The following is a 144,179-nucleotide window of genomic DNA, read 5'->3' as shown; positions in this document are numbered from 1 at the left end:
TAATCAATTCGCTGCTTCGCATTCTTCAACCTTTTCTGGTAGATGGGGCAGTCTGAACTCCAAGACGCGTGGGAGATTTCCAACGCATCATCAGCTGGCAGTCGTTGACGCTTATTAAGTTTATCGCAGTTAACACATTTTTCGTAATCCGTGATGCATTCATTGGCTTGGTGACATTCCGCACATCTTGGGCAGCAGGACGGATTTGGACATGAAGAAGCTTTGTGTCCGTATTCGGAGCACTTGAAACACCGGAGAACATCAACTGCCTCCACAACCTTGCAGCGATCCCATCCAACGTTAACTTACTGCCGTTTCATCAGAGTGTCAAACATCCCAGAATCAGTTTCGATCAGCGCACTCATTGGATGTTATGGTCTATTCACATTTTTCATCAGTTGAATGACCTCGAGCGAAACCGTATCTGCGAGATCATTCTGCTTTCTGAGCTTGTCGATTAGTTGCTGCTCGTCAATCGTATCCGAAAAGCCAATGATTTTCATCCTAGGTCTGAGAGGCTTGAGAACTTCAATCGACTACTTGTCCGACAATGACTGGTTTTCAGAGGATAATAGCTGTGCTGCTTTTTCGTGTGTTTCACATCTCACCGTAACTTTCCCGTTTGCTTACTTGTGCACTTCTTTCACGGAGAATGTGACGGGATCCAAGTTACTGCGAATGTCAGCTTGGGTGATATCAGCTGTTTGGCTTCGTTTTGGTTGAAATACAACTGTTTTCTCAATTTTCAATATTTTTGCAGGCTTCTTTCCCGGCACGTCAGGACGGGTTGGTTCCGTTTTTTTTCTTGACTCTACGTTTACCGGATCTCAATAGACCACCATCTTCATCGTCGCTATCTTTATTTTTGTCTTTCTGTTTGGGTCTGTTATTACCTGACTCACTTCACTTCTTTTTACCTCCAACTACATCAGCATAGGTGTCCTTTGCCTTCGTATCACTCGAGACATGAATTTCAGTTTCACGGATCACATTAACAACTTCCTTTTTGAAATCAGAGAGTAGCAACGGTAGAAGCTCATTCGTCAGTACATTCAATTTAGCCTCAACCACAGCAGAAACATTTGATTCTAGATTTACCAGGAGCTGGTGCATCGCATCAAATCTTTGGGATAGCTCTGTGCATTTCTTGTTGACATCGTTCAACGAGATTTGTTTTTTCCTGCATTCAAAACAGAAATACTTCACAGCCACATTCTCCTTTATTGCGGTAGCTCCAGCTGTAGAGATATCAGAGCAGCGCGTATGGAGTATTTGTTCGCAGCCACCAAAGCAATAAATTCGATCAGTTTCAACTGTGATCTTGTGAGAGCACCCACTGCAAACAACCGACGTCATGATAGTATACGCTCTCTTCCCCTTTAGCCCTGGGACGGGTGTGAAGATGTGGTAGGTTGATTATACGATCGCTTTTGTTTTGTTTCACTGTTAGAAAATATCTGGAAACTAGTTTTTACGATATATCGCTATAGAAACTGAAGCAGTCCATAAATCTTCACAATGTCCGTATTTTACAGAGCCAGAGCTTCCAATTACACAAAAAACATAGATTAAAAACGTACGAATTACCGAGGAAACCACGAAAAAAAAAACGAGCTTTTTAACGTATGAACTCACAAAGGTCTTCACTCATGATTTATGGTAAAATGATCAGGAAATTATCTCAGCAATTCATGTAAGATACAATCAAAAAAATGTGAAGAAAAATCACAAAGAAATGCAGAAACAACCATGATGGCATTTTTTTTTCAACCATATTATTACTTAGAAACAATACCTTTCACTGTTAAAAATTTCAAAGTGTTGTTTCGTACCGTTTTGAGTTGTGAACAAAACACTTCTGCTAAGAAAATTTTATTTCAACTTTACCGCATATCCAGGACTTCAACTACTTAATTACTTCATGAACTCATGAAAGAAATGAAAAACAAACTTTTTTACGGAATCTGAATAGAAATAATCTCAGCAATCCATAATAAATATAATCATGGAAATATTTCCCACTAAATTGATCATGGTTTGAGAAAGTAGCAAAGGACAGCAGGAAAATCATTTCTGAGAAGCAAATTTTTTCCATTCCTTTAATTGAAAGTTTCTTTCGTTCACTGGTGGAAATTTCAGAGTGGTCTCTAACAATTGTTGATATAATATTTTTAAGTATTTGAAGTTTTTTTTTCTGATGATGATAATGAAATGTAACTACCACTCATTGTAGCAAGACGCCTGTCAGGAGCTGTGGACTATCCTCGCTGTTTGACTTGATCAAGCTTAATAACATCTAATTGTACTCAACCTGCCGTTCTATGAAGGGCCAAAAACGGATAGGGTAGATCGGTGGGCAACATCGCCCACCTGCATCTACGCGATGAATGAGAATCTCTTTCCAACAGCAGGATCATACAACCGGTAAAAAAAAACAAGCCATCCAACAGGAGAATGCCCCAATAAGTGGGGAGAAGAGCGCGTCCTTTATTCACGAAATGTTAAAGACAGGGAGTTGGCATTCCAACTCTCCCCATCCATTGCGCTTCAATTGGTCGGCTTCGGAATACCTTAACCTATTATCGTCAGGGGGTAAACAAAGTCCTAGAGCACTCAAATTTGGCCAATAGATGCATTGAAACATAATGTATCCACATGCCAAAATTGAGCTCTCAAGGACGTTGTTTACCCTCCTGACGATAATAGGTTAAGATATTGCCGAAGCCGTCATTTACCCTACATAGTACTATTTTTTAAAAGCACACTCTCAATAAGGATTGAAAAAAAATGTATCACCCTGCAAATTATTTTCCTGCATTTCTTTGTGATTTTCTTCCATCATGACAATTTCCGTGAGAAACTTTTTTCAGATTATATTTTATGTAGATTGCTGAGATCATTTGGTCTACGATGCTTGGTTCATGGGCTATGAATTTTCATAATACATCACGTCTGGGAAAATCCTAAAACTTCAACTTTAATTTTCCGGAAAAATTGGTCACCTAATTTTATATTTTTTTGTTTTCGTTCATATGATCATAAAGAATACCTGTGGGCAAAATTTCATAACATTCTGAGAACCTTCGGCCCATTGTGTCCGATAATAAAAAAAAAATCCCTAACAACATCATGACTTTCTGGCCTATATGAGTACGGTGGATCAGTTTTACAACTCCATGCTCCCCATTGCTCTATTGAGGTGCCAAATGTGCCAACTTTGAAAGAATTTTGTGAGGATCTTGATTTGCGGGTGACCTTCAAAGTTTATTTGGGAAAATACATAACTATGAAACGGAGCGAAACTATTAATTTGCATGCCAAAATTGAAAAAAAAAAACAATTGTTACCAAATTTGAGACTTGCCAAAGAACGTTGTCCAAAAGGAGACTGAAAATTGAAGGTGGACTATAATTGTTTACTATGTATACATAATAAGGGGCTCGGTGGCCTAGTGACGGTCGATTTTGCTTTCCGAGCAGAATATCGTGGGTTCAATCCCTGGCTCCTTGGTTTTATAGAATTATCAGGGTCGCAATGCAAAAAATACGATCACATCATATATCATAGTGAATTCTCATCGGTCACTCGTCCACTAACATTAATTATATCATTATATAATATATAATGTGCCTTCCCTTACTCGAAAATATTTGGAAATCCAGACTATTTAGACCGCTTTACCCATACAAATTTCCTCGATATCCTTTTAACTCGATGGTTCTTTCAATATCGAGTTAGGGTAGGTTGGCTGTAGTAAGTTTGTAGACCTTAAGGAATTATAGCAATCGTATAATTTTAGCCTGCAGTCTCCAGACTTCTATACCATAATATCAACACATCGCTTTATAACACAATGCACCAATATAAACCATTCACATGTAACAATCGTGGAATTTAAAATCTCAAAACGATCAAAGAGTACATCATTTTTATTGCTGCATCCAGACAAAAATCATCAATCTCAATCCCATCAGCTGCAGCAGAATAAACTTTTATTGAAAGCAATACAAAAGCCAATCCATCCGAAGCAATTGTACAGTGGGCAGAAGAGGCGGCATCGACTTTTATTGAATTACCATACCCCATGTCATATTCCTGTTTACCGCTCCGTAACTCTTCGAACCAGTCAGTGCCATCGCATCGATCGATTGTACCACCCCTGCTGGCCCCTGGTCCCTGGCTGTCGTACACCGGTCGTTGAGGATCCCATAGAATACGAAGAAAGAGGGGTCAGTGGAAGACGGGGATGCCACCATGAAAGCAGACACTTTATTTCTGTGACTGTCATCATCAATTGCGACACTATATGAAGCATTATACTTTGCCATCATCATCATCAATATGCGATTTGCAGTCAGTGAGTGATGTGAATGATTGGATTGAAACCACATTTATCGAGCACTCGATTGGGGCTGCACAGGCCGGCTCCATCGTTCGCAGAAGGCAGCGCCGATAAATGTCCGTTTGCAAGCATCAGCACCAGCGTTGGTTAATTAATTCGATTTTGTCTCATTTGATAGGCATTCAGAGGAAATTTATGGGATGTAATGTGTGAGTGTGTAAGCGTTGGAGTAGTTAATTGAGGTGCAGTCTGCATGTTGACACCAAAAATTATCGCTATGCTGTGAAATGGAATATTGGCAGCATAAATTTGATCAGATTAAAATATTAATTTACATGAGGGAACATGCATAAATTACGTAGCATTTGTGAGGCGAGGTGTTTTCAGAAGTTGTGACCAGTCATATGTTAGATACGCTACGAGCCTAAAATTGGTGAAAAAATACTACGTACGTATGTCATTTATGAATGGTCTTTGACACAATCCGATGCAGTTTTTTAGTTGATACTCATTGGACTAGTGAAGAACTAGCCTATGGCTAAATTTCACTAAGATAAAGAAAATGAAATGATACTCATTGATTTGAGTATACTCTAATGAGTCGCAAAATTGAAAATAAATCAAGACCAACAATTGAAACTGCCTTAACTTCATTTTGTAAACAAACCTTGCAAGGCCATTTTCTCGCTAACCGAAGTCCGCAAAGGCAAACCAACATAATGAACAGGTGGGGAAATTCTCCTCTACCCGATTGTGGTTTAGGTTTGCGAATGAAGGTTTCGGTTCGCAAGAAAATGGCCTTACAAGGTTTGTTTACAAAATGGAGTTAAGGCTTTTTCAATTGTTGGTCTTGAAATGTTGTGTAAGCCATTCCTCTATCTCCCCCATTGAAAGGCTTCGTAGTTCGTTCGTAGGCCGTGGACATGCCAAAAATCACAGTCACTTTCAGATCGCTGCGATGGATTTCTAATTGATAAACAACAATGGATAGGTAGGGTGCAGGTGTGAGAGCTGCCTCCCTGGCGTCGGTAGCATTATTTCTCAGCACCGAAAACAAGCTCGACGGAAAACAAATTAAGGAAAAAAAATGCGGGACTCATTCCATTCATGTATACGAATTATTGTTGATGAGATTGTTTTTTTTTTTTCATTTTCCAAAGTAATTTAAATGTAGAGTTACACTGCAAGAGCATCAGCATATTAGTATCATAATCGCACAGTACAAAATGTAGTGTAAATTTATGTGTCACATGTGAAAGGGCCTACAAAGTTTTGTTTACAAAAACTGATATGTTATTTTCAATTGTTCGTCGAGAACTGTTAATCAAATCGATTTTTTTGTCCCAGCTCCTTAAATTTACCTCACCAAACGACGGACTTGAGCAGCGCTATTCGAACATGTTTTGAATTGAATATTCACTCATTCTTGCAGTATCTATTATGAATTTATTCTACCATCCATTAAAATTTTGACTAAAATCCAAAAGTCGCATTGAACTTGGGTATGCATCGAACCTTTATCTAGAACATTATACGCATTCAGGCGTCCAAAGTGCCGGATAACAGTAACTGTGGTATCTGCTCAATTTCCAATAAAGACATACTGGTGGCCGTTTGGTATCATCTCGGCGTAGGCAAACGACCAGTAGCAGCCGAAGAGGCCAATATTCGCTCGCCAAGCACAACGCTATCCACTGTCAGGCATCAAATGTGAAACCACTTACAATAGAGACGATATAGATAAGAAAGTAGATTATGGCACTAGAAGCGCAAAGCAACAGCATGTCGTACATACACACCACGGATAGACCCCCTGATCGGTCCCATGGCTAGAGGACGAGGCAGAAGAAGGTGACTGCTAGCTGCCGAGAAACGAGAGCTCGTTAAACATAAATCGATTTAAGCATCGAATTACGGCCAAAGTGGTGTGAAATTATATTGAGCCTTCCTGCCACTTTTTCCCGACAGTTTCCTCCATGTTTCTTAATCATTCCCTGTCAAGTGGAAAGCAGTCGGAAGACGCTAAGCGAGAAAATGCACGCCTCTTTTGCGGAGGAACTCTCGCTGGCTGGCAAACATACTCGGGACGAGGACGTCGGGAAACGGTTCCACTCGTTTGGCAGTGAACCGACGCTCATAGACACGAGCTGTACCAGTGTAGATGCCATACCAGCTGATCGGAACACAGCGAACATAAACAACATTCTCAACCGCGCTCAACGCGGGGACATACACGGCCGATGAGATCGACTTACAATTCAGTGGTTTTTCACTCAAAATCGTAAAATTGTAGGTTAATATAGACTGAGTTAAGTTTTCCTCGCCTTTCCTCAAAATCTGCTAGTTTATGAGGAAACTCGACGAAAATGTTACTCATTCTAGGAGTAGAGTAAATGTTCATTTTGAGGTTTTCGAAGCCCGTGCAAAATAAAACTGAATGTTTCGGGATTTATTTAGATGATCTTTTAGAGCCATACTTTTGCCCTATAAATCACAATAATTGGTCACGTTTTTTCAAGAATTATAGGCCAACATTTGTTTCGGGATGATAAATTATAATATTTGAACCAACTTTGGGTGATTTTATTTGAGAGAATTGATTTCTTCTTGAAGATAATTTTAAAAATATCACGCGTTAAACATGTCACCATTATATTATTATATAATATTATATTATATTAGTTTGACTCGTGTCCCAATCCTATGTATCAAATCCCAAAAAAAATTCGTCCCTATTGCAAAGATTTGTAGAGGTAAATCTTCTCAAAAAATGCCCTTAAGTTTGCGAACGGGGTGAAAATTCGGTTTTGAACACTCTTCCGAAAAATTCGTTCTAGCTACGAATGAACTCAAAATTCATCAAAACATTGTAAGAAGAACTTGTAAACCTTGAATTTGGACAGTATTTGTAGGAATTAATTTGAATCCATATGGTTGAAGTTTTGAGATGTACAAATTTTTCATGTAAGGTCAAACCTCTTTCGATTTTTCTCAAATTCCTGGAAAATCATGGAAAATTTTACTCAGTATATGAGTAACCTAAATTTGAGTTGGTTCAATCGGCCGTGCCGAAGAGAGTTCGTCAAAGGAAGCAAACTCTTTGCCATGTTCGCTTTGTGTGCTTTGCCGACGAGTAGGGTAGGTACCTTCGGTTGGAGATGGACCGAACGTGGTAAAACATCTGAATCACGCTCTACCACCCACCGACCGACCCGGTTTGGCCTCCCAAAACTAAGACTGCCATCCATTCTGCTTTAGTTTGTTTCGAAACGTGCGTCGTTCGTTGCAGCAAAGCATGGAGAACCATTTTGAATAGCGTAGTATCCCACATGTGAACGCATCTGATGGCGTCCAAAGGGGTTAGACAATGGTAATCAGTAAATTTATCGTGCATTTTTAGGTTTGGAAAATGATCAATTTAAAGTAAATTTTCCACAAGTTGAATAATGCACAAATCCAATATTTATTTGTTACTAACTAGCCAGCTAGCTAATATCCAAAACTATTCGTCATGCTGCATCCCTCGTCGCTCGTCAGCGGTGCATCCCTCGTCGCTGGTAAATCGGTCCATTTTAAAAAGACATTTAGCAGAATCCGTAGCCCGGGCAACAACACCACTCACTGGGCCAGTGTGTGTTATATTAACTTGCTCTCGTTGCCAATCGATCGATCTCAATGGAACCCACCATACTGGCCGTCGTTTGTCGATTTTGTGTGACCATGGTGAGAGTGCAAGGAACGGAGCTTACCGTGTTTATGCGGTTGCGGTTTATACCCCAACCTAACCGTTCTATCCAGAGTAACCGACCAACAGAACAGCTTGCCAGTAAATGCCATTTCAGCGGGATGACCGTGCGGCAATGATTGATTGAGATAATGCGATTCTCGTTTGTGTATACACTGTCTTGTTGTCCCGAGCGCTTCCCTCAATTCTTGCTCCTCCTGCTGTTGTTCTAAAACGCGACTTTAATGGACTTGGCATGCTAGGTAACCCGGGGCTAGATATAACAGCAACACGACGACGAGAGGATGGAAAACCAGCAATTCCGGTAGTCGGTAATCTACGGAGTACAAAAAATCAAATCTAGAAGCCAGAGGATGTGTGTAGGTAGGTACGGTCCAACATTGGTCAACGAGCCGCGGAAAGTGTGGGACAGAGCACGATTACGGTGTTTTGAGTTTTCACCTTGATCTATGGGAAAGCGGATGAACAGCGCTGTAGGAATCTGCTGCAGGCCGACAAATTTTTTTGTTTTTTTTTTGCAGTAGCTCAGCGGTGGTAATGATGATGATGGCGATGATGGTGATGCCCACCAAAAGCGTTTAATTGAGTTGCTTCAAAGCGTTTTCCGTGAAGCGATAAATTGTTTATGCAAAGAGTGGGTGCTTCTGGCATTCGATTCTTTCACCGTTCAATTAGCATCCTTTCATCGGGTGGCGAAACTTCTTGGGCGATCAGCAAAATGGGTTGTGTATTATTTTTGCTGATGCTCGAAATAGCTAGCTTGCAGATGCCGTTATGAAACCAGTTTGATGTGATTTCTAGCTCCGCTACTTTGATGCGTGCTTGTATTACATTTTCTTCTGTTTGTTTCAGAAGAAGAGTATTCGCATCTTCAAAATGTTGCTGTAAGCCATCTGGATGTATTAGTAATACACTTATATTCACGGGTTATAATCTTTATACTTGTTCTTCAATGATCTAATCTACGTCCAAGTCAGGAGCATGTATCGTGGCGCCGGTGTTTTAGTGTTAAGCGTGACTGCTTCTCACTCCACAGGGCCTGGGTTCAATCACAGTCAGCGCCGTAGGGATTTTCTGAGGCATAAAATATCTGATCATGCCTTCCTTAGGAAAGGAAGTAGTGCTGGTGTTCCGGGTCGATATGTAGGACCCAGGTAGGGGCGGGGGTATGTATTACCCTTATCTCCTCCACCCTAAAAGATTTTTAGCTTCAAAGCTAAAGCATTGTAAATGTGCTGTGTATTAGGATGGTTCAAAGCATACATTTTGCTCCACCCAGCTCAATTGATTTTAAATCAGGCCAAGATCATCGGCCCAATATTTCAGCTCATTTGGTTGTGATCTAATTTATTTCCTTGATTTGTTTTCCGTCAATCTTATTTTCCGTGCTGAGCACTAATGCTACCGACGCCAGGGAGGCAGCTCCCACACCTGGACCCTACCTATCGATTCATCACCTCATGAACCGGGGACCAACGGCTTTACTTCCCTTGCGTGATCAGAAATGTTATGTCTCAGAACAGCCGACAGCGCCGACTGGGATTGAACAGCCATCAACTCTGCATATAAGGATTATAACCGCAAAGTCGAAAATGAAGTCAAGTCATGTCCTAAAAACTTTTTTAATTATGTAAACACGAAATTAAAAAGTAGCAATTTTCCTTCGCAAATGAATTTGGATGCAAATGTAGGTGAGAATTCTTCTGAAATTTCCAATCTCTTTGCAAACTTCTTCCAAGAAGTATACACCACATTTTCCGAAGAAGATCGTGACCGCGGTTTCTTTGCATTCATTCCTGAAATTTCTAAAAACATCTCTGTCAACCAACTTTCTCAACATGAAGTCCTCAATGCACTAAAAAACTTAAACGCGTCGAAAAGGTCTGGACCTGACGGCATCGCACCCATATTTTTGAAAAACCTTTCTGAAGAACTCACATTTCTTCTAGATCTTCTTTTCAACATGTTTCTGAAAAATGGAAAATTCCCTGAAATTAGGAAATCATCTTATCTGGTACCTATTTTCAAATAAGGCGCAGACATTCGAAATTATCGTGAAATTGCTATTATTTCTTGCATTCCAAAACTTATTGAATCGATCGTAAACGGCAATATTTTTCAACAGGTGAAAAATCCAATTACCATTAAATCCAAAAAGGTCACTCAACTACCTCTAATCTTCTAGAATATGTATCTTTCATTCTTAAAGCGATGGACAGTGGCAACCCAGACAACCAGAAGTCGTATAACAATGTACAGAAAGTATCGTAAATTGCTACCGTTTAAGTCAAAATCGCATATAACAATGGACGGATTTCACGCCAACTCGTCTTCGGAGTTGGCAGCACCCTCTCAGAACCTTATGAAACTTTGTGGGTGTGGAGACTTAGCAATTTTAAGCAACTTTGAGTACTTATTTTTTTCAAAATTTATCTCGCCTAACATTTGATAAGGGTCAAAGTTTTTTGTCGATTTTTTTTTCAAATCGATATAGCTTAAAAATGACAAGCCCTACAAAATAGTGATGTATGGCGAACTTTTAGCAAATAATCTGAAATTTTATAAAAAAAATTTAAATAAATTAAAAAATTGGTTTCTACACTCTAAAAAAATATATTTAAAAATTAAAAGTCATTTTCCCAAAAATGGTACCCCTCAGATTTGCTTGATATTTTTTCTCATGAAAGGCAATATAATTACCTAACTTTTCTTGATACATCGCAAAGTGGGCGCTTTTAAGGAAAAAAAGTTGTTCGAACAACAACTTTATCATGTTAATTTTTTTTTAGCGTGTTTCACTCAAAGTCGAATAGTAATACGCGCACAACCTTATTAAAATCCGTTGAAACTTAATGAGCATAAAGATTTTGACCTTTTGATAATCTGGGCGTGCTTAAAACAAAAATCTAGCCTAACATTTGAAAGGGCCTAATACAGAGGATTTTCCTGCATTTCGAATGGTGTTTTAATAAATGAAAACTCTAGTGTTTTTGTTTAGTGCATAATTTATTTTCCTATAATTCTCCATACATAATTTGAGTTTTTCATTGATTATTAGTCTATCGGAAACAGAGTGAAATTTTTCGGAGTTTCCTTTGAATGTGAAAATCGCTTAGTAGAAATTATGTTTTGATGCGATGGATCTGTATCTGTAAAATTAAAGAAAAGAAAAAAAAATATTACCACACATTAATATATAACGCTGTTAAGGTGATAGTACCATGAACGGGGGTGGTTTTGATAATAGGGGTAACTTTGGTAATGCAGCTAAGCCAAAAATTTATGACTTAAGGCACATCGTACGCAATATTTTGGATAGGAAACCGATGTTCCCTTCCAAAATAATGAATACGAAGAGCATTAAGTCATAACTTTTTGGATTAGCTGCATTATCAAAGTTACCTCCATTATCAAAGACATCCCCGTTTACGGTACATCGAAGCCGCATCTGAATTTTCCCCATGTTTGTGGAGCACGAGCTGCATAAACCGCATATCGTACAGTCGTGAAAATTTGATAGATTGTTCACCGAGGTTGGCCTACCAATCGATCAAATTTGTACGATAAGCGGTTCATCCAGCTCGTGCTCTAAAAAAATGTTGAAAATGAAGTTGTATCTTCGATGTACAATCCTTAAACCACACAGTTGAAACAGTTAAAGTTATTATTATTTACCTAGTGTATCATCAAATTCCTGATGTTCTGATTGCTGATGACTTGTTGATGGTTGCGGCTCTTCAAACTTCCGAGCATGGCTTGATTCTTTTCCATCCGATCGCCTCTTTTTCGGGAGAGGTGTCCTATTGTGCACTAAAATTCCACGACACGATTTACAAATACGCATTGTTACATCCAATTGATGATCAAAGCCCCATGAATGTATTTTCTCTATGAGACTTGATGATAAATTACGTAAATTATTGCGGCTGCAATTGGGATTGTTTATGTTGGCACTACATTGCACCCTTTTAATAATCAATTCAGCAGATTTTTCCATTGTTGTATATATAAACACTTTTTCGTTTCAACAACTATGCAGCACTACACTTTCAACAACTATGCACTACAGCAACTATGAGCATTGTTGTGATATCACCAAACTTAAATATTAGGTTATGTCGGTAGAAACAGACTGCGGTGCTTTAAGTTTATACCTTATATCTCTCATGTGACTACCTGCGTTGTTATATAACTGCTATATAGCAGGTAACTTAACGATTATTTTAGGCATGCCTTAAATAATCTTTAAGTTACCTGCGCTATTATATGTATTCACTTGAGAGATGAGGTATAAACATATATGCATATTGCTTACTAATGGACACACCTAATACATAAAAATAAATTAATGATTATTTTTCTAATTAAATTAATCACAAATACATGAATTGAAATCTTTTCATGAATAAAACATACTAAGTGATTTTTACTTAGTTTACCTGTTGATTTGGAACAATTTGAGGGTGGTTTTATAGAAGTTGGATAGAGTGTATGCATATATTATAATACAATCCATCACAGGAAAGTGCAAACCATGCTGAGATGGCTGTTCCTCATTAGAACGTTTTGTTCTGAACTCTTATTGGACGATTTGCAGGTAACTTCTCTGTACCCTTTTCAAATGTTAGGCTAGATTTCGCCCAGATTATCGAAAAGTATACCCATAAAGTTTAATCGAATTTTAATAAGGTTGTGCGCGTATTACTATTCGACTTTGAGTGAAACACGCTAAAAAAAAAATTAACATGAAAAAGTTGTTGTTCGATCAACTTTTTTTCCTTAAAAGCGCCCACTTTGCGATGTATCAAGAAAAGTTAGGTAATTATATTGCCTTTCATGAGAAAAAATATCAAGCAAATCTGAAGGGTACCATTTTTGGGAAAATGACTTTTAATTTTTAAATATATTTTTTTAGAGTGTAGAAACCGATTTTTTATTTTATTTAAATTTTTTTATAAAATTTCAGATTATTTGCTAAAAGTTCGCCATACATCACTTTTTTGTAGGGCTTGTCATTTTTAAGCTATATCGATTTGAAAAAAAAATCGACAAAAAACTTTGACCCTTATCAAATGTTAGGCGAGATAAATTTTGAAAAAAATAAGTACGCAAAGTTGCTTAAAATTGCTAAGTCTCCACACCCACAAAGTTCCATAAGGTTCTGAGAGGGTGCTGCCAACCACTGGATGAGTTGGCGTGAAATCCGTCAATGGCATACCTCGCATTATGTTTAAGTGAAATCGTATAGAATGCAAATTTCCGACCTATATGCGATGGCTCAATTTTTCGTCGTACTGTATCACAAATCAAATCGGATTACATCGTAAGACTTTTCAAAATGAATTTGTTATTACAGATTAAATCGTATATGATCTTAAACCAACTCGTTTAAAGTTAAATTAAAATATGCACGTATATGGCCTCCACTTTTGTACGTATAAGCCATTTATTTGCATTTTATACGAATTGTTGGCTTGTATATATGTTTGTATATCACAAAAACAACTTTGAATATACGTGCTTTCTGGTTGTCTGCGAAGCACATTGAAGCACTATACACCGACTTCAGTAAAGTATTTGACCGCATCGACATACCATTATTAATCCTCATATTGCAGAAAATAGGAATGGAGCCTAGACATTTGAATTGGCTTCAATCATACCTAACACATCGTAAACAAATAGTCCGCTTTCAAAATAAACTTACAGAACCAATTTCAGTCCCCTCTGGGGTACTCCAGGGTTCTCATTTAGGCCACTTTATTTTCTACATAAATGACATTTCTTACATACTTAAAAAAAATAAAACTGCTTGTATATGCAGACGACATCCCGAGTACCACATTTCCGTCACAATAAGTTGCAGCAACTTGTTTATTACTGATATAAGTTGTATAGAAGTTGCCACAACTGATTTGTGACAAGTTTGCTACTAGGGGTGAAGCTCTTCATGGAAATAAGTAATTCTAGCGATGCAGAAGAATTCCAGAATGAAATCAATATATTCCACACCTGGTGTAGTAAAAGTCTTCTTCAACTGAACGTAAAAAAATATACCGCAATAGCATTTAGCAGAAAATTTTAAACACCCCACATTGAAATATAGTTAGGGAACCAAATAGTAGAAAACTGCAAAATTGTAAGAGATCTAGGTGTAATCCTATTGGAGTCTAGGATTACACCTAGATCTTAACTTTTAAAGAACATTATAATACTATCATTAGTAAAGCAAACAGAATGCTAGGCTTCATTAAAAGTTTCAGTCATAATTTCGAAGACCCATACACTATTAAGCTATTATATACCACATACTCATAAATATACAAACACTTAAGGAGCACCGCCAATTTGCAATGCTTTTCTTCATCAACGACATTATTTCAATACACATAGATTCGGCAGAAATTCTCGCACAATTAAACTTTTACACACCTTGTCGATATCTTAGAACACGGAATTTATTTTCTAAAAAAAATCGTACAGAACCAACTATGCAAAAAATAGCCCAATCAATGGAATGATGCGCCTGTATAATTTGCATTGTGGAACTAATGACATCACTATGTCCAAGCAGCAAATAAAAACTAAGCTAAAACAGAATAGAATTAATGCATAGTATGTAAGTAAACATTGTAATAATCATTGTATGTAGTCTACACTGGCTTGACAAAATGAATAAATAGATAAATAGAACCCAGGCCTGCTGGGGTGAGAGGTAGTCACGCTTACCACTACACCACCGGCGCCGCTTGGTTGTGATCTCATACTACACTGCCCTTTTGAAGTTTATATGAGAATTACCATGGGAAAGGTAAACTATTTAATTTCCTCATCCTAAGCCTTTCGTGATACGGGTGAACTTGCTATCTGTACTTATGTGAATTTATATTGAGATCCTTGGTCCTCATTTGTCACATATGTTACGGATACCCGCGAAAAAGTATCCAAAATCCGGCATGAGATACAAATCTTTTTTGAGTGCCTTTGCTCCTATTTGAGACACATGTGAAACAAAAACTCGTGCTTTCATCTACTGAGTAGATTACTTATTTCTTTGTAGCAACTTACATAATGAAAAACAAATTCCGACTGGCGCTAAAATTCACGCTTTTTCTACCATGTAATCGTGTGTGACTTTTGCCTCACGCTGCAGAAAACAAAACTTGCCTCATTTCGTTGCTGCCACATAATTTCACATTCATGAAATGTTTAGCGCATGTGAGAGTAGAATGTCGGCTTAACATGCGACAGTTACGGACTTGAGGTTTCTTTCTTTTTGTTTTTCATTCTCCGGCTCAAATTTTCATTTTTATCACAGCTTTATGCGCTACCGGGCATTATGACTCTGGTTGGTAGCATGGTGATGAAGCACTTGATCGCATGTCATGAGGTTCACGCTTAGGGAAAGCAAAACTTCTCCAAGCGTCATCATCCGGCCGGAGGAACGTCCTCAAATTTCGAATGCTTACTGGGGAGCATTGGAGTTGTTCGGAAACTTTATAACCAGGCAGCAGTTATTGAATCATTGGTCAATGTGATCTCATGTTAAGAAGCGTTTGTGTTCAGTGAGGGCATAACGATAGAATTACTTTATACATTATTTGAAAGCTGAAATTCTTAACAATCTAAATTATTTAACACAGACAGTTTAAAAAAAGAAGAACCACCCCATGCCACACAATGTCATGAAAATCAAGCGCACGACTGTCGTATATTTATAGCGCAATAAGACGAGTGAAATGAAACGTGAGACATGGGAACAGCGGAGCAGAAATGATGTGTCTACCCGTGGTCGATGTTTGGAGAATTCCGCTCCTTTGGTGTAAACATAATTTTGTTTTCATTACGAGACTCTATAGTATTCCTCATCTTCCCCACATTACTTCCATCCTGATCGCCGTTCATCGTCGTTTTTCGTCTCCCCTTTCCAAAACTGCAACTGATCCAAACCTGAGGCCAATAGACACTGACTTGTGCCATGTGGTTTCGTCGCCGCGTCTTCCTCTAATTTATGGTGCTAATTAAATTTTATGAATGGAATATATTTTCTCGATAATTAACTGAAAGACACTCATCTCAACACACTTGCTGAACGTGTGAGCGCAGGAATTAACCGCAGACCTGATGCCTAATGTCCTAAACCACCGCGCACCGCGTCATGTCATCCCGTCAGCCTCCATCGGCATCTCATTCGTAAACTCGTCATCACCGATGTTGCTGCGATGTTACGTCCAACCACGGGTGGTGCTGGTGGTGCAAGATGTTTAGGAGAAGATAATGCACTTAATGGGCACTTGACGGAGTGCGGTTTGACTTCTGGCATAGCTAAAGCTGCTCATCGGCAGCCTGCGTGTTGTCAGCGCGGATGAGCTATGAGTGTACGATTGACAGAGGTCCGGGCATCTTGAGATGCTGCTGGGGGATTGCACAAGATGGTTCAGTTTGGCAAATCGAGCTTCGTGATGATGTGTGTTTTGCTGACCTGTTTCTGTTTATTAATCAACACACACAACTCAACATAGATTGTGAAATGCTAGTATATTGATTCATTTTTACTTCAAGGAAACGCATGGAAATAGTTCTTGATTCAAACGATACCGCAACCCCAGCAGGAACGAATATCTCGAAACCTTAAATTGGTATGGATGAGCCTGGAAATACCAAAAAAATGTTCCCACAATACCGTTCCAATACCAAATTATGATAATGCAATACCAAAACAATACCACACAGATATTCTTTTGGTATCCAAAAATCATTTTTTTGATTTTACAAAGTATTTTGTATGTAATTTTTTGGTATTATTCTTTCGTATTTTACCTCTTATGTCATGCTGGTCAAAAGAAAATTTTCGAATAAGGTATTCTTAAGTTATTTTCTCCTGCTCGGGAAGGTTCCAATCAAAATAAAAAGTTAGACTGATATGTATAGCAGGACAATAATCTATTTATCTCGACGAAGCATTTAAAAATTTTGGATGGTGATCTTGACTTATTGACTGTAACTTGAAGTTTTAAATTGAATGATAATTTTACGATCAATCTGCATGTGTATCAAACCACAAATGATAGGACGAAGATAAAAACGAAGCGCAGTTAAAAACATTAAACTTTGTAAAAATACCCTTTAACAGATTTATCAGTTTTATGCGTAATTAATACCAAACATTGGTGGCTGAAGCAAGGATGCAAATACTTGTTTCAGTTATAAAAACGGATTTTTGTATTTTATGCTGCACACATAGAAAAAAATCATCTATTTAGGTGCTCTGTGACTGACATATACGAGCGTCAATTTTTACTTAAAATTGAGTCATAATAACGGGAGTTCAATAAAAAATGAAAAAAATTTCAGTCATATAGCTAGTAAAAAAAAATTCAACAAATTCAGTATTTTTTATTAAAAACATAATGTTTATTCTCCAAAAAAACCTCAATGAATATTGGACAAAGTTAATTTTACATGAATATTGGACAAACTTAATTTTACATGACGTGTTTGTTTATGTCTCATCCTTTATGTCAAAGGTGGATTCCGTCACGTTTAAGATTAGGTATTTATAAATGTATAGATACTTAATAGTGAAATTAATTGCTTTTTATATTATACATTATTACTACACACTTAGAAAAATCATGTAAATTTAGGTGCTCTGAAACTGACATATACGAGCGTCAATTTTGACATAAAATTGAGTCATAACAGACGGAAATTCAACTCAATCAAATTTAGTTTTCATCGAGAAACAAACTTTTCAATCTCAGAGCACTTAATTTTACATGAAATATTTGTTTACGTCTGATCCTTTATGTCAAAGAAGGATTCCGTCACGTGTAAAATTAGATATTTCTAAGTGTGTATCTATACACACTAAGAAATAATTAATTTTACACGAGACGTAATCCATATTGGACGTAAATCATGGAACGTAAACAAACATTTCATGTAAAATTAAGTGTTCTCAAATAGAATCATAAGCAAATCGACGAAGAGAACGTTTCATTAAATTGATTTTCTTGTTTATTTCAACTGATTCTGATGTCAAAAGGACCACTTACATGTGTTGGTCTCAGGGAACCTAAATTTACATGACATTTTCGTAGTGTGTAGATATTAAAATAATAACAGAAAAATTACTGTCCTATTTATACACACTTAGAAAAAAACATGTAAATGTAGGTGCTCTGAGAGTGACATATAAGAGCGTCAATTTTGACATAAATTTAAGTCATAACATACGCAAAATAAAGCTTAATCAAACGTACTTTTCGTCGAGCAACAAACTTTTCAGTCTCAAAGCGCTTAATATTACATATTTGCTAACGTCTCATCTTTTATGTCAAAGATGGATTCCGTCACTTTTTTTTTTTTTTTCCTTTGGTTTTGTTTTTTCCGTCGATCTTGTTTTCCGTGCTGAGCACCAATGCTACCGACGTGCCAGGAAGGCAGCTCCCACACCTGGACCCTACCTATCGACCCATCAACTCATGAACCGGGGACCAACGGCTTTACTTCCCATCCGAAGGAAGGCGTGATCAGAGATGTTATGCCTCAGAACATCCCGGCGGCGCCGACTGGGATTGAACCCAGGCCTGCTGGGGTGAGAGGTAATCACGCTTACCACTACACCACCGGCGCCGTTTAGATTCCGTCACTTGTAAAGTTAGTTATTTCTAAGTGTGTAGGGCGTGAGGGAATATGAGTTAATATTTAAAGTTACAGACCTAAGGCACAGGCATAAATAATAGAGCTGTTCGTGCTACGCCTTTCATTTTCTAGTGACCCAACCGAACTTTTAACCATCATTAGTATTTCTACCCAACACTAGCTTAGAGACAAAAAATAATCTCAAGATTAGCCTCAAGCGGCCTTTTCACTTTTGTTATCCTAGAATATCCTACTCGATTCTGAATAACTTCTCCTACTGCTTTGCAGTTTGGTAATCATATTTGATTAACAGTGCAATCCATAACCTTATGAAACTGCAGAACTACCCTGAGCGATTACACAATATCATGCAAACTTACTTTCAAGAGAGGCTTATGGCGATAAGCTCCAACACGGATTTACTTGTAATACCGACCCTTTTTGGATGATCTAGACAATGTTTGCTTAGAGTCGTGTTGATTAACTCTGGTGTCAACATCAAAGCAGCCAGACATTCTTAATCGAGATTTAATTCTAGGATAAGACCGGTTGGAGCTTACCACCATTAATGAGCAAAAAAAAGAGAAAGAAGCAGTTCAACTCCAGCAGCCGAATCGATTCTATTTTCCTCTCCGAATTCCATGAAACTTCTTCATATTGTTCTCTAAGAGCAATGTACCAAGTTTGTGCTTGAATTCAGCCATTTTTACGCTCGCCTATTTTTTCTAAATGGTGTGTTCGATAATTTTCAATGAACCTTAGCACGAAAACGGCTCATTAAATCGAAATGACGTCTGAGACAAAGTTGTCCGAAACTGGTTGCCTTTTCTGAAAAAATACACACATTTTCGACAAAAAATTAAAAAAAAAACTGTTAAAAACATCATTATGAAAAAAAAAATCACTCTTCTGAAATGGACACAATTAAGACTTCAAAATTGACCAAAATCGTAGAACATCAACAACTTTCAGTAAAATTGTTAAACTTTTTTGAAAAGATAATAAACGTTAGCATTTTTGATAAATTTGCAGACAATCATAAGTTTAACAATCTTCAAAATGTACATTTGTCGGTATTGAAGATTTAACTGTTTTTTATTTATAATAAGAATATGTGATTTTTTCAACTTCTATTTTTTCTGCAAAGGGAATCCGATTTCCTACAACTTTTTCTCAGATGTCATTTCGATTAGATGAGACCGTTGTTGTGCTATGATTTATTGAAAAATATCGAATACACCATTTTGAAAAATTAGTCGAGTGTCAAAATGGCCGATTAAAAGAACAAACTTGGTTCATTGCCCTTAGCGAACAATTAGACGAAGTTTCATGGAATTCGGAGAGGGAAAATAAAATCGATTCATCAGTTGGCGTTGAACCATTTTGAAAAATTAGGCATGAGTCAAAATGACCGAATATCAGCACAAACTTGGTTCTTTGATACTAGCCAACAGTTATGTGAAGTATTTTTTCGCTGTTTAATCTGGAACTGCTCAACGGCTACATTTCACTTTGGTAATGCATCGACCAAGTTGCACAATATCGTAGGTGGTACGAAACCAAGACTATGTAAATGTTCGGGCATCTCGTTCCGTTAGTGATCAGCATGCAGAAGCCCTAAATACCTACTTCTGCTTAATCCGTGCAACATGAAGAAAGTGACCCACTATTGATGACCGGATGATCGCTATCTGCACCCGAACAAGATTGATAAAATAACATCTCGTCGTTTCTCATCGCAAGCAAACCGCCAAAGATGAAAGTATACAAGCAGCTCTCTATGTGGCAACATCAGCTAGCATCCCGCAACGTTATCTACGATAGCTGCAATTAGCAGCGACCTATCGGGAAATCACTTCCCTTTCATCTACACTTTGTTGCGTTTGAAAGCGAAACCATTTACACAAGCTTCCTAATGGAACCGCCATAAACATAAGTTTATGGAACTAACATATTAAACTATTTAACAGCCAGACGAGGATGAAGAAATTCAATCGAGGATCATCGTGTTGGGTTGGTTTAAGAATGTACCCAGAACCATCTAAACATTAGATTCTTTTAACATGGTGCTAATGAATTCAACGATCCTGCTTATCATTTCTAAGCCATTGACCCATATCGACTTCACCGTGCCATTAGCCTCCGTGGTTCAGATATCGAAGCAGCTCTCCTCCATTCGAAAGCATAATCAAATGGGCATAAATCTGCTGTACATGCTAATTAGTAACGGGAATCAGTCGAGGTCCTACTGTTCTCCCCCTTCGAGAGCGAATGTAGCTGCTGCTGGTGTTAATTTAGAGTCTGGGTGGCTGGCATCGACGACGAGGAATGATATTTACACTAATTTGATTTCAGATAGTCCAAACCAGTTAGATTGAGATAGGAACTTTTTTGCCACACACAGGCAGGAAGCCATTACCCAATCTAGATAGTTGTCGGCTGGACAGGTGATGACTTCTCCACTGTCACCGCCGCCGTTGCCGTAGCTACTGTTTGGGATTCAAGCTGTGAGAAAATTAGAAACGTTTTGTTTAAACTTCCAATTACGACCACCACCGGATGCTGGGTCAAATTTGAGCGCTTGCATGTTATCTCTGAAGGGTAATTATTTATTCCATAAAGTTCTGAAAGGCAATTTTATTCATAAGCAGTGACAGGTTGCTACGCATAAGCACAGTTGTCGCTTCGGATGAACCAGGAATTAAGAAAATCTTTTGTGACTGTTTGATAGGGGAATTCCATGACTCACGTAATATTTTCCAACGAAGCAGGAATGGTTTCCAAAATGTCGTAATATCTGGTAGGAACTTAAACTTCTACCACCCTAGCTCTATTTGATGAATAATTTATTATACCTCGGTGTCTCACTGTGCGGCGCCATATTTTGGCGCCCTATGTTTGCCGTTTCAATTCATCCAGTTGGTTATCTCATACCTTGCAAGGTGGGCTCGCAGTCTATCTAACACCTCAGACCGACTGCCAGACCACCCATGGAAAGATGTGAAATAATTTGCTCGAAATGCGGAATTCATCTGGAAGGTTTACCCCTTATTAAAAGTTTCGCCTCCCCCTAGGCGCCCATTATGCCCCTTCTGTGTATACATTTTGATAAATATTATTCCTAGCAAAGACGAAATGCCCCCTGCTTGGCAATGTTACGACGTTGGGGTTCGTTTCAGATATTCCAAAACGCATCAGTACGACGAAAGTCTTACGAAAGAATCGTCGACGGAAGTCGTTAGTTCTCCCAACTCCCACCCCAGTGCAGGTTTCCACCCCAACACTTTTGTCGGAATATATTCCACCAAGAAGGACGACTTTCCATTTCATTTCAGCTACGTTGCAGACCGCATTTTTCACGTTATTTTCCCTGACGTTTTCCTCTTTCCCAAGCCAAGTACGACTGCTGGCCGAGAAGTCAATCGAGGATGGCGCGTGCTAAGGGGACACGGAAACCCTCATTATTTTCATACGCTTTTTTATTATTTTCCTTACGCCCCGACAAAAAGCCTAACTGGCGGTCACCGCAAAACTAAAAGCATTTTCCTTCCGCACCCTCCACGCCCTCTTCTACGCTGTCCAAATGTTGTTGTTGCGTTATGTCCTGATGCATTCTCACACCAACACAAACGCACAGCTATACTCATAAAATCAGTTTTTATTAAATTTCCCGAGTCAGTCAGACCAGGCAAAGGTTTGGCCCTTTGCATCCGTCCATCCATCCATCCATCGAATCACATTGCCTTGTCGTAATGGGAGAGGCAGGAAATATTGCTTAATTAAATTTGCCACGACTGCAGAGTGCATTAGTCCGGGATTCGTTCGTGATAGCGACTGGGCTTTGTTTCTTCTGGCGGAATTGATGAGAGTTGTATCTGGAAAGCTTAAAAACGTATAGGTAGCGACTTTGTTTATGATTTACATTGAGCCCAGCTCCAACCGGTGCGAACCGGAACTTTTTGTCAGTGCGAAGTTCAGTCGTTGAGTGAGTCTGTCGGAAGATTGAGCAATTTTATTAAAACACTTCTAATAAGAAAACGATTTTTTTAAGAATAATAAACCAAATCTGCTGAGATTCTGCTCATGTATTATAAAATAAGGACCTTAAATTTGGCTGCAAATTTAGTAAAATATGTTCATTATGAAAAAAAAAATACAACAGTTTATGTTTTCTGATCAATTAATGCGGCTACCAAAATTAAGTAGTCTTAAGTTTCGAGAAGCGGAGTGGCTGGTTTTGAGCCAAACGAACTGTCAAAGCCTGAGCCAATCGAGCAGCACCTATCATTTTTTTTTCCTTGATTTGTTTTCCGTCGATGTAGTTTTCCGTGCTGAGCACCAATGCTACCGACGCACAGTGGTCCAGATCTGTAAAAACCCGGTCAAAAGTGATTATCTCACGAACGATGCATTTTAGACATGTGGACATTCAGGAAAGTCTCTGGATATGAAAAGCCCCTTCTTATGACATTGACAGATCAATGATTAATCCCCCTAGAAGTGAGTCGAAAATTTATTTTTGTCAAAGTTTCATATTTTGGATCGGTGTCTTCGGCAAAGTTTTAGAAAATATCATAACAAGAAACTTTGCTGAAGGCACTAGGTGTCCATTTCTTTACCCTATTGAAATATGGAACGTTTTTTATAGAAACCCCCTTAATTTAAGTTTTTGCTCTATAACAATGTTCATTCAACTGCTTGGAGTCCGCTTTGAGAAGCGTCCGAGAACGGTTGTGTGTTTTTGCTCCGCTGCGTGCTTTTTTTTTTAGAGCTCGGGCTATCTTTGTGCTGCCGTGTAGTTTTTCGGTGCTCGCATTTGAATAGTTTTGTGTCCCGGACGCGATGATTCTATTTAGAATGATTTGTGCTGATGTTTTTCCCCTGTTGCTTTGGTGCCTGGTGTGCTCTCGCTCCCTTTGTTGACAGTGTGACTCGACCGCGCTGATCTATTATTAGGTTTTTGCGGTGTGCATTGCTTTTGTGCACAGAGTGACATGAAGAAGAAAAGTGATATTTAGTTATTGTGTGTTTGGATTCGCTGGAGGAGGAGTTGTTTAAAAATGACTAGAGAAAATTAAGCATCGAGAATGCGCTCCCGGATGTATTGATTTGGTGAGTACGTTCCAGTTGAAGATTGTTCTCTCTAAATATCCCTTTTTTGAATACGTTTCATCAATCAAACATTATTATATGTTGGGTTTGGGGGGGGGGCAGCCTAAGGGTTTCAATGGATTTGTAGACTGGACAAGTGTTCGTGGATTTGCCAGTCCCTTGTCACGTGTTGATAGACGTACATCTTGTCGTTTGTCTTCCAAAGGTCTTCAATGAAGTTGATTCACCCAGCTGCAACAAACCATCAGGCAGAACTTTACAACCAGTGAAGTATCTGCAGTCATATGTAATCCTTGCACTGATGGTGGGTTCTATTCACATCACATGTTCCCCTATAAAAAAGTGAATTTGTGTCGCATATATTATAATCTCATCTGATTCTGGATTTTACAGTCAGCTTCACAGGTGTCAACCTCCTGCCCAGGAATAAGGAAAACTTCGTTAAAGTCTCTTATTGTGTTTCCCTTCCGACTGGGGGACTTGTAGACTTCGGGGCAAACTTTCTTTGACGGTGGTGGATTATTCCCTTCGTTCGCCTCCGTATCCGAAACTGGCTACATCTGTTCCAATTCTGCTTCAGCCTCCAAGCGAGTCTTGAACTCTCTTTTTTTCACTCAATTGATACGTTCCCACATTGGGTTTGGCATGGAGAACTCTTGAGAGAGTTTCGCTACCGCGTTTTTTTTCCGGCCAGTGTAGGATTCCAGCTTCTTTCCAACCAGAAAGAATTACGGTTAGGCATGTTTCGCATCTTTCAATTGTTTGTACCACTTTAAATGGCATTTTTTCCGCACTTGAACTTGGACGACACTAGCTGACTCCCTTCCGAAACATTTTGAACTGTCACTTTTCTCCAGGCAACTTTGTCATCATAAAACTGAACGGTACCAAGTCAAGTCAAAATGGATAATAAATAAACAATAAGGTATTCAAATTTACTTTATAAATGCTATAATAAACCATTGTGCAGCGATGATCGAGACGTTTCCGTCGGATAAGATTATTTTGCGGCCGAGTGTCTAGGAAGCTATGGAAACCGAAATGGCTCTTGATTTTGTTTTATGCCCTTATAGTATAAACCACCATCGCACTTTGTGAGTTGCCCCAATAGAACCCTTGCTTTTGGTTTGAATCAGTACAAATTCGTTCTATTATATAAAAAAAAAAAGAAGTATACATATTCATTTTCTTCCGAACTAAATAAACCACCATCACACTTTGTGAGTGGCCCCAACAGTATCCTTGCCGTTGGTCTAAATCGGGTCAAATCGGTTCTAATAATTATTTTATATTCAATCAAGTAAACCACCATCACACTTTGTGAGTGGCCCCAACAGCATCCTTGCTGTTGGTTTAAATCGGTTCAAACCGCTTATAATTAATTATTTTGGTCATTGATAAAATAAAATAAACCATCATCACACTTTGTGAGGGGCCCCAACAGTATCCTTATTGTTGGTTTAAATCGGTATACACACATCTAATAATGATCTACATCTCTAGACAGCCGGCTGTTTAGAGCATAAATCGAAAACACTTATAAATAACTACACAAAACAAAAGATCGCATCACTTATCAAGGTGAATCCTGATCCAACGAACCTAACCCACTAACAAAACCTCCTTCCTGTGACTTTTGTGGGATGCAGAGGTAAACACGGTCCCAAAACAACAAAAGTCACACACTAACATTCCTTCCCTCTCCCACCTGATTGCAAGGACGTGGCCGGTGACGTTATTGATCTTTAAAGGTAGGAGTCACTGGAACATGTACACTGAGAATGGCAGGTTACTACCAAGCCCCATTCAGTTGATTCTTTGTACAATTTCACTGGTTCAGATCAATCACGGAGTGCAACTATCGATACGTGCAGTCAGACTAAGCTAAGCTAAGCTAAGCTAACAATGTTCATTCAACTGCTACAGGCTTAAAATGTTCTACAAAATTTTTCAAAACATCAAAACACACAAAATTTCTGAACATTATAGGATACTAAATTGCATAATAGGTCAGTTATTATTGATTTTTCCGAAAAAATAATAATTTTTGGCCACTTAATTATGATTCACTACCATTCTCCACGAAATCTGCATAACGTTTTTGGTGCAACGTACATAGCATGCGTTGCTTTTTTGTGTACCCCTCGGTCTTTCAAAATCACATGGTTGTGAGTCCGCACGTGTTTTTCGAGAGATTAAAATTCCAGTATCCAAATCGTGTGCTTGAAGCCGAAATTTAGCAGGTTTGTTTATCCCTTCTTATCATTTGAATAGTGAATTAATTACGTTTTTCATAGAATGAAGCCATTTTCTTCAACGCGACGGAAGCTGCTAGAAATTATCCGTGAGAAATCAGCTTTTAGTAGAGATGAGCAGAAAAACCACGTCACTTCTTATGTGTTGAATTGCGTTTGTTCATTGAATGCAACAAATCCAACGGATCTCATCATTCAACATGTTCGAAGCATAATTTCATCATTTTGTGGTATGTTTTGATTATTAATACTAACTACCAATAGCTTAAGACCCATTCAATATATCTGAAATAGACAAGCTTTATGAGCGATGGGACAAATGTCACAGAAAATTTTCTGCTTTTGAAGCTAAGTATAGTAAGTGGCTTGATGAGGATGTTTTGTTTTATATCGAGGATACTTCTGTGGAAATGAAGGAAAAGGAGGCGAATAAAGGTCGGCCATCTGTGGCTTTCGAGAATTCGTCAGCTCGCAGTAAGCGGCGGAAAACAGAGACACTCAGAGAGCAGCATAGTGGTGCAGAGTTGCTGCATGCAGCTGCCATGCAGTTCAGAACCGTTGGGAATGAGTCTGCAGCAAAGCTGCTTCAATTTGTTGCTGAAAATCCTCAAAAAGCCAGTGATTTTCTTGATGCGTACAAGAATACAGAGATGCATTAATTGCCTGTCAAACTGACTCCTGAGGAAGGTGTTTCATTGATCATTGAAGCTGATCTAAGTAAAAATCAATATAATTTGCTTAGGTCTGTTGGAAAAGCGCACCATGCTGACATTTTCCCTGCATATAATGTGGTACTAGAGGCCAAGAAAAAAGCGTACCCCCCAGCAGAAGCTATCACAGTATCTGAAACAAGTGCAGAAGTTAAGCTCCAGGATTTGGTAGACTTGGACGCTAAAAGGATCGCGGAACACTTGGAAAGTGAAGGATTGTTGGAAAATTCAATTGAGATGAGATTGGAGTTGCTGCATAAGTGGGGCTGTGATGGCAGTAGTGGGCACTCACAGTATAAACAGTCGATTGCCTCCGAGTCTTCAGATGATAGCTCTGTACTGTTGACAGCTATAGTGCCACTACAGTTGAGAACTATCAATGAATCCGGTCCTCCAATCACCATTTGGACAAATCCTGCGCCCTCGTCAACAAGGTTTTGCAAGCCTATCCGCATACAATTCATAAAAGAAAAGAAAATAACCTTGAAGCGTGAAGAACAGTATGTATCTGACCAAATTGCGTCACTGCAGCCATGCATGGTACAACTGAAAAATGGAAATGAGTTGAAAATATATCATCGTCTCAGTATGACCATGATTGACGGAAAAGCTCGAACCATCCTGACGGATACGTCATCGATGGCTACCTGTTATGCCTGTGGAGCAACTCCATCCGCAATGGCTGTGGATCAAGTGTTATTGCGACCAGTAAACGCTTCAACATTTAAATACGGAATTGCAGTTCTTCATGCACGGATTCGCTTTCTGGAGCTAGAGTTGCATGTTTCCTACAAAATGGAGCTTAAAAAATGGAGCTTAAAAAATGGAGCGTAAACCAGCAATTGTATAAAGAAAGGAAAGAGATGATCCAGAAACGATTAAAGGAAGAACTGGGATTGCTCGTGGATGTTGTCAAGCCAGGAAGCGGAACTACCAATGATGGCAATACGGCTCGCACATTTTTTGATAATATTTCCATTGTGGCAGATATCACTGGGTTCGACAGAGAAGTTATGGAGCGATTCTCGGTGATTTTAACTACTCTAGCCTGTGGTCGCGAAATTGATACCGAGAAGTTCAGAATATTCGCACTGGAGACAGCCCGTTTATTTGAGAAAAAGTATCCTTGGTACTACATGCCATCATCAGTGCACTTTATACTAATTCATGGTGCTGATGTAATGGAGTCGATGGAGCTTCCGATGGGTCTTTACTCGGAAGAAGCGTTAGAAGCTCGGAATAAAAATGTAAGGTCATTTCGAGAGCATCGGACGCGAAAGACCTCTCGCCAAGCCACAATGACGGATCTGTTGCAAAGATTAATTTTAACGGGTAAGAAAATTCTTTTAAAAACAGGAAAAATAAGAAATAACATATCTCTTGGTTTATTACAGGCGATATACTTTTGTCAATGACCAGACCAATGAAATCCAAGTTATCCCAAACATTACCTGATGCTGTGCAAAATTTGTTGAAATTATAATGCATGAATGAAGACTGTTTGAAATTAGCCAAGTTTTTATATAATATTAATATCTGTTACTTAATATGTACGTTTACCAAACCATGATTGTGCCAAGCTAACAATAAAGTATTAGCAATACTGAAAAAGAAGTTAGGCTTTGAAAAAATAAAGAAAGCTTAATTTTGTTTTGCGGCAGCAAATCGCCATCAAACTGCAAAAACATATATTTTTCAATAAAAATAAAGAATTACTTCTATTTGAGAATACAGTACGGTGGAATATTTTGAAAATATGTGGCCCTACTTTGAAGCAGTAGAGGTTCAAAGAATATTATATGTACGAAAAACTCAATATTAAGGTGTTTTCCATAGAAAACATCGCATATTACGCATTATGTTACCTCTAACTCATGTTTCTGCATGAAATGTCGAATGTTTTGATAAAAACACACCTAAACAATTATTTTGCAATTGATTTCATCGTGGGATTTCGTGGAGAATGGTAGTAAATCATAATTAAGTGGCCAAAAATTATTATTTTTTCGGAAAAATCAATAATAACTGACCTATTATGCAATTAAGTATCCTATAATGTTCAGAAATTTTGTGTGTTTTGATGTTTTGAAAAATTTTGTAGAACATTTCAAACCAGTAGCAGTTAAATGAAAATTGTTATAGAGCAAAAACTTAAATTAAGGGGGTTTCTATAAAAAACGTTCCATATTTCAATGGAGTAAAGAAATGGACACCTAGTGCCTTCAGCAAAGTTTCTTGTTATGATATTTTCTAAAACTTTGCCCAAGACACTGATCCAAAATATGAAACTTTGACAAAAATAAATTTTCGATCTCACTTCTAGGGGGATTAATCATTGATCTGTCAATGTCATAAGAAGGGGCTTTTCATATCCAGAAACTTTCCTGAAGACACCACTTGTCTAAAATGCATCGTTCGTAAGATAATCACTTTTGACCGGGTTTTTACAGATCTGGACCACTGTGCGACGCCTCACAGTGGCGGCACTGCGAACAAAAGTCGGACGAAACCTAAAATGTCAATGAAACTGGCTGAAAATGACATATTATGTTAATTTTTGGGTGCTGAGTTCATTTTTGAAGTCAACAACCAATAAAAATGCAAACTAATCCCCCTAAAGTGCGAAATAATCTTTCGGATCAGAATAAATTTAATGACTGATAATTTATTGAGTTATTTCAACACATGATATTTTTAAGTTCATTTTATCTTGTCATCGAATCCGGTAATAATTTAAATAATCAAATATAGGGGCCGTTTAAACATTACGTAAAGCGAAACATTTCAGTTTCCATAGGGAAGATACACAAATGACGTTGCATATTTTTGATCAATTTTAGGTCCCCCTCTCCCCCCTCGTAGCGTATTTTTCCATACCTAATACACGGCTGGTCACAACTTCTGAAACCCCCTCCCCTCTAAAATGCTACGTCATTTGTGGATCGTCCCATACCAAATTAAATGTTTCGCGTTACACGATATTTGGACTTTGTTTCCATATTCAATATAAACTAAAATTTACATTCTTTCAGATGTTTTACTCGGGTATTCAGTATGACACTGAAATATTTCATAAGAAAGTACTGTGCTGCTCTTATGTAAAATGCGGATGTTCCTAGAAGCTTGTTCAAACGTCAACCGAATACCAGAGTAGTTTAAAAAGTTTAAATGTGTTGACTTTGATACTGGAAGTTTCCGGTGAACTTTATCCGGCAGGAATTGAAAAAAAAAATAGTAAAACAAGCAGTCGTAAAATGTGTTCTAAACCAAAAAGTAATTGATCTTATATTGAAAAAATGTATTATTTACATTTAATGATTGTTTTTTATTAAATTAGAAATGTTCTTAAAAAGAAAAAGCATACTGGAAGCGGTCTATGCTATACCGGATTCGGAAGAAAAGCGTACTGCAATTACTAACTACATTGCAACATATGCTGGAAATATTGATGAAGAATGTAAGGAACATATTTCAATCTTCTATCGAGAGTTCTTGCGTCGATGGAACAACGCAAAACGGATGAAGGAACGCTTCTTAAAAGCAAACGCTGAATGGCTCGAAGATTTTCTTGTGCTTTCTGGACCTAGCTCATCAACATCAGAGGAAGGTAGAAATAAAGGTGGTCGTCCTTCAAAGGAGTTTGACGATAACTGCAACCGAGTCAAGCGTCGCAAAACTGAAGATTTGCGGCGAACATGTAGCTCTAGTAGGTTCATTTTACTCCACCATCATTATATTAATATTTGAAGATATCTATTTCATACTTTTCATAGGTGAGTTGCGGTTTGCTACGGAAGTCGTTTTGCGGTCTGAAGGTCAGAGGGACATTGCAAACATTCTGAAGACTGGTGTCACTTCACAAACGTTGTCTGATGAACAAGCATTAGCTATTTTTATCGATGCAAAGTTATCAAAGCGTAGCTATAATATCGTGAGAGAACCAGCGAAAAACATCTACCCATCGTATGACAAAATCACTGCCGCTAAAAAGAAGTGTTATCCTTCGAACCAATATTTCAATTCTTCAGAAGTACATTGCGAAATTGAATTGCAAGAGCTTCTGAACCACACTACATCAAGATTAATCAATCTTGTAGAGTCAGACTATATGAATTGGAGTCATAAAGATTTACGTCTTATCCTAAAATGGGGAATGGATGGTACAACTTTAACTGAGTACAATCAAAAATTTGAAAAAGCTGGTAGCTCAGACGCTAATGTTATCTTGACATCTCTTGTTCCATTGAAATTGGTTGAAGGGGTAAATGTAATTTGGGAAAACTGTTATCCATCGTCAACCCGATACTGTCGACCAGTTTCAATACAATTAGCTAAGGAAACTAGTGACACAACCCGTCAAGAATATGATCGGATGAATACCGAAATCGCAAAGTTGCACCCGTTTGTTTTAACAATTAACGACACAGAATTCAGTGTCACATTCGAGCTTATCATGAGTATGGTAGATGGTAAAACCATCAATGCCGTAACACACACAACATCCGCCCAAAGATGCTACTTGTGTAAATCAACGTCAGCGGAATTCAACGAAATTGACAAAATGTTGAAAAAGCCTGTTACTCAATTCTTAGATCTGGGTCTAAGCAGTCTACATTGCTGGATAAGATGTTTTGAGTGCCTGTTGCATATCGCTTATCGGCTCAGTTTCTGCAAATGGGTGAAAACTTCTCATATCGAACAATTCAACCGTGCCAAAAAGCGCATACAAGATGAATTCTTCAATAGACTGGGTTTACACATCGACAAACCGCGTTCAGGATTTGGCACCAGCAACAATGGTAATACGGCTAGACGATTCTTCGCCAATGCACAAGTATCTTCGGAGATTACAGGAATTGATTTGGATTTGATACTGCGATTTCGGACTTTACTAACAGCGATTTCTAGTGGTGAGAGCATTGATGTTTCAAAATTCAAGTCATACGCGACGGAAACAGCTCACCACTACGTAAAACTGTATAGTTGGTATCACATGCCAACAACAGTTCATAAATTACTGATTCATGGAAGTGAAATTATCGACCAATCTTCAATTCCAATCGGTATGCTCTCTGAAGAGGCCCAAGAAAGCATGAACAAGGAGATTCGTCGGATGCGTGAAAGCCATTCTTGGAAAGGATCCCGTGAACGGACAATAATTGACATCTTTCATGGATTGTTGGTTGCATCAGATCCAGTTGTATCCAGTTTCCGACACAACAAGCCGAAACCGAAAAGTGATTTCCCAAAGGAAGTGCAAGATTTGTTGATCTTTGATGAAGATGACGATTAAGTAGTAAGGATAATGCTAGTGTTATAAAAGACTAAGAGTGAAAGTAGTATTTTTAAGACACCATTATTTTTCTTAATAAAATTAGCTTAACTGAAACCAAAATGAACCACTTTTGAAAAAAAAATCGATAAAAAACATATAAACTGAATGGATACCCTTCCCAATCCTTTTGTAACATGTCTATTTACTTCTGAATTTCTAATCACCATGGTCCTCCATACCGGTCATTTTATATTAACTCTCGTATGTCCAAATTTTTTATTTGATTCTATATAATTTCTTTCGATAGGCCTTCATGAAAATATGAACAATTGACATATTTTTTTTGATCTAGATCAATTCGGCTGGTCTAGAGCAGTTTTCGTAAAAAAAGATTTGTTTTTTTTTAATTTCTTGCATACTATAGCACAGGTTTTCACCAAATTTTGCCAGTGGCGTCTAGAATTAATGAGCGAATTCTGGTAAATTAAAATTTACTTTTTACAGACAAAATCTGAAAAATAATAATTTTTCAGAAAATCATCGAATATTTGTTTTCATCATAACTTAGCAGAAAGGTTTTGCATCGGATTATCTTGAAATGTTCATGGAAATGATAGATAAACAATGTATCTTTCTAACCATGTGCACACCATTTGGTAGAAAATTCAATATGTTTGGTCCCAGCAGTTTAAGCGTACCTTGCCAAAAAGCAGGCTTGGGTGTTACAGGGTTAAAATATGTTTTTAACCCCTTGGGGCAACTAGGGGCAAGTCGGGATGCATAAATTCAAAAAGTTGAGGAAATTTCCTATAGAATGTATATCATGTGACCTTTTCGGACTGTTTCAGAAGATTGTACAGTACGAATTTGCAAAAAAAATAAGGTTTCATCATACCACTAACCATACATTATCAACATTTTCCATAGTTTAGAGTAATCTAAACGGATGGGTTTGAATGGAACAATAAGTTTATCCATCAAACTTCAAAATGAAACTTGTTGTGCTCAAATCGGTTTAAAATTGGAAGAGTAACAGCCATTTGAAGTGAGCCTTAAAAATGTAGTTTTTGAACCAAAAATCATTAAAATTTGTTGACACCGCAGCCTTCAAAGTGCTGTCAAAATTCAAAATAACATCCAATAGTCATGAAACTTTGCGACAACGTTATTCAAAGTGTAAGAAAGCTTGGAAAATTATAAAATACTCAAAATAACAAAAAAAAAATTTTGGGTTTCGTCCGGCCTCCGGCCACTGTGCGCCTGGGAGGCAGCTCCCACACCTGGACCCTACCTATCGATTCATCACCTCATAAACCGGGGACCAACAACGGTTTTACTTCCCTCCCGAAGGAAGGCGTGATCAGAGATGTTATGCCTCAGAACATCCCGGCGGCGCCGACTGGGATTGAACCCAGGCCTGCTGGGGTGAGAGGTAATCACGCTTACCACAACACCACCGCTAGCAGCACCTATCTTGATTGCAATTGGAAGTGTTGCTAGAAATCACCTAGGCAGTTTGTTTTGAATCCGCTTCTCTCTTATACTAGCCCCTCTCTACAAAGGGTTAATTTCTGCGTACTCCGTTCAGCTTGTTATGAGTCTTACATAAACTTTTATTAGGGCAGAGCGCTACTTCATCGTAATCGCCCATTTTTGTTATAAAGAGCAGAAAACAACAATAATATCAATGATTTCATCGTGCTTAAATCAATAATAAGTTTGTATCGATGCGTTCACTCATAAGCTACAAAACAAAACCTATATGTACGAGCGCGTTGTATGAATATTTACACTCATTGTTCTCAAAACAAAAGAAGCGCTCCTAGCTAATCCATTTCTTTCTGCCATCACCCATAGAATGAAGGACACCCAATGGCTTTCCATGGTGCTTCAAAGCGTTAGAATGTAACTGAAACTCGCAGAACGAATTTGGATTGAAGAAGTTGTGTTAAATTTTTAACAATATCTCAACAATTTTAGACTTTTTGTCAAATCCAACGGTATATATGAATAGGTAAATAAATTTGGATTTTTCGTTCATACTCGCTCAAAAAGAAGAGGTGAGGGTTGTGCTTACTCGAATGGAAATTAAATCAAACACCCTACTTATCGTTAAAAAAAAACAAATCATTCGCGAATCCACGAGGTTTTCAAAAAAATTAAAGATTGTATAGAACAAAGGAAATAATCTGTACTTTTCAAAACAACCTACTTGTTAGTAAGTACAAGTATAAATTATATTCCAAACTTGGTATCCACGGTTTGTTTTCGTTTTGTGTTTTTTTTTTTCAAATTATTAAGAATATTTGTGTAAGCCTATTTTGAAGATTTATAATGGAAACCACATAAAGTATGTAGATTTTAATTTCATAAAAAATGAAGGATTTAAATAGAAGAATACCCAGGATGGTTTGTATAAAACTTGAAAAAGTTTTTCATTTTAAAATATCTTTCAAACTATTACCAGATACAAACTGTTTGAGAACAATTTATTTAAAAAAATAACGAGTGCCAGAAAACGTCACAGCGATTCATGCCTCTCGCGCCTTCACCGATGTCACAGCCGCCTGACCATTTATTAATCGGCGTACACCTCTAATCAAAACCCATTCAAAAAATCCAACCCCAAAAACCAAAAACTGTAAATCAAACCCGCATCTTGCAACATAATTGCATTTTGTAGCGATTTTTTTTATCTATTGACTCAAGGAGTATATAATAGCTCAAGGAGTTTACAAAGTAATCACTATAGGAAAAGTGAATGTTTTGTTCATCTCTTCCTAGCATTTTGCCATATTGCCCTAAGGGAAATTTTCTCACCGTTATTTTAATTGAACGATAATAGAACTAGTTAACTAAACTAAAAATGTACCCTTAATTATTTCTATCTTTATATAAAAAACACTCCAGCCTAAGAAAATATCGCGCATTAAAAAAGGGCCCCATCTTCCTGCCTTCTTTACGACAGAACATCTGGAGCATTGAGATAATTTTCCGCGCCCGATCGCTCGCGCACACAAACAATTGGAATCGCGACGTTGTCGTCGTCGTCATCGGTGCGTGTGTGGGTGGGTGTGCCATTGGGTGCACCTCGATTATTCAAATTTGTAACGACCAATGTTTAACCGTTTGACATTAATTTAGTGTGGCTTCTCGGAGCGGTCACGATAAATCTTTTCTGCAGATCTCGAGATAAATCCCGCCCGTCGGGCGAGATTTGTTTCGAAAGCCGTTCATAATTTATGGCAGGCCGAAATTGGACTGCGACTGCATTTTTCGTTTCGGAAGGTTCCTTTCACCATTTGCATTGCCGTGGCAGCTGAAAACGCCTACAAGATTTTGGGTTCTTTTTATTTCTTAAACCAGACAATCAGTGCACCGGCCTGTCGTCCAGAACGCGTGTATGGTAATATAGTTGTTTTTGCGTCAATTTAAATGCAGGAATGATATGTTTGCAGATAACGTATGACTGCAGCAAATGGAACTGGAGACTCGTTGAATTTAATGAAATCTGCGAGAGACGTTTCTGACAGATAAAAATTTAAGTAACAAATTAATTTTAGAGTTTCCTCTTGATAAGACGCTTTTACAGCTCCATTATTTTTGAATAATAAAAATTAATTATAATAAATGTTATTACCATTATTTCTCTGCATACAGCTATCCGATGGCTTTTCATTAAATTTCTGTATAAAAGAAGGTATAGTACTGACTTACCGTGAGTTGGCTATTGTAATTGCATGTTAATGCCCGCTGACCCCATTCGTCATAACTAGCAACTGGCGATCGTGCCGGACAATGCATCACGATTGCAGCTATCATTTCTTCCCGTGATGGAATTGAGCATGCTTTCACCAGTTTTTTCGAATAATTTTGGAGAGAATGCAAACATGATCATATTTTCATGTACTTCCTAGCAATTCGTGCCTACACCGTTTGCAATGCACAAGCCTGGCCAGCTGGATTTTCTCTCAATCAGAAATAAAATAACACAACTATTGATTTCACCTTTCCCCATTTCTCCCACCTTGGCTTCGATTCGCAGTGCAACTGAGTACACGAAATGTGATAACATCTCCGGCGGCGACCCTTTCGCTTGAATGGTCATTGCGCTGCTATTAGGCAAGGCGCGTACTTATAACACAGAGATTAGTCCCAACTTGGGCGACTTAGTCATACAGACTTGTGGAGACTTGAAAAGTCGTGATCGGCGACTCTCCTGCTGCTGCATATGGAGAGAAGACTTCGAGGGCTTAAGAAGAACAGCCTGCGTCCCTGGAAGACCAGTCTGTGGTCGGGGGGGGTCAGTCGATTATGTACTATAATAACAATTTCTCATTGATCTGCCTTTCTCACACTTGTGTAGCTTTACCCCCTTCGTCCCCATCTCCCAACCAACAACCAACCATCGTCGATGAACCGAGAAGAAAATTCAATTGCCATAATCCTGCTGCTTGTGAGGTGTGCACGTAGTCTTTGCCGGAGAATACTTCACAGATGTATGTGAAAACAGAAAGCCACTCTGAGCTTGAATTCGTATACCCACATATATATATTGTACTGATTATCGGTTTCCCATTACAGTGCGATTATCACGGAAGTGAATTGTTCGGTTTTATGTACACAAATTCCCCGGTAATTGTTATTACAATGATACTTTGTTAAGTCGGGCTCACGTGCTGTGCTTAGTTCCTTCCTCCTGGGTGGCGCGCGAGGAGGATCAACGGGAGGCGATTGTTCATCGAGTGGTACACACTCTGGTTGCCATATCAACGAACACATATACTTGAGTTGTAGCCCGGCGGCTGTGCAGACATATTTATTGGATTGGAACCGAACCGGTATCGGAAGGTTGTACCACTCCTGCCATGCGGTGTGTGCGAAGGAGTTCGACGAGCTTATTGCATCGATATGGTAATAAAGTATGCACCAAAAAGGCTCATGATTTGTCAAAATTGGTAGCTTTGTTCCTTATCGCAAACTATTAGACCCGTATTTTTATGTTGTCATTAGGGTGTTAGGATGGTCCAAGAAATCGTTTTTTTTTTTTCAAAAATTACTTTTTCATAACTTTTGAACCACTGGGCCGATTTCAAAGACTAAAATATAAAATGAAAGGTAATTAAAAAAACTAACTGAAAAAATTCAAAAAATATAATAATATTAATATTAAGATTTTGTGTTGAAAAACATTGATTGTGTTTGTTTTTAATGGTTTCCATGGTTTGTACACACTTAATTTTTTTCGCCGAGCTGAGTATTTCAACAATTTATTTTGCTGAGATTCAGTAAAACAATTGCCGAGACTCAGCTAACAAATAACATTTTGCTGATATAACAACTAACAAACAGATATTTTGCAGAGATATCAGCAAAAGTAAATGCCGAGGTAATCGGCTGTTGGAGATTTTACCGAGCTAGATTAAGTGTGTAGATAGAGAGTTCAATATGTTTTTACATTTTTGCTTGAAAATTAGTACATTTGCAAACTCAATAAATCGCACCATTTTTAAACGGAAAAACCCACATTCACATACCCTAAAAATTTTAACTCCTATTCGGTCGGAAAAAAATCGATTTTTTTTTATGTGCAGCTTTGGTTCATCATTGACCCACTCAGACGTCGTGGGCCATCGTAGAGGAGTCGAATATCACCAGTTATTACGGCTTTTTCCCCCTTCGTTTAACCGGGAGTCCCTAACGCTCGCTTGTCTTGTCAACAAGAGCGCTTTAAGGTGTATTCAGATCTGAGCGTACATTAGCGGAGCGGAGCAAGATTTGCGTTGGAATGAGAGAGACAACTAGTACTTTTCTCCCTTCTCGTACCTTCGCAAAATCTCTAACCGCGCGTGAAATATCGCTTAGATATGAATGCACCTTTATTCCTTCTCCAGAGCCGAATAACGTTGATGGGCTTCGTTCTTGGCTCCTCTTGTTTTCGCCCGCACTATGGCGAATTTTGCTTCTCTTCACACGTAAATTTTCCACCTGGTTCCATCCGTGACACACTTTTTTTTCTGAGTGTGTAGCAAAAACCGTTAATTCTTTACACATTTTTTTTTATCAAGAACACTGAAGAAATGTTTCAAAATTTGGTAAATAGTGTAGACTGATAATTTGCTTCAAAATAATCTTCAATTTTTTAATTTTTTGTAAATTTTTACAAGTTAATGAAATTGCAAATGTTTTAGTAAAATAATAATTTTTTTAACTATTTGTTTAATATTACTTCTGCGTAAAGTCAACGGTTTACATGCTAATTTCAAATAACAGACTAAAGTGGTAATTTTTATACGATAAATAAGGAGATGAAATTACAGAATTGATAGTTCCGTTTTGAGTTGTGAAAGTGTGAAAATTGCATATAGAGAGTAGAAAGCGAGCTAGGACAACTTTAGTAAGGTACAAATCGGTTTTATCATCTCTCTTTACCAAACTCCCCCTTTAGAGAGGGATGGTGATTACTTACCAAACTCCCTCTCTCCAAAGGGGGAGTTTGGTAAGTAAGGGGAGTCCTAAGTCCAGCCGTTCTCAAGTTAATGCTTGTTTTTTTAGTAATAATAATTGTCAACATGTTATACCATTTTCAATTTTTTTTTTGTTTTCCGTGCTGAGCACCAATGCTACCAGCGCCAGTGAGGCAGCTCCCACACCTGGACCTATCTATCGACCCATCAACTCATGAACCGGGGACCAACGGCTTTACTTCCCTTCCGAAGGGAAGAGATCAGAGATTGCCTCAGAACATCCCGGCGGCGCCGACTGGGATTGAACCCAGGCCTGCTGGGGTGAGAGGTAATCACGCTTACCACTACACCACCGGCCCCGCTATTTTCAAATTTTAGTCATGATATCTAGCAAGGAGATGTTTTTCCATGATTGTATACTAAAAAACAAACCATTCGTTCTCAGATATGGTAGCTGTTAGAGTTAGACTTACCCGTTTCTATTTAGACACAGCGGAAGAGATACAAGTTTATGAGTAAATATTCTCCAATATGCACAAATAATCAACAAACCCACTAATGTGCCTTTTTTCAGTCCTCTATTAGTTGTATACCTGGGTAAAATTGTGCATGTCATAACAGAGGCAAAAAATATAAACAGGTTAACAAATATTTCATTAAATCTGAATTTGACATAAATTCTCTACGTACTTATCTGACGTTTACCATATTGTGCCTTTTGAACCTCATCCCATAGAGATCCCCAAGTACAATCTCACCAACACTAAAGTCCAACGTCTATATATGATAAAAAAATAAGAAGACCGTGTCAGGTATCCCGCGATATCACAACTACTTAAAAAGGCAGCACTTGAAAAAGTTTGCTATAGTAAATTGTACCTAATCAACATTGTAATTATTCTGCTACATATATATTGGGAAGTCCTTCATCTGTTCCATTCCGTTCATCTTTCTTAGCGTTTCAAGTTAAACAGCAAATTATTTTTTGAACATGAAAAATATTTTCAAGTGTTATAGGAAAACTAAAAGTTCACCAAATATTAGGACATTCCTTCAGATATCTTGATAAAAAAAATTTATGAAGATCGAAGGGGGGTGGTTTACGTTTACGTAACGTTTTACGTTTTTTTTAAAAATATTAACGTACTAAAAACTTAGTGTTTTAACTAATGTGTTAATGCATATTTTGTTTTAAGGTTTTTTTTTCCTCAGATCAAAAGTTTTCATGTTATGATTTTTTTTTAACATAATCTATTTTTTTGATACGCCCTTTTCAAAGGCTACTGTGAAGAGAAAAAAAATTATATTTGAATGAAAAATGCAACCATTGATAGCAAGGAATATATGAGTGATGTTTCATTCAATTCGGAAACACTCATGTCCAACCGGTTTGCGTTTTGGGCTGGAAATTCTCAACTCATGGGTTTCGTAGAACAAAAGAAAAGATTTTTAAAAAGGGGGCTGACAAAATCGGGTCATTACTATATTACGTAATATCAGCTATAGTCGGAACGTGGTTTAAGAAATTTAATTTCGTGCCAAAGCTACTCGGAACGATCCCATGCAAAATACTCTAATTTAAGTTAGATTCGGAATCAACAAAGACCAACGGTTCTGCCGAATCCAGCAAAGTAATTCCCTCCGGGGAAATGTAGGATTCAAGGGTATGGGAATCAGTCCGAAGAATACGAAAGAATAACGAGCGAAAAATTACGCTAATTGCAGCTGACAATTCGTTGAAATTTAACGGCACCAGGACAGGACGCGTAAAAGTAAAGCTCATTAGAGATAAGAACGGTGCTGCTAACCGAACCACGGCCGGAGGACTTTAATTCCATTAATTATTGGTTAATTATATTTTGATAACATTTAAGGAAATTAAACCGCAGAACGAAACAAAAAAACCATTGGATGGGAATTTTTCATTTGGGATGAGAACGAATAATTTCAACCCCGGAAGGCCATTCTGTTTGCTATGTCAAGAAATCTTCTAAACAGTTGGCATCCGGTCCGAATGAAACATTTTACTCTCACTAAATCAATAAATTTTCATTAACGGTTATCAACGGCGGATGAACTCCACCCGAGACGATTAAGATTTACTGCAGCAATTTTTTAGACGGACGAGCAAATTAATGGACAAATTCTTTCATCAACATGAAGATATGAACTGAACCAGTTAGAAGCAACGGTTAGTCCGTTTACGTATCTGTCTGTTGTTTTAGTAAAAATGTGCCTGCTCGATGCTTATGGGGTCGGTATATTCTCAGAAAGCTCAATGGGAAGCAGAAATAAAATTAATGTTCCTATCTTATCTGGAATCGATCCGTATACGTACATATATTGGTAAACATATTGAGAGGGTAGGGACGACCGAAAAGGAAAGGTTCTACCCCTCCTGCTGAGAGCTCCTAAACATGCGGCATGCCAAGAAGACCTGCAGCTGAGATAAAACAAGCTCAAAACAGTAATTAAATTTGTTAATGAGGCGTGATGATGTCGATTCGGGTTTCTCTTTGTTTAATGGCGCTGTTCAACCAATGGAACCTATTGTTTTCGGTTGTGTCAATCGGTTCCTTCATTATGTTGAACTTGGTCTGCGCACTGCTCTGCACCCGCTTTTAATCGAGCATTTAATTGCTTCTTGAGAGGTGCAAATAGAGAACGATGTCTGGTTGCAGAAGTGGTCTACAGTATTTGCAATCAATGTACTTTGAACTTGCCTTATAGATAGGGGCGTACTTGTTGTTTGAATGGGCAGCTGTATTTTGATGAATAAGATTGAATTTGATCTTTTTAAATTCATATTAATATATGATAATTTTGTTAAAATATTAATTTAAAGAAAGTATCTTAAAATAACAAGGCACTCAACTGTACGATACGATTTGGAATGCACATATAACCCGGTACTTACGTTTCTTCTTACGATGCAAAACAAAACAGCTTCAATATGACGACGGTAACACAAATTGCATTCAAAACCTTGTACTCCAGTGCAGAGTTTAATACAACGACCCACGACCCAGACGGTTGAGCAATTGTAGGATGTTTCTGCAAAATATTTCCTTTTCAACTCATCACCTGCAGGCAAGTTTATAATAATCGAAATTTTGTATAGCCAATCATGTTAACAAGTCCGAAAAAAAAAATCAACAACCACACTTAGAATCGTTCCGCCGTGAGGGTCAGTGCATTCAGTCACGATTTTCCTGCCCGACGTGGTCCAATCTGCGGAGAGCGTGGAAAATAAATATTCATCGATGTTTTATAACTCCCAGGTTGTGGCCATTCTCCATTTGCAACAACGCCAGTGCGGTGCATCATCGATGGGTACCATCACGTCGATTGACCGGTTTTTCTGGTTGAAACAATTCGAAACACGAAACTTTAAAACACTGCAGACGTGCGGTCAACACAAATGCTACCCGGTTCCAGAGACCTTTCCTTGACCGAAGTCAATTTTTCATCGGTAATGGCCGGGTGGCATATTGTTGCTCTCCCCTCATCTCCGATGTCGGTGCACTAGTTCATTGAATTTCATTGTCTGGATTGGTCGTTTTTTTTTCGTTTCCATGATGCAAAGCAAACATTGTTCTCTCGAAGAAGCGCACAAATTATTCCAACTTTACGAGCTCCAAATTGACCGCGGAACAAGATGATTGACAAAGATAGCAACAAGTTTTCGAGAAATTTGATATCATCATCTCGTGGCGAGCATCATCTTTCGAAACCATGTGGGAGGTCTTCGGGGGATGGGTTCTGTGGACTCACTGGATTGACATCTTAACGACCAGCAGATCGATGCAGTTAGCTGTAAATTTCCGAGCATCCCACAATACCTAATGATAGCGATCTAACTATGTGATAGAAAATGCACAACGGGATTGACTCATGTTACATCCATACGAGCGTTGACAAGGGAATTTGATTGTTATTTTGATATGCGTTACCGCTGCTGCGTCGTGGGAAATCTGACGAGCGAAAGCGAATGCTGGTTCAGTAACGAATTAATCTATCGATGGATGTATTTAGTACATGTTAAATCCTATTGTAAATACACACTTACAAGTAACTAATCTTACACGTGACGGAATCCATCTTTGTCATTAAAGATGAGATGTAAACAAACATGTCATGTAGAATTAAGTGGTCCGAGACTGAAAAGTTCAAAAGTATGTTTGATTGAACTGAATTTCGCATTTTTTTATGACTCAATTTTATGTCAAAATTGATACTCGTATATGTCAGTCTCCGAGCACCTAAATTTACATTAATTTTTCTAAATGTGTAGGGTAAAAGATAAAAATATTGATTGAGGCCTTAAAAAATTTATTGGTAGGAAAAAATATGAGCAACCATAGATAGAAATCCTTTAAAAATATTGAGCACAATTTATCGTAAAAATTCACCAAAAACATTGATGATTTCAGAAACGACCAAGAAATGGAAAGAAGACAAGGGCAGGGATGTTAGTCTATCTTTAGATTAATGAAAATAACCTATTGATAATTAACATACACCATTAGATTACCACACATTTATGTTTCGCTCCACAGTATTCAAAAGGTTTCAAACGAGTCCTGGTCATCTTCAAATAATTCCAACTCCATTGGTTATAACCTAGCTTTCCACAAACCATGTTTATATGAAATTTACTATGGGAAAATCAACCTTTTGTTCATTACCCTCTAGCCATTATCCATATAATTAAAAAAATCAATAACTATTATTTTAGGAAAATTTTTGCTATTCGGTAAAAAGGCTATAGTTTGGCAAGCCAACTGTGAGTGTGGTATGATTTCCAAACCGTTTGTTACAACGGAGACAATGGCAACCGATGTTTACGTGCGTGAGTGTTTAAACAAGCGTCTGTTACCCATTATCCGCAAAGACGACTCCTCAGTACTGTTTTGGCCGGATTTGGCGTCGGTTCATTACTCGAAGCTGTTTGGGCCCTGACCAAAGCATATTTGAGGAAACATGTAAAGGCTGCGGATTCCGTTACAAAGTTTGAGAAATACTGGGAAAAACTATCCAAAATTGTTGGAAAGGCATCTTGCTGAAACTAATGAGTAGCGTGAGATCAAAAATCCGCTCCTTGACTTATGACTGATCGGATCTCGGATTTTCTACGTTAAACTTCAAGAGATAACTATAGAAAACATGAACACGTAATAAAAATCGAATTTGCTGTAAACAGAGTTACGTTATCGTTTTTTTTTTTTTATCGTGCTTAGATATTCTGGGACACCCTATACTAGGGTAAATGTCAGTTTCGGCACCCATTGACTGTTTTCGGTAACCAAAATGTGTGCGGTAATTTCACTGCATTTTCTCACCAAACACTTTGTTGAATGATTTCGAAAGATTCCTTAGTCTGTCAGCATCAATCTGATTAGGTGTTTACAACCGAGCAGTGCTACAGTATTTGAGATTGAAAGCGATGTGACAATCTCATATAAAATACTAAATTGTTCTCCTGCTTGTAAAACGCAATTCGCATCAAAATTACTTCGCTTGGAACTGTAAATAGATACGATCCAGCGACATCGCATGTTTTGGATCACATCTTTTACACCTACGTTTTTTTTCACGCATACACATAAGCGAAAATTTGACGTTTTGAGAAAGAGCGAAGCCGATCAGTTTAAATGATAATCTTCAAATTTTAAAAACCAAAAAACAGATAAAAAAAACTTTCGTTAATCAGCTCTAAAATATCGATCTTAATAATATGCGAACAATCAGGGCCTTAAATAAACAGTTCTAAATAATATACAAAAACAACTGAACAAATCTGAACAAATTGAGTTATCACGGACACCGACTTTGAAAAGTAGTTTTCGAGATAATTGCGTTTCAAGTTTTCAAGCATCATGACTAGCGACCTTCCCTATTAATTTGAAAGTTTTCCGAAATGGTTCTTGACATGATTCTCTTCAAAATCGTATTACTTCGTCAATTTTTATCGAATCAACTTGAAATTTTGAGAAAACAATCTTTAATAAGCAATTAAAAATTGATATTTTGAAACTTTGCCGGTAGGTATTAGCATAGCAACTCTAAGACTGGTAGGTCCCGAAGAAACGTGCTCAACTTTTTGGCTAAGGTCTGGTACTATCTTCGGGGTACGTTAATCGATTTGCTTGGGACCAATAGGCTAGTCAAGTAGTGAGCCAAATTAAAATCGTTAGTTTCCACTGGTTGGTATTAGGCTGACCCACATTTATATGGGGGAAATTTTTATCATTCAACTGGCCAACCCCTAGATTTGTGCCATTGGCTGAAAAAACCACTCTCTGAGATTTCAGCTCATTCGGATGTAACAAGAGCTGGCGCTTTTAATTTAAAATGTATATGGAGATTAGACTGATTGTATCCCAAAATTAGAACTCATTTGGTAAGAAACTAACATGACACAAACAATGGGAAAACTAAGTCTTTTCCTTACATCTATCCACCAATTTACCATATCACCCTACTTTAAAAAAATATAGTTGTGCTTGTAGAAATTTGTTCAGCTGCAACTTTGTTCAAGACCACTTTTCGTAAGGAGCAAAAGTTATCAATGCTTCAAGCCACTAATGTCTTATGACTATGCTCAAGAGTGAAAATTGATCAAATTATGCGACAAGTATCTCGAAAATAACAACTTTGGGCAATTTAAGCATTATGAGCTTTTTTGTTGTAAATTTAATGTGTTTTAATATTAACACTATTTTAAAGATATTCGATAACTATTGGTAGTATTTTGGAAAATACTTATTTTTTCAATAATTCATAACTTTTTTGTTTATGATTTACCCAGCAAATGCACAGTGTCAGTAGGTATTACTTTAACTAAACTACAAAAAATATATGAAAAAAAATAATTAAAAAAAAATGCTATTTGAGTAATTTTATTTCTTTTTTGATAATATTGTTTTTTTTTTGTAAAAAAAAATATGATTTTTTACAGTCTATATTTTTTCTTGGAAGGCACAATACTTGTCCGCAACTTCTTCTAAGACACCATCGCGATCAAACAAATCGTTCACGAGATATATATTATTCTATTGATGCGTATCATTTTTGCATAAGCCCTTTTCAAGTGTAAGTCGTGTGCAAAACTAGGGAACCATATATGTAAAATGGCATGTTGGGCAATAACAAACAACTGTGCAAAGTTTCATCATAATCGTAGAAGGTCGATCAAAAATTTGAAAAAAAATTCGTCATTTGAAATGGAACGAGATGATACCGCAAAACCGTCTCGCGAAATAACGAACAAGCTTCAATGCCTTAACGCCTTTGCTGATTATGCCACCACGTGGAAAATCAAAATCAATGCCTGCAAAACTATGCAATCATGTTCCTCCATCGGCAATCGCTCAAACTAAAACCGGCTCCCTCTTGTACTATAATCATGGATGGCACAAGGGTGAGTGGTCCGCCGAAGTAACCTATCTCGGGATGTTGTTCGATTAAAAGCTCCTCTTCCGTTCGCATGTGGAGAAAACCTTAAGGCCGACGCACAAAAGATACGTTTTCAAGTTTTTTGACAGTTAGCCCATGCATTATCTGTCAAAAAACCCGAAAACGTATGCATTGTGCGCCGGCCTTTAGTCAAGTGTTCCATCCATTGACGGCAATCGAATGTGCAGGAAAGCAGCTTCCACACCTGCGTAGGATATCACACCCATTCAAACATACATGGGGGTAAGAAAGCAGTCACGCTTACCACTACATCACCGGCGCCGGCCTGAATTGAAAAAGTTGTATCCAGGTGTAAATTTAGATACCCTTCAATTCAATGATATTATTACTCGTTTGAAGAAAAGAGACTAAATCGAGTAAGAGGCGATATCTTATCCATTTGACAGGTCTTCTGCTCGAATGGAATAACTATTCCTATGACTTTGACAGATAATCGTTTGTTGCAATTTTGACATGTCGTCTCTTTATAAATTCAGCCTCTTTAGTTTTAAGACCAGGTTGAATAAAAAAGACGGAAAGATGGTGCAAAAATCTATGTTTAACGACTGATGTCAAAGAAGAGATGAACCGACAGAAGATTTCATTCTAGATGTGGAACATTTTGCACAGAACTGTGGTTTTGGTGTGATGAAAAACGATATCATTCGTAACCGCCTAGTGTTTGGAGCTTATGAAAAGAAGGTTCGGGAGCAGCTAATCGAGGAAGAAGAACCAAGCCTTGAGGAGACCGAATGGATTTTGATTAGCTAAAAGCACTCAAAAACTGGAGCAGCCTACTGAGCGGGTGAGCGCTCGTCGCGCAGTCGTCGAGATCGGGTGATGGTCACAGGTCCCGATGATACTACTGATATTCCGAATACTCACTGACTATTGGCGGGCCCCCACCAGACGATAGCTGTAAATGAACTATTCTTGCAGGAAGTGACAACGCTAGTTAACAAATAAAATTAAAAAATAAATGAACTTCAACGATTGACCTATGATTTTTATGTAAAATCGTGCGATGAATCCAAAATAAAGGTGTTTATGTCGTTTAGCTGAACATTATTTGACAGTGAGATAAATGGTATTGTTGTTAATTAATAGTTTGTTTATTTATTTTTAATGTTTTGCATATTTCCAAGAAAAAATGGATGTCAGCTAAATTTTTAAGCAAAGTAAATACAAATGTGTGTAGTTGTTGCGCCAACAATACCACTACTTTTACTGAAAAATAGTATGCAGTCGATCGATAACAAGTTCTCACTTTTAATTTGGCATTAAAATAATTGATATAGCTTCATAACAGCCGGAGATATTTGTATTTTAGTAAACAAACTTTTATTAGGTGAAATTTCACTTTTCAGATTTATCTAGGATTTTATTTTTTTCTAGCTATATTTTTGAATTTAACGCACGATTTGACATTGGAAATGACCATCTTCAAATATGCTGTAAACTAGTGTAATTGAGCAGAGAAAACGTGACGAATGTTATTTGGTTATTCAGGGGGGTGATAATCGCGATTCCAGCTACGTCGACGTCCTCATTGCACGAACACTGCAAATGGTAATGGTGCATTAGATGTTGAAAACGAGCTATTGGACAATTGAAACACGAATATGTCGCGTATCTACACACTACGAAAAACTCATGTAAATTTCGGTTCCCTAAGACCGACACATGCAAACGAGCCGCTTAATACATAATAATCAGTTTAAAGAGACGAGAAAATCAATTCAATCATACGAACTCTGCCGATTACATACGGTTACTTGCTTGAATTAATCTAAATCAGTTAAAAATGTAGATGTAGAAACCGCATAAGAATAGTTCTCATGAGTGCTTGATCATTGGAAAATGACAGGAAAGCTAATGATAGGTAGTTTCGTCTCGTGATAGTGAGAGAACCTGTTTTCTCATTGTCACATGACGGCCGTGTTATTTACCAGCTCTGGTTGCTCACTTTTTGTCGTCGGGTAGGAATTACGATTCCATTTACCTTATACACGCTAACTCCAAAGTACCCATTTATGAGTAAAATGTTACTAATTTCGAAGAAATGAGTAAACCGACTTTTCTCATTAATGAGTACTCGACTTGTGCGTCATGCAATGGGTATTTTTTACCCCTAATGTTTTTTTTTTTTCAAATGAATAAAAAGTACCCATTTTTAACATTAGTGTTTTTTTTTAAATGAATAAATATTACCCATTTTTATCGTTCCATTATTAACAATAAAAAATACGACAGAAGTCAACTTAAGATCAACAGAATATTTTCTTTATTAGAATAAAGAAACATTAGAACATTAAACACTCTCTCAAACACTCCAAAGCATTAAAATAACGTCAACCACTTGTGCTGAGATGGTTCCACAGTCCTAATATCATCGCCTGCTGCGGAAATAGAAGGGATTTTTTGGAAAACTCGTGCGTTCTACTTTCCCCTGCACTTGCTATACTTCGGCTTTGGCTTACTGGTGCACATCGGCTCGAAATCTAAAATTATCTCGCAAAGCTTTCCAGGGGTGACACAATAGGATGGGGGCCCTCAAAGTTTTAAATGTATCGTAATGGTGTAAATACCACCAAAAGAATAACCCGTCATTACTTTCAGCGTTCAATGAGATCTTGAAATGAGATCATCTTTGTTTACCATTCAAATGTAAGACAATGTTCTGCTCAAAATTACTTTTATCTAAACCGTAAATTTGACCCACCTCCCTTAGCACGATATACTCTACGAACTTAGTTGCTATACACCACTTTACGTCGCTTTGTTGTTGCATAATTTGATGATCAATATTCCCACACACGTGAGATTTTAAAATGTCGTAACACTTACCTAACTTACTTCTACGAAACACACCTAATCCGGTCAGGTCAAAACGCAATAGCACCCAGTAGCACAACGTCTCGCAACCAATAATTTCCAAACGCATATTACTTCTAATGCCACCGTGCAGATTTGGCAGTATGTAGTAACATTTCGATATATCGATAAAAACATGCAATCAAATCGATAGCCGTGCCTTTCCCTTACGATATTCACCGAAATGACTAGAGATTTGATGTTTTATGCACGTTGAAGCTCTATAATTTGGATGATCAATCAACAAAAGAACAAAAGTCCTATTCAATACTCAGCGCATGCATCGCTAGTAAACGGGAAAACGAAATAAACGTTCGGCACTCGGTCACGTCGGCTTTGTTTTATGTTATGCGCCTTGGGCGGATGAAAATCATTCAACAATCATAATCAATTTAATGGAAATCATTTTCTCCTCACTGCCTTTATCTCCATCACCCCCCCACTGCCACTCATTTATTCATTCTCTTCCAAGATCCGCAGAGAGGCCGGTTGTTGTGGGAAATTCGAATGATTGAGCGATCACATAAAAGAGATACAAATTGATATCTCGGTCGTTTCCGATATGTTTCGAATAAAGATATACTTTGGTGGGAAGGTTTGCGCTTATTAGTCTCAATTTCCGAATCGATTTACATGGCCCACATTGGAAAGTGCTTCATATGACTTGCATTCAAATTTCAGCAGTGCATTTATTTTGTTGACTCGTTTCTCGACATATTTAGATTGATTGCTTTTGATGAAGACGTAAATCCAACTTAGGTACTCATTTCCAAGCTTCCAGACGATTTATTTGCAGATTTTATCAAAATTCATACCCATTATTGTCGTTCGCTTCGATTTACCTTCCGTCCGACAGCATCACTTCTTATCAAGTTCCAAAAAACATGTTCACTTACCACCCAGTAGCACAGGCAGCACCGTTTGGGACAGCCGTGCAACATCCTCGAGCTAAGAGACTTTCGTCCGTGCGACCGCCAAGTCTGCATTATACATCCGGCCGGGCAGAACCTTAAATTATAAGTCCCTTAATTAATGATGACAGGTTGATTATGTACACACTGACGCCCAGAGAAGGATGAATTCAAAAGCAATACATACCGTCGACCCACACAGGTCCAAAAATCCTACGCGAAGTTCGATTCTTGAAAGTTGCCGTGTTCTGAAAAGTTACCTCCGGCCAAACTGGAACATTTTGCCCTTTAATGGATCGGCGGCAAATTCGAGCGGGGAAGCCATACAAAACATTGGAAATTGATTACCATAAATTTGGAAGCCCAGCGTGATTTCGAATTATAGACCGCTGTAGTCTGATGAAAAATATTTAGAATACAAAGTGAATCTTGAATTAAAGTCAGCAATCAAGTACATATTAGGAGCCCAGAGGGTTAAGTGTGTGGTTTGGAACCTTTCCATTGATGTGTATTCTTCTAAAATGAGTATGAAAGAATTCCTTTGAATCACTTCTTAGACAGTGTTTTAAATTGGTATTAAGCGTAGGAATAAAAAAAAACAAAATCAAAAAGACGTATTCCAAGTCCAATACTCTGTTCGTTAATCGATACTGCCTGCACCAGAGTCCTTGAACGGTCACGTTGGTCAATGTCTGTCCCTGCGTATGCTGCCAACGATGTTAATAAACTAAATTGATCACGATTCAGTTAAAGCTCGCCTATATTTCACGATATAATTTATGTTACCGATCACCAAAACACGGCAGTGTCTGTTTACGGTAAATTCCACCTTCTGCATCAACATCTACTGACATTTATCACTTACGTTGTTCTTTTTATCTTCTCATTTCAGGTGAGTGTTAAGTACATTATTCCCATCTATCTGCCCATGCAAAGCGTACTCAAAGGAATACTACACATACACAGGTACCTGGCAGCAGTAAGAAACATCTTGTTTAGCATGCCAACTGAGCCCTCGACTGGCTGCCCGAGTGGTTTAGCTCGGCATGCCTCAACGGCGAATTAAACACGTAATCCCGTTTAAAAGTGTCGACGAGACATTCAGTCAGTCAGTCGTCGTCGCCCGTCGCCCGTCGCCCGTCGCCGTCAGTGGAACGGCAACGACAACAACGGCAGATAAGTGTGCGAAACTTGAAATAAGCCTCCATTAACCTAACGACTACATTATTACCTTACTATGTACAACTGGCAAAAGGATCGTCACCGCCACCATCTCGACGCGTCTTGGCGTGGAGGCTGTATGTAATAAGGCTCTCGGAAAGAAGAGATGGAATAATGCGATGAAATCTGGTGCTATTCTTTGCACCTTTTTGTTTTGTTTTCCACATAATCATACCAAATGCCATGAAGGTAATGCTCGAACCTTATTGCCACCTGAGATGCGGCACGAAAGGAAAATGAGGGGCTACACGTTCTCATGCGATTAAACTCTATCTTTCGTGTGAAAGATAGGTTACGATTTATGAATTTCGTGAAATCTTCCCATGAAAATCGCTGGTAGTGAAGTCCCATTCGATAACGTCTGATCCTCAAGATTTTCCTTATTAAAATTCAGTTATCTGTTCAAGCTATTCGCAGCGCTGCTCCATGTTGTAATTCACGCATACTCATATATCCTCAGAGCACTTCCAGTGGTTGATGAAAAGACATGCCAAAATGCATTCCGGGGTTAAATTGTCCAAGCGGTTTTTTCTATGTCGTAATTCGTGAATTTGTCGATCAGAATTGCTAGTTTAGTAGGTAGGTACTTAAACTAGCATTTTAGCATAGTAAATCCTAATATTAAGTATAGAAAAGCGATTGAAATCCGCATCGGGCATTTTACTCAATGATGCATTTTATCCTGTTTTACCCTATAGATCGAACGTAGAAGAGTTCCATCCTAGGCGGCGTGTCTATAATATTAGGAGCTGTTCGTAAACTACGGAGACCGTTTTTGAATGGTTTTAGCACCAGTGCTGCCAAGTATCAATAGCAATAACTACAAAATACTGATTTTCACTAGTCACCTATGTCAGTATCAGCTCACATAGTTCCAATAGCAATGTCATTCGCCTCGATGTCAATGCGCAAATGACATTGACATCGTAATGGGAAAAACTGATATTCAAAGTTCTGTAGCAAGTTTTTCTCATTTACGCCAGCTAATCGAGTACTGTTATTTAGAAGATTCATCGGTACTATTGAAACAATGAAACTATTTCCTAGTGATATTCATATGGTTTGTAATGTCAAAGCTATAATGCCTGAAATCATGCTTGCTACGAATATCAGAGCCGGAAGTGAAATTCAGTGCCGGAGCAATATCTAAAGTCAATTGACATTGTTGACAGAACGCAGCACTACCCGGGGTAGAAAAATCTGCTAACCCTTCCTTTGGGGTGTAGAAATTTGCTAACTCTTCCCACCATCCTCTCTTAAGTGTCTATGTGGTTTATGCATACATGCATACATAATTATAGAATGTCTATTGAAATTTGCTTCTGATTACATTGACGATGCAGCTAAGCATTTGAGATCCATTTCTGCGGCCACCATGCATGAATTCCAGTGTACTAAATTTCCCATGGGGGCGGAATGATTGTTGAGATGTTTAACTATTGAATTAAGTCGCGTCGCGTCTACATGTAAAGGGTGTCCACGATGAAATTGCCACACTATGAAATTGCTCTAACTTTTTAACCGTTGGGTAGAATTTAATGAAAATTTGGGTGGATTTAGTTCATAGTGCATTATTTACATCCTGCAAGTTTTAAAGTCCTGTGATCAAAACTCGCGGAAATGGAGTCGAAAGAACAGCTCGTGCGTGATAAAATCTTGCGCATTCATCACGAGAACAAGGATCTCTCGCATCATTCCATCGCTAAAATGTTGGGAATCGCGAATTCCACGGTGTCGCGAGTGATTAAGCGGTTCGAGGAACGGTTGACCACCGATCGGAAGCCCAGAAGTGAAGGAAAAAGTATTCCGTACAACACCAAAAATCACAACCGCGTAGTTGGGGCCTTCAACCGAAATCCGAACGCCTCCGTTAGGGATGTGGCTAAGAAGCTGCACCTAAGCCGAAGTTTTGTCCAGAAGGCCAAAACTAAGGCTGGGCTTCGAACGTTCAAGGTACAAAAGGCCCCTAATCGCGACGAGAAGCAGAACAAGTCCGCCAAAACCCGTGCCAGGAAGTTGTACCTCAACATGCTGACGAAAGTTGAATGCTGCATCATGGACGACGAAACATATGTGAAGGCCGACTTCAAACAAATCCCCGGCAACCTGTTTTTCACGGCCAAGGATAAGTTCAGCGTTCCGGAGCATGTCCGCACTCAGAAGATGTCCAAATTTGCAAAGAAATTCCTGGTTTGGCAAGCCATCTGCACGTGCGGGAAGCGGAGTGCACCTTTCGTGACCCAGGACACGATGAACGGACAGGTGTACATAAAAGAGTGCCTCCAGAAGCGGCTGCTTCCTCTCCTGAAGGCCCACAACGTCCCAACAATCTTCTGGCCGGATTTGGCCTCATCCCGAGCAAAGTTAGAGATCAAATTGAAATCAGAATTTGCTGTTATGATGTAACTTATTTTGAATACTCCATTTGATCTCATTTTGGTTGACTTAACGGTTAACACAGCAAAAATGAGAGCAAAATTTTACACTGTTGAATCAAACGGAAAACTAATTCTGCTTTCAATTAAATCAATTTGATTACTGATTTTGCATTCATAATGTTTTACTGAATACGGGCCTGTCGTAAATGGTTAGCATCCATGCTTCTCATGCTGAAAGATTTGAGCTCAAATGTCACCTCGGGCTAGTCACGAATGACCTAAAATGTGTTAAACAAAACTAATAAACAATAATCGTTAGTTCAACGACAGATGAGCTTCAATCAAATTTTAAACAAGAAATTAACAGCAGAACTTCAAGTTAAGTTGCTTTGATTTAAAAAGTCTTGACTGCATAATGAAAGCACAATCTGATATCAGACTTCTGTCGCGACAATTGAAATCAAAATGAGTTTTCATTATGATAGGAACTGCAAACTTTAATATCGATTTGCTTTCATTTTGTTAACCGACTTTGCTCGGGATGCCACTACTCCAAGGACGTGCTGAAGTGGTATGCGGACAATAAGGTCAATTTCGTGCCGAAAATGTTCAACCCTCCCAACACTCCGGAGCTCCGCCCCATCGAGAAGTACTGGGTGATTATGAAGCAGCACCTTCTTAAACGACCTAAGGTAGTGAAGACAGTCGAGGAACTGAAGAAAGTATGGGTTTACATGCAAAAAAACGGTTGATTCACAGGTTGTGCAGAATCTTATGGCCGGGGTTAAGGCCAAGGTGCGGGCATTTGCGTATGGACTGTAAATAAAATACGAGTAAAATGGTAAAATGAAGTTTAATAGTTATTTCTCAATCCCTGAAAATTTGATGGCAATCGGATGAAAACTCGAATTTTGCGAATCAATTTTGTGTGTGGCAATTTCATCGTGGACACCCTTTACTCATACTTCATACATACTCCATGCCACAAGGGACCACGAATATACTACATTTATAGTGGAGCTCAATTAAATCCTCGATCTTGTGTGCTTCAAGAAGGATTAAATTCAGTCTGCCTAATCCCTAATGCATTGATTTCTAAATATTTTGATAACCCTACCAACAGTGCACCTAAAAACGAGCTTTTTTTGGTGTCGTATGGCAAGTTTGTGAATTGTCAAATACACAATCAAATTTTAAACAAGAAATTAACAGCAGAACTTCAAGTTAAGTTGCTTTGATTTAAAAAGTCTTGACTGCATAATGAAAGCACAATCTGATATCAGACTTCTGTCGCGACAATTGAAATCAAAATGAGTTTTCATTATGATAGGAACTGCAAACTTTAATATCGATTTGCTTTCATTTTGTTAACCGACTTTGCTCGGGATGCCACTACTCCAAGGACGTGCTGAAGTGGTATGCGGACAATAAGGTCAATTTCGTGCCGAAAATGTTCAACCCTCCCAACACTCCGGAGCTCCGCCCCATCGAGAAGTACTGGGTGATTATGAAGCAGCACCTTCTTAAACGACCTAAGGTAGTGAAGACAGTCGAGGAACTGAAGAAAGTATGGGTTTACATGCAAAAAAACGGTTGATTCACAGGTTGTGCAGAATCTTATGGCCGGGGTTAAGGCCAAGGTGCGGGCATTTGCGTATGGACTGTAAATAAAATACGAGTAAAATGGTAAAATGAAGTTTAATAGTTATTTCTCAATCCCTGAAAATTTGATGGCAATCGGATGAAAACTCGAATTTTGCGAATCAATTTTGTGTGTGGCAATTTCATCGTGGACACCCTTTACTCATACTTCATACATACTCCATGCCACAAGGGACCACGAATATACTACATTTATAGTGGAGCTCAATTAAATCCTCGATCTTGTGTGCTTCAAGAAGGATTAAATTCAGTCTGCCTAATCCCTAATGCATTGATTTCTAAATATTTTGATAACCCTACCAACAGTGCACCTAAAAACGAGCTTTTTTTGGTGTCGTATGGCAAGTTTGTGAATTGTCAAATACCTTATGTAAGCTAAGTGATTGCCAGACAATCTATCACCTGGAGATAAAATTAAATTGTTACTGACTGGCCAGAAAGACTAGTCTAAAGGTTCCCCTGACCTCTGGTCTAGCCATGGAGGTCGTCTGGGGTGGGCTAAATTTCCCTTTTTTTTACTGGTTCGCTCGAGCTTGAGGCCTCTCGCTCTCAGGGTCGGCTTCTATCATGGGAATCGCTTTTAATAAAGTCCAATCTTTCACTGATTAAACGACACTACACACAAACTCCCTTTTACTCCTAAGAAAAGTGATTATTATTTCCTAATTAACACTTACAGTGGGTTTGGTGTGTATTTGTTGGCCGTCCGACTGCTGGGGGGACACGTAGTCACGGGCGAATGGTCGGGGGGGGGGGGGACAATGCTTATACTGGGCGCCGTCGAGTGGTTGGGTTCACCCAGGGAACCAGCGTGATTGGCTTTGGTTCGGAGTACGGCTAGGGTTGCCATCGGACGTTGCTCGCACAGGGAACCAGCGCGAGATGTCGTGATGAGCGTCGTCTGTTTAACCTCAAAACTTGAGGACTGGCTTGGATTGCCGAGATGTGGTCCACTGGGAGCTCACAATGGAAGCTAACGTGGATTGTCATCGTTCCGCTCGCTCCGTGGGTGTCTGGGGAAACGGCTACAATGGCTCGTGAGGTTCCAGCTTCGTATTCTTCTCCAAATTATGGCTCGAAATTTTAACTAATAGCCCAGTAGTTTTGCTCTACAAAAAATGGTCTGTCCACTTATGTGTCTACTTTGGAAAAAGCAAGACCCAGCAGCTAGCCGTTTTCTTTTCCTTTACCTTGTTTCTTCCTCTCGATTAAATTAATCTTTCAAGCAAGCACGCGCTAATCGGGAGTAACACGGAAACAGCAGTTTGGCACGCTTTGGACGTGTATCATGCTTGCAGACCGGCTTGAATGTGTGAGTTTAAATTATAAGAACATTGGTGATGTATGGATGCCTAAAGCGTGCACTTCTCATTATGCACTTCTCATTGTGCACTTGGATATCTGATAGTAGGCAAGCAGAGTAACAGAGAAACGGATTGCAAAAGCTTTTTCAAAATGTTCATTTTTCATATTACTCGCTCTTCCCAGTCGGCGCCGCCGGGATGTTCTGAGGCATAACTGTTCGCAACAGCGAATAAGTTTCGAGACGATCCTGCACCGCCGCTGGCACTGTAAACGTCCTGGGTTTACCGACCGTCAACGCTTCAGCAGCAGAAAAAATGTCCCTTCCTTCCTCCTCATCCTTTTTTTACTAACCCTGAGATAGCCGCGGGAAAACGGCCTCCCTACTAACATGACAACAACCAATCACAATCAAGATTGTATTTTAAAGTACACTTTTCTTCCCTTTTTGCGTTGCGCAGTAACAGCCAATCAGCAGTGGCTGATGAAATATGAAATATTAAAATGTTTAAAAGTAGAGCACGCACCAAAAACTTTGTCATCATTACATTCGCTGCCAGACTGTTGAGCAGTTCAGTCGATTTGAATTCTCTCTAGTTTCGTTCGTTCGTTCGCAAGTCGAATTAGCTCCGCGTTGTGTAGTGACGCTCTCGCTGACCCAGCCATGGGTAAGAAATCGCGCGGTAACGCGAGTGCCGGTTTACCGGGAAAACAGACTCTCCCAGGAGACGGCGCGACCACCGAGCCAGCCCAGAAGAAGCAGAAGAAAACCCCATTGCCCATCCTGGCGTTGCGGACCCGCAGCCGGGGCCTCCCGGAACTAAACGACCCAGACCTGAAGACAGCAGCGCCACCGTATCAGCAGCAAAAAAGCTGCTGAGCAACAATCCATTCTCCGCCCTGCAGAACGGAGCGCAGCCGCAGTCGGACCCTGAGACGGTGCCGAAAAAAGTTAAGTTGCCACCCTTCTATGTGAAGGGCTTCCCTCCCGGGCTATGGGAGCAGCTGGATTTCTACATTAAGCAGGGCCTTCGCTGCACCATTCAACGGTGCACGGAAGGCTACAAACTGATGGTCCCGGCCGAAAAACACTTCAACGCAGTTCAGGCCCTCTTGGACAGAATGAAGCTGGAGTACTTCTCCCACGACATCGAGGCCACCAAGCCGCTGAAAGTGGTGCTGCGCGGGCTCCACGACATGGACACCACCACCTTAATGGACGAGATTAAGGCGAACGGCCTCAAGCCGGTCGAAGTCCACAAGATGACCCGCAGCAAGGCCATCAAGTATCGTGACCAGCTCTACCTGGTCCATCTGGAGAAGAACTCCACAACCGTGAAGGATCTCCAGACGACACGCACACTGTTCCACATCGTAGTGAAGTGGGAGCGGTATAAACCCACCCACCGTGGCGTCACTCAGTGCTCGAACTGCCTATTGTTCGGGCACGGCACCAGGAATTGCCGCATGGCCAGCCGCTGCATCAAATGCGGCAAAAACCACAAGATCGACAACTGCGACAGCATCGAGGAAGCCACTCCCACATGCGCCAACTGCGGTGCCGCCCACAAGGCCACGAGTAAGGCCTGTCCGAAGCGGGCCGAATACGCCGAGATCCGGAAGAAGGCCTCGTCCAACAGCCAGCCCGGTCGCAAGAAGGTTCCAGAAAACAACGCGCAGAACTTTCCTCCGTTATCACCGGTCCAATCACGGCCAATTCCAGTGTTGCCGCCGCTCCCGCTCAACCAACAGTTGGCTGCCGCTGCAGTACCCGGTCAAGCCTCCGGGCCATCGACGGATCCCCCTGCTCCGGGATTGGCCGGTACAACCGGTGAAGCTACAGACGATTCTCCGCTGTCAACGGATGAGATCGTCACACTGTTGGCCCAGGCCATCATCATCAAGCGCACCTGCGCAACAAGAACACAACAGCTCCAAGCTATCATCTCCTTCGTCGCTAATTATGGACCGTGAACCCATAAAGATCGCCAACTGGAACGCTCGCTCCGTAGGGGCGAAAAACATTGAGCTTGCAGACTTCCTCCGCAAGCACGACATCGACGTGGGCCTTCTCACCGAGACTCACCTCAAGACCGGTGACAGCTTCTGGCTGCCCGACCACAGCATTGTCCGGCTTGATCGCACCAGCTCCAGGGGGGGTGGTGTCGCGGTCATCATCAAGAAAGGCATCAAGTACTGCACCCTACCCCACTACCGCACTTCCATCATCGAGGCCGTTGGCGTAGAGGTGGAAACATCGACCGGAAACGTCCGGTTCATCGCCGCCTACTGCCCCCGGCAATGTACCGTTAGCAATGGTACATCACAGCAGTTCAAGAACGACCTTGCCATCATAACCCACACCAATGCCCGCTTTGTAATCGGAGGGGACCTGAACGCCCGGCACGAGGCCTGGCGGAACTACCAGCAGAACCAGAACGGCCGCCTGCTATTCGACCATTCCCAGCATGGTCTCTATTCCGTCTGGTTTCTGGACGAACCAACCTTCACATCAACGACGGGCAACCCATCGACGCTGGACCTGTTCTTGGCAAACACCAGATTAGCCAAGCCGGTTGCCGTCAACGACCTGAGTTCGGACCACCAACCGGTGCTGACCGAGCTGGGCTACAACGTGGCCCCTGCACCGTGCCAGCGGAAGGACTACCATCGAGTCAACTGGGTCCAGTTTCGACGCGTGGTCGACCGCCACATCGACGACAACCCACCGCTCGACACAGTGGATGACATCGACCGGGCCCTGGAGGGTCTCCATCAAGCCATATCCGTGGCTGACGAAGAGTGCGTTCGACGAGTTCCTGTGAGGGGTAAGTTTCAAGCAATTGATTCCCACACCAAACTCTTGATTCGGCTCAGAAATGTTCGTAGACGCCAGTTTCAGCGGACTGGGGATCTGCAGCGTAAATACGAAATGGTCGATCTGAATCGGCAGATCGCTTCCAGAATGGTCTCAATCCGGAACGAGAGTTTCGGGCGGCTCGTCCAGAACCTGGACGACCGTTCCAGACCATTCTGGAAGGTTGCCAAGGTGCTGAAGTCTCACCCCAAGCCCATTCCACCACTTAGAGTCAATGACGAACGGCTTATCACCAACGAAGAGAAGGCCAATGCAATTGGGGAGCACATTGCCCAGTCGCATTTGCTTGGCTCTACAATCCCAAGTCCACTCGAGAACCAGGTTGTGCAGTGCGTCCAGACGTTAGATGCCTCCCCTTGTGCCGTCCCTCCAGAAGAACGGATTACAGAGGAACAAATTTGCTCAGCGCTGAAACACAGTACGAACATGAAGGCTCCCGGGTTTGACGGAATATTCAACCTAGAGTTGAAAAATCTCAGCGCGAGGGTGCACTCGCTGCTGGCTGCCATCCTCAACAGATGCTTGGAGCTGCACTACTTTCCAAGCATCTGGAAGGTGGCAAAAATCATCCCGATCCGCAAACCTGGGAAAGACCCTTCACTACCGTCAAGCTACAGACCGATTAGCCTGCTCTCAGCTCTCAAGCTGTTCGAAAAATTGATCCTCAGCCGACTAAACAAGTTTGTGGAGGAACATGACATTCTTCTTCCGGAACAGTTCGGGTTCCGTAAGGGGCATTCCACCAATCATCAGCTAGTGCGGGTGATGAATAACATCCGGAGTAACAAAGCTGTATCCAAGTCCACAGCCATGGCCTTGTTAGACGTCGAAAAGGCGTTTGACAATGTCTGGCACGACGGACTTATATACAAGCTTTGTAACTCCAACTTTCCACCATACCTTGTGAAAATCACCCGTAACTATCTCCAGCAAAGGTCGTTCAGGGTGTCGTTGAATAGTTCCCTTTCGGGACAATTTCCGATCCCAGCAGGTGTTCCGCAAGGGAGTCTGCTGGGACCACTGCTTTACAACATCTACACGTCGGACATCCCTCCTCTAGGAGACGGTTGCGTGTTCTTTCTGTTCGCAGATGACACCGCGATAGCCGTCAAGGGTAGGATGCCTCGTGAAATTACGAACAAGCTCCAACGATGCCTTGACACCTTTACTGATTATGCCACCACGTGGAAAATCAAAATCAACGCCTCGAAAACCCAAGCGATCATGTTCCTTCACAGACAATCATTAAAACTTAAACCGTCTCCCTCCTGTACCGTAATAATGGATGGTACAAGGGTCGAGTGGTCCACTGATGTTACTTATCTCGGGATGTTGTTCGATGAGAAGCTCCTGTTCCGCTCGCACATAGAGAAAACCCTAGTTAAGTGCTCCGCCTTGGTTAGGTGTTTGTATCCGCTCATTTGCCGCAGATCCCGCCTCTCAAGGCAAAACAAACTGGCTGTTTACAAACAGATCATAGCCCCCGCGATCTTCTATGCCGCCGCGGTGTGGGAATCGTGCGCTCAGACCCACAGGAACAAAATCCAGGTTGCACAGAATAGAGTGTTGAGGATGATCCTAGATCGTCCATTCGACACAAGAATAGCAGACCTCCATCAAGAGGCAGAAATTCCCAAAGTAGATTCCAAAATTGATGATATGACAACCAAATTTATTCAAAAATGCAATCTTTCTGAACATGCTTTAATAAGCAATTTGTACATAGTAGGTTGAGTGTATATAGTAGAGTAGGTTAGTTTTAAGCTGTACATAGTAGTATTAAGTAGTTTCTCTTCAAATTCTAAAAACAAAACAAACCAATCCCACCAAGGTGGTCGACCGTGTACTAAGTCTAGGACTAATTCTGTAAAACAAATTTTGAATTTTGCCCATACTTAAAGATGAAGAAAGCAATTAAATCACTTAGTAAAAATTTATAAAAATTTATATGGTAATCGTCCAAGTTAAACTAAAATAAAGATCATTTAAACTAAAAAAAAAACTTTGTCAGTCTTTCTTGCATCCTGGAGAATAAATCAACCACAACAAGTAAAAAGGTTTCGCAGTATTATTTCAAAGAAGAAACGTCTTCCAGTTTGCTTGCTCCTGCTGTTGATTGGTTTCGTCTGCTTGCTGTTTGAAGTTCCGGTCGTCAGCGTCCTGCTCTGAGATGGTCCTACTAGTTCTCTGCTGCGTGTTTCCACCTTATCACTTTTCCAAAAGAGTTTATTTCATCGGAGTTCTTTTCAGAACTTCCGATATCGTGTGGTAAGTGGCTTCACCAGCAGAACTAGTGCCCACTCCGTTCCGGCAGCAGCAATCCGTTCATCGCTTGTCGTTGGCAGTGGGCCAACGAAGCATAGTTCGTGTTCATCGTTGGCAGTGGCCAACAATCAGTCTGTCCGTCGATCTCGTTGGCAGTGAGACAACAAGAAAGTTCGTGTTCGTTCGTGTCTGTTGGCTGTGCCCAACAATAACATCTCTGCCGTTGGTTCCCGGTTCATGAGTTGATGGGTCGATAGGTAGGATCCAGGTGTGGCAGCTGCCTCCCTGGCGTCGGTAGCATTGGTGCTCAGCACGGAAAACAAGATTGACGGAAAACAAATCAAAGAAAAAAAATATTACTCGCTCTTCTTTTACCAGTTGCAAATCTCACAATTACCGATGGTTGCTCTGGTTGCGCTGGTTGCTCATTACTGTCTAGCGACGTTTCATCACTAACCTAAAGACCCATATATTGTATGCAACTGTCCACTTTTGTTTGCAACATTTCTTGCAAGCTGCTAGTTTACGTGAAAAGAAAGTTTCCATGTATGAATATTTGCATGCAGGGATGTTTACATCGCCAGTAAAATTCAGAATTTTTTGGTGTGCATGTATTTCAAGCTGGTTGGCCCTTTACGTATGACTACCGGCAGAAGCGACTTCCATCGGTTTATTGGATAGAAGTCACGAAAAATAATTTTCAGAATATTTGAATCAGTTTTCAACTTTTAGACTATCTGTCCTTTCTAACCTTTCACTTTCAACCTTTTGAACGTTCAACCTTTTGAACTTTCGACCTTTTGCCTTTTAATGTAATATATTGTAGGAAACAACCTTTCTAACATCAGTAATACCATTTATTGAATAAAGAAACTATGGAGCTAATTATTCATAACCATCTACTTTGGTAATTTTACAACGAAACAACACAATGCTACCGTTCCCAAACAAGTGTGTCATTGAGGATCTTTATTGTTAACTTGACGGTGAAAGTGAGCAACATTTCATTCATTAATGTTTTTTTATGTTTCTCCGCCAACGACAACGACACCGGACAGCGAAGCCATCCTTCTACTGTTGAGAACATACAACAGAGGAGGCTGAGCGAAATGGAACACCGACCAGTCGGTATAACCAAAAGTAGCAACGAAAAGTCCCATTAAACGTGGAGCAGCCGTACCAGTGCATCCATCTAATTTTAAAATTTACGGTGAGTTGGAGACAGTGACCATATACACGATAAATGACGTCTGTCTTCGCAGGGCCCCGGGCTAAACTCAACGTGTGGAAATTTATGGAGAGTGGCTTGGGAGATTTATGATGTTTACAGACATAATTTGATCCGTGTTTATAAAAGTTTTAATTTATTCAAATGGCAGAGTTAAGTTTTGAGTCGTAGATTGCTTCATCCATTATTTGAACTGGTACGTTGTTTTAGCCCTAATGGATTGGGATGAGGGGAGCTCCAATTGTAATGGTGATACAGAAAAAAGTATCGCATAAATCAGGTTAATTATGAAAAAAAATCAGACATTCAATCAGTTCCATCGTGAACAGCATCCCCTAAAGCTTCGTTCTGGTTCGAGAAGGCAATGATTGGTGCTCAGTAGAATACAGCTGAAATAATGTTCATGATTGTCTACAGACAATGAGCTTGAATCGTTAAAACAACAACAGATCAAAAAATGTTCATTTTGCCCTGAAGTAATAAATTTCATCATGGCATAAATCAGCACAGCAGCAACGAATAATAAATGCATCCTTCACAAGCATCCCTTCTTCCCGGTCTCCAGATTCCAGTTGGTATTTGGACCTTGCACGGACTCATGCGCTATTCTTTTTTTGTTTTGAAGCGTTCTTGACTCTGGCTAAGTTTAAGTTAGTATGCTCAACGTTATTGTTTTTGTATTTTGTGCATATTGTAACCCTACTGAAACAATTCTCATCTCAACAAAAAACAGCATCTCTTCATGCCAACAGATGGAAAGAATCGTGAAATGAGAAATATTAGCTTCACAATTCCTCGATGTTTTTTTTTTTCATCTGTTTCAATAAAATCGAGCATGAGTGGTAGACCCTACTGGTGGCTATTGGCAGTGTAGTCTATTACTTTTAGTCATTTTTATGTGAAAATGCCACGTGAAAAAAAAATATTCCCAGTATGTTTTGAAATGTCTTAAGAGTGGGTATGACAAAAAATCAATAATTCAATAGTATGGTCCACAGTTCCCCGTATCATCCAAAGTTCCCTTACTAAAGACGTGTTGATAAAATCACGCTACGATTATACAGTCAACTTTTCTAAATCGATTGTAAAGTGACCATCGTATCTTTGTTTTCCTGTGTCGTTTGCGTTCTTGTGAAAATGTAAAAAAAAATACAATATCGTTTTTAAAAAGAGTCATTTAAAAGTACTTATGTTGTGTTGAAAAGTGCATTATGTGAAAATTATCAAATTCCTCTCCATTGAATGCGGTGCCATCTGTTCCAACTAACGCTTAATAGTACGTTCAGACTATTGCTGATATCATGTCAGGCGTAACATTTGATAACGGCACAAAAGGTTTTGTAAACAAACTTTGTAAGGTCCTTTGCACGTGAACCAAAGTACGCCCTCGCAAACCAATACCACTTTCGGAGAGGTGAGAGTTGCCCCTACCCGATGATGTTGTTGGTTTGCGCGGACGTACTTCGGTTCGCGTTTGTTTGTTTACAAAAGCTTTTGTGCCGTTATCAAATGTTCTTCTTTTTCTTCTTTGCATTTCAAGCTTATTGCATATCGCATATTAGCTTATTGCGTGCTCTCAACTTAGTGTTCTAGATGCACTTCCACAGTTCTTAATTGAGAGCTTTCGTTATCAAATTTTTATGGCTTATGGCGTTATCAAATGTTACGCCTGATGTAATATAGGCTATCTTGATATCAAAAGTCATACCTACAATTTCCCGTGAAAGTTTGACGTATGAGTGCTCATTACAAGACAGCCTACGTTACATGATATCAGCCATAATCTGAACGTACTATAACAACGCTCAACTAAGTTTAATTGCCTTTTCGTTCCTCTCTATTGGATTTATCCAATCTAAATTGAGACGGTCATTTTAAAACTTACTAACTACGCGTCAATCAAGTATTGCACTACTGCTTGATTGAAAATTTTAGTCATTATCAATAGTGTATATTAGCATTATGTATTGGAGCTGAAAATAGCTTCGGAATGCTTGCGTTCTTAAAATGGTCTATTGGATCTACGGTAGAGCTGCAGGCAGATTGTTTCGATAGGTCGAGTATGGGAGAGTTGACTGTAGTTGCATAAAAAATTTACGAGATCTGCAACTGTTTCACATAATTACCTGAGGTGTTATTTTCAATACGGAAATCTCCCCCTGCCTTAAAGAGGAGGGCCCAAGTCAACAGGTTAATTTGAATGTCGTTTATGAATATTTTATCGCGTTCAATTAATCTCACTTCCCGCAGCGAGTTCCTGGGATGACCGTGGAACGTCTCCCGGCGAGAATGCAACTGAACACTGTGGGCGTTGGTCTCAGACGTCCCTACTATACCCATTCAATTAGAATTCAACATGATGAGCTTGTAGAGCATCGTCCAGCAGAAGTTGAAGCCACAGTAGAAGGTAGGGATCAACTGGGTAAGAAGGCCACCTAGGGTAAAATGGCCACTCTTTAGATTATTGAAACAATCAACTCTTGGAAAAATAATAATGCTGAGTTTTTTGTTATATTATACTATAGTTGGTGTTGTAAAACACATTCTAGCTTTATAATAAGTGAAACGTCAAAATAAACAACAAACACAAACATTGGGTATGGCAGCGGCCTGCATTTGTTAATTTGTGTTCACGGCATTTATTGTTTTAGAGCTATCATGTATCATGTAAAAGTAACGTTACTATTAGGAAAACACAAGTCTGTTCGATGTACTTACAGAGCAAAATAGAAAGTTTTCTTCAAATTATTGCAAAAAATAACAATATTTTTAATTTCTAAATAGTAAGATCTCAAGATGTATTTTATATAGAAAATTAACTTCACACCAAAAAATTCTGAATTTTACTGGTGACGTAAACATCCATGCATGCAAACATTCATACATGTAAACTTCCTTTTCACGTAAATTAGCAACTTGCAAGAAATGTTGCAAACAAAAGTGGACAGTTGCATACAATATATGGGATATTGCATGACATGTCTCTTAAATTTACACGATCTTTAATCTAAATTTGTGTGATATATGACGCTCCATTTATGTGCATCATAGTAACGGAAATTTACACTACTTTTTTTTAGCTGTGTTGCACATTAGCGCCATAAAGTTAGAAACTTATGTACAACTGTTTTCTACCCTCCCCTTGGCTAGTTTTTGCACCTTGCTGTTGGTGGGCGGGCTTAATTTCATGCTTTATAGTGGAGTGTTGGAGACGGTAGGTTTATGGTCGGCGTTGCTGGCTCATGCCGCGATAGAATGGCGACATGGGCAGGCGATGGGGATTACTAAGCTTCCCCTCTCTGATAAACAGCTGCATGAGAGAACTAAAGATCTAGTCTAGCAGTGATAGTATCACACTTGTTACTCCTTTTATTGAGAGCCGCGTCGTAGTACGCTTACGTATAGGCACTGACGTTGGGTGTGATACTGGCGGGTTTTGCCGCAAATCACTCTTATTTTATTTATTTTTTACGCAGATAGATTTATTTGGGTTTGCAAGGGAATTATACTATTGAAATATTTCAGAAAGTGCCCAACAGTGCTCCTTCTATTTGCGTGACAAGCTTTCATTGTTGTTTTCATTGAAGTATTACTCAGAAAACAATGTTAAACATTATTTTTGTACATGGTAATGTAACTAATCTTATATGTGCTTCATTTTGATTTGGGATAAGTGTTTGAACTATGGCTCGGGATTTCCACTGTGGTGTGCTTCTATTGTGACATACCCATATGTATTTTTGTGGTGCCACATAGTGGAAACGTGAGAGCGTAGTTGGAACATTTACCCTATACAATATACAATTTAAAATTAGCTTGGAAACTAACTTCAAAGTGAAGCATTTTAGTCACTTGAAGGTGTCATCTGGGACGAACAAAGATATAAGATAAGATATGTAAAAGCCAGAAGTACTTGAAACACGTTAAATTGTAGTTTAAAAGCATGGGTTATGTAGGTAGATTAGAGATTTCAGTTATTTATTAAATAAACTTCAATTATAGAATTCAGAAAGTTAATTAACATAAGAGATAGGACGTGGGGGGTCCGCTTAGGAAGGCGACTAGCCTATGAAGTTGTATAATAAATCTTCCTATTTAGTGTATTTGTTAATTACAGACAATGTCAATAGCGAAAGTCATATCTTCAACCAGGCGCTTACGAACAAGTGAAATTTTAGGAAAGATGTGTTAAATATGTTGATAGGTTTGAAATAAGAATTAGGATTGTTGTGCTTTAGTTTTCGGTAAGGTATGATGTGTCAACAAAGCCCTTTTGGGCAAATTTTCAAACATCAAATTGATTGAGTGATTTATTGAAAGACATTGCGTTGCGAAAATTGACAAGTCATACATCTAACATAGTAGTAGTAGCAGTGTCGCATAATCTTATCACAATTGCTGCAAATAGTGCTTGAGGGGCCAGCAGGGCTGAATACGGATCAAAACTAACATAACTACTAACACTAAAATGATCCCGGAACTAACACTTATCCATTGCACTTATAGTTATTTATTAGTTTTATTTTTCTACTAAGTCATCTATGCTTCTTTCTATTGTTTGGATCAAGTACAACTAATACTAATCTACCTTTATGTATGTTTTACTCCCTTTTAACCCATTATCTTTATGAATGGCGAATCATATGACGTGAGACACGTACAAGCTGGAACTCAAAGAATTACTTCGAACAGGATGTCAAACAAATTCAGGACCAATCAAAATGAGACCAGAAACCAACAAATCATCGGGGAGTTATATATTCTGGGAGAGGTATTTGATAAATAATCAAAAAGTGGTAAGTTAAAATCAGAGCCAAGGATCATGAGAGGTAATTGTCAATAATTCATTAATTAGTAGAAATCTCGATAACTTTTTCAAGGGAGCGTATCGGCTTTTGTAGGCGGTGCGTTTGGTCGTCGATTTGGCGTAACTGGTGGCTCGCCCGCGCGTGCTGGCACTATCATCAGATAGGGGAAATTTTCCTCTACCTCTGCTGGTGGTGTTGATAAGCGTGTGCGAGATGCCGGTTGCGCCGGATCGACGATCGGATGCATTGTTTGCAGGAGCTGGTGCTTCCCTTTGAAAAAGTAATCGAGAAATAACCATATTATCCTGTAATTGATATTACTATTTTTATATATCAATGAAATTAGTCATGACAGAGTAACAGATGGGGAAGGACAATAGACACAAGTTGACACAATAAACAAGACAAGTGGGGGTTAATACACAAGACAAAATGACAAAATAAGTGACGACAGAAGACAAGACTGGGACGAAAATCAACCTTTGGATCAGCACAAAAACAACAGTGACCAAACGGGCACCATAGCCTAGGAACGTCTGTGTGTTGATTTAAAATAGAGGCTCATAGAAGCAAAATTTATCAATAAAAGGGGTCCAGTGTAGAGTTTTAGCAAGTTGCTGCCACTGGACCACTACAAAAAAAAAAAAAAAAAAAAAAACTTATGTACAACTATTTTCTAACCAACCCGCCTGTGCAATTTTTCCGAAAACAGTATCATTTTATATGGTCAGGATCATGTGATATTTCTTGTGGCCGTATTACCCCTAGGGGTGGCCAACCTTACCCCGCATGATTTTTCTATCATTATTTAGTCTTTTTTGGGTCGTGACAAAACATCATCAAATGGAAATGAGTTTTTCGGAAAATCAATGTAATTAAGAAAAGTACTCTAAAGTTCAATATTTCTTAATTTTATCGCAGAAATTTTACACAATTTTCTATAAATTTTAATTAGGGCTTAGGTTGGGCGTCTTACCCCGTCGTCCCCTACAGCCGACTGTATGACGCGGCAATTAATCTGGGAATCGCTCAGCTGGAAGTGTTGGTGATAGACTCTACTGCTGCTGAAAAGGAGATGACTAGCGAAAATTAATCAGCATGGTTGATTGATTCCGATGTGGCCGCGTGCAATTCAATTATGCGAAGTGGCGAATCATCAGCAACCCTGGTCCGGTTCGATTCGGTCGGTGCTGGTTGGAATGCGTGCGTGAGAAATGTGGTAAATTGAAGAGCTTAAATCCTTATTAGCAACGGTCATTTAAGACGCTCATTGGAAACCGGTCATGATTGAATTAGACATAAAAACTAGCACTAATGTGTACATTCGTCCCGGTTGATGTTAAGGGTGTACACAGCACAATTAAGACATATGAAGTTGCAGGTGAGCTACGATTTAGAACTGTATTATTTTCCACGGCGAGAAATTTAAAACTATCACTCAGTACGAAGCTTGCAATTATTTACCGCATATACAGGCTCTATATACCTAAGCGCCGTTCCTATAAATATACTTTAGTTATCAAGTATAAACTTATTTAATGGGTTTTGCAAAGGGTTGCAATCGCCGATGAAATAGTTTACTAATTCAGTTCAAGCAGAAAATATATTCGTAGAATATTAAAAACAATTTTTTTTTTCAATGTATTATGCATCAGACCAAATTTATCTGTGAACACAAGTTTTGTATATAGTCTACGTGCCCCTAGAAGCCGCAAGGTATATCTAACTAAACTAGTTGATTATGTAGCTCGAAAGCACCTCAGGATAGATCAGCATTGCCCTGGCTGGTTGGCTGGAAAAGGGTGTTGGTTGGAGCCAATCCTCAATCAATCTTGTTTCGTGATTTGAACGTGGAACAATTTTCGAGACGTTAACCTCCGCTTTATTACCGCACTAATAATCTCACGCGCCACCAAAGAATAACCGAGGATAATCGGGAAATTAAATAATAATAATAAAAACAACGGAATCGCGTTCGGTGCCAAAGCCCATTTTGAAGCCGATTCAAGTGGAAAAGCGTTAAAACTAATCATCATTATGCTGTGAGGTTTAGCTCTCCTCGGGGCTTTCGTTTCGACTCTGTTTTGTTTCAACCTGCCCGTATGTTAGTGCTGGCTGTTTGTTTAATCACTTCGAAATACAATTAATTATCGTCATCGCTGGCGCGGCACGAATTGGATCCATGTTCTGTTTTTCGGGCGATTTCGAGTTCTTACAATGGATAGTGAGCGATGGTTATCTTACAAATTAGATGTTTTCGGTCGGGAGGTGAATGTAGGGAATCGTTGTAATTGACCAATTCAGCCGGTTAATGAGATTGTAGCGGAAGTGGAGAAATTATTGTGCAAGGAGAACAGTAAGTTTGAGCAATTTAAAGCTACAAATAAGCGCATCCTGATGCATGTATTTGAAACAGATTGAGGCATCCACGTAACAATAAATTTAACCCTTATTTGCGCTAAGAATGTATTGGTTTATTCTATACTGTGTTATCCAAATGGGAGCTGGGAAAAAATAGTCGTGAAAAATCAAGTTTAATAACCTCTAATTGTACTCAACCTGTCGTTGTATGAAAGGCCAAAAACGGTTTGGGTGAATCCGTGGGCAACATCGCCTACGTGCATCCCCGGGATGAATGAGAATCAGCTTCCAATAACAGGATCATACAACCGGTAAAAAAAACAGGCCATCCAGCAGGAAGAAGAGCCCGCCCTCTTTTCACGAAATGTTAAAGACAGGGAGTTGGTATTTCCACTCTTTCCATCCATTTCACTTCAATCAGGTGCCCTGGTGGACCGCCCCGTACCCAGCATATCAAGCGTAACTATTCAAATCGACGTATCTGCTTTTGTAAACAATCACTTCAATCGACGGTTTGTCTTAACTGCTAACTTACTCACGCAAACAAACACCATCATCAGGTAGGGGAATATTTCCCCTACTAGCTGGTGTTGTTAGTTTCTGTGAGTGAGCTAGCAGTTGCCACAAATCGTCGATTTAAGTGATTGTTTACAAAATGAGATACGTCGATTTGAAAAGTTACGCTTGAATATAATATTTCATATAATAATGGAATGAAAGTTAACAGAAAAAAGAGAAAAATAATATATATGGAAAGATCTCACCCGATATGTTGCAAAACAATCCATGACATCACGAAGAGCTCCCATAGAAATGCTACCGCTACTTCTTCAACCGGTGTTAAAAACAGCACTCTCGCCTTTCCTTCCTGACATAGCAGCGAAAAATCCCCATCAACCAACACACCACAGAACAGAAGGGGAAGTGCAAACAAATCGGTGAATCAAAAAGTGCTCGTTTTTCTGCTCAACGAGCGATGTGATGTGGTAGCGTTCCACATAGGCTTTCTATGTGCACTCACACTATCATAGCATGCTGCCTATCTTAACTACAGGCCGAAGATGCCTTCTACCGCTAGGTGCGCTAGTGTTCGCAAATGACCAGTGGAGCCACTTTCTGATTTGAAGTTCCACTCCTGTGAACACACCGTAGCTGCTCCAAGTAGAGGGATCTCAGCATAAAAAAAGGATTGCGTCCACTTTCCATCACCAATCACTCGCGAAACAATGGCTTCAGTTATCCAGTACACAGTCTATAAGATGCAGCGCCAGCTCCTCACCGGCCGAATCAACTCGGGACCAACGCTGAAATCAAAACCGACAACTCCATCGACCGAAAACAAAATCGTGTAATTCTTCGCTGCACACAGCGTAAATATTTACTATTTTTTGACAAAAATTAAGGTAATCATGACAGATCCTGACGCAGTAGGTCTCTTTTTCTCATGCGCGTTGTTTTCAAAGATCAAAATGTCATGATTACCTGAGATTTGTCAATCATGTAAATATTTACACGTCGTGTATTGAAGAATAGCGGCCACGGCACACTGCGATTGCCTATCTGAAACACAACCTCAACGCACAAACACGACGATGACTACATTCGACAAGCGCCTTTAGTCCGGGAGGCGGAACGACTGTCTTGAAATTAGCCCAAAAGTGACGGAAAACAATAAGCTTCCCTTAAGATGTTGACTCCTTTACACCCATAGTAGCGGTAATGTTCCTATAATAATGGAATTTATTAGAAACCAATGCGTTCCACTATTATGGGAACCAAAGTTAGAAACTACCGCAACAACTGAAACAGTATTCCTATTCTTGAAGAACAAGTTTTTGAAAAATGTATTTAATTTAATCACAATGTAATATAGCAAATAGCAATACAGCAAAATAGAGATTAAGAACTATAGAATGACGTGCAAAAATTATGTGCATATCGTTTATATATTTTTTAATGAAAAAATTGCTTTAGGTCCTCCACTATTGGCTCACATGCCCTATTTGGGATTGGTAGTTCAGTTTTTATTTATACTATGATTTCTGCCCATTTTGGGTTAAGAATGAGAAATCAATTAAATAGTGAATCGAACTGTATAACCCAGGACCAACTCCCTACAACTTTGTCTAAAACGTCATTTCGATTAGAAGTGGCTTTTTCGTGCTACGATTTATTTAAAAATGTCGAATACGCCATTTTGAAATAAAATGACAAGTATCAGTACGCACCAGTATTGCAGAATATAGATAAACGCAACAAAATCAGAAGAGAGCAACAGACCGTAGATGAGAGATAGGTTATTAAGATAGGGCATCTCGGCTATTGAACGAAATTGGTTTCTCGATAGGGGATTTCCAAAGCAAAAATTGGGTCATTTGCCCGTACTACAGTAGTTCATAGCATAGACAAACAGATGTAAATCTTCATTCTGGATCATCGTTTACGCATTTAACGACTGATTTGAATATTATCATTTCTGCGAACTACTCACCGCACCGCTGGCATCGAATCACTTTGAAGTTTCTATATATTTTGTTTACCTTGCATGCAACATTGTTTGTGACTTGGCTTGATTTCCGAGAGAAGCTCGAGAGATGTCGTTACTGAGGTCCTATTTTTTTTAAGTACAATGTATTCAAGAAAAAACATGTTCAAAGAATTACGTCTGTTTGTCTGTGTTAAAAGTGTAGTGTTTCTAGCGTGTAACGAGTTTTAAATCTAATTAAAATAACTAAAAACAATAAGTAACATACAAATACTCAATTTACAGCATGTATCAAAAGGTACTAGAGACCGGACAATTACAATTTGAAAAAAAAACATAAGATTAAAAACGACAAAATTATTGTAAGTTACTATATCATGCATATGTAGGACAAACTTGTGTGGCCGTTTCAATACAAGATTAAACGATACAGTCGACCCTCAACCACATTTAACACATTCTCAATGAGCAGCCGTTGAATTGAAATTTTTGCTATTCAAACTAATGAGGTTCCACGGTATGAAAATCGATCATCGCTGATTGCAAGTATTGTGAACAGCACTGTACGTTAATTCAAAAACCTCACACCACAATGAAAACCTACCAACATAATCGACTTGAATCGACCAACTGCAGCTACAAAAATTGCGTGAGCAGATCCATATAGTTTCTCCCGCTGAGGCGTGCTGATTTGAAAACTAAAAGATTGAAAACCATAAAACAAAATCTCCCTGTGAGGTCTCCACCGGCAGTCGAATCAAGGCCGACCGGGGTCGAATAGAATCAATAAACATCAATGGTCGCAAGTCGGAAACGCTCTATGGACTCAATCGATCATTCGCTATGATGAGATTCTGCATTAAATTCAAGCAGAGCAAAACTGTGTGGGTTCGCCGGAATGGGCGTTGCTGGGATTTATAAATCGATGAGCATAATTTTGAAATCTCACCACAGATTCTTAGAATTGGAATTTTTTTTTTGAAAAGTTTGCTAAATTCATTAGCCATTGGTCCGAGGGTTGGAGACTCCATGGAAAGGTTAATCCAATAAAAATGTGGGTTTTACGGAAGTTTAAAAATCCAATCAAATAAATGAAACATCCGCTAATCAATTGCTTAGCGACGTGTGGCTACGTGGTGGTAGTGCCTTCCCAAAAAGTGAATAATGTCTCCTATAAGCAAAAACCAAACTAAGCATGACGATAGCTTTGACCAAGCAATGCAAATAATTTTCAAAACTTTTGGAGCTTCTAGCTCATAAATATGGTGATTATGACGGTAAACATTTGCGCTAAAATAAAATAGGCAGCATGAAAGGCCAAGCGATAGCAATTGGCAACAGATATCGTCGGCCCATAAAATATTTTATGGATTCAATTTGCATGAAGACGGTGCTATGGAACGAAAGTGTTAATGACTTTCAAATGTCTCAATTGTGATGTCGGGAGATGGAAACATAAAGCATCTTTAATGGTCATTAATTTGCATTTCAAGTCACGCAGCTCTGGCAACACCAACAGCAGCAATTCCATAGTGAGGGTGACAGAATCTGTGGGTGTTGTGCCCGTTGCGATTGTCCAAACTGAAGACATAGTAAATTAAGTGGATCTGATTCTAGACGTGAGACGGTGCCATCTTGATTAGTTATGAAGCAATTGAGTCAATTATTATTACTCTCATCTAGCTTATATTGGGCACGCAGCGAGTGTCATTGATTCATCTTTTATTTTTACAGCACCATGATTGCTTGTTGAATGATGAAAATGGGGTTTGAGTATAAATATATGAGGGTTTTACTAGCATAAGTCGTCGTAAGTTGAAGCTCATTTGTTGGACACTATTCCGCCCCATCGTACTCTGGGGGACATCCCAAATAAACTACAATTGCAAGATAGGAAAATAGGAGTTTGAAAACCAACTCGTAATGACAGTAACCACATATACAAATGCCGTTAGAGTCCAGGAAAACAAATACTGAAACATCAACAAAGGGCTCATTTTATTATTCCACATTCAAGTGCGCCACTCCAAAAACTCAATTTGACCGACATGTGATGTGCAAAGTTGTTTATCTATCTTATTTCACCTCTGACCAGACCAGTAACGTTGTCGCCCAGGGACGACCTCAACAGTACAATTATCCTATGCTACAGAACGTGTTCCCCCTGGTGACGATTGCTGGGTTTTTAAATTTTCAAACAAACAAAACATTGCCCGGGAGAGAGTTTTCATATTTTGCTCATTGTTGGTCTTCTGCTAATAGAAAAGGGAAGGAACTGCATCTGCACGATCCAGTCCGGTCTAGCATTTCTGAAATGTCTCAAATGTGCAAATACACGAACAAATGCTGTTACCACTGCTGCTGCTGCTGCTGCTGCTGCTGCTGCTGCTGCTGCTGCTGCTGCTGCTGCTGCTGCTGCTGCTGCTGCTGCTCTGCTGATGTTGGAATAATGCTGCCATGGTGCAGAGAAATTGGCTGTCCTTTTGGTGCAGTGTCAAAAATAGATAACGATGAGAGTCTTTCTCGATTGGAAGCAGATGTTGTCAACAACTTCTAGCGTCGACTATGGGGCTATAGTGTGTTATTCCGTCTCGGACTTTGGTATGGTGGAATATGGTAATAATAACAATAATGCTTATTCTGCTTCTCCATATACATGTGTGGCAAATGACGAAAAGCGGTGCTTCCTACTGGATTACATTTGCATCAGTCCGATGTTCGATGGTGGCAAATATTTTTTTTATGAAGTTTGACAACGATTCTATAGCAGTTGCGCTCATTCCTTTGTGATATCAGATCAGAAAATTTGAATTCAAACCATTAGGTGTCCTTGAGTAATGACACAAATAGATTTCCAGTCCCATCATCAATGTGATAAGTTAGAGGATTTGTTGATCAATTTGAATTTGCAGCCCATAAATTCATCTGAAATGAGTTTACGTTCTCGTTTTGGACAAACCCACACTCCACCTGTTTCGGCGACAACGACAGCAATCGAGTGATCGTCCATCGAAACTATAATTTAACTGTTACAAATGGTCTTTTTTCCTAAATCAACTTCAATGCGTCATAAATTTAGCTATAAATGGTTCCATTAACATCCAAACAAAGGATTATCGCAAGATTCGCGACCGCTTACAAAGGGGTTTCTCGCGTGCATATTTTTCGAGTAAACAACGATTTTTACGATTCATTAAATTCCACTAATAGATCCGCATGATGGTGGGATAACCTCACTCCAGTGGATCTACGCCTGTCGGCTAAATTGTTCGATGCTTTGCTCTCTGGCCGTGTGAATAAATATTTATCGGACCGCATCAATCTGAGTGAGATAGGCAGCACTACGAATAGGATGTAGAATGATGCAAATGACTATTACGTGCCCAGCACCCCCACAATCAGCAAAAGATGGATCAATGAAAGAGGAATGGATTTTCAAATAATCCATAAATTTGCGATTGTTACCGAAACATGCAGATTCCAGGCTTTGATGCGATACCGCTCGGTTGCCGTTAAGACTCTATTAAAGCTTTAAAGTGTAGTCAGTTTCCATTTCTGATTCCATGATTTAAGGAAAGATTTTGTTTGTATAATATATTCTGCAAAACAATAACTTAAGTGACGGTTTAACGCAAACCCACTCGTTTTAGGAAAGGTTTTAAGTTTTTTGATGTTGAATCAACCATGTACCTATTTTTTATTCTACCTGTACATGTCTTATTAGGTTCTTAGTTGATATTATACCTGGTTTAGCACAGAAAATTGTTTGCATTGAACCAAAAAAAAAACTTTAGTTGTATTTAAACATACAATTCCGGTTGAAATTATATTGCATTTTGTTGTTTAAATAAAACTTATTCATATAAATTCAAAATAGGATTCTTTTTGTTTTAATAAGCCACTTTTCAACTGCAACTATTGTAAAAATAACAATATTCTATTATTAAGCCAACAATAGTTAATTTTAATTTAGCGGGCCATGAATGCAAAAATAACTACCAACCATTCCCTCGTTTTCACCCGGACAAAAATGTAAACAATATCAAAACTTGTGAATTTCGGGAAATAAGTGCAAAATTTCCGAAAATCTTGAGACTTGAGGTAAGTAAGTATGCTGCAGTTGCTAAATATAATCAATTTCCTGTTATTTTTCTTGATTTTTTTCCGTCGATCTTTTTTTCCGTACTGAGTATCAATGCTCCCGACGCCAGGAAGGCAGCTCCCACACCTGGACCCTACATATCGACCCATCAACTAATTAACCGGGGACCAACGGCTTTACTTCCCTTCCGAAGGATGATCAGTGAAAAAGAAAACAAAACATAAAAAAATGGCCATATTATTTCCGGAGTGATTTGAGATTTGGGCGTGATTGCATCACCGATTTCTCGCGAATAAAAGCTCAATCTCGAAAAGTAATAACACTATGAGGTAGAGGAATGATTCCTCTATCCTTTGGTATAGTTTGTTTGTGAGATTGAGCTTTTATTCAAGAGAAATCAGTAATTGACGTGTTTGTTTTCAAAAGCAATTACGCCCAAATCTCAAATCACTCCGGATTTTTGAATCAATAAACATATTTTTATTTCTGCTGCGTGAATTGTCAGACTTCATAAAATAAATATGATTGAATCAACAAGAAATCTTTTTTAAAAACAAACATATTTTTGTTGTTGACCAAGCTGCCAAATTTGACAGCTTACGTCAAAACCATGAAAGCTCTTGTGAATTCGAAAAGATTTTCTTTTTGATTTAACAATCTATGGGTTTTGAGGAACAAAAATACTGGATTGTTGAAACAATAATGATTTATTTTTGCAGCTAAAACAAAATGAAATTCTTATTGATTCTACGTCAAATATTATTACGTTTAAAATATTTTTTTTCTGCGTGTATAGTTGGTAATTAAGATCGGTAAATCGAAAACCGAAAATAACGATACACATGCACCGTAACAGTGATGCCAACCTTTCTTTTTTTTTTACGCAAACGGTTAAACGTTGCAAAAGTCAAAATCTCAAGTTTTTTTTAGAATTCATCCAGTTTTATTCAGTTTTTCATCATTAATAACAAAAAATTTTGAAGAATTATTACCAGTACAGAATGATTAAGATGCTTACATTTCGAACTTTTATATTTATAGACTAAAAGTTAAACTACAAAGTGTAGAATTCTGTGATCATGACATTTTAACCTAGAGAATGAGTACTTAAGGGGGTCAGATTTTGATAAGTCTTTAGTGGGAATAACACTGATGAAGACTGCACATTGTAGTCGAAATATGTATATGTCAAAGATACCAAAATTAAGAAGGAATTACCAAAATTAAGGAAGATTATCTGTTTTTGCTGTTTCATTTATGCATTCCGCTAACAACCCAATTTCATTCCTTCATAATGTTCACATATTTATAACTTTTTTTTTATTAAAAAACCGAACTATATTCCTTTTTTAAGTTCAATTAATATAAAATATAGAAAACATATTTAGCGGCACCGTGGTGTAGTGATAAGCATGATTACCTTTCACCCCAGCAGGCCTGGGTTCAATCCCAGTCGGCGCCACCGGGATGTTCTGAGGCATAACATCCCTGATCACGCCTTCCTTCGGAAGGGAAGTAAAGCCGTTGGTCCTCGGTTCATGAGTTGATGGGTCGATAGATAGGGTCCTGGTGTGGGAGCTACCTCCCTGGTGTCAGTAGCATTGGTGCTCAGCACGGAAAACGAAATCGACGGAAAACAAATCAAGGAAAAAAAGAAACCATATTTAGTAAAGCTTCCGGTTGACTGAATCCGAATTACCAGGCCTTTCGCTTAACTCCTGACATCAGATTCTGTACAGCCACCTCGTCCACTTTGTTCACCGCAGAACGCCAGTTTGACCTAAACAGCTTCTCGCATCCAACAGTTGGTTGGGTCTTCTTCAGGTTCCGCTTAACGATGGCCCAATATTTTTCGATTGGGTGGAGCACTGGCGTGTTGGGAGGGTTCTTGTCCTTGGGCACCACCTGCACTTTTTGGAGGCATACTACTTCATCGCCTTTTCTCCGTACTGGCAGGATGCCAAATCTGGCCAAAACAGCACGGAAAAATCGTGTTGCTTCAGGAAAGGCAGCAAACGTTTTTTCCAGACACTCGATCGCGTAAATTTCTTGATTGACGGTCCTATCTGCAATGGAAATGTCACATTTCAAGTCACAGGTACAGATAGTCTGCAAAACCAGATATTTCTTCGACAGTTTCATATGCTCGAACTTCGTCAGCATCGTCGTGTACAGTTTCTGGGATCGTGTTTTGGCCGTCTTGTTTTGTTTATCGTTGCGATTTGGAGTCACTACCTTATTAGAAGTCAACAACCTAATAAATGGGTACCATACACTAAAGATATAAAAGATGGTACGACCATACCACATAAAGTTGGGATGATAACCCGAATTGGTGGTTAGGCACTTCTTATGGTTATTGTTTATGCAGGCAGTCCGGCTCGCTTTTTTTAGCTCGATGCACGGTTGTAGACTACACTTCCAGCTTGTTTGTCGACACTCTTTTTGTCGTCATTGCGGCTTCCGGCTTTCGATTTCCCCCCGACCCAGGCTTCCTAGTTGCCAACAAATGTTCCCCAAACACTTTTATTACGCTGGTGACAGTTGATTTGGCTTCTTTTAACGATTTCGCTTACTCGGATTTTAGCTATGCGCGTGCAAAATTTTGATGCGTTGCTCCTCTTACTTGGACGCCATTTTGATAACTGAAGAGCAAATGTCAAAATCAAAATAGAGGCATCATTCTACACGTACACACCTGCAAAATGAGAGGTGTTCATAAATTCTCGATTAAAATAAATCCGTTCAGTTTAAGTCGACCAAATTTTGATCGTAACACCTTTTAGTAATGGGAAACCATCGGAAAACTGCGCTTGGCCATTTTACCCCAGGGGTGCGTTTTAGACCCTTCTACTATACTTTTGTAAAATCTGTTTATTAATTTATTTGATAAGGCTCAATCGATTTAATTTTGCAGAGCCAAGGATTATTATTCACTATACAAAAACATCTTAAAACTATAGTGAAAAAGTACAACACAATAAACACTTTAGCTTCCGATATCCAATAAGCCTTCTCCATCAAAACGGGAGCCGTTTCCAGTGGTTTTATTGTATGGCAGTATCACCAACGAGTGGCAGACCGCTTCCATAGCAGCAATACCCAAAACGTGGTAAGCACTCACACACTCATCACGAATAGTTGCTTTCCAATATCGACGACGCATCGACCGAAAGAACTGCTGATGACGAACAATGAGGAGGACCACAAAATGGTTGCTGCCGAAAAAAAAAGATTATCGCGTGACACACATCGAGAGTGACCTGTTTCTGTCGACAACCAAGTGAACACTGTTTTGTAACATGATTGAGTGAAAGGGTGTCATGAGTAAGCTACGATCAGAAAATTGAATACAATAAGGACTGTCCTCCCCTATATCAATTTCTATCTTATCCAACTCACACAAATTTAAACATTATATGAATTGAACAATGTTCCTCATCCTATTTATCTTATTAACTCAAAACTGGCACTTTGAAAACACGACAGTTTCAAAAACATCATATTAGAATTATGGACAATGCAATGCGGTGGATGTTTGGGTAGCTGGGAAAAACTATTAGCTAAACAAAAGTATACAGATAATTCATTAATGCCCAACCCTGAGATTTATATTGAACAACTTAGTCGAAAATAGCAAAACGATTCGACTTCTGTGAAAAAAAGTGATTGAACTTTTACTTTAAATAGGCCAAGTGTTCCGCTCATACCTACTCATACCTGAATTGACCATTTTTTGAAATCACTGTGAAATGATAAATGTTTGCAATCTGTGCTGATGTTTGAACAACTATTGATTGATTTATCAGTATAGTTTTGGAATTTATTGGCAGAGCCTGTATGAAGTTTGAGTAATTTTAGTAAAACGTAATTTTAGTAATAATTTCTCAAACATCATTTGGCACATGAAATGGAGATTAAATTAAATGGAATAATGCGAAAAGGATGACAAAACAAATCAAAATTGCAAATAAGGCTACCAGAAATACACTTTTCTGATGCTCGTAGGGTTACTAGAAGTTCAAACTAAAATATAACCCCATTAATATGCACGGTGTATCGTTCATATTGACGGGAGTCTTTGGTAGTAAAATTATAAGCATGTGGAAGATCTTTATTATGGCTACAAATGAGCAAAATTTCAAAAAGTTGTGTACATTGTATTTCATTCCGTTTCCGTAGTTTCATTCCGTTTCCCATAAAATTTTATAAATTAGCCCGTAAATCCAGATCTCAACCAAACTCGCGCAAGTCTGGTTCAGGTGTTCGTGACCTCAACACAGATTAAAAGAGCAGCGGAGAGTAGATCGCATTTCACGATATTGCTCCCTAATAGCTTTCACAAGACCATCATGTAAGCTCCTTCAAAAGTTGGATTTTATTCCAGCCTGCGCCAGCCAAAACAATTTCCATTTTTGTGACATGCTAAGCAGTTTCCTGTGTCTACCTTTCATCTTTCCAGCACAATAAGCAAAGTTAAATTATAAATTCCAGCACTTTCCCGTGACCATAAATTAAGATCTAATTGACACATTAATTGACTAGCAAAATATTTCCATATAAGAGCAAAGTAAACCTTACTCCGATTGAAAGTTTTCCTCCACTATTATGATAGCGAAATAAGCTCCGCATACTTACACATACGAAGGACACTTCCTAAAAGCACTGTAAACTAATTTCCGTACGTTTTTCCTTTCTCGCTTACAGCGACCTCCAGGGCAACAACATCACCGTCATCTATGAATCCGACTTCCAGAACCTGTCGAAGCTGCGAATATTGTAAGTATAAAACTTGAAACTCATTAAATTTTAGAGAAAGTAATTTAACATCCCAACTCACTTACACTCGCTTACCACTTATCGTACATGACTACGGACTATGTGCCGGTAGTTTGAGTTGCTACATCAAACAGCAAGCGCTGCAAGTAGATTCCTTTTATAGTGGTGAATAATTAAATTTCATGTGAATCAGCGCCGTTCAAGTAATTTTAATAGTATTACCGAAACTTTTGCTGTGCTGCTGCCTGTTAGGGACGACCGGGTAGTTTATAGCAGAACGACGATGCTTTCAAACTAATTACATCCAGTCAATTTCCGATTCATTAGAGAGAATGGAAAATTGTGGAAGAAACTATTTCCTCTCCGCTTGAAGTTTGAAATCAGTGACAGCGTAAAAAAATCGTCAAATTTACAAAAGTCGTACAATGCGTTACAAAGCTCTAACAAAACACTCGTACATCCGTGTTGGATTTCGTCGTTCGCTGTAGAGTGTCAACTCGTTTGAACCACACGTCCCAGTCGACGGTCACTTTGCAGACAGAGTCGCATCAACCCGCTGCTATCATTTGGAATCGATTAAAGACGATTCATTAACGAAAGCCTCCAATCTTACCGGTCACCTTCGGTGAGAAACCTAGGCAAAGAAATAAAATTACACATGTTATTTGAATAATGAGCTCGTTAAATAAAGCTACCTGCGCTAAATCAAACTTTCCAGGGTGATGAAGTGATCGCTTTAGGGTGATAATAAATTGGGCCATAGGCACCGTTTATTAATGAGTGTGGTGCAAGCCTTCGAACTAATGTCCTCTACAGCCAGAGGTGATCTATGCTGAACTTGGCGGGGTGCCACCAGCCGTAAATTCCCGGAAACTTTCCCAAACAGAATAGGTTGATTCGAATGCCTATGGTTATGAGATAGACGTCCCATAATTAATTATACATACTTTTTCGACACAAAACAATAGTCAGCCATTAATTTATTCACTGTGAAATGGTGATCTTTTTTCAATCAACTCCATTGCCGTCCGCAGGCAGAGATGCACGACAGGAGATCATTTACAATTCATTTTCGGCAATATTTAAATCACATTCGATCGGAGAAATTTGGCATTCCACACTAATTTTGTTGTATTCACCTTATGTGATGTGCGAATGGGGTTTTCAGTAATTTGATACGTTGGCCTCTGGAGTTACCATGAATTTATTGGATATCGAAGATCGGACCAAATTGTATGGGATTAGAGGTTAGTTGAATAGTACCGTAATCTGGGTACAAATTTATGACTTAGTAAATAAAAAAATACATTTCAACATTCAGTGAAATTAACCCTTGGTAATAAAAATTTGGGATCCCTGAATCCGAATCAAATACTTAAATGCTTTATTTTCAGCAGAAATTTTACAAAAAATTCTTGAAATGCATAGCTGGGCCTAAATGTAGACGATTTCTTAAAAAAAAATACAGGGTAAATTCTTCTGAAGATATACTTAAATGATTTCTTTCAATATCTATTACCTGAAATTTTCTACGTGACAACGCGACCCATAATGATCAATTTCATCCCGGATTACGGTACAAAGTTCAATAGCTGATATATAAATCAGGGTGGCCAGTGGACCTGGAACATTGGTAAAACCGGGAAATAGCCTGAAAAATTCGACGGTAGAACTGGGAACAATCATACCCTTATTATACCCCGGTAAAATAAAATAACTCAGTCATACAAAATCAGATTTTGATACCAAAAGATATGTGGATTAGCGTGAGCGTAAGAGGTAAAATATCATAAAATAATATCAGAAATGTGTACCATGCTTGGCATACACAGTTTTGGTCACGGCCTGCTCATTTTTTTTCAATCAACTCTCTCCTCAGGAATCCTCCAGAGCCTATTCCTTTTGAAATTAATCTAATATCATTCTTTAAATTCTGTTTATAATTCTCATTGAGTTCTAGTCTTTTCTTAGAATTATCCCCATACAATTTTCTTCAGAATCACCTGGGATTTCACCTTGAAGTTCTTTTCACAACCATGGAGTTATTCTAAGAATTACCTAAGAAATCAATTAAAGTCATCCTTTCATTGCTCAGAAATTTCTAGGAAATTTTCTCAGACTTGCTAAGGACATAAACTTAGATTTTTTTTTTCTTTTGGAATCCTGGTTAGAACTCCCATAAGATGTTTACCAGAATGGAATTGTGATTCACCTCGCATTTTCCCTTAAATTCATATTTTGATCAATTTTAAATGTCTGAAAATTCCATACGTATCCTGATCATTCTCTACCTCTGAACATTCTAAGATAATGATTTTTTTTTTTAATTCTGAGTTCCTGTAAATTTTTAAAAGTTGTATACTTCTATTATATTTATCAATCCCATATTTTAAATAAAATCAGCTTTTTTTCTCACTCCTTTTATCTTAAAGTCTAGGTTAACAAATTTCAAAAAATAATAATAATGTCAAAGCATTAGAGTCTTGGAAATTTATTTTAATCAGATTTTCAACCAGGGAATTCACCTTGAAATCCTTTTCACTAATCACTGATGATTCTAATAGGACTTATATCAGAATGCTTTTGAGCTTTTGATTTTAATCAAAATTCCGTTGAGTTGTTTTCCAAGATTAACTCTGAATTTGTTAGAAATAATTCTGCAATTCTTTGGAATTTTAAAAAGTATTACAAAATTCATCAAACTTGTAGGCAAATTTTTCAGGGACCATGTATTTATTTTTAATCTGGGATTTTGGAAACTTTTCTAAATCTAATTGAAAACAAATGTCATATTGTAAGACTCAAAGCCTGAGAATCATGGATTTTTTTTAAATTGAAGTTTCAATTTAGTTTGAAGCATTATCGTAAAATTTCGATGCACTGTTTTTAAAGTACACAAAATTTGCGTCATTCAATTTCTTCCGCTATTTTATACTAAATGACGTGTCAATAAAAACTGTTTTCATTTTTTTTTTTTCGAAAATGCATAACCTCAATTTTTCATTCTGAAATTCGATATAGCTACCTATTCAACCCAATAACTGACCTTCCATGACCCGGTTTCTACTTTGATTTTTTTTTTGAAAATGCATAACATAAATTTGACCTCAATTTTTCACTCCGAAATTCGATATAACTACCTATTCAACCTAATAGCTGACCTTGCATGACCCGGTTTCTTTGTAATGTTGGTGCTTTAAAATCATAAAAGGACTCATGAATTTAAAAAAAAGTTGGAAGGGTTGTATACTAGATACGACCGCAGGGTTGGCGTTGGATAACGTCTGTTATGTGTTGTACTTAATTGTGTATATTATATTTTAGGAATATTCCTTAATAACTCTTTTGCGAAAGTTTGGTGGCCCTGAAAAGGGCCGTTTTGTTGGGCTGATGTTGTTGACAATGATGGAACGGGTGACCTTGTTGGACGCTTATATAGTAGAACAGAAAATATCAGAGGTGTCAGATACTCGCATCTGATGTCTCGGTTGGAGAAAGTATAAGAATATAAAAAAAATCAATCGATTTTCACCATCTTTAGACAATGGTTAACTTTTAACCATTTTTCAATAGTTTACAGAATGAAATCAATAGTTTCAACATTCAGCAAATTGCTAGAAATATTTCCAATCGATTGATGCCATTATCTCGTAAATCTATCTAGAGACGGTTGAGTTATTATCGTTCAAAATCTTTTAATTTTTCGTAACGCATCCAAAATGACTGTTTTCAATTTTGTACCCCCGTATGTTGCCGAAAGACGTTATCCAACGTCAAAAATCAGCGGTTGAAGCTGTTGATGTTTTTTACCACACTCGCTTCGTTGTCGTGCGTGACTCTCATGCCGTCTCTCTGCCGCCGAGGTTGAGGTTCGCACTGACAATAAGCTCGGGTTCACACGGGTTGGAACTGGCTCCAAACTGGATAATAAACAAATTCGATATAAGTAAATCATTTTCTTTTATGCACAGCCTACTACGGTCAATGAGCTGGATTACAGAGGTGAAGCAATCGGTTAAGTTGTGTGAGTAAAACCCCTGTACGATACAAGCAATTAGTGACGTCACTACTTGCGTTTACGTTGATTTTTTGGTTTACTAATACAACAATATTTCACGATCTGCTTCACCTCTCTCTGTACCTCATTGTACTACGGTATGAGCTATCAGTTAGCGCTCAACTTCCGAGCCGATCAGTCGATGTTTTCGGACGAGCAATTTCGGGAGTCGATCACGGACTATATAGTACGTTTTTGTCAGTTTTTCTCGACCGTCGCAATAAGTTTTGTGTTCGGGGTTCACCGCGACTTCAAGCGCCACGATGTCGCGTCGCGAAAATACGTTTCGCGTCGATTATTCGCAGTTTCCGAAGCTTCTCACTCACGACGAAATCCATAAGTTCGTCGGAAAAGAACTCGGTCTTTCGCGCGAAAATGTACTTCAACTCCAGCCAAGCAGGCGGTTGGGATGTACCTTCGTGAAGGTCAACAGCCTCGAACTAGCCGAGAAGATCGTGGAACAACACGATGGCAAGCACGAGTTCGTGTTTGATGGAAAGTCGTACAAGCTACGCATTACGATGGAGGACGGAGCGGTGGAGGTGAAGTTCTTGGAGCTCCCCGAAGGCATCTCCAACGACCAGGTCGCAGCTTTCCTCGCCGATTACGGAGAGGTTATCAGTGTTCGTGACTTACTGTGGGACGACCGTTATAGCGATTTCGGCGGTGTCAAAACCGGTGTTCGTGTGGCTCGCATGGTGGTAACGAAGAACATTCCTTCTCTCGTAACCATCCAGGGCGAAGAAACTGCGGTGGGGTACAAGGGGCAGCGGCAAACCTGCTTGCACTGCCGTGAGTTTGCACACATTGGCATTCCATGTGTGCAAAACAAAAAACTGCTGGTACAGAAGCTCGAAGCAGACCAATCGTACGCGAACGTTACGAAAGGCAAACCAACACCGACCAAACCTACACCAACCAAGCCAACACCGACCAAGCCTACACCGACCAAACCTCCACACAAGCCTTCACCGAACCCATCGGATCTGCGAAAACCGCCGATCGTTAAACCAGGCCCATCGGGTCTGCCTCAAAACCTCACTGCAACAAGTGAGACACGCGCTGTAGCTGCACAGCAGAAGAGCACGATGCTGCCCCCCGCTGCTCCCGTTGCCGCGCAACAAAAATCCACCACAGCGCAAGCTGTCGTTGAACTATCGCCGATTTCCATCCCGATCGGCCCTATCGTATTGAATCGCAGGACCGATGGCAACGAAACGGACAGCTCACAAGCATCGCAGCTCTCAAACAGCAGCCGACGCAGTTCTCGCCGACCGCCGGGTAAGAAGATGCGGCACTCCGGAGAAAACACCACTACCACTGCCGAACACGGACACGGACAGATTTCCGATGAAGACATGCAACAATGATGGAGTACATCAGCTGTAACATCGGAACTGTCAATATCAACACGATAACCAACCCAACCAAGCTAAACGCCCTTCGCACGTTCGTCCACACGATGGATCTCGACATCGTATTTCTGCAGGAGGTTGAGAACGAGCAACTTGCTTTGCCCGGCTACAACGTTGTCTGCAATGTCGACCACGCGAGGAGAGGAACGGCGATTGCCCTCAAGGAACATATCAAATTCTCGCACGTAGAAAAGAGCCTGGACGGGAGATTGCTCGCCCTACAGATACACAACACTACGCTCTGCAATGTGTATGCCCCATCGGGTTCCGCTCTTCGTGCCGAACGAGAGCGGTTCTTCAACAACACCATCGCCTATTACCTTCGTCATCGCACCGATCACATCATCTTTGGAGGCGACTTCAACTGCGTGATTCGACAATGCGATGCAACGGGACAAAACATGAGTCCCGCTCTTCAAGCCTCCGTATCCCAATTACACTTGCATGATGTGTGGCTGCAGCTCCGTCCACGAGAGATGGAGTACACCTACATCTCACACAACTCCTCGTCCAGGCTCGATCGGCTGTATGTAAGTGCTGGTCTGCGAGAACAGCTGAGATCGACAGCTGTCCATGTGTGTTGCTTCTCGGACCACAAAGCCGTCACTGCGAGAATTTGCCTCCCTCTCCCCGACAGAGCGCACGGTCGTGGTTTCTGGTCTCTCCGTCCCCATCTCCTAACAGCAGAAAATATCGACGAGTTCCAAATACGGTGGCAATACTGGACTCGTCAACGCCGGTATTACCCGTCGTGGATGGAATGGTGGTTGTCGTGCGCAAAGCCGAAAATAAAATCTTTCTTCCGATGGAAATCGAAACTCGCATACGACGGTTTCAACCACGAACAGCAGCGTCTCTTCGATTTACTGCGAAATGCGTACGACAACTACCAAAACAACCGTTCCACGCTCACCACCATCAACCGAATAAAGGCTGAAATGCTTTTACATCAGCGGCGATTTTCCGAAATGTTCGTTCGGATAAACGAGACGTACGTTGCTGGTGAGCCTCTATCAACCTTTCAACTGGGTGAGCGAACCCGACGAAGAACCACCATCGAGCGTCTGAGGAACGAGAGAGATGAGATAATCGACGATTCAACTGCTATTCGGGATCATATGGTCCAATATTTCACCAACCTGTACGCTCGTGGGAACGTAGATGAAGAAGAAGAATGCGGCCCTTTCCACTGTGGGAGAGCTATCCCCGAACAAGATGCCGTGAATGAAGCCACCATGAACGAAATAACAACGACTGAAATCCTTTCTGCCATCCGGACAAGTGCATCCAAAAAATCACCGGGCCCCGACGGGCTACCTAAAGAGTTTTATTTGCGAACATTCGACGTGATTCACCGTGAGCTGAATCTGGTCTTGAATGATGCCATCAGATCAAACTTTCCAGCGCAATTTGTCGATGGGGTGATTGTTTTAGTGAAAAAACGTGGTACTGGGGAAAGTGCACGCTCATACAGGCCAATCAGCCTGGTCAATGTGGACTATAAAATTCTTTCGCGAATCCTTAAGCAACGGCTTGAAAATGTGCTACGTACCCACGGTGTATTAACTGACTCTCAAAAGTGCTCAAATTATGGAAGAAATATATTTCAAGCCACACTCGCAGTGAAGGACAGAATCGCACAGTTAAAAGCAAACAGACAGAGAGGGAAATTGGTCTCTTTCGATCTCGACCATGCGTTTGACCGTGTCGACCAAAGTTTTTTGTTCAAAACAATGCGAGGTCTGGGCTTCAACACGGCATTTGTGGACTTACTTTCCCAAATAGCAGTGGCTTCCTCGTCTCGCCTACTGATCAATGGACACCTCTCTGCTTCCTTCCCGATACAGCGATCGGTGCGCCAAGGGGATCCTCTTTCGATGCACTTATTTGTGATTTATTTGCACCCTCTCTTGCGGCGCTTGGAGCAAGTTTGTGGGACAGATCTGATCGTCGCATACGCAGATGATATCAGTGCTATCGTAACCGGTGCCCAGCAGTTGGATGCAATGCGAGATTTGTTCAGGCGCTTTGAACGAATAGCCGGAGCACGCCTGAATGAAACCAAAACAACGGCAATTGACGTCGGCCAAATCAATAACCCTGTGACTGTGCCCTGGCTTCGAACTGAAACCACAATCAAAATTCTTGGTGTAGTTTTCGCTAATCCAGTTCGATTAATGGTTAAGCTGAACTGGGACGCACTCGTGACAAACTTTGCTCGGCAAATATGGCTACACTCGCTGCGCAGTTTGTCGTTACACCAGAAAGTGACACTCTTGAACACCTTCCTGTCGTCGAAAATGTGGTATATGGCGGCAAATTTACACCCGACGGCAGCACACGTGGCGAAACTGACAACCAACATGCGGAAATATCTTTTCCGTGGAATATGTGCATCCGTACCCATGCAGCAGCTGGCACGCAGACGGGAGGATGGTGGCCTCAACCTACATCTTCCAGCAATGAAATGCAAGGCGCTGCTCATCAATCGGCATTTACACGAGATCGTTTCCCTTCCTTATTACAATTCCCTTCTCATCCAAGTAAATCCACCACAACCAAATTCCCTTACAGATCTTCCCTGCCTAAAGCTAATCCTAAACAATTATTCAAACTTCCCTTTCCAAATACGCCAACACCCTTCCGCCGATCTCATCCATCGCTTCTTCGTAGAACGCACCGACAAACCGAAAGTGGAAACAACAAACCCCGAGATCAACTGGCCCCGAGTGTGGAAAAATATCGCTGCCCGTGGTCTGCTACCTACGCAGCGCAGCTATCTATACTTGTGGGTAAACCAAAAAATCTCTCACCGACGGCTGCTGTTTACGATAAGGCGTGCGGATGGTGAACAATGCATACACTGTGCTGTGCAAACCGTTGAAACCATTCAACACAAATTTTTTGGCTGCCCTAGAGTACGGGCTGCTTACGATGTACTTCAACAAAGGCTGTTGGTTGTGACTGGCAGTCGACGCTCTCTTCGTTTCGATGATCTCCTTCGGCCCTCACTGGAGGGGATTGCAGCGTATAACAGAACACGGATATTGAAATTGTTATTTGTTTATATCACCTTCATTGATAACAGTAATGGCAGGATAGATATTGATGCATTAAAATTTAATTTTGAAGTCGAGGTTTATTAATTATGTGAATAATTTTTACTAAACATACAAACGACAAATAAACGTACTTTTATAAAAAAAAAAAAAAAAAAAAAAAAAAAGCTATAGGTTACGTGCTGTTACGTGCATGCAAAGAAAACCAAGGCATTGTATGTACTTGTGAAACGGGAACCTTATTTGTACGATGGTGCAAACATTATCACGCATACGGTACGTGAGATCTATTCTCGAATATTGTAGTGTGGTTTGGGCTCTATACCATGAAACTTATATAAATCGTATAGAATCAGTTCAAAAACAGTTTTTGTTATTTGCTCTTGGGAAACTATGCTGGACCTCTTTTCCCCTTCTCTTATGAATCCCGTTGCATGTCGATAAACATTGAAACAATTAAGAAACGAAGAAAAATTTCCATGATTTCCTTTGTTAATGATCTTATCTCACAACGCGTAAATTCAGAATAATATTAGCAAACTTAAATTTTTACGTACCATCACGCATGATAAGAACTCGACACAACTGTCGCCTCACAGAACGAATTATGGTAAAAATGGACCAATCAATAGAATGATGAGAGTGTATAATAATTATTGTGAGAGTATAGTTCCAACTATGTCTAAAGATACAGTAAGGAGAACACTCTCATCTCGTTAAGTTTCAAAAAAAAATTTATTTGCTAGATATTTGTATGTGTAGTCTATATTGATTGACATTTTCAAATAAAACGGTTGTTTTAAAATAGAATGTAAGGCAACAGCACTATTGTAAAACGGTCTTCACTGATTGACGACAAATAAACAAACAGTGGATGAAAATTCTTATTAAAATTAAAACGCGAAATGTATTCACGTGTATTAAACGGAAATCAAAATATGTCTCAAATAATAGGACTTGATGAAAGTAGGACTACATAAAATAAACATAAAATTGGCGTTAAACATTTTTGTTAGACGAATAATCAAGATCATAAATTTCAAATCCTGGTAATTTGGCAAATCTTGAAAAGGTTTTGAGGGAGGCAGAGCTGGGACTCACCAAAATCTTATCCATTATTAGAGGGGTTGAACAAATTTAAAAGCCATTATGTAATTATTACATGGCCCCTAATTTAATCAAAACAACGCACAATGGGGAAAAAAGACGAAAAACAACATTTTGTTTTGTAGCATTTCCAAAACTTGCTGAAACAAAAATATGGTTCATAAAATTTCTATAGGTAAACATGCGGAATCGAATGGAAATGGATTCATCCTGCACACTTAGTTTTTTCTACCAAGCTCGGCTGTGCAAATCTCGGCAAAAAAAGTTTCACTGAGATCTCAGCAAGCATTTCATTTGTTTGCTGAGATTCAGCTAAGCATTATCCGAGACTCAGCAATCAAATGTAAATTTTGCTGAGATCTCAGTGAAACTTTTTTTGCCGATATTTGCACAGCCGAGCTCGAAGAAAAAACTAAGTGTGTGGGGAGATTACTGGAAGTTAGTTTTTTTTTTTGCTTTTATGAACACACAAAATCGAAGACAACTTTTTATATTTTTTTAACATGGATTGAAAGTGACTTTTTTATTACTGTATTTTTTCTTCTTAAAGTTCGATTAAGCCCCTACAACTTCTTTTCGGACATTGTTTTTATAACATTAGCCGTTTTCAAGCTAAAATGTGTTTCAGCAAAAAAAATAAGCCAATATACCCTTTTAAAAACTTAATTTGGAAAAGTGGTTATCTTTTAATGAAAAATGTAATCTTAGGTAGCAACCAACCCATGTGCAATGTTTCATCTCAAATCGGAAAAGATCGTATCCGACCGTTTTGCTATTTGGCGTGGAACACTTATGCTTAGCATAGCAACCCAAATATGTTATTTCTATCAAGATTCGTTTCAAAGAAATCTTCATAACTTTGGTAGGTATATAACATATTTAACCGTTATGTACCTCGGGTACCCAGCTTTTAGCACGGTGTATAAAAAAGCAAAATAAATTCTCGCGCACATAAGGGTTACACATGTTAGAATAATTCAAGTAAGCATGTTTGAGAAACTCCCAAGTAACCATCAAGCCCGCCAATCGCCCTTTTTGCAATATAAAGCTGATATACCGCTGATAAAAAGTATGGAAACCCTATATTAACCTGGTATTGCACAAAGGGCGATTATCGGGCTATTAGCGGGTTTGGTGGTTACTTGGGCTATGCTCTACAAGCACACTTGATTAACTTGTTCCTTCTAGTTATAATACTAAAATAAAATGCCTATATCTATTTTTCCTTAAATGAATTCCATTTCTTCACTACTTTTTTTTCAGGCAGCTGACTGACAACCAGATCTACACGATAGAAAAAGATGCACTAATCGATCTTTTATCTCTGGAGCGATTGTAAGTACTGGACTTTCCATAGCAAAATACCACTGACACGTGCTTACACTCACAGTTTCTCGATAATGATGAATTTCGGGTGCAATATGCAAAATTGTTTACTCCTTAACATTTCATTCACATTCAGTTTCTTTTAAATTTTGGATCAGCATCAGGAATTCAACATTAAAACCTTTGTTTACTTCATCACACTCACAATCACACTGTTTCCTCATCAGTACATCTGCTTCCAATTTCCTACCACTCTATCATGTGTACGAAACACACAATGACGAAAACAGTTGGCGCACAACGAACCGTCAATTTCCCTAATTGTTCGATAAAATCACTATCGTAAAATCGATTTTATTAATCTATCACACTTCTCGCCATTTTTGCTGCCTACGTTCCGTTTTCCGCTGTTATATGTATATGCTTTTCGTATTGTGTTTTATGCCAATCGGTGAAGTTCTGTTTCAGGCTCCATTCCTCCACTGACTGACCCAACCACCCAACCCATAACACCCCCCCTCCCCCTCCTCCCTGGATTCGGGCAATAATGAAATGTTTGATTTTATTTCGGTGTGTTATTTTATAATTGCTCTCTTCCCATTTTTCTCGCCTCACGCGCTCTTATTTCTTCTTTTTTTCAGACGACTTAATAGCAATCGCTTAAAATCAATACCAGATAATTTTTTATCAAGCGCTGCTAATTTATTACGATTGTAAGTAGTAGGATGTATGAAATGATTTATGATTTGATATCGTTTCTGTCGCTTCGCCCTGTGGCTACTCCATTGCAGACTGCCGCCCGTACCCTGCCATTACAGCGGGGATGGTGGTGGCCGCGTTCTTGAATATGGCCTTTGGCGATTTTATCGGTTTTATAGTTTAATTAATTTGCACCCATTGCTTCTGCCTGCTCTTTTTGGTACTAACTGAATGCTTTGATTTATCGGTATGAAATTCTAGAATTCCTTTCGGTTCTGTTTAGCATGCATATGAACAGAATTTTCTTTATATCAAAGTGAAAAGTAAGTAGTTTACTTGAAGATCAGTTGACTAATATAGGCTTTCAATAAAACACAAATCGATTCACAACCATCAGAAACATACTAAACAATGATAAATTTTCTAAATCTGTTTGTGGACAATCTTGAAATACCCAAAAAGGTAGCCACATCCAACAAACACAGTTTACACGACATGGAGTAGCCACCCAGTGGAAGAAGAATAAATTATGATTGTCCATCCATCCAATAATATTTGTCCATCTTAAAACAAACCGTTTCTATCCTCTTCATCCCATCATTGCAGAGACCTGTCCCACAATGCCCTCGCGGCAGTTCCAAAGCGTGCTTTCAAAGGCGCCACTTCACTGCGGAGCTTGCAACTGGATAATAACCAAATCACTTGTCTGGATGAACACGCTATCAAAGGACTAGCGGAGCTGGAGATATTGTAAGTGCTAAACCAACTCTCCCAATCCAGTTCCCAGTATTGATTTCAGTCCATTGACCTTACCCTTTCAATCAATTCCCTCTCCGGCACAGGACGCTCAATAACAACAACATCACAACCCTGCCGCGTGACATGTTCTCCGGAATGTCCCGGCTACGGGCGCTGCGCCTCTCGGAGAACCCATTCGCGTGTGATTGTCATCTGTCGTGGTTGGCACGGTATCTGAAGAACGCACCACGCCTGGCACCGTACACACGATGCCACTCGCCCAGTCAGCTCAAGGGCCAAAACGTGGCCGATTTGCACGAACAGGAGTTCAAGTGTTCAGGTAAGTAGACACTGTGCATAGAGATCCAGTTATCTTATCGGGTGATTTGAGTGTGACATGACTTATCAAATTTAGGGGTTGATGTAATCCACAAGTCACAAAATAAGGTTCAATAGAACGGAGGTGAATTGATCAGCCAGCGGTGTGATATTCTTCGTTGTCTCTCGCTTTGAACTTCCACTTTACGGTGAATCAATTAATGTTAAGAGAAGTGTGCCAGTTATGGCACTAGTACTCCCCTAATTGGCGATACGGCCAAGCTCATGTTCAAAATAATGTTTTACTATTTTTTACCGTAGGCCTACAGCACAGTATTGAGAATATCTTCTTGTGGAAGAAATTTTGGTTTATATGAAAAATTCAAGGTTTAAGCCTTATGGCAAATTTGAGGACCGCTAGTGCCATAACTGAAGTATACCCTACACACTTAGAAAAAATCATGTAAATTTAGGTGCTCTGAGACTGACATATACGAGCGTCAATTTTGACATAAAATTATGTCATGATAGACACGAAATTCAGCTCAATCAAACGTACACACTTACAAATAACTATTTTTACACGAGACGTAATCCATCTTTGACGTAAATTATGGAACGTAAACAAACATGTCATGTAAAATTAAATGTTCCCAAACCAAAACATACGCAACTCGACGAAAAGTACGATTGATTGAATTTATTTTCTCGTTTCTTTCAACTGATTCTTGTGTCATTTGGGCCGCTTGCATGTGTCGGTCTCAGGGCACCGAAATTTACATGACTTTTTGGTAGTGTGTACGTTTCGTCGAGTAACAAACTTTTCAGTCTCGGAGCACTTAATTTTACATGACATATTTGTTTACGTGTCATCCTTTATGTCAAAGATGGATTCCGTCACATGTAAAATTAGGATTTTCGAAGTGTGTAGATCAAACTGATCAAATCTCCAACTTTATTTGATGTTTTAGGGGAAACGCATATGTAATCTCGTATTTTTTGTAAATAATATTAGTCAGGGACCAAGAAGATAGATTAGCATACACACTTAGAAATAACTACTTTTACACGAGACGTAATCCATATTGAACGTAAATCACGGAACGTAAACCATCTGTTCCCAATGTTTGTCGGTCGAATATGTCCCACGGTACGATTTCTTCGAGCAAATCACAACGACGGTATTTGTGTTGTAACGTAGTTTTAGCTGTAAGTTTATTTTTACGTTAGTTTTAGAGTAGTTCATCAGATTTAGTTTTACTTACAAAAATCGGTGTGCATGTGTAGTTTTAAGGACAATTCATTTGTACTAGACAATACTTTTCACTTTTTCCTGCATGATTAAGGTAAGTTAGGTTAGGTTCAAACAATTTAGATTAACAACTTACAATTTGCATGAATTTGTATAAAACTTTAGGTAGGAACAACTAATTTCAATAATAGGTTTAGCGGTATGATTATTAGCTGTAAGGAATATTTTAATGTAATTTTAAGCAAATTTAATCCATTTTTATTAATTTTTCACCTTCTGATAGCACGTTTAATAGATTGACTTCAATAGAATGATCTACAATAAACGAGACAATGTAGATCTTCACACTCTATCTCCCTCCTCTCTTTCGGTTCTGTCACTGTGACAGTTTCGTTGACAGTTCACCCGAGCCGCTACTGTACCGTCACAAGCAGTGTTCCCAGTGTCAACACCATCATTTCAAGTAATATTAAGTGTTATCAAACCGAAACATACGCAAGTCGACAAAGAGAACGTTTGATTGAATTGATTTTCTTCAAAGTGTTTTTTTTTTTTTATGTTACTTCAAACGCGAAGTTAGCGATTTTCAGAGTTGGTTGGAAATGCTAACATGAAGCTTTAGTGTGATAATTTATTAGCTAGAGAATGATCTTTTTGAAGAGGGTAGGTGGATAGTTCCGTTAGAGTACGGGAGTATGAAAATTGAATAGAAGTTGAAAATGAGCGAAGGGCCATTAATGCGACAGTTTTTAAAGATAGACGCACACCTTTTGCCTAACCCGTACGATGTACGCGAAGATTTGAAGTATGTCTTCAAATCTACAGGCAAAAGTGTGCACCCGCCTTTGCTCATTACTGTCTGCGACTGTGAAATAGTTCTAGCGACGTTTCATCACTAACCTAAAGACCCACGTTGCCGAAAGCATTTCCAGTCGAGGTGTGTTATAATGCAATTCTTCTTTACCCAACTATTGTGTTGCTCCTCTCGTCATGACCAACTTGGTCATCTCAGAGAGAAGGCAGTAGGGTGGTTGTTGCGTGCTGTACCATCATCAGCATTGTTGACGGTTACTCCCGCCTTGAGTTGTTACAATCAAAGTGTTTTTTTTTTTATGTTACTTCATACGCGAAGTTAGCGATTTTCAGAGTTGGTTGGAAATGCTAACATGAAGCTTTAGTGTGATAATTTATTAGCTAGAGAATGATCTTTTTGAAGAGATTTTCTTGTTTCTTTCAACTGATGCTTATATCAAAAAGGCCGCTCACATGTGTCGGTCTCAGCGAACCGAAATTTACATGGCATTTTCGTAGTGTGTAGGGAAAATCCACAAATGACGTAGTATTTGAGGGGGAGGAAGTTTTGACCGGCCATGTATAAGGTAGAGCGTAGAAGCAACCTTGGAAACCTCGTCGAGTAACGTGACGCGTGCCAAAAAAAATTGAGCCTGAAGACACACCAAAGGTGTAAAAAGACTCAAAAGGTACGCGGTACATATTGAGTTATCATAGAGTCAATCAAAGAAATATATACAAGTGTTCTTCCATGGGAGTGGCTGGGAATCTGGATATATTTTTATCCAGTGTCCAGATATATTTATCAAAATGTTCAATTATAACCTTTTATAGAACAATCCATAAAGGATTCAGGTTTCTCCTAAAATTCCGACTAAAAAAAATTTGATCTTTTTTCATCTTAAAAATCTCCCAAGGCAGGTTTACAAAAAAATTCGGAAATCGACTTTCATCAAGCCATTTAGCATCAACATTTGATGAATTTTTGATAATCGATTTTTTTTATTCCAAATTAATTAAAAATACATGGAACGTCGAGATCAAGGGCAATCTGTAAAATAGTATATGAAAAATATATTAAAAATTATGTCTTTCTGGGATTAATTTTCTCTTTTTTTTGTGATATTCCGGAAAAAATTGTATTGAAATCAAGTTTACACTAGATCTCGACGTTTTGCATTTTTAATTGGCATCACAATTTTTCCGCAGGAAGACGATTAAAATAAATAGTTTCTGGTTAATACTGGACGACGACGTTTCATGCATTTTTAAGTAATTTGGAATAACAAAAAAAATCTTCTTTTTTTTTATTTTTCAGACAAAAAAAAGTTTAAATTATGACGATTTTGCGCCTTTTCAAATTATGTCCGGTTGAGCCCTAATTTTGCATAGGGTCTTTTTTCGAGGCAACCAACTTTTTTTATATGGTCAGTTTGAAAAATTCGGTTCTTTTTTTCATAAACTTTATTTGCACCCTAATGTGTACATCATCAGTCAAATTCAAAATATTTTTCTATGTAGAAAATAGTCAAAACTGCCACTAAGTCAATTTTCAGTTTCAACCTCCAATTTAACCACAAGAGCACTTCCCACTCGAGTAATAAAATGTGATGCTGAAGTACAAAGGTAATGTGACAAACTTTACATTTTCAAAAAATAGTGATATCCAATATACAAAGAGTGCTGCAAACTCCTATGAAGCTTAAAATATCTTGGTTTAGAATGTAATGTCGGCCTAAATGTCCCTAATTTGAGCCCATACATAAATTCAGTAATCGACTAAATTTTCAATAGCGACCAAAAATATCCATAACGCGTTCATCTAGATAGAATTGATGAATAGCAGATTTTTAGCGATGGGCCCAATCTTAGATCCATTGGCCAACATTAGAGCCATTTCCCCTATTAGATGGCATATTTATTTTTTCAATATATTTTTCTATGTCCTTTCTTATTTATTTGTTGACAACACACCACCATGGAACACGATGAATCACGTTTCCTTCTCGATTCAAAAACTTCCCAGCGCTAATCAGCCAAAAGCAGCTGAAAACGATCAAAACGAACAAACGCACAAAACAGAGAGCTCACTTAAAACAGAACCGTATCCGATGGGTTTTGAAACTCGAATCCTGTTTAACCAAATTGATAGCTGCGCACAAAATTGCTTATACTCATCTAATCCTCTATACTCACTTACTTAATGAAAACTTACCGTTTCAAAATAAGTTAGAATTTACAATGCTATTTTTGTGATTAATAGCTATTTTTGACGTGTTTAGACTATTCTTGAAATTTCAAGGCCATTTTGTCTTTATCAACCCAGTCATTTTGAATTTTTGGACCATTTTAGGTGATTTTAGGATCATAATTACTATTCCAGATTAGTATAGCAGTTATCAGGCCGTTTTAGTAATTTCAAGGCCGCTTAAGACCATCTTAGTGTTGTAGGTAAAGCCATTTATGTAGCTGGAAGCCACACACTACGAAAAAGTCATATAAATTTCGGATCTCTGAGACCGACACATGCAAGCGGCCCTTTTGACATAAGAATCAGTTGAAAAGGACGGGAAAATCAATTCAATCAAACGCACTTTTCGTCGAGTTGCATATGTTTCAGTTTCAGGACACTTAATTTTACATGCCATGTTTGTTTACGTTCGATGATTTACGTCGAAGCTGAATTACGTCTCGTGTAAAAATAATAATTTCTAAGTGTGTACAATTACTTATGTTCCTTACACACAAAAATTGTTCGCTGATTGCCAAATTGAGGAGCTCGAAAAATAAATTAAGCCCATCCTGTTATGCCAATGAGCGCAGGAGTCTACTTTACGAAATGGGCAATATGCATTTTTTTTTAATAATTGCGGCATTATCAGTTTAACGAACTTTTCTATTTGGTTTTAACACAATTTTGTCATGCTCATGCATTTTATTTTCATGCGTTTCGATGACTTCAGTGTCTTCAGATCATTTTCGCACATATATGTTTTGTTGTTTTTATACAATTTCGTTACGTTTTTCAGCGTTTGAATACTATTTTGGGGCTTTTAGGTCGAGATTTTGACGAAGGTTTTAGTGAAAGCCAATTCTTCCAGTGACAATGTTAACCATAGTTTTGGCAGAACCTGGAAGTCGGAGAATTTCCCTATCAAAATGTTCTCCACTTACAATAAACATTGCGAAACCATTGACAATGACAAAAACTAAATTGAAACAATACTTCAATTCTATTCGTAAGTTCTGACACTAACAAATAATACAGTAATGAGAGGAAATTTACCGCTCGGAAAAAATAATTGCGTTTAGATTTTTCTTAGAAATATTGGAAAAGATATAAAAAAACTAAAAAAAACATTTTGAGTGTTTTGTTTTATTTCCTTTTAATTCCGTTATAATTGCTTATCTTTTAAAAAATACGCGTATTCGTATACTACATGCAGACTACATCATTGCCAAGAACTCAACATCACTGAAGAATTCATTTTTTATCTTCGACTTATATACTAATCATTAGGTACTATAAATAATCAAGTATCCAACTGCCATGTCACATTTACCTAACCAATTTGGTTGGTACCTAAATTTAGTCTCCAATAGGTAGACATGATACGATGTGTGGTTTTAGGTAGCTATCTAATAAGTCTCGAGTATCCGTTTCCTTGATCTCTATAATTTTAATTGTTAATTGTTAATGTTTAAATATTTCTAAACTTTCTGCTACGTCTAGTTTCCAAGGCGAAGATACACTCCGCAGGATATTAATATTATCCTTTGTCAAATTGTGCTCCTTGGTAAAGATATGTTCTGCAACCTTAGATTTAAATTCGTAATGAAGTCCTTTATCTATCTCCTTGTTAGCCTTTTTTTTACCTTTGCGATATGTTCCTTAAACCTTGTTTCCAAAGTCCTTTTCGTCTGACCAATGTAGATATCATAACAATCTGGACAAGGGGTTTTGTAGACACCGGCTTTTCCTAATACGTTTATTGAATCTTTTGTTGATCCTAACAATGACTTCAGCTGATTTGTCTTGCTGCTGAGTACTATGTAAATCTAAGCCAAAACTTCTAAACTTCAAACTCAATGGTTTGGTAATGTTTTTGTTGAAATTCACTGCTACCCGGTTTAAACCCTCAGTTACTGGTGTAAAAGTTGTCGAAGTACGCCTAAAATGATCACTTGTGCTTCCTCTTAGCGATACAGGCAAATCGAAGGAAATAACGCATTTTTTTTAAATCTGATTTTTAAATTGAACTAGTTCAGGATTCTACTAAATCTGGATAGCAGTAGAAATTATAAAAAATATAATGTATTTAAAAAATCATTACATGAAAGATCGAGATGCTATTTGTCAGAAGTTCCCGACCAGAACGTTATAACAAAATTATATCATGATTATATCAACTTCTGTTATACATAATAACCGTTGATATAATCTTGTGCAAAAAGCTCTGTGGTGAAATGAGGAATAAAAAATCTATATACAATCTTCACACTGCCGTACTCTAACGGAACTATCAACTCTATGCTTTCATCTACTCCATCTATCGTATAAAAATTACCACTACAGTCTATTATTTGAAATTAGCATCATCAACTAAATAAAAAATCATCATGGTATTTAACATAAAATTGTTACACAATTTGTTAGAATAAAATTTAAAACAACTTTTTAACTAAGTTTGTTAGCATTAGTAGCTCGAAAAATGAAACGGTTTGTTTAATTTTAATTTTTTGTTTTGTTTTAGTCTTAAGCCGGTAGTAGAATTTAAATTTATTTAAGGGCTACGGAAAAGTTTTCACATGGAATTGGGCTAATAGGGTTAATGTCCCTAATGTCAGCCAAGTGTCCCTAATATTGGGTCCATAAATAAATTTCGAAGGCAAGCATTTTTTTGATAATGATTAACTAAAAATCAAACATATTCATTTGTATTGTCCAGATGATGCATTTTTCTATGAAAAATTTAAGAACAGGAGATTTTTTTTAGATCCATAGGAAAAAGCTAGTGCTTTTTCTCCTATTTTTTTACAGCATTCTCTTCTGATTGGGATGCTAAGAATTAAATAAATTATTACATTCAACTCTCCCTTACTCGATCTCTCTTTAACTTGATTCTCCCTAACTCGATGGAAATCCAGGGGCCTCATTTCGCAAGTCGAATCAAACTGCCTAGCCCAAAGCGACTAGGCTACTATATATTGATTCCGTAATACCTGAAAATGTTACGTTGGTGATTAAGAATGCACAGCTAGCATTATAGAATTGAAATTGTCACTGCAAGGCGCTTCTGATCAAAAGGCTTACCTAGATTTTAACTATCTAGGAACGATTGCGTAATAATAGTGTGAACCAATGCTATATTCGCTCATGAACGGAATCCAAAAACATAAATTATCAGTTCAGTTGCGTTCTTTAAATTTTGGCGTGCACCTTTTCAAATACATATTTTGCAATTTGTGAAAAACAATATGTTTTTGATGATATACAAATTAAAATGATCAATGGAAAATTGCAACACTAACCGTCGAACATTAACAATCAAAACTAACATCGAATATACCTTTAATTTGCAATGGTGTGGGAGACAGATCTCAACGCATAACCAAACAAAATGTGCAACTAACACTGTATTAGAATTCAAATAGTGCATATGCAATTAATGAATCGCTTTCATCTTATTTCTGTTTTGTTACATATACTTAAATTAATTACTTTCATATAGCTACGTTTAAGAACGGCGCCGGTGGTGTAGTGGTAAGCGTGATTACCTCTCACCCCAGCAGGCCTGGGTTCAATCCCACTCGGCGCCGCCGGGATGTTCTGAGGCATAACATCTCTGATCACGCCTTCCTTCGGATGGGAAGTAAAGCCGTTGGTCCCCGGTTCATGAGTTGATGGGTCGATAGGTAGGGTCCAGGTGTGGGAGCTGCCTTCCTGGCACGTCGGTAGCATTGGTGCTCAGCACGCAAAACAAGATCGACGGAAAAAAACAAACCAAAGGAAAAAAAAAATATATATATATATATAGCTACGTTTAATGCTTATGTTACTTTATAATCAGAAAAAAATAAAATTTCTTATTAGCGAGTGCAATGTAAACGGCAATATTTGAGAATTATAACAAACTTTGTTACAAATGTATTTAGCCGTTTACGTCAGTGCAGCAAGAGTTCAGAGAGTGAGAGGTGTTGGGAACACACGATTTATTTTTAACTCAGTTGCCGGCGCCAGTGAACTAAGAAGGCTCTGCCTGGCATACACAAAAGGTTAGCTTGCATCTACCCCTTCGTCAACAGTAGATTTAGACTAGATGGTAAAGGTACCAGATTTTCCACTAGCCAAGATTGTTATAAACGTCTGGGTTCGAATCCCTGTGGCAGCTATATAGACGCTTTTTGTGTTTGTAAAGCAGGCTAAAAGGAAAGAGAGAGAGGGGTGCTGTGTTTGGGGCCAGCGGGGGGGGGAGCAGATGATTTTTAAAATATTTTAACAACAATCTAAAAATAGAAAACACTTAAAAAATATGTTACCCAAAAACTGTGTTAAAAAGTCCAGTTCATACCCTTTTTAGTTTTTACCCTAATGGGTTATTTTGAAACAAGGTGTGTTAAAAATATGATATAACCCTAAAAATAGTTGTTATATTCTTGATAGTACGTAGAAGATTTCTTGTTATATTTTTTGTTATTTTAACTACTAACGGTACATGTTTTATAACAGACCATGTTACGAATAATTTTATATCTCAGTAACACAGTGTGTAAGATCTACCACCGATTCCTAGTCCTGACTACTTCAAACTAGGGGAACAGGATTTTTCAGCAATCCAAGGAACACATCTTAGTCCTTGTTACTTTTTATGCCTTGTTGATAGTGACAAGACTCGGCTTTGTCTACCGAGGATGATCTTGAAACAAGGGAAAAAATGAGTTAGTTGTCTTCATCTATGTGATTCCTAATCTTCTATTCGTTGTTCCCTAGTTTAAAGTGGTTAAGACTAGGGTTCTGATGCATGGTCATTATCGGTGTCATACCTTAATTTTGTTGCTAAGGAATCCAATTTTGACTGACAGAGGGGTGCGCCTTTGGAGGGTGTTTCAACACTCCGAAGGGTATAAATAGCGGGACCTTTCAATTAGAGTCGGATCCTTGCGATAAATGCAAGAGTGGCAACTGTAAAAAAAATCGAATACTCCATCATTTCTCAATAGTGATGGAGTAATACGACATGCACTAAACTAAGGACACGGGATATACTACAATAGATCAATTTACTGGTCGCAGTAGTGTTAGGTCCCAAACAGAGGAAAACAAAAAAAAACACAGTGTGTATAATTTCTGATATTTCCTTCTGGTCGGGTAAGTTGACTTTCTAAATATTCTAAGTCTAAGATCCATTTACACATTACCGGAAATTACAATGTAATCGAGATTTTAAATTTCAAAAATTAGTCACAATATCAAATTAAATAGGGGAAATGTAGGTAATGTCGGGCTACATGTCCCTAATTTAGGCCCATCGCTAAAAGTCTGCTATTTATCAATTTTATCTAGATGACCGCGTCATTAGGACGGTACTAATGGATATTTTTGGTCGCTATTGAAAATTTAGTCGATTGCTGAATTTATGTATGGGCGCAAATTAGGGACACTTAGGCCGACATTACCTGCATTTCCCCTATGTCATAATTACTGTTCGAATGCATATTTTCAATAAACATGATAAAAGGTTCGCATGGAAAACACTTTATAGAAAATTGACCGGACACTTTTATTGACAAATATATACCAATATCTGATCATCTGAAAATAAAATCGAAATGAAAAAAAACAAAACCTCAATTACCATATGTTCACAACCCAATCCACGATTCATTTATCTCAGCTAAATTATAATACAATGACATTCACACGCACTCAATTTCCACTGTTTGTTATCGTTGGCTTAACACTCGACGTACACTATATTAAAGCCACATAATATCACTTTTTGTAGCCGCTGTCAGGAGTCACATGGCACTGCAGCACAGTGATTCCCCCAAAGGCTTTAATTGAAAAAAATACTATAATGAAAATCATGCTTTCTGTTCGTCATTATGTGGTCTTAGATGTAAATTTCAAATAGTTATATTTTATTATATAAATTTTGAAGAAATTTTCTCGAAATAAGGTCGTATATGTGATTGTGTCAGGTGGTTCGAAAATTGCCGTTGTAGGGAAAATGGATGTTATGTCGGCCTAAATGCCCCTAATTTGGGCCCATACATAGATTCAATGTTCAACAATCATTTAAATTTTCGATAGCGACCCAAAATATCTATTAGTACCGTCCCAATGACGCGTTCATCTAGATAAAATAGATAAATAGCAGATTTTTAGCGATGGGTCCAATATTAGATCCATAGGCCAACATTAGAGCAATTTCCCCTATTTGGTATATCTAATGAACATTTTATCGTGATTAGTTTCAACTGTTCAGTTTTGTACATATTTGTTTGAATTAAGATTATTTTTATAGTTCATGTTAATTCTAGCGTTTATATTTAACTTTTGAACAGCGATTCTTAAAATATTTGCCATTTCCAAAGATGGCATTCCCCTCACCAAACCTCCAGCAAAATATCTAGGTTCTAGCGTTCTAGTTTGTTTAACAAAAATCATTTATAAATTAAAAAAGGGATGGCAATTTGATCTAGCTAGCTATTTAGCTTTGAAAGTAGTCAGAAATAACAATTTACGAGAAATCAATGTATAACAAGTAAATTTAATAGAACTGATTTTTGGGGGCCACTCTAAGATACTTTTCTACAAACAGTATTAAACTTGAAACATTAGTGATTGATAATTGATATCTTCAGCAAAGTTGCTGCAAATAATTGTTTCTACAACTTTGCTGGAATAAATGGAAAATATTCCCTGACGACTTTATTTACCGAAAACTAATGGTTAATGTGCAAATCATTGTTTCCTCCTCTAGAAGACTTTGGAACCACTGTGCGCAGCCCGAAAAAAAAACGTGTTTGGGAAAGATTTTTCATCACTTTTGTTCGCTGACGGCTGCCTGTACCTACATGGTTCTCCAGAATTACCCGGTCCCTGGTCGGACGATTTTTCCCGCGCTCCGCTTGACCTCTGAGCGCTGAAATGGGACGAAGAAGAGTTCGATCGTGCAATAATTTTCCATCCGGATGTGTACGTGACACTCATGAATATGCAAATGTTAATTTATTTTTCTCCCATAACCAGCACCTATACTCGCTCGTCGCCTGCATTTTCCGTAGCATGTCGTTCACGCTCGAGTTCAACCGGGGCTCAGCTCGTGGTTCCGGTGCTCAAGAGTGCTGGGATTTTTTCACATTTTACTCATTTCACCCGTCACGTCCTGTTCGATCAATAAAATCAAATTACTGGGAACATAACGCCTCTGTTGTGCACGAAACATTCTCTCAATGGGCTTTTTCCAGACCGCACATGAGGACCCACGCTGGAATATTGGTACCGGGAGCATACACGGCACAAAACCAAAGTGAGGTTAATGATTTTCATTATTTTCATCCAAAATAATTTACTCCCGCCACATCGTTTGTGCGTGCAAATTATCCCGCTTTCGGTTGCATTCCACTTTCCAGGTTTACGCCTTGATTAGAGATGATCATGTTGAATCGAATCAAGTTTAGCTATTTCATAATGTTGGTTTTGTTACAATAAACTATTCTATATAGGTATATTTTGACTTACCTGAAATCTTGAAAATATTTATTTTTAACACTCACGCCATTTTGTAAATGAATATAACTCGGTGCAGTCATCAAATAGGAAAATCATCTTTGTGCATACTTAATCTAGATTAAAATTATTTTAAAACCAATATATTTGCTATACCAAAAACAAAATCTCTTTTCTAGAGCGTTTATGCAATTTTTTGTTGAAAATTTTAATTTTTCGGCAACAAACTATTTCTAAACAAAACAAATGTATCGATAAAATCAATCGATTTAGGTTAGCGACTGAAAGTCAATTTTTATTTGTTATATGCGACAGTTAGAAGATACTGAGAGGTTAGCACATATCATCGGCAAGAGAAGTGCGTGTGAGAAAATTTGCGAAAAAATCTAAGGGCACCGGTGGGATTCGAACCCACAATTCCCATTCAGTACACGGGTGCATTGCCAATTATACAACGGTGGACCTATGGTCTACGGATGTATTTGGCTAATGACATATGAGTTTCAAATCCGTTTCCCTCCCTTAGTCTTTTTGCGCAAGCGTTCTCAATACACAACATCAAAAAATCAATACCAAAGTTTGTCTTTGGGTCCTCAAACTACAATATTATGGTATTGAGCTACTTTATTTCGGATATTTGTTACCTCTTTGCCCTTTGCCCTTTGCCCTTTGCAAGCTTCAAATACTCATTTTACATAAAACACTATTTATCAGAATTGTGTAATTATAAGATATAATTCTTTAACTAATCACGTTTGTATTACTTCTGCGTGAAGCCAACGATTTACATGTTTGGAGATGCCTAATGTCAAATATTAGACTTAAAGTGGTCATTTTATACGATAGATGAGCAGATGAAAGCAGCCGGCGCCGGTGGTGTAGTGGTAAGTGTGACTGCTTTCTAACACCCCAATGGGGCTGGGTTCAATCCCAGCCGCGGTCGGTGGGATTTTTCTGAGGCATAAAAATCTCTGGTCACGTCTTCCTTCGGAAGGGAAGTAAGCCGTTGATCCCGGCCCATATGTGTGTGAGAATGGGTGCGATATCCTACGCAGGTGTGGAAGCTGCCTTCCTGTGCACATTCGATTGCCGTCAATGGATGGCAATCGATGTTCGTCGGTGATTGGCACTAGATTGCGGAACAGAGACCGCACGGGAAAAAATCCGATCTTCGAAATGAGAAAAATGACTCATGATTTCATGAACACAGCGTATTTTCATGTTATGAAAATACACCATGAATAATATTCATGATATCATGAGCAACTTTTGCGTAACGCAGCAAACATTTCCAAAATCATGAATCATCAGAGTTGAAATCATGAGCTAAATTCATGGGCTTAACTGTTAACCAAAAAATGTAAAAAGAATAAAATAAAGCAACAAACTGGATTCGAACCAAGAACCCAACAATCATTAAACCCATACCTTGACCACTAGACTATAAGTACTTGTATAGGATGGAAGGCAAAAGGCGTATAAGAGATACCTATGTAGTGCGGTTTATGAATACGGTTTGCCAAGTACGTGTAACGCTTGTACCGGTCTTGATTCCTCTGCATTATGGAATCATGAATTTCCATCCCGAAATCATGAATCATTGTTACGACTTCATGGGATGGCAAGTTTTTTCATTTCATGATTTTTTATTCATGAAAATGGAATCGGATTTGTTTCCGTGCGACGGTTAAATAAAGGGAAAAAAAGAGATGAAAGCATAGAGTTGATAGTTCCGTTATAGCACGGCAGTGTGAAAATTGTATATAAGAGAGTAGAGTGCGAGCAATGGTCAACTTTGAGGAAAGCTCTCCTGTTGAAGAGGGATGGTGAGGGGTATCTCCTTCCGCAACCACTGGCAAATGAGATGATCGCCGATTTGCCCACGTACCCTCGATATGTGGAAACAGTTCTAGCGATTATTTCAAACTCAAGACGCTGTCTGACGTAAGCATCTAGTCGATAGGTTTGGAAATTGCAGCTATTGTTTTGTGGTCACGAATGACCTAAAACGTGGTAAACAAAAGAAACAAACAATAATCGTTAGTTCAACAACATATGAAATTAAATAAAATTAGCAACAAAACATTAACAGTTATATTGTTTTCATTTAATAAACTCTTGACCAGCGGTAACACCAGCGGTCACAGTACATAGCAAAAAAATATTATCGATCAACGAAATTCAAGCTGATGTATGAAATAATGATGTAATAGCAAAACGCAGATACAATATTACATCATGTAATTTTGTTCGCAAAATCGATGTACATAGTACAATGTGATATTACACAACCGATGGATTGACCTGGTTGCAGCAGTTTCGATGTAATATTCAACAACTTTTTTTGCTGTGTATTCGACGTATTTTCTGTGATAACCCGTTGCCTTTGCTTCTGACTCTAGTAGAACAAGCTATCAAATACCAAACTAAAATGTCATATGTCATGGCTCTCGAATGGCCGACGAATGTTACGCTTTCTGAAACATTGCTAATCAGAAATAGTTTACATATACACAAAATAGAATAATTATAACAAAATGACGCCGTTGTTATGAAAGTTATTTGACAGTTTTCCATTTGTGCGAATGTTGTTCTACCGCGTCCACGACGTCCACGAATCGAATGTAGTAAAAAGCAATCACCGCTTACACCTTTGTTTTTGACTTTATAATGAAAGCTTAATATGGTATGGTAAACGATGGCTTCGGTACCCATTGACCGTTTTCCGCAACCAAAATTTAAACGTTAATTACACTGTATTTTCGCATCAAAACACTTCGCTGAATGTATGGTGGTTGTCACCTTCGCACCTCGCACTCTAAGTGTAGTGTGGATCTCACCGCGTTAACGTGGAAATACAAGCAGCAGAGTTCGTGTAGGGTTTTTTCACTCGAAACTCATTTTGTCTTCGCTCATACTACCCTCTTTATAAGTACTTTTTTCATCCAAAAGTAGCCCGTTAGGGTAAAGCTACAAATTAAGCAACCGCACTGACATGGTGGGTAATCGGCGAGGTCGGCAGTCTACCTGTGGGTCCGGGTAGCTCCTCCCACTTAATGTAGTGTATGGCACAAGGCCAAAAGCACACCGGCTGTCTGCCTGTCAAAACGGCTGACTCTAGTGCCGGGGTGGTGATAGAAGGTAGGTTGATAGATGAATGTCTGTGTTTCCCGTTGTTTCCATCTATTTCCGACCAATTGACGACTGTCTCTGACTATAGAATGCTGCCTTTTGCCGTGTGTGCATTGTACATTTTTTCTAGGCGCCAGGCCACTTGTTCAAAACCGAGAAGTCTATACACTCATACACACAAGTTCCACACCAAACAGGTCATGATGGGGACTTCTCTCGCTCTGACTCAATGAGCTGGATTACCTGGCTTTTTTGGATTACTAATACAACCATATTTCACGATCTGCTTCACCTCTTTTTGTACCTCATTGACTCTGACTGACTGACTAGCAGTGCCTACCATCTGGAAGAGGTACACGGAGAAAAAATACTACCCAAAATTTGAGTTCTTTTCACTTAATATTGACTTCAGCTTCTCACTTCCACTCGTTATTGTTGTCAAAAAAGAAACAAGAGATTCGACCCAACTATATAGTTCAGCCCAATAAGTTACTTCTGAGTAAATAGCATATTCTCAAATTTACGTGAATTAAACTTAATTTTGGGTAGAATATACTTAAGAGTAGGTATTTTTTTGCTGGTGTTAAATGGAAACCCAAGTAATACTTGCAACATCTTGCATGAAAAATAAAAAAATAAATCCAGTTGTAAATAAGTTATATATTAATTGCTTTTAAAACATCCTGTTTTAGACGTGTTGTATTGTTGTTTGTGAAGTATTCAAACTTTTTGACAAGCACTTATTATTTTGAAGTTATAATTCGATATTGCATCTCTCAATTACCAGTTTATAACACATTTATAACTGATTTTATTTGGTGAAAACTGGCTTGCCTAATGTACAACATGTTTTCATATGTCATTATTAGAAACATGAATACATCTGAGATATAACTTATTGATAACATGTTATTAATAAGTTATATTTCAGTTGTACTCATGTTTCCAAAAATGACATATTGTATATGTTGTATATAAGGCTAGCAAGTTTTCATCAAAAACAATCAGTTATAAAAGTGTTATAAATAGGCAATTGAGAGTTTCCATACCTAATTATTACTTCAAAATACGATGCAAGTAATGTTGTTGTTTTTCGTGTTATAAACATGTTTTGATAACAATTATTAAATTTCTCAATGTATTCTACAAACTTTACTACAATATGGCTGACCAATGGAAAAAAACATTTAATTTGTGCATTCAACATCACATGGACGTTTTGTAAAAGAGGAAAGTAAGATAATTAAAAAAGAAAGTTTATATTCTATTTGTTTTTGTTTTTTGCAAAGTTGGGGAAATTTTATCGAGGATTTTTTATGCAATTCAATTTATTATATTAAGCTTTTTCTAAGAGCCAATGAGTTTTTTAGAAGTAGAATGTATAGATTTACCATAAATTTGCAACCACATAAACGTATGGAATCTCAGTTTAGGCACTTCATTCGCACGATAAAATTTCTCAGAAGAATAAGTTGTGCACATTGATGATAAACAAATTCCATTCGTAGGATAGGAAGAAATTAATATACAACATGTCCAATACAGTAGTTTGCGTTAAAGTCATAAATAAGTTACGCAAGTCAAGCATCGGTCTCTATTCCGCAATCTAGTGTCAATCACCGAAGGACATCGATTGACATCCATTGACGACAATCGAACGTGCAATGGAGGTAGCTTCCACACCTTTGTAGGATATCGCACCCATCAACACATATGGGCTAACGGCTTAACTTCCCTTCCGAAAGCCTATTGGGGTGAGAAGCAGTTACGCTTAACACTACACCACCAGCGCCGACTAATCACAACTTCGAGTTCATTCAGATAAGACTCTGTCAGTTGTTCCGGAGAAACCTGGAGCTCTAGGATTAGTTTTTTTTTTATTCAGAGCTCCATGATCAGTTTTATGAATTGAGCACTTTTACGGATGATCCGGATCAGGGTTGAAAAAATCATGAAAAAATCATCAGCATTCACTATGAAATGAATTTTTCACCCATAGTGAACTTTGATGAATTTTAGTGATTTTTTCAGCCCTGATCCGGATCTTCTGGATCCAGAAGGTTGCCAGCTAACTGCTCAATAGCTTTCTCAAGGTTACCGAACGATAACCGTTTTTTGTTGCGTGAGACGATAGAGAAAGAAACAGTGTTCAGTTTGCTAAGTTTGTGGCCATTTTGAACTGCGTGGGCGGAGTAGTCAACAACCAGATTACGGGTAGCGATAGGACTCCCCTAATGAAGTGGGCTACGACAGATGGAGCAGTTGATGGAGCAGCGGATGGAGCAGCGGATGGAGCAGCGGATGGAGCAGCGGATGGAGCAGCGGATGGAGCAGTGAATGGAGCAGCGGATGGAGCAGCGGATGGAGCAGCGGATGGAGCAGCGGATGGAGCAGCGGATGGAGCAGCGGATGGAGCAGCGGATGGAGCAGCGGATGGAGCAGCGGATGGAGCAGCGGATGGAGCAGCGGATGGAGCAGCGGATGGAGCAGCGGATGGAGCAACGGATGGAGCAGCGGATGGAGCAGCGGATGGAGCAGCGGATGGAGCAGCGGATGGAGCAGCGGATGGAGCAGTGGATGGAACAGCGGATGGAGCAAAACGCATATCGAAAGGGAGTTACTGGGTGGTGAATGAGCTACAAAGAAGAGGAGAGAAAGGTAGTGAGTCTAGATCTGTGGATCAGGTGAAGTTTGGTTGGTGTTCAAAGACGTGAGGCACGTTGTTAGAGTGCACTTTTGGGAGATAGTGTGTGAAGAGCATATGCTGCGGTGATACTGGCAGACGACAGTGACGTCTTCTTTCTGCCACTGATAGCGGTCATCGGTTTTTCGGCGCTATCCATAGACTCCCATGGTTCGGGCATCCTGCGTCCGACTCCATTCCTGTTTCCAAAATTTACCGGTGAATTCCCGACGACAACTCTACAAACGATCGTAGATCGGCTTGTTCGATCGCGGTCGATCACGTGCTGGACGCACTGTCCCTGGCAACCTTGAGTAACCTCAGCCACGTCACTGAAGTCGACAAAAGCGTAAGCGTTTTACCTCCCACCCGTCATTGGATCAATAAAACCAATAATTAAAGGCTAAATGAACCCGTTGGTCAGGTGTCTCATAATTCCGAAAACTCTCCCTGCCTCACCAACGCCCGGAGACCTGTGAGCAAAAGAGGCCTTTGATGCCCACCCTAAAGACTGCCTGGCATAGAACAGCAGTCAGGGGGTTAGGTACGTCCCCTTCTGGGACGGCGTAGAATCTCCCGGGTTCAAACAGTTGTGAGTTTCACCAAAGACACCAGGATGTTATCCCTGCAAATTACCCTAAAATCAGACTTGGCCACAATTAGTTCAAATAAGGTACTTTTATTTATTCGTTAATACTGGATTGACCGTACTATAAATGTCTAAAGACAACCATACTATATGATAGCGGTGCTAGTGGTGTAGTGGTAAGCTTGATTACCTCTCACCTCAGCAGGCCTGGGTTCAATCTCAGTCGGCGCTGCCGGGATGTTCTAAGGAAACTCCCACACCCGGACCCTACCTATCGACCCATCAACTCATGAACCGGGGACCAACGGCTTTACTTCCTTTCCGAAGGAAGGCGTGATCAAAGATGTTATGCCTCAGAACCAGTGGTGGCACGAGTACTGGAGTTTAACGTTTTTTCCTTAACATTTGATACTTTGCGCAATGACCATAGAGAAGACGCACAAACACAAACTGGCAAGCGGAAAAAATGTCATGACATTTCTAAATTGTTTTCTGCAGGCGACAGAACATTTGCGCACAATGAAGCAGACAATAAATTTATGCAATGTAGAATTTAGCTGATTTCTGGCTAATTATAGCATTTATTTGATGTTTATTGCATGGAATTATAAAAAAAAGAACGAATACTAACCACTCATAAGCTTAGATGTTTAAAATAATGCGTAAATAAGGGAGTTAATAATTTACTGTCATACGCATGCTTGCAGCTAAAATGTAATTTCAATAAACTGTTTGAAAAATAATGAGCTACGACATTTTTCCTATTTTCTATCTCCGCCGTTTGCTTATAATGTAGAAATACACGACCGCCCGTGTGCTGGCTGTTTTGTTTTGCTCTGGACGATGGTTTTGCAAAAAATGTACTGTTGCCACCTCTGCTCTGCTCAGAACATCGTGTCGGCGCCGACTGGGATTGAACCCAGGCCTTCTTGGGTGAGAGATAATCACGGTTACCACTACACCACCGGTGCCGATGACGATAAGTTATCTGATTTGGTAAGGATTGTACTACTTGGCCTGTGAAACTCTTGAATGCAGTTACTCATTGCTGCAATTCCGATTTGGATGTAGAAAATCTATCGAAAAAGTAATATGTGAAGTTACGATGAGCATCAGTGTGTAAAATACAATCATCACTTCCTGCCACTATGAATAATATTTCTATAATTAAAGTAAGTGCCCAGGACTGGATACTCCTCATTACAATACCTACTGGAGTATTTATGCTGCTATCACATCCAATGCATTACATTTTTAAGCAATGTTAAACCAGATAAACTCCACGAACACCGATCCGCACGACACAACCAAGATTGAAACAAATTTCCCTGGCTTTCTTCAATACGCTCGCAACAAACTACCCTAACAGCGCATCACGCTTGAACGGAGCTTGCTCGCTTAATGTTTACAGCTAAGAGGAAGAGGAGGCTTTAATCTTTATCTCTATCTCTATCTATATCTATCTCTATCTCTATCTTACGCCTTTCAAATCGGTCAATCACGAGCTGGTTCGCGTTTGACAGAAAAGTGGTTCGTTTTTGCCTCCGTATTGTCTCCTCTTCCTCTTAGGTTTACAGCAGCTGTCAAATTTTGATGTAAAATCAAACCAGAAAACCAGTAATTTTTGGCATCACGCAGAGTGTATGAGAACGACGTTTGTGTCATACATAGATGCCATAATAACCCGCGAAATACAAAAATTCTTTTTTGAGCAGATTTTTTGGAAAATAATGTGTCCGGTAACATCAAGAAATTTCATGAATGCACCAAAATGGGATGCATATTTTTTATCAATTTAAAAAAAATTAAAGTTCTAAAAAGTTCTAAAATATTATTTAAACGTTCTAATTTTCCACAGGCCTCTAGATTTGTGCCTTTAGGTGAGAAAACCATTATCTGGAAGTTTCAGCTCACTTGGTTGTAGGATGAGCTGGCGCTTTGGTTGGCCCGTTGAAAAAATGATAAAAAAAATCCCCAATATAAATGTGGACCAGTCTAATAAGTAGTGAAAATCGATCTGTAAATTACCCCACGTCCCCTCCAATGTGTGAGTAGTGTCGCCCAACAGAAATTGTTAGCTATAAGTATAGCTTAGTCAACTAGGGACGCCCGGCCTAGTGGTTAACACCCATACAACTCAGGCCAAAGTTACGAGTTAAAATCTCATCCCGGAAACTTCACGGAGGACCCAAAAATGTTAAAGCGAACATAATACAAAAAGCTTTAAATCGGTAAAATTAGACCAAGGGATTCAACCATAAAGTCGATTCAGTTAGGTACACTCCCGATCATAAGTTTAAGGACACCCCCAAAACATCATGACAAATTTGTTATGTTCATATCTCTGTCATGTTACGTCCAATTTTCGTTCTCTTTAGATCATTTGAAAGGTATTGAATGAAACTTTCCTCGTTAGCAAATTGTTCAAATTTTGTATGCTAAAAATTCACCCAAAGTTACAATATTTTTCAAAATTTACTCTGAAATATCGTGACTGATTTTCTCAGAATTGGGTTGGCCAAATTTTGAAATAAAAGTAGTAGTAGAACACACTATTCAAATAACCGTTGGAGATCGAAAATTAAACGTAAAATGAGAGATCATTGAACAAAACATATTTGCATGGTTTTTTGGGGGTGTCCTTAAACTTATGATCGGTAGTGTAGGTATATCTTATTTTGTTCTGTATTAACAAGGTTTTCAGCCAGAGGCTGGTTCACTTTGGGAAAGTATACCTCAATAAAAAACGACACCATTTCGCGTTACTCGAAAAATACTTTGAATAATACACTAACCCTCTACTGCCCATGCCCGTCTATCTATTTACCATTTTACATGCACGTTTGGAATAAATCGGTTGCTAAATCATTCTGTAAAGTTTTTTTAAACAAAATAATTCTATGATTTTCAGAGTAAAAAACATAATTTCATCGATAAAATACTATTAACTTCAAAAAGCAAACTCAATGGTAATAACATTTAGACTGCACCCATTTTTTTTTTTTTTTTTTTGCTCGTTAGTTTAAGTTTCAGCTGGCCATGTTTAGTTTACATTAGTGCAGTCGTTCGTGAGAAAATTTAAAGAAAATATTTGATTGATTAAAACTGCTCTAGACAAACTAAATTGATCTGGAAATTATTTTATCATCAAATATTTTTATATTGCCTTGGAGGCATTAATTAAAAAAAAGCAGAATTATTTAAAATAAATTGTCAGTAGATGGTTAAATCCCAAATCAAATCATCGACCAATACGAGAACCACAAAAAAAAAGTTTTTGAACAGAACTTACAATTAAAACGGGTAACACTTATTTCAAACTTTCAACCAATGTCACAACAAGCAACCGCTAAATAAAGCACCTCTACTGAATCGCATTGACCGCGTAGCATAAATTTTTTGCTTTCCCTCAACAGGTCTCACCGAGAACGCTCCCATGGAATGCGGGGGAAGGAGCCTCTGTCCACATCCGTGCCGGTGTGCTGATGGTATTGTTGATTGTCGTGAAAAAAGTTTGACCAGTGTCCCTGCCACACTGCCGGAAGACACAACCGAACTGTGAGTATTATCCTGCCCCACCAAACCAACCTCAGTTTCATGCACTCTGTATATACCTATAGAGCCAGCACTGACTAATGAAAATATTTTTACAGGCGGTTGGAGCAAAATTACATCACCGAAATCCCTCCGAAAGCATTCGCGAACCATCGCCGGCTGAAGCGGATAGATCTGTCCAACAACAATATTTCGCGGGTTGCGTACGATGCCTTCAGTGGGCTCAAATCACTTACTTCGCTGTAGGGTTTTCCCCCGAAATATACTAGAATTATCATAAATAAATAACTTTATTATCCTTTTTCTTCCACGGTTCGCTCTCGCCAGTGTCCTTTACGGCAATAAAATCAAAGATTTGCCAGCGAGTGTTTTCAAAGGATTAACATCCCTGCAGCTGCTGCTACTGAACGCAAACGAAATCACGTGCGTACGAAAGGATGCCTTTAAGGATCTCCAGAATTTGAGTTTGTTATCGTTGTATGACAACAACATTCAGACTCTTGTCAATGGAACATTCGATTCGCTGAAGAGCATCCAAACTTTGTAAGTCAATGTTTCCCCCCATAAGTTAATCGGCTTATGTAAAAAAATGTTGAATCCAATTTTCAATTTATATATGACCGCTTAAGTGCCTGTCTGTCGTAGCCTTTTTTCTAACGGTTTTGTTTTGTCTATTTTACATTCGCATCTGCGGCTTCTTGGCACCACTTTGGGACTGGCCCTTTTACAGGCACTTGGCACGTAATCCCTTCATTTGCGATTGTAATCTACGGTGGCTTGGAGACTATTTGCATCAAAACCCCATTGAAACCAGCGGAGCCCGTTGTGACTCTCCAAAGCGCATGCAGCGACGCCGTATCGAGGCGCTTAAGGACGAGAAGTTTAAATGTACGTTGATTTGTTAACATTATTTCGCTGCAGGTGTTTACAGACTAAACGAATGGTATTTTTCTATTCTTTACGGAATCAGGCACGGAAGACCACAGCAAAATCAAATACGCTGGTGAGTGTCGGATGGATCAAGAATGCCCGGCTGCTTGCCACTGCGACAGGACAACGGTGGATTGTTCAGCACGTGGGTTGAAAGAAATTCCCAGAGACATTCCACTGTACACGACAGAACTGTAAGAAAACAAAAATAATGTGATAAAAAAGAACCAATTACAGATCCATGTTCTCATCTACAGCATACTTAACGACAACGAATTGACTCGAGTTCGCTCGGATGGCCTATTCGGACGGCTACCAAATTTGGTCAAGCTGGATCTACGGCGGAACCAAATTGCCAACATCGAACCGAATGCCTTCGAGGGGGCTACCAAAATTCAGGAACTGTTTATGAGCGAGAACAAAATATCCGAAGTGCACAACAAAATGTTCCTGGGATTACATCAGCTGAAAACTCTGTAAGCATATTTTTATAAAGCATCTTTTAACGATACATCGTCTTCTATCGTGGTGTGGCTGTTTTTTTTTTTTCCAGCGGTGATTTCGTGGGCAGTGGGTGGTGTCGATGTTTGATATTCAAACATTTTCTAGGCATTGATTTAATTTATTTAAAATGGAATATAACATCTATCTAATCTTAGAAATACAGCTGGGCAGTGCATAGCGTCTTTCTTAGAATAAAATTAAAACAAAAAAATCGGAATGCCCGACACCTTCACCATTCGATAGAGGGCACTTGCCCCGTAATATTGAGACTCCTAATGAAATGTTTCATGGAAGGCAAATGTGTGACAATTTAAGCGTTTATTTCTAAGGGTGAAAATAAAGTGTTTTAGACCCCCGATTTTTTCCTTTAATTTGTTTTCCGTACTAAGTACCTAAGCTACCGACGTCAGGGAGGCAGGTCTCACACCTAGACCCTACCTATCGACCCATAAACTCATAGACCGAGGAACAATGGCTTAACCTAAAAATGTTCAAGCAACTATAGCATGGAAATCATTGATTTATTCAATCTCCTTAATATTCTATTATCTTGATTATTTTATTTCATAACATGCGAAGCAAATTCAACGCATCCTGTGTCGAGAATATGAGAATACTAGTCACGAGTCGAGAATATGAGAATACTAGTCACGAAATTTTCACGAAAAGTAAAAACAGTGCTGTCATGGTAATTTTAGAACTGGTTACTCACTGATTTCGCATATGTGTGTCCCGCTCATCTCAAATCCATGCGCCTTCTTTAAGGAGCATCTATAACTGTAATTAAGGGAGAACACACACTAAACTAGAGTACGGGTACAATTTGTCTGTAATCAGTGCAATCAGCAAAACTTAAAAATACCCATTTTTATATTGGATTTTCAATTTAACGGTGGATCAAAACGCTACGATGTTTTATGTGCGAAGTTTCAGTCTTCAGACCTTTGACCTTCTTCATGAGATATAAAGTTGAACCATCTTCCGTTAAGCGCAAAAAGTTCTACGATCTACTAAAACTAGCCATGATAAAAATCCCAACTCCTGGCTCGAAACCCAAACATAATTAATGATTCTTCAAGATCTTTAAAAGTTTAAACTTTTCATAATTTTTCGATGCATCTCTAAAGTTATTGGTACTGCCTTTAAGATCGATGAACTCAAACAAATGTCTCAACTTTTTTTAATTTCTCAGAACATTTGAACAGTTCATGCAATTTTCCTGGAGTTCTTTGATCTATCCAAATGTTCCTAAATTTTCGAAGAGTTTTCGAAATTTAAGGTCATGGAACAACCCTTAAAATCTCTAAACTTCCCTGAACTTCTTTATACTTACCTGAAGTTTTGTTCCTCCATGACAATGTTCCCTAAATTATCAAGAACTTACTGATGTTACTTATAACTTATAACAATTTTCCTGATATTGATGGAACTTCCCGAATATTCCTGATTTTTTTTTAGGAATTATCTATAATTTCCCGGATTCTTGAAAGTCCTAACTATTAATTTAAAAAAAAACTGCTTTGAAGATTTATGATCATTCTTCAAATACTCTGAACATTCCAAAAAATAATGAAAGTACCTAAAAATCTAAAAACTTCTCTAAAGTTCTCAGGACTTCTCTGGAGATTTGAGAACTTTGCTGAAGTTTTTGGAAATTCCCTGAGTTTCATATCACGTAAATTGAACTGAGGTTTTCTGACCATCTCTGATCTACTAGCTACTCCGAAGTTTATGAAGTTCTCATAAAGTTCTACCCCTAAAAATTTTCCCTGAAATTTTCTGGACTTCTGTTATTATTCCAAAATATGTATGAAGTTTTATAAATTTATCAGGAGTTCTCTTGACTTAAGTTTCTCTAAATTTGCCTAGAACTCATGGAGCTTTCCTGAGTTACCTGAAATTATCCTTTACAGATCTTTAAACATCTCCAAAAGTCTGAATTTTCCTGAAGTTATTGGGACTGCCCTTAAGATCTCTGAGCCTGTGTGCGATCGTGCAAAGTAAGAATCAGGTCACACAAAAAAAACATTACTAAGCCTGCCTATAGAAGCTGCAATTTCAATATAAACTTTCAAACCGTCCGTCAATTCAAGTTAAATTTTTGAAGATTTTGTCTAAAAGGGTGGTAACTGATCCGGGAAAACCAGGAGAACCGGGAATCAACCGGAAAATGAGAACAATCTTATTTTTAAATTTCCATGAACTGGCAGAATTTTGGAATGTTTTGATCGGTCTATATGATTTTTACCAGTCAGAAATCTCGAAAAAAATTTGGGTTTCTGAATCTGACAATTGCACTACAAAAATAAATTCTTTGTGTAGGATCTTGATTATTATTTAAGCCCGCTTAGGATTTTAAAAGTTTCTTATTGTTAGTTGATTTTTTTGATATTCTGAGGTTTTTAATATCTGGGTATAAGAATTCCGAAAATGTTTTTTTTTCCTTTGGTTTGTTTTTTCCGTCGATCTTGTTTTCCGTGCTGAGCACCAATGCTACCGACGTGCCAGGAAGACAGCTCCCACACCTGGACCCTACCTATCGACCCATCAACTCATGAACCGGGGACCAACGGCTTTACTTCCCCCATCCGAAGGAAGGCGTGATCAGAGATGTTATGCCTCAGAACATCCCGGCGGCGCCGACTGGGATTGAACCCAGGCCTGTTGGGGTGAGAGGTAATCACGCTTACCACTACACCACCGGCGCCGTTAATTCCGAAAATGTTGTTAAAGCTGAATTTTGTTTTCATCTTCAATTTTTTTTTCTTACGCCAGGATCTTTTTTTTTTGTTTATTTAAGAGGTTTTAAACAAATCCGAGATCTGCAATTCATTCTCCCTAACACGGGAGACTTCAAAAAAAATATTGAATATTACTTTCAAATTGTAGAACCTTGAAAATGTTTTGAAGCCCATAGTCTGGAATGGTTTTTATCCACGAGTTCTCGACAATTTTCTGCTGTCACAATATCTTTCCAACTAACAATTTCAGCTGCAGGCAAAACAATGAAGCTGATATGTACAGGCAAAAAAAAACTTCTACAGCTAGTTTTGCCTGCAGCTAATATTGTTTGATGGGTTGATTTTTAATATGTCCAGGAGTGAATAAAAAATATGTCCAGAGGTGAATAAAAAATTGATATACCATTTCTGTCTTATCATGAAATTTATTTATTTTTTTATTGTTGTTATTTACTATCGGACATCGTGGTCTTAATGAAATATTCTTAATCCTAGTTCAATTAAATATATGCAGGGATCGTATACGTTGTTTAAAAGCGTTTATAGGCATTTTAAAATCAAAAACTTATTGAAACCGTCAGCTTATGGAGTTCACTGGATCATTTGAGCCTTATTAAGTTTTCCTCGGAGTTGGTTGGAATAGTTGTCGTGACCGCAACACTCGCTCTGGGGCATATATAAAGACCAACAATTGAAATGGCCTTAACTCCATTTTGTAAACAAACCTTGTAAGGCCATTTTCAGAAAATTTTATAATTAGATTTATTTTTCTACTATCATGGATAACCGGTAATAAAATAAGAAATTCAAATTATTAAATCCAGTGCCTACTCTCGTCTTAAAATTGTATTTGCATGGTCTAAGCCGTGTCTTTTATGCCATACGAATTTATACCAAACGACTATTATGCCAAAAGACTGTATGCCAAACGGCATAATGCCAAATGGTGATATTTTTATCAAATGATCGTGAAAGTGATCGGCTTCACATCTTAGTTACAACATTATTACAATCTATTTAAATCTCTTAAATTGATTCTCTACATTTCATTATCTAAACAAATTTCAGTTTGTTCCAAAGTAGCTCATTGTAAAAGTCTAAATTATGGTCCACAGAACTATCATAAAACCAAGATTGTTACTTGGGTATGGTAGCCATGGTTGACCTGTGGACATGATAGGGCAGATTGAAGATTTACAATTGTTAATGGTATGTACACTGATAGGCAAAATAAAGTGCCCACCCCATCATTTTTGAAATTTCTCTCATTTATTTGGTTCAAATTCAAATAAACACACCGTAGTCTGTTTCGATGTCTTACCTTTATTATTCTTTTAAAGTTACACCTATGGAATACTGAAAATATAAAGTTTTACTTGAAGTAAAAGAAAATCAATTTGGATTGAAAAAGAAAACAGTGACAAAAAAAAGTGCCCACTTCAAAAATCGGTATGTTTTCGATAAGTTTCCATCGGAAAACCCCTCGATTGTTTTTGTTTTGAAAGTTTGACATGTATTGAAGCAAACGGGTGGAACTGGTGCATTTGTACACGTGATCGCATTTGAATCAGTTGAAAAAAATGGAGGACGTAGTGATTTCGAAAGCAATTCCCGTGTGTATCCGAAAATTGGTTGTTCGTGATGTGCAAAACGGTGAATCGCACCGGTCTGTCGCTAGGAAGTACAATATCAGCAAAACAGCGGTCGGGAAAATTCTGCAGAAAATGAAATCGTTCGGATCAGTGGTGGATCGCCCTGGCAGAGGCAGGATGCGCAAAACGGATGCGAGAACGGACACCAAGATCATGCGTGAAGTGAAGAAGAACCCGAAGGTAACTGTCCGCGAGATCCAGGAGGCTCTTCAGCTAACAGTTTCCAGTCGAACTGTTCGTCGCCGTCTCGTAGCACAGGGGTTGAACAGCAAAGTTGCTCGGAAGCGCCCATTTATCAGCAAGGCAAACAAAGTCAAACGGCTTAAGTTTGCTAAGGAGCATGCTGATAAGCCCCTAGAGTTCTGGAAAACGGTTCTCTGGACGGACGAATCAAAATTCGAACTGTTCAACCGGAAGCGACGGGTTCGTGTGTGGTGTAGATCGGGTGAGGAGCTTCAGGAGCGCCACATACAAGGCACGGTGAAGCATGGAGGAGGAAATGTGATGGTCTGGGGGTGCTTTTCGTGGGGTGGAGTGGGAAGCCTGGTGAAAATCGACGGGATAATGACGGCAGATTCCTACATCGACATCCTGCGGGAAAATCTGGAAGTTTCGCTGATCCAGACGGGCCTTGAGGAGAAATTCGTATTCCAGCAGGACAACGATCCGAAGCATACTGCCAAGAAGACTAAGTCTTTCTTCCGGTCATGTCGAATTAAACCACTGGAATGGCCTCCACAAAGCCCGGACCTCAACCCCATCGAGAATTTGTGGGCGATTCTCGATGCCAGGGTTGACAAAACTGGTGTTACCAATAAAAATAACTATTTTGAAGCCCTGGAGCGCGCCTGGGAAGAACTAGATCCACAGCACCTGAAGAATCTAGTGGAGAGCATGCCGAAGCGCCTGCAGCTGGTCCTGAAGGCCAAAGGAGGACACATTAACTATTAGGCTGGTATTCTTTTACTTTATTTTATGTTTTCTGGAGTTAAAATGCAGTGGGCACTTTTTTTTGTCACTGTTCTTTTTTACACCCATTTTGATTTTTTTTTCTTCGAGTCAGTCTCTTCTTTTTATCTGGTATTCTATAAGTGAAACTTAAAAAGAATATAAAGAATAAGATATAAAAAATACTACAGTGTATTTACTTTAATTTGAACCAAATAAATGAGAGAAATTCAAAAAATGATGGGGTGGGCACTTTATTTTGCCTATCAGTGTATTCTTGTTTTGATCAACTTAGCTTTTGCTCTGTATGTTCGACCGTCAGGTTAGAAATTTACCAGGCGATCACCATCGCCAATTAAACCACCAAAATAGCTAATAAATAAATGAAAAGTTGTCACTTTCCAGGGGTTTGATTTTATTACATTAGCCATATCGTTTATGGGCAGCCCTAGGTTTGGTAAATAAATGATCAAATTTTACAAAAAAAAATCGATCAATATTGCACCTGTTTTTGAGGAACGTGGTCAATTATCAGCAATGTTATGTATTGTACTGTAAAACTGTTTTATCCTTCTCTTTCAGATCGCTGTATGATAACCTAATCAGCTGTGTAATGCCTGGTTCATTCGATTTTTTGTCTTCGCTGACTCAGCTGTAAGTATCCCTTGTTTAAAAGAATCAAAAGTCAGTATTATAAATTGTGTCTTCAATTAAAGTAACCTCGCCTCGAATCCGTTCCGCTGCAATTGCCATCTGGGTTGGTTCTCGGACTGGCTACGAAAGAAACAGCTTGGCGGACCTCCGGCACGATGTGCCTCTCCGGCCAAGGTACGCGACGTTCCCGTAAAAGATTTGCCCCATTTTGAGTTTAAATGTACCTCCGAAGCCGACCAGGGATGCCTCGGTGAAGGTTACTGTCCTCCATCATGTACCTGCACTGGAACGGTCGTTCGATGTTCCAGAAATAAGCTGAAGGAATTTCCGAAATCCATTCCCACCGAAACGACCGAACTCTACTTGGAGTCTAACGATATCTCGATGGTTCACACAAATAGGATCAGTCACTTGAAGTCACTGACGCGATTGTAAGTCAAAATATAGTTTGGATTGGTTCTGAAATGCTAACGAAGAAAACTTGCAATTTATTTTAGGGATTTGAGTAACAACAAAATTGGAATTCTATCAAACTACACATTCTCCAATTTGACTCGACTTTCTACGTTAATCATCAGTTATAACAACCTTCAGTGCATTCAGCAATACGCTCTTGCTGGATTGAAGAACTTGAAGGTACTCTCGCTTCACGGCAATCATATTTCGATGATTCCCGATGGATCGTTTGCTGATCTTCAATCAATTACCCACATGTAAGATTCGGTATTCAAATTCAAGTCGTAGATAAAGTAACTCTTTCCAATTTTCAGAGCACTTGGTAGCAATCCACTGTACTGTGATTGCTCACTGAAATGGCTATCGGAATGGGTCAAACGGGATTACGTCGAGCCGGGCATTGCTCGCTGTGCAGAACCGGAACTAATGAAGGACAAACTCATTCTCTCCACACCAGCTAGTCAGTTCCTTTGTAAGGGAAAGATTAGCAATGAAATCATGTCAAAGTGTGACGCATGCTATACGTTCCCATGCAAGAATAATGCCGTGTGTAATCCACTTCCTGAAAGACAATACGAATGTCAGTGTCCTCCGGGCTACCATGGAGCACATTGCGAGTTCATGATTGATGCATGTTACGGAAATCCATGTCGGAACAACGGTACCTGCACGGTACTAGAAGAAGGTCGATTCAGCTGCCAATGTATGTCCGGCTATTCGGGAGCTCGATGTGAAATCAACATCGATGACTGTACGAGTCACAAATGCCTAAACAATGCAACTTGCCTGGATGGCGTGAACTCGTACAGTTGTGCGTGTCTGCCTGGATTCACTGGACCATACTGTGACTCAAAGATAGAATTTTGCGGGAAGGATTTCAACCCGTGTCAGAATGGTGCCAAATGCGTTGATCATTCTACTCACTACAGCTGCGAATGTGTTGCCGGCTATCGAGGGCTTAACTGCTCGGACAATATCGACGACTGTGTCAATCACATGTGCCAGAACGGAGGAACTTGCATCGACGGTATTAACGATTATGTTTGCAAATGTCCAACCGAATTTACTGGGAAGTTCTGTGAAGGTACTCCGATGGTGGCAATGCTCTATCCGCAGACGTCTCCTTGTCAGCATCATGAGTGCAAGTTTGGCGTTTGCTTCCAACCGAATCCATCTAGTGCTGACTATGTCTGCAAATGTGCTCCAGGGTACTCTGGAAAACGGTGCGAATATCTAACCAGTTTGACGTTCCTGCACAACAATTCATTCGCTGAGCTGGAGCCACTACGAACGAAACCTGAGGCCAATGTTACCATAATTTTCAGCAGTACGCAGCAGAACGGAGTTCTGATGTACGATGGAAACAACGATCACCTTGCCGTAGAACTATTTAACGGAAGGATACGAGTCAGCTACGATGTGGGCAACTATCCAGTTTCTACGATGTACAGCTTTGAAATGGTTGCTGATGGGAAGTATCACATGGTAGAACTGCTGGCAATTAAGAAAAATTTCACTCTTCGTGTTGATCGAGGGCTAGCTCGATCGATAATCAACGAGGGATCGAAAGAATTTCTCAAATTGACCACGCCAATGTTCCTCGGAGGTCTACCACCCGAGCCGGGTCAGCAGGCATACAAGTTGTGGCATCTTCGGAATCTAACTAGCTTCAAAGGATGCATGAAAGAAGTTTGGATCAACCACAAGCAGGTTGATTTTCTGAACGCTGCTCGTCAACAGAAAGTGACGCCGGGTTGCTCTCTGCTTGATGCTGAAAACGACGGCGATGTAGAAGAAGATTTCATGCAGGAAACGCCAATGATTCTGAAAGAGGTAAAGAAAGCCCTTGAAATATTTATATTACCAATTCGTTGATCATCCTTTTGCTTAAACAGGTGGACCCATGTGAAAATCATCAGTGCAAACGTGGTGGAAAATGCATACCTAATGGTCGAGGTGGCTACTCATGCAAGTGTAAAAACGGTGCCAAAGGCAGATTCTGCGACCAAGGTGAGGGCACGGTATCGGTAGTCGTCGACGAGGACCCGTTCAAAGCTCCCTCTTCCGGTATACACAAAATTTTGATTCACTCTCTTTTCTCTTTCTGACAAATTGTTTTCTCGTGGGTTGAAATTGAGTGCTTGTTGTAGAAAAGAAGATTTCCATGTGTCCATAATGGTGTACTCAGTCACTGGTTTAAAAGAAGTTGATTTCGTCAAAATTGATAACAGTGGTATGATAGTCAAAAGGAACGGTGTTTACCGTTAGCGTATACAGTCCAGTGCATCTAGGGCAATGTTATACAAAAGTAGAACACATACTGCTCCTTTTTTGACATCTTAACTTGATGCTGCTTTAACATGTTGGAAAAAATTTTTTTTCTCTATAATCTCATGCCAAAATCTGCTGAAAAGACTATAATGCCCCTTTGAAAACATTTAAATCAGAAGTGATCAAAACTAGTAGCAAGGAAACTATGCACAAACTTACAACGCCAAGGATTTAATCCCATGGTTGTCTCTGTGTCTTTTTTTTTTGTTTAGAAGGATAATTTTTGATTGGGTATTATAATGTTTTTCAGAAAATGCTATTTGACCAATAATTAGTTTTATTAGGCTCAACCTCTTGAGTTTTTTAAGTTGCACAAATGTATGAAATGAAGTAATTTCAACTAATATTAATTACTTATATTTGTCATAAAACAGTATTTTTAACTTCTTTTTAACAAGCTGTGCTGATTGGGTGGCAAATATGATATCAAGGGTATACATAAATAATTATACTAACCAGCTGGTAGATCACCTTTTCGTGGTACGTTACTGGTATAAGATCTACCTCCCAACCCTAGTCCTAACTAGAGATGGGCGATCCGCTCCCGAGCTGTTCTATAGACCCGATTCTCTAAAGTGAGCTGATGACTGATGACGATGATGATAAACCATTCAATCCATCATTCATAGCGGAACTTTTCAAAAAAGGACTCATTACTCCACTTACGCATTTAATAGTCACCGCGTAAACCAAGACACAAGCGTAATACACCATGTGCCTACTGATCGACAGCACCAATGGTAAAAGCAAACTTCCAAGTGGCTGTTTGGGAGAGAGAGACATAGTATGCACATGTGCTACGCGATGTTAATTTTCTACTGGTTTTATATAATTTATTTATGTACCCAGCTCTTATTGCTGATGTTATTCCTCCAGCATATGTGCTCTCACTTCTCCTCGCATCATTCTCTGGGGGAGCGGAAGATCCGCACAAAACAAATAACCGAAAAGCGAAATGCAGCTCTCCAGCTTATCAGCTCAGCTTCGGATCCGAATCCTCTACTCGAATAATTCACTGGGAGCTGTTGACAACTCTCGGACCCGTCCAGCTCATCGGATCTTTTTTCTCTCTCGATTCTTCACGATTCAGCTCCGAATCCGGATCTGAGCTGATGAGCTGTAGCTGAAGCCGATAATAGTGAGAGAAATTCTGCTGGAGAATTAACATCAGAAATAAAAGCTGTATGTAGACTGGATTGCATAGCTTGAGAAAAGGCGTAACATCATGTGTCACGATGTGAATCATATCATCGCGCTTATAGGTGTAGCTTTCTCGCATACATTTTTTGCTTTTACTGATATGTTGCTGGCACATTTTGCGCGCATTTTGATTTACGTGATGGTTGTTGCGTTATTGGCGTTTTCCATTGAAAAGTAGTGCCATATTATAAGGTACGGATTAATTGGTTTAGACTACTTTTACGATTTTATGCAGTTTTATGCACTAAAACCACAAATTAATTTTCCGATTTTGAATTTGTGTCATAATTTCTATAATTTCAATGTGAGCTGAAGAGCTGTTCAAAAGAATCGAGTCCCTTTAGTGAGCTGGATGGGTTTGATCCACTCAGCTAGATGAGCTGTTTTGCCCACCTTTAGCCTGACATCTTAAAACTAGGGGATCAGGATGTTTCAGTAATCAAAGGAACACATTTTAGTCCTTGTTAATACTAGTGACAAGATTCGGAGAAGTAGTCAGTTAATTGTGAAAAAGTGAAGTTAATTTAAATCAAATTAAAAATTAAAATAAAAACTTCTAGAAAGAAGAGTTACTTTTCGATAAAATTCACTGCGTAAATTGCTCAGGACTTATAGTGCAAGCTAAAAGTGATGCTCCACTAAAATGACAAGATTTGATCATTTAAACAACTTTGAACGTGTTTTGAAATTATTATATTTTTATTAATTCAATGGATTTTAAAATGAAGCTCAAAGTTGTACCGAACGTCAGCTGTTATTTTGGTAAAATTTACCGAACACGCAAACATAATCTTAGTATGTAAAACCTCGATTGCGTGTGACATATTTTGCGGTTTTAGTTAGAAAATAAGAAAAGCGATACTGTCGGCATCCCAGGCTACGTTACTGATAGGAACGCTTCGGAATGTTTAGAAAAAAAAATTAGGTGCACGCTTGATACAGTTTGTGATACATTGTTGATTGCTTTCGAGAACGCAATTTCATTTAAATAGCTTATTTAACCAGTGCTTCTTGTCAGTTGTCTTGTCGGTCTTAGCTTATTATGATACCCTGAACAATGCGTTAAGAGCAAATCTAAACATTGAACGTCCGCGGAGTTGAACCAGCCTCAGGCTGAAAACCTCCCTAATAAAGAAAACTAAACTAAACTAACATTGAACGTCTTCTGAATGTGGAACTTAATGAAGACTTTTTTGTAGCTTTTAGTTTTAGGATTTAAAAGATTGTCAGTTCAAGTGGCTTGATTACTGAACAAAAATCGCGGTCCCAGATCCTTTAATATTAATGAGATTTATAGTCGAATTGCTTGTTTATCGTGTATTTTGCTAAACTTGTCGTCGTCGTTAGTGCCGGGTTTGAATGGTTACAACAACTCGAGTACCGATATGATGTAATATGAGGGGCTCGGTAACCTTACCCTAGTAGCACGCTTGTCACATATCGGTTTTAGAAACTTCTTTACGACTTATTTCAGTCATAAACAAGTTGCTGCAACTTTTCTTAATGGAAGTGTGCTACTCGGGTAGAGCGACCGTTTTTGCTTACTGAGCAGAACATCATGAGTCTAATCTAGGGCCAATCCACATTCAAGATTCGTCAATCATATTATTTGTTAGTATGACTACATGGTAATACAGACTTGATAATTAAAAAGGACAATCCCAAGCTGTTTCACACATTACATGATCGTTAGGACATCAATTCAGTTTATCGTTTACCAAAACGAACCCTGCTGCAAACCCAACCCTTTTACCCAACATCCCAATGATCCCTCGTGGAAGTGCAGAGGACTCCTCGGCTTCCATCAAAGCGAGTGTCACGTCAACACATTCCTACCGATTCCTTTCTTTACCTGTGTTCGAGAGCTTCCGGAGCTGGTATTACATAGTTTGAAATCGCCAGTTTGTATACATTGATGATGAATTTTAGTCCCAAGCAGGGGTTAAAACTGATGACGTTTTTTACGACACTCGCTTCGTTGTCATGCGCGACAGTCAGTTTTTATTCGTACTCTCATGCTCTACCGTCGTCTCTCTTACACAACACAAATGGTAGAACAAAATTCGAGCAAAAAGAAAATTTTCAAATAACTATCATATGACATGTGTGATTTCGTTCTAATTCCTCAATTTGGTGTAAATTAAACCATTTCTGATCAGAAATGTTATTACTAGGACATCATTGCTTGCTATTTTCAGAATTCACACAAGCACAACATCAGCAGCTCTTATTATGAGAAAAACTAAAATATATACACTCGTGACGGTCTTCCGCAACAGTGTCGTTTGACAGAGCCTGTCGTATGACATTTTAGTTTGGTGCTGTAATTTAATAGCTTGTTTTGTAAGTGTCGGAAGCAAAGGCAGTTGATTATCACAGAAAATATGTCGACGGCGGTGACCACTTACAACACTGGTCCCAAGCATTGTAAATTCGTTCTCTGTGTAATTACAGCTGATCTGCCAATAACAGAGTAGCAACAGTGGGCGGTTAATCATGCTGGAAATTTCCCCTATCTGATGGTAGTGTTAGCATGCATGAGCGAGCTACCAGTTACGTCAAATTGACGACCAAAATCAATGTTTACAAAAGCAGATATGTCCTTTCGAAAAGTGAGACTTTTTTAAATTTAAAATAGGATAATGAATTTTGGTTGGCCCTATCCAAAAATGAATCATGATTTGACCTATTTTTGCCAGCGCTAGTTTAGTCCATATGTTCTATGAAACTTCTTCTAAAAGCTCTTAACTATAAAGAAAAAGGGAATTTTTCAAACAATTTCAGTTTTATTGTGTTTTTAAAAATAGTTCAGTTTTAACTCATTTTCTCATCAATATGGCTCACTTTAGAACATCCACAAGAGGAATGTTTATTTACAATTTCAAAACTTTTGTGCGGTATAATACTACTACTGCCAACACTGCTGATGTTCCAATGGAAGTCAGATTCCAAACTGAAATAATTTCGGAGTTTCTTATCTTACCCATTTGGTACGTTCAGATGAATTATTCAAAAATTGGCTGAAAATCTCCTTAATAAAGACAACCAACCAAGCAACCTATTCAAAAACAATTACTCAATCTCATAAGCATAGTTGGAGAGTATTCAAAAATATTTTCTCAATCTATAAGGCGTAGTTGGTTAGGGAAAATAATTTCGGAGTATCCCATCTTCTCGAATTGGTATTTTCGGATTATTAAAAAAAATTTGCTTGATCTCATAGCATAGGAGCAGTACCCCTCCCCCCCCCCCCCTTTTCTACTATTTTGGTGTAATATACAATGTCAGACGATTTCACATGCAGTGTATCTTAAAATTGATCGTACACTCTGAAAGGATTTTTTTTTTGTGGAGACGAACCAGCCTTTAATAAAGATATTAAAAAAAAATAACATGGTAAATAGACGTATTTTTTTAAATCGTGGAACAGATGTTTATTCACTTATTGCTATAGTTTCGGTCTTTATTGGAGGAGCCTGTATGACGTTAAATTTATTTTAGTAAAACGTTCAATTTTCAACATTTTTCCGAGTGGACGAATTTTAGTAAAATTTTTTGTCAACTCAACCAAATATACCCAATAATGAGCCAATAATTGATAAATGTATGCTGAGTCAGCTGCCAAAAATTCAGAGACGTATCTTTTTAACTTGTGCTTTTAGAGGCGTACTGCTGTACGATCAATTTTGAGATACACTGTAAATGTCATAGGATTGTAATGATTATATTTCAGTTTAATATATTCTACGATTTCTTAGGGTACTCTTTTCGATGCTGTTTGATCACCTGAAGCAAATGCTGCTGTGGATCTGTATCCCGGGTGGATTTTTTTTAAGTCGGAAATTAGATTCACCTTTCGTTTAGCCACATCGTTGACGACCATCAAGAAAGCAACTTGTTGTTTCGCATTTAAATAACCTGTATCATTACTACACTCGTATGCCAGTTGTCGCATGAAGTCATTCAAAGTTTCGAAAAGGAATCAGCACTGTCAGAAATGAAGTTTGACTTTAGGTTAGGTGGGCTACATCCCAACTAAAGGGACCCCTACTAAAACGTAGCCCACTTAAAGATAGCCCAACGAGCGAAATTCGACTGGTGCCTACTATGTGTCTGACACGAAACTCGTGAAGCCAGTTTTTATATTTTTCCTGTTTTTGGGGTTTTCTTCATCCCATTATGTTCATTTTCGAGCTGGCTGATCCAACTCGCGTGCGAATTCATCGTCACACACGAAATGCGATTTCATTGACCACTGTTTCAGCTAACACAACAGGTAGGCACGTTTTTCGTTAATTTTAAAAGAGTAGGTGAAAGAAATGCTCTGCTCTTTTGAACTACGCCTATGAGATTGAACAAATGGTTTTGAATAACCCATCCGAACATACCAACTCGAGGAGATGGGAAATTCCCAAGTTATTTCAGTCTGTTACTCTGTACATTAATTGATATGAGTGAGGGGACAGAAGGGATACAGTAAGCTCCCCCCTATCCAACTACGCCTTATAGATTGAGCAAATATTTTTGAATAACACATCTGAACATACCAACTTGACAAGATGAGAAACACCGTAGATATTTCTGTTTGAAGCTTTACCTCCATTGATATGAACGACTGGGGCGGTGATATAGTAAGGCCTCACCCCTTTCTCTAACTACGTTTATGAGATTGAGTAATTGTTTTTGAATAATTCATCCGAATTATTGAAACATTACTTCCATTGATATGAGTAAGGGGTCGGGGGAGGGTGTAATAAGCGCTCCCCCCTCATCAACTAGGCATATAAGATAGAGCTATTGTTTGAGAATAATTCATCTCAAACCCATAAGACAAGAAATTAAAATTATTTCAGTTTTAAATCTGACTTTCATTGGTGCACTGGCAGTGTTGGCAGGAAAAGTGATTTTTGGCATTTAATTCGAAACATCTATCTTTGAACAGCTATAACCTTTTTTTAAAGACATTCACGCACCGTACTTTCTTGGGCAAAATTGTTAGGCACTTCCTGGACTATACTTTAACATTTGTAGATACGAAAAACTGTGGTCACTAGGAATGAATATGGTTTTCCCATACAAATTTCAAACGCTATGTGGAAAACAGTTGCACAGTTATTTGGGACAACAAATTGAACCAAACAAAATTGGGCTGAAAAAAATTATCATGTTGACCCACCCTAATACATTCACACACATACAGACACACGTTGCGATCTCGTCGAGCTGAGTCGAGTGATATATAACACTCGGCCCTCCAAGCCTCCAGCGGTATGCCTACCCTTCTTTGTAAGAACGGTAAACATGAACTATTTGAACACGGTTTACCATTTTTTCGATTGTTGTTATCACTAATCAAACAAAAAACGCAAACAATCAACAAAAACAAAATTCGGGATTTCTTAGAACATCCAAACAATCCTAGAGTACTAATCATTGACTATATAAAGGAGGAATGACCGAGAGGGTAGTACATAGTAGGAAAATTTGTACAAACTGATTCATGGAGCCTTTGCGCATGATTTGTGATACACATCCATATATGTGAGATGATGCCGGATCTCAAAATAATTCTGCAGTTCCCCTCAGCTGATCTACATCATGTGATACCGAAATATGCCTTAGCAGATTCATAGAGCCAATGTGGATCATTCGCGATACGTTCTTATGAGTATCAGATGTCCCAGGTTCTTCAAATCACATCAAACAAGACTGGGGCAATAACGGCGCCGGTGGTGTAGTGGTAAGCGTGAGGCCTGGGTTCAATCCCAGTCGGCGCCGCCGGGATGTTCTGAGGCATAACATCTCTGATCACGCCTTCCTTCGGATGGGAAGTAAAGCCGTTGGTCCCCGGTCCATGAGTTGATAGGTCGATAGGTAGGGTCCAGGTGTGGGAGCTGCCTTCCTGGCACGTCGGTAGCATTGGTGTCCAGCACGGAAAACAAGATCGACGGAAAAAACAAACCAAAGGAAAAAAAAATAAAAAAAAAATACTGGGGCAATATGTTTAGTATCAAAATATATCCAAGAAGGTTCACCGAGCCAATATAATCTGTATTTTCCATATCATCTCAGCTTTCCAAAATCAACCTGGATTTCAGATTATTTGATCCACTAAATCAACCACAGCTAGGAAAATATATGTAGTATAGAAATAGGCACAAACAGATGCATGATATGTATGTGCATCATTCACTATCCTGGAGTTCATATCAACTAATCTACTAATCTACTAATGTAGATCAATCAAGACTGGAACAGTTTGTAGTAACTAAATATGCCTAAGCAGATTTATAGAGCCAATAGGTATTCAAGATTCTACAAATCGTCCTGGAGGTTAGATCAAATGCCCAACTAAAAACTATGACTTCAACAATGATCTTAGCAACGAACAATAAAAAGTCTATGCGCATCATGATTTTCAATCGATTTGTATGTTCTAGATTCTCCAAACCGTTATGGAGATCAAAATTGTTAATCTACAATGTGTTTTGCAACATGTCCTAACATATTTATCGAGTCTTTGTACATTATGTGTGATCTATTTCCTAGTATATCAGATGTTATAGGTTCTCCAAACCGCCCTGGTACATTTTTTCACCTAATCATTTTAGTGATGACATCTCTGCAGTAAAAATATACATTTATCACCTCTAAGCTCAAGTCCTTTTTTGGCGGCAACACTTTTAAGATGCACCTTTGCGTGTGCTCAAACACCTTGAAATTCGATTCGAAACACATGAAAATCTTCTGTGGAATGCATGAATTGATTGAAAACTCCAAAACTCGTCAAAAATCCGCTAAAACGGAAGAGTTGAACTTGTGCATGACAACATATTTAGTAGTTTCATAGATCTCGTAATTTATGCAACTTGGAATTCAACATGATCACCTTATTTGCTTTTTATTCACTAGCGGGATCATCCACATGCCGGAAGGAACAGGTTCGAGAATACTACACCGAGAACGACTGCCGCTCTCGACAGCCACTTAAGTACGCCAAGTGCATCGGTGGTTGCGGAAATCAATGCTGCGCAGCCAAAGTCGTACGACGAAGAAAAGTAAGATTTTCTCATCAGCTTTTCAATTGTTTGTAACAAGTTAATGAATGTTTTTATTTACCATTCCTTAGGTACGCATGGTGTGTAGCAACAATACCAAATACATCAAGCACCTAGATATCGTGCGCAAATGCCATTGTACAAAGAAATGCTACTGACTGCAAGACGCGACTACCCGAACAACAATAACAACTACAACACCAATACCAGCAGCAGCAGTGCAAGTAGCAGGATTCGATAGTTTAGGATTAGGATCATCTAGGTTTAGCGAGGCAGGAGATAGAGTAAGAAACGTTAGTTCTAATGATAAATGGGTCAATTTCGAGACCGACTTTGATGAGGACGAAATGATGCAAAATGACGATGCAGGTGTGGGGTCCAGCGAACCGATGGATGACTTCCAGAAGGTTATGAAGCACCTAGAGCAGATGAAGACAAAGCCGTTGTTCACTCAGGAGGAGGAGGAAGAAGTCAAGGAAGATGACGATCTCTTCGATGATGATGAAGATTACGAAGATGCCCATTCGGTGATTCAAAAGCAAAAACAGAGAGACCAAGAAAGCGAAAAACAGGCTTTTGATGAAGATGACGACTATTACGATGATTATAGCGATGAAGAATTTGACAGCAAGAAATCTGATCAAAAGGGTAAATCGTCAACTGGTTCGTCGACGGATAGCAAGAATGTGATGCAAGATTTCATGAAGGGTAAAACCGCAGCACATCGTTTCAAGTCTCGGCTCGACGATTTCGCTGATGACGGTGACGAGTTGTTATCATCTGGTAGTCGTAAGTTACGGAAGAATGACTCAATTAAAGTAATCACTACTCCGAATGGAAAGGTGGGAATATTGTACAAAGTAGAACCAACGTCTCCTGAAGACGACAAGACGAAGAAGTCAAACGAGAGGCAAAATGGAACCATAGAAGTTCATCAGAAAATCACGCCGGTAATGACGGCCGATGGTAAAGTTGCTCTCTTGTACCGCGGTGCCTCGGATAACAGCGAAACTTTCCGGAACAAGTATGAACCCATCACCAATAAGGACATTCTGACACAACTGATCGACAATAATAACAAGAGTACTACTAGTAGCAGTAGCAGTAACGCTCTCAACAGTATTAAAAATATTACCACAAAAAATAGTATTTATAATAGTAATTACGATAGTTATGATAGTTTTAATAGGAACAGCAACAATGTGATCATAGACCCGGCGACGGTTGAATCTGATTCTATCGACAGCTATGTAAACAATAGACACCTAACGAACGGGGCGCAGCCGGAAACTGCGTCCCATGAACCGACTCCGTCTCTCGGGACGGAGCTACAAAGTACTTTTACTACTACTGCCACTATGACTACTACAACGATGGCGTCACTTCCCCGGCGGGAAGATTCGCTGAACCCAATTCCGGATGAGAACGATCATCTTTACCAAGAACGCCAAGAAAACACACTGCTGATCAATCGTCCTCTGTCGGAGGTTTTAGGCATTAAGAAAAATTTGTACCTAGACACTAGTGTAAAAATACCAAATATAGAAACGTCAACTCACAAGATGAGAATTACCAACAGCAACAATCTTCTGTCGTCACTACTGAGCAGTATAAACGGAAGTGACAACAGCACTGGCCCCAACAACAGGATAGTAAGCAACTATGTCAGCAAAAACTTTCGAAACAATGCCAATGTCGAGTACGAAGACAGACTTTCCCTGGGCGACCGAGGAGGATACAGCGTGAACGGGTTCAGTCGGTCCCGCTTCTCGATCAACCGTCGAACCACACCAGCACTGCCTCCCCGGGTCGTTAAGGAAGAAAGTGACGAAGAATGGGCCACTTCGGATGACAACTCGGTCGAAGTGGTCAATTTTGCAATAATTCCAGCATTCGAACACGAAATAGATGAAAAGTACATCCGGCCTTATGGAGATGACCACTACCACCGACGCCATAGGCACCATTACAACAACATGGCCCCAGGGCATCCCACTGTGCATTGTGCAATGCAGGTCATCGTTGCCTGCGTTGTTCTGGGAACGTTCTTCGGCATAGCAGGGGCATTTTTTCGATTTAGGATCATCGATCAAATCCGAATACTCTACTGGTAGAAGCTGCACGGTATTCGGTTGAGAATAGAATCTCCTAGCAATGGTACTAAACGGAATTATCAGAACTATTACTACCATCTATACCGGAATCTAGTGACTAGGTAGTAGAACGCTTCTCAATTGAATACCACTAAGGAAGATTCAAGCTGATCCCATAGTGAGCTTAACCCTATAACCGTAAGATACAAAGAAATGACTGTGTGGAACTCTGTCGTATTAAATGTCGTAGTTTAGATGAAACACCCATCAAGCTAGAGATGTATTGATAGACTGGACCCAGTAGATAACATTCATCGGCATACAACGGAACCCAAACTACATGTATAATAATAAATCAAGTGTCTGAATGAGGAAACACATCGATTCATCCACACGACAGTCGATAGTCCTGCTTCTGTTATTTCATTATCGAAATCGGAACGAAAAGGTTAATTTAAAGGAAATGCAATTGTTATATAGCTAGTATTAAAAATAATTTATTGAAGCAGAACAAAATGTCACCTTTGTCAATAGTTGTAAAATATTTTTGTACATCTCACTTACCATTCAATTCAACGTTGCATTTGACAGTTATGTACACAGATTCATCTGAACAAAGCATCATATAACGATAGATATGTTTCAATTGACCAGAACATGACGAGAACAAAAGAAAACGAACACACAACACAAAGGGTAGTCGCGTAAAATAACGTTATTTTTTAATCGAAGTCAATGAATAGAAGTTGAACGAGCATTTATTTAACTGATAGGATACGGATAGTAAACTGTTTTTAATTGGAATAGCAGAAAAAAGGAATGTCGATGAAACGGAACATTCGAAAGAGATGAAAAACGAACGAACAAACAAAAAAAATGTAAATCTTGCCTTTTTAAAACGAAGAAAATTTGATAGAAACGAACGATCATCCAGAGAAAAGAATATCAAGGAGGTGAAAATTTATCAAACAAATATTTTTTAAACGCTGAAAAGTAAGCATCGTGCAAGCATATAAATTGGAAAGTATATTTTATTAACAGTGCGAAATCGTAGCTAATGAAAAATCCTGTTGATTAGTTTTGGCAGAGAGTATTTATTATCATTATAATCCTGATTTTAGTTCTCACCTAAAAACAAAACTCCTATACTCATCTAACTACTACAGTGGTGTCTCCCAATGTAACCTGTAGACTCTGTAACACCGTTTCAAAACATGGTAAACAAAGTTAGCACTAAAAAAATGGCTTCTGCCCACGGCAAGCAGCCGATGGGGAAAATCATTAAGCACTGTAACTTTTAATCGAATATACTCAGATGTATTTCTACCATACTATTAAAACCTTCACTATTCTGTATCCTTTACGAATCATTGTCATAATCATTTCCCTAGATAAAACCAAAACCAGACCATAGATAAAGGAAAAAAAAAACAAGGAAACAAACGATGTATTGATGGTCTAAAAAAACAAGGAGTTACTTTACCACGTAAATGTTAAACGGCTAAATGTATCCTTTATTTTCGAGATTTCATTCAACTTCGGACTGCTATATGGATGTTGCCATTGATAAGCATTTTCTTTTGAATTTCAAGATTGAGCTTTATGTTAACCTGTATTGTTACAAACGTATAAAATAACTGATTTTGCTCTTTTTAAATTATCGAAAGCGAATATTATTTTATTTACCCCATGTATTATAGATAATAGCAAGCAGCTAAAATATACTGTCTTATACAGAAATTTTATTTAACATCAGTGTTTTCTTACTTGTCGTATGCCTTATCGCAGTTGAGATCTACAGTGTACGAATGCAAGGGAATGACCAGGGATTGCAGATGTGTTTAGAAAAAAAAATCTTCAAATAGATTTACGAAATGTCTTTAAATTTAGCGATTTTTAGAAAAAAAAATACTGGTGAATTTTGAGTTGAGCTTGAGTCAGAGCTTGAACGACTGCACATATCGCAGTAGCTACTCCATGGTTGACAAAGCCAGCAAAATTTTACTTTGGACCAAACGAATGTAGCTTGGGTTTAGCTGATCTTTCTCAATGTACAACTTTTGGAATCTCATTACTTAATTCTGTCAATAATGGCGCCGGCTAAGTCCTTGCAGTCGACCACCGTTGTTAGAGACCGAATATCTCCACGGTTCTCATGGAAGGGATTTTTGTTAGTGGGTAGATTAAATTTGATCTGAATTGAGCAAAAAAAGGTTGCTGTACCACCGAGCTGCTTATATCACAAAAACAATCGAGTTGTTGTTATTACCATTCAATCCCGGTGGTGGCTTCAACGGCAAAATGTAACTTCAGCACGAAAACGAGAGCAAAGAAGCCACATCGATTGAATGACCTCTCTGAAAGGATTTAATAAGTATCAGTTCCAACCAATTTCTATAACGCGGTATTCAAGTACAATCAATGGTCATAATTTAACGAGAATGATCCAAACCCAAAACACTGAAAAGCAAAAGTTGGACGGTCATTCTATTGCGGCTACTATTCTTATAGAACGAGAAAGAAACTAACCCGGACACAACCGCTCGAACGCTTGTTTAAACATGATCAAAAACTTAACTTATCACACGTACTCAACCGTACCAACCAAACAATAGGACGAAATTAATCTCGCCGGGTACCAAATGGGAATCAATAGCAAAGAAAATTAATTAAGAATGCTTTTAAACTGGAACTAACTTACCGAATGAATTCATGATCAATGTCTGATGTCAATTCAGAAACATTCACACATTCAATTTAAAGATTATAGACACTTATAGAATTCCACACACGCGGCGACGGTGGTGTAGTGGTAAGCGTGATTACCTCTCACCCCAGCAGGCCTGGGTTCAATCCCAGTCGGCGCCGCCGGGATGTTCTGAGGCATCTCTGATCACGCCATGGGAAGTAAAGCCGTTGGTCCCCGGTTCATGAGTTGATGGGTCGATAGGTAGGGTCCAGGCACAGACAAACAGACGTAACTCTTCATTGTGTATCTTCGTTCATGCATTTAACGGTTGATTTGAATATTATCAGTTCCGCGAACTACTCGCCGCAGCGCTGGCATCAGATCACTTTGACGTTTCTATACATTCTATAGAACTTTTATGCAATATTGTTTACGAGTTAGCGAGCAAGCTTGTTTTCCGCGAGAAGCCAGAGAGATGTCGTTGCTGAGGTTATATGTTTTGAGATACTATGTTTTCAAGAACAAGTTTTTCAAAGAGTTACGTCTGTTTGTCTGTGGTCCAGGTGTGAGAGCTGCCTTCCTGGCGTCGGTAGCATTGGTGCTCAGCACGGAAAACAAGATCGACTGAAAACAAACCAAGCAAAAAAAAAGAATTCCGCACATTTTTATTGACGAATTTCCATGTAAAATTCCACATGATTTTCATGTGACCACACATAAACAGAATTCACCCAGAAGCACACATGAAGTTTATGAGTCAAATGACTAGTATGTGTGGTTACACATGGCTTTTATGTGTACACATATTACTTTATTACAAAAGTATGGATCTTAAATAAATCTTAAAATAATCAACGGATGTCATCACGTAAAAAAAGAACGATAGAGGTACCGAGAGTACAAAATATCACTTTTTCCCGAACAAACTTGAGGCATGTACCATTCATTTTATTGTTTTTAGTCAAACACTGAATTTCACTTTTTTTCACAAATGAAAACAAACTCGCGCAGTCACGATGTTTGCCGCCATTTACTACCTGATGGAAAATAGCCGAAAGATGATGACAAACCTGAAATAGAATGATTTTCATAAACGGGCTATGATGAAATATATTCATTTTTGTTCACGATGAAAAACAAACTTTTTTGTGCCTATTAATATGTGACTGATTATCGGATGACAAGAAAAAAAAACGTTTAAAAAGTAAACAAAACCCACTTATTGTTGATCATAAAATCATTCCACGTGTTTTTCATTCAATCTCAGGAATCATAAGCTTTGCTTGACGCTTAATGAGATTTCATTCAACGATCGGTGGATGTTTTGGTTCAGTGTAGCCATGGCAAACAACGATCACCAGTAATGGTCGCTGCTCACAGGCAAAACGTAACACTTGCTGATGATGATGAAAACAGTGAAGACTTCTGCAGTACGATGACGAGAAAAAGCGAAACGACTGAAGTAAATAAAAACAATGCCTACGCATTCCAAGTTCGTCTTGGCACGCGCGACTGTGTGAGTTACAAACAAAACTGGCAAAATTAAACGGATGCTGTTAGGCTCACTCACCAACACACTCACATAAGCAAGCAAAGCAGCAACTGCTTCAAAACGAGCACAGATGAGTGTCGTGATTGTCGGAAATGATCAGATCGGTGATGGATCACCACCGAAGACGACATTCACCAGTTGCTTTTTACTTCTTTCGTCAACTTGATGGATGGTCATGGAGAGGTGCTTCGACAAGCTTCTTGTTCTTCTTCTTTCTTTATTTAACGTCGGTCTCTATTCCGCAATCTAGTGCCAATCACCGACGGATATCGATTGCCATCGGCAATCGAATATGCAGCAAGGCAGCTTCCACACCTGCGTATGATATCGCACCCGTTCAACACATATGGGCCGGGACCAACGGCTTTACTTCCCTTCCGAAGGAAGACGTGACCAGAAATTTTTAAGCCTCAGAAAAATCCCACCGACCGCGGCTGGGATTGAAACAATACCCATAGGGGTGAGAAATCAGTCATGCTTACCACTACACCACCGGCGCCGGCTATGTTAACTTTAATAAGTTTTAATTTAAAGCTGCTTGTCTGGCTTAGTTCTGCAACATAAAGGTTTGTGATGTCAGGTGCTCTTTGATTTCTAAAGATGTGTTGTCATAGATTGAACCATAGTAGAACTACAGAGAACAGACATCCAAGCTTAAACAAATTTTTCGAAAAATTATGTGTAAGAATTCAAATTAAAATACGTTGAAACACTACCGCCGCCATACGGAATGTTGCGACTCGAGTTATCACTTTTTGCGATTAATGAGTAAACTGAACTAAAATTTGTGTTGATCTTATGACCGTGTATCCAAATGAACTGTCAAATCAGAAAAAAAAAACTAAGCAGATAAGTGGGAAAACAAAACGTCCATGCATCCAGATAGAGAAAGATGATTAAACGTCAAAAAGGTCTATTGATGAATCTACGCGAAACTGCACCAGTGTATGCGACACCTAGGTTTGAAATCCAAAACCACAAAAGTGATGATATACTAAAAAATAATCCATACGATTTGACAGCTAGCAAAACGTCATTATCATTTTCACATCATTTCCATCTGCATCCACACTTCGCTGAATGTATTTAAACGATTCCTTAGTCGTTCAGCTTCAATCTGATTACATTTTTACGACTAGACAAACCTGTTATGTCTGATTCTTCTTCAAATGAAACATACGCACTACAAAATACAGCAGATTTCGAGTTGCCGATAATAGAACAGTTGGTTAACACGCACTTCAAATGGAAAGGTTGCCGAAGAAAAAGAAGCTGCCGACAATAGTCACACACACCTGAGTAGTTTGGAGCGTTGTAAAAATGTTATTAACCCGTTTTGGACAACTAGGGGAAATGGATGTAATGTCGGCCTAAATGCCCCAAATTGGGGCCCATACATAAATTCAGCAATTGACTAAACTTTCAATAGCGACCAAAAATTTCCATTAGTACCCCTAATAAAATTTGTATGGTTATTTTGCTTAACTTGTATGGTTATTTTGCTTAACGACGTGTGTGGGGTATCATCCAAACCATTTGTGGAAGAGTTCAACAATTTGGGTTATCGTTTGTTTATGGTATTTATTTATTAGGGATCGTCCCAATGACGCGTTCATCTAGATAAAGTTGATAAATAGCAGATTTTTTGCTATGAACCCAATCTTAGATCCATAGGCCAACATTAGAGACATTTCCCCTATATCGATTGGAATTGATATAATAGCAAGCAGCAGATATATGTTAACAAAAAAAACACGTCAAATGTATGCGTAACGCCGAGAAATTGCTAATACAATTCCCCTAGCAGTCAGGAGCAAAACTGACTTTTTTTAGTTCACTGGCAGCGTATCTTCAAATGATTCAGTGCGGGTGTGAACTCCAATTAGCCCGAGGGGGGCGACACATCTAAATCTCAATTGGGTTCTTTAAGGGTATTGAGGTAAATGCATATTCGTAATCTGCATTAAAAATGGAACCCAAACCCAAAATTTCATCAATTTTGGTACACTGGAACTATTTTAAATAAGAACGATTACATTTGCAAAAATCACCTTATTCGCTGAGTACTGCAGAGTAAATCGATTTCATTTTGCAAGCCAATGGAAAACTGCTTGAAAATTTGTTCAAGTTTAAAATTGTTTCGTTCTTTCTCAGTTGATTCCCGCCAAAATCTCTGAGCCAGAAGTGCTCGAGCCCCCATGACTCTATCAAAGTTTGTTTACATACATGTTTCGCCAAAGTATGTTTTACTGCAATTGAAAACTCAGTTGAGTCATAAAAACTATGCTGGTTTTTAAACTTTCATCATTGAGCCTGTTGGTTTTAGTCTTTGAGCCTACAATTAAGAACCCAATTCTAGATGCTCACACTAACGAATCAAACTTCGAAAAATCTTCTTTGATTTCTCGCATCTACTTGCATCGCACATCATCTTTTTGCAGGAAATCTTCAAAATCGTCATCAATCTTCTCCATATCAACTCAGCGTGCGCGCGTTGCAAGCGCTTGGACCACGTGAGAAAAAAAATCTCCTATAATTTGGGCAATTCAGCATCACGGATACAAATTGTGTTCATTTAAAACAAAAATATGAATGTTTATACTCTAAACATATGAATTATTTAAAGTAAATTGAAAGCATGTTTAAAACTAAAATATTTATGTTTGAAATTAAATTCAAAAGCATGTTTATTTCAAAATATAGGATTTGGGTAAACGGTTTTTAGCGTGTCATGCCTTTTTATTTCCTCTTGGACATTCCGGAAAAAGTTGCCCCACCTTTGCTCAACTCAACAAAAAACGGCCCGAAAGTGGCAAAACCGAAGATGATCCGGAACCAGCTCGACAAAACCCGCGGAACCCCACAGTATCAACTTCAGTTTCTGATGCCGATCCCTATATCATCCTCCTCCTCACGTGACTTCGAAAGGACAACGAAAATCCGAAATGGATTTTGAAATCCATTCCGGATCCTCCTCCGACACAAATGTAAGAAACCGATATGAGGACTAGGGGCATAACAACAAAACGACGCTAATACAACAAATTTTCACCGGTTCCACTGAACTGGAACCCCGGACACCCCCTCCAACGGGTCCCCGCATCCCAGCTCAGGACCCCAATACCACAGGTCACCCTTAATTGCAGGGTGAAAGAGCAAGAATTTAGATGCCCTGCCCGAAGATCTTCATTTCTTTGCAATGCGTTTTGTCTTGCTTTACCCTGCACTCTTTAAATAATTTCCAATATGTATGTTTATTTTAAACATGAGAAGCATGTTTAAAATTCAAATATTTATTTTGTTCGCATAGCTGTCAAACCAAACAAAAACAAAATAGTTTGTTTTCAACCGAATTATTTTAAAATAAACGTAACATGATTTTTATTTAAACATTGATTTCACATGACTTCAGAACATGGAATACGTTTGAAATCAACCTAATTTATGTTTGTGGCCAGAACAAACTGAGTTTACGTTTAAATTTACCTCAAATATTTTGTTTTGACGATAGTTTTTTCTTGCGTGATCCTTAGGAAAATTTTGAAAAGATTTTCGCTTGATATACACTAAGATTTTTTACAGTATACTGTAATTTTTACCGAATACGGAACAGCAGAACATTCGGTAATCGGTTCGGTAATTTTTGTT

General features: G+C 38.9%; 1 protein-coding gene across 1 annotated transcript; it reads left to right on the top strand.

The window, feature by feature from the left end:
• Nucleotides 1-78,563: 78,563 nt before the first annotated feature.
• sli (slit guidance ligand) lies at nt 78,564-138,040 on the top strand. Its single transcript, XM_065236215.1, is given in 19 exon segments — nt 78,564-78,584; nt 81,150-81,265; nt 92,167-92,238; nt 92,871-92,942; nt 93,535-93,678; nt 93,771-94,006; nt 115,585-115,726; nt 115,822-115,965; nt 116,051-116,266; nt 116,454-116,611; nt 116,694-116,847; nt 116,911-117,129; nt 123,081-123,152; nt 123,215-123,583; nt 123,650-123,865; nt 123,923-125,441; nt 125,504-125,675; nt 134,052-134,197; nt 134,269-138,040. Coding segments are annotated over 19 exon segments (6,231 nt in total). The 3' UTR covers nt 136,312-138,040.
• Nucleotides 138,041-144,179: the final 6,139 nt, after the last annotated feature.

This window comes from Ochlerotatus camptorhynchus, unplaced genomic scaffold (assembly GCF_037179485.1).
Source record: "Ochlerotatus camptorhynchus isolate MF236.1 unplaced genomic scaffold, CSIRO-AGI_Acam_v1.1 ptg000536l, whole genome shotgun sequence".
NCBI classification, from domain to species: domain Eukaryota; kingdom Metazoa; phylum Arthropoda; class Insecta; order Diptera; family Culicidae; genus Ochlerotatus; species Ochlerotatus camptorhynchus.
Note: the sequence above shows the minus strand (reverse complement) of the source record. Positions and strands in the feature narration are given on the sequence as shown.